The sequence below is a fragment of the Perognathus longimembris genome, chromosome 1 (genome assembly GCF_023159225.1).
Source record: "Perognathus longimembris pacificus isolate PPM17 chromosome 1, ASM2315922v1, whole genome shotgun sequence".
In the NCBI taxonomy this organism is placed as follows: Eukaryota; Metazoa; Chordata; class Mammalia; order Rodentia; family Heteromyidae; genus Perognathus; species Perognathus longimembris.
The window spans coordinates 150,374,743-150,492,352 of NC_063161.1; the positions used below are offsets into that span (position 1 = coordinate 150,374,743).

At 38.8% G+C, this 117,610-nt stretch overlaps 1 protein-coding gene and 2 long non-coding RNA genes across 3 annotated transcripts; 2 read left to right on the forward strand and 1 right to left on the reverse strand.

Annotated features, from left to right (window-relative positions):
• The first annotated feature begins 868 nt into the window (after window positions 1-868).
• On the forward strand, window positions 869-11,319 carry LOC125347724. The gene is made up of 3 exons (XR_007210265.1): window positions 869-1,004; window positions 5,694-5,696; window positions 11,305-11,319. It is a non-coding gene; the product is annotated as an uncharacterized LOC125347724 (long non-coding RNA).
• Megf9 (multiple EGF like domains 9) lies at window positions 3,226-83,234 on the reverse strand. The gene is made up of 6 exons (XM_048340691.1): window positions 82,515-83,234; window positions 38,966-39,167; window positions 20,095-20,234; window positions 14,820-14,963; window positions 7,156-7,425; window positions 3,226-5,277 (listed from the first exon to the last, which is right to left on the reverse strand). Exons 1-6 carry the CDS (start codon window positions 83,116-83,118, stop codon window positions 4,826-4,828), a joined length of 1,812 nt encoding a protein of 603 aa, XP_048196648.1. The 5' UTR covers window positions 83,119-83,234; the 3' UTR covers window positions 3,226-4,825.
• Window positions 83,235-97,362: 14,128 nt separating this feature from the next.
• Window positions 97,363-99,653, forward strand: LOC125356289. The gene is made up of 4 exons (XR_007211852.1): window positions 97,363-97,650; window positions 98,228-98,366; window positions 98,793-98,852; window positions 98,937-99,653. It is a non-coding gene; the product is annotated as an uncharacterized LOC125356289 (long non-coding RNA).
• The last annotated feature ends 17,957 nt before the right edge of the window (window positions 99,654-117,610 follow it).

Consider the following 117,610-nt stretch of genomic DNA (forward strand, 5'->3'; position numbering starts at 1 on the left):
GTGAAGGGCTTAGACATACTAGGTAAATGCTCTACCACTGAGCTACATCCCAGCCCAAGAATGTATGCAAACGTGTTTTCTTCTCCGGTGTTGCTTTGTGACAGGGAATGATCTGAAATAAAATAGATGGTTAATGCATGAAAAATTTAAAGATTTTCATGAAATGAGTTGATAATAAACTATCTTCAGCCCCTGTTTACATATACATATGTGTGTATGATGTCTAACAACTCCACAACATAAGGAAATGAAACAAATATACAACAGGTACAAATTATATACATTTATTAATAATTTTAAATAACACTCTTGTATAAATTCTTTCATATATTCAAATCATACACAAATTTAGAAATGTATCATGAAGCCTAGAAGAGCATATGTATGAGACATGTTTTTTTTTAATTTGTATTAGAATTTTAGTGACATAAATATAAGTTTATTGTTTCAGAAACATTCCCTAATTGCTTGGGCTAAATTTTAACTTATTACAGAGTGCTGTGCCTAGCATTAAAACTTAACTTTAAATCATTTAACTTTTGGACTAACTTGAATCTGAAGCCCTGGGCTCCCACCTTAGAACTACTGCTAGTTAGTTAATGCATGTGCATTAGTAACAACAACAAAAAAGATTCCCACTTGCCTTTGAAAAAGCATCATTCAAAACCACTGACATTTCAGTGATCTATAACCTTCACCTTTTGATATTATTTGATTTCTTTAGCTGAGTCAGTATGTTCTTCCTGCTTTTCCCCTTGGCATAACCACTGGCTCAGAGTTCAAGAGAAAAATGCACTAACTTGCTATTATACTCCAGCACAAACCAAACCCATCTTAGCTCTCAAATTCTAGCAAGATCTTAACAGACCAAAAGGTCCTTTGTGGAGGTCAGGAAGACTATCTTAGCTCTAACAGGTCACACTGGTTTGCTTTTGACTCCTATGAATATTTTGGCAGAGAACTTCCCTTGTGATGTGAAATTCAACTCCTACCTACTTACCTCAGTCAGGGAATGTTCGTTGTAAGTTGTGACATGTTCACATGTATAAATATTACCACATGTATGAATATTATCCTACAAAAGGTATAGAGCCAAGGTGAATGACCTAACAACCTATGTTCAATCAAATCTGACAAGAAGAAGTATGGCTGCTTTAGCTCTCTGATTCCAAAACAGCACAAGGGCTAAAAACTGGAGTCTGGATTCAGGGTCTTGGAGTTACTTGGTAAGCAGGTGTTCTACCACTTGAGCCATGCCTTCAATCCAAGGGCTAAATATCTTGAAGGCACTCAGTTGACCCAAATGAACTAATAGATCAATGAGTATCACTTTAGCAGTCAATTATCCTGGAACTATTTGGGCTAGAGAACAGCCATGTAATTTGAAGCTTATACAAATCCCGCTCCCTCCCCTGCCCAGTCTCTCTCCTCTCATTCCATGTCTGCTCTGTTCTCTCTAAAACCCAGGTATCCCTGGAAAAAGCAATTGATTAAATCCATAGGACTTTGGTATACATGAGCATGTTTACTAATGGGTCTTTTTTTCTCTATAGCTGGAGAAATTCCATTAATAAAAAGAGGCCTGAAAGGTAGAAACTGGAGAGGGAAGGGGAGGTAAGGGAGGACAAAAACCTACTTAACAGTACCTAAAGCATCTATCAGAAATATGTAAGAGTTTACCAAAAGGGATTAATTAAAAATGCATGAGGGTTTACTAAAATAAATTAGTGAAGATAAGGTATCATTTAATAGCAGTAACTGTCATTTCTTGAAAAGATTCATATGGGTGTTTCTTTAAAAAAAACAAACACATTTCTAACCCTTACAATTCCTCCAATATTAGTCTTTCTAAAGGACTGAGGGGATTCTGCTGCTGGATGCCATCTTTCAAGAGATGGCTTCGGAGGAATGAAAATTGTGCAGGGGATTTCATACCAGTTTCCTTATCTGACTTCAAGGGTATATCAACTCATGATTTATATAGAACAAAATTATTTCCACAAGCAAAAACTGAGGTCTTTAAGGAATATTATTTCAAACAAATACAAAGGTCTTACTTTTCTCCCCATCGTGAAAAATTATGAATATGACCTAAGAAGCTAGATTAAAATTAACACGTATTTAAATATAAATTTCTTTGTGATGAAACTTTAGCATTATCTTTTCAGGTCTGTTTCAAGGAATCTGCATGGTCAGAATTCTATTTTGGCTTTTGCTTTTGGATACCAATAAACACTCCTCCGTCTTTATTGGGTTAACTTGTGTTTAACAAATGTTTATTTCTCATCTTCCTCAATTCTGACCTTTTTTTTTTCCCCCAGAGGGTGGGATATTAGGGAGAAAGGCTATGCTGCTTTGCATAATCCCTTAAAACAGTCTATGCCCAACTATGCAGCAACTGCTGAGAAAGCAGGTTTCCCCCTGCTTGGAGGATTTAGCTCACCTTAGCAAAGCATAAACAGGCAGTTTTGTTTTCTTATCATCAATCGTGGCTTTAGATAGGAATTCTCTTGTGGGGTTTTTTTCCCCCTCAAAATCTTTAATGGCTCTGTGTCCCTGAATTGTACCTAATCGTTACCAAAAAATTAGAAACATCCACAAGTGAGCCTTGTCCTCCCAGCCTGCTTATGTGTATGGCTGGGCAATTTCTGCATTAGCAAAGAGTCAAAAAGATTATAGGCTTCAAAACTGGGAGTCCAGATTTGAAGCCTAATATTGACCCACACTGTATAGCACTGAGCAACACATTTAGTCCTTCTGTGCCTCCGTCTTCTCATCTATAAAATGGGTAAGAATTACTTTCTTGGGGGAGACATAGGAGGAACAAAGGATGCACATAGCAAAGTATTTTATAAACTAAAATGGGTAATACAAATATTGATTTGTGTATGTGTGTGTGATGCTGAGAATTGAGCCTAGGGCCTCACACATGCACGAGTGTTGTAGCATCAAGCTATATCTCTAGCCCTTAAATATTTTTAATATAATGCAACACAATGTCTTCTCTTGTGGGCAAACATGCAGAATACCTGAAGCAGATTATCTGCTTATACATCCTCAAGGACATCATCTCTGAACCCTGGGAACAACTTGGGGATCTCCTATAAAGAGGAACCAAATTCTAGTGGGGTTTTTTTGTTTTGTTTTGTTTTTTCCTGAGGAAGTTAGGTAAACAGGTCAATTTGGATTCCTTAGGTCTAATCTAGTAAGGAGTTTTTGCTTTAATTTTCCTTGACCACATCACAGCTTGTCATTCCTCCTCCTAGTAAATATCTATATTCAACTTCTGGCTACCTTTCTTGGCTTGCTTAATCCACGCCTGTCCATATCATAATAGATGAGAGCAATAGCAATTAGCCTCTGTGAAATAAAAACCTGCATCTAAAAGAAAGGACTAACTATACACACCCAACTACAGAGCCACCCTCTAACCAGACAAGAAGCTGGAAGAACTATAGCACTGAAGAAAATGGGACATCTCTCATGATAAATCAGTGATAGGGTATGTTCAAATGTAGGACATTTGTTATTTTGGGGAATGGGAGGATAAAAATGTTTTTCAGGCATGAAAACTAGCGATCTCAGGTGATATGATGGCTTTTCTTTTGGAACTCAAATATTTCTATCTTTCGGAAGACTATCTTTTACATTCAGGAAAAATATTTTAATGAGGATATGTTTTATAGCAATCTATGTGAAACATATAGAATGACTAGGATCTAGTTAGGTGACAGTTTTGGAGAATGAAGTCTGTGTCCTAGTTTAACCATTACTGACTTCAAAACCTATTGCTTGAATCTACAGTAAGTTAAAGAGCATATAGCTCTACTTTTAGGTTGAGAGAAGAAAGCAAAATTAGAAACATTCAACCTCTTATAAATTTCAACAGTGTCCAAAGAGGGACTAAAAATGACTGATGCTCACCAGAGTCCCAGCTCTAGCAATATTGCCTCCTATTTTACAGTATTTTAATCAATCCCCATATTTCCTTTTTACAACACCATTAACTGCTGTACAAATAAATTCTAGATGATAAAATATGACATGATTTTTTTACAAATAGATACAAATACAATGTTGACCAGATATGCTACAGTAACTATGTACACCTTATTTTTCTAGAGATAGGAATAGTCCTTATTTTTAAAGAGGCAGGAATATTCCTTATTTTTAGATAACTTATCATTTACACTGAGCCCCTGAGGAGGACCGTCAGCTTTCTGCTCCCTCAATGCTGCCTTCACCATTAAAAGCTTATCCTGTGCTTTAATCTCACCACCCAGTGGGAATCTTAGGAGGGGGGGAAAAATCAAGCCCTAAAGATCTTCTAGGGACCTTTCTGACCCTAGTCTAGATATAATCAAGATTGTTTAATATAATCCAGCCTAGACACCAGCTTTTCTTCCATTGTGTCTTTTAGCATGGTACAATGAATACAATCCCTGCTCCTGTTCCAGGAATGGAGATGAAGTCTTGCAGCAGTCCCTTCGCCCTCCACCCTGCTGTGAGATGAGTACTCCAATGGTCTACTTGGAGATCCAAGTGGATTCGGGCTGCACTAGGAGATTCAGCCTTTCCATACTCCCATGTGGTTTGATACAAAAATATACTTTACTTCAAGTCCTTAATGACACGAATGCTTCAGATCTTCATGGGAAACTAAAAGCAACAGATAGGTTAAGCACACTGCATCTGTACCTGACAAGTTCAGGTAAACTATTTGCATTTCACAGCAAACTCTGTCCAGCCTTTGTCTGGCCCAGAGCGTAATGCTGCTTTAGTAAGCACTGTGATTTAAACAACCCAGGAGAACAGCTCTACCTCCTTAGGCTTTGTAGTTATGTATGGGTGTCGTCAGGGTCAGTTGCCCATTGGGAGCCACTTCATTGCCATCATCTTCCAACAATCCTGACACATCTGCATTGGGAATGCTGTCATGGTAGCTGCTGAAACTGATATTGTCTTCTTTCAGCTCGATGGTCCAAAAGGGGGCATTGAGCTTCCTGTTTTGGTACTCACGGTACATGTATACAGCTCCCACAAATCCCATCAGCAGCACCACCACAATGATGATGACTGTCAAAATGATGATGTTAAACTGGGTCCATGATACATCAGCTAACGCTGAAGTGCTGTTTTCAGAGGAGCTTACTGAAAAGGTAGTCTGCAGGGTTGTGGGGGTAAAGGTAATATTTATAACAGGGGTGGGCACTGATGTGGTCAAAGAGGCATTGGAAACCAAAATGGTAGAACCTTCGGGTGTTGGAACAATAACTTCTGAAAATAAAAACAGAGAATGAAATGTAAAAGACAAAAATTATCTAGTTTTCAGAAACAACAAAAGAAATACACATGGGAGTGGAAGTTAATGTAGGATGTTGATATGGTATCCTGAGTTACATTAATGCAAGTTTAAAAGAACTAAAGTGGTAAGAGTTGTGGTGTGGGAAGCTAGTTTATTACACTTATAGCTGTCTAATATGTGTAATATCCACACTGAAATCCTTATAAAATTCCAGTGTTGGAGTTTTTCATTCTTCATTACTCATAAAGTCATATAAATTCTTGTAAGAATGATAAGTATGTCACTACTAAGTTCTAAACCACGTGGTTAAAAGTGACAGGGATAGATTGAACTAAAATAAGCCCAGCATGTCTAATAACATCTCATTAAGGTAAAATTTTCCTCATAGAAAGTACAGAAAAAGCTGTATTTCAATTTAAGCAATCAAGGTTAATGTTAGCCAAAAGGGAAAACAGCTTTCCTTTAATTCCATGAATACAAGTCTTCCTTTCTGTAGATTACAGCTACTTTTTAATTCTGTACTTCTAATGACAGGATAGTTGGAGGGGGGTATACCAATGATTTTGGACTTTGTGTTGCTATAAATAAATAAATCTAAACCTCAGGTTCTTCATTCATTAATGTGAATAGTAAAGTCTACTTTGAAGAGTTCTTTGGAAGAATTACCACACTTAATGCTTATAGTGCTTGGTCCATATTAGGTACTCAATAAAAATATTATTATTAATATTATAATTCATCATCACAGCCAGCCACATCAATTTATCCAAAAAGAGGTAACATTTGTATTATTTAAAGAACTAATCAAAATAATCACAGTCCTGCCTGCTGACAAGATGTACCTTGGTATAGACAAGATAACCCCCCAAATGGTAAAGCAAATTGAGTGTCAGCATCCCTAGCTTGGGACAGGATTCAGCCATTAAAGATATCTAGAAAATGGCAGATGCCATCTGCCACAGTCCAACTATATATCAACCTGGTGGTCAGCATGTGATTTGTGGGAGAGCAAGGTCTAATTTCTCTGTGAACTAATACACTGAATATTCTTAATTTGAATTTTTTTGGGGGTGGTGCCAATACTGAGGCTTGAACTCAGTGACTGGGTGCTGTCCCTTAGCTTTTTTGCTCAATATGAGCAAACTACCACTTGAATCACAGTGCCACTTCTGTCTTTTTGATGGTTAATTGGAGATAAGTGTCTCATGGATTTTCCTATCCCGGTTGGCTTTGCACTGCAGTCCTCAGACCTCGATCTCCTGAGTAGCTGGGAGTACAGGAGTAAACCACTGGCACCTGGCCCTATCCTGAATTTATAATCACAACCATCCCTAAATATTTCTTGAACTTCCTTATAAGAAACATTTTTCTATATAAATAACCTTTCCTTTTGAAAGTCAAAAGAAACATTAACACTAATACTAATTTATGTTCAAAGTAAAAACAGATGCTAGAATGAACTGGAGTTCAGCAAGATTGTAGGTCCCATCTTGAAAAGACCTTTGATGATCATTGAAGGTGATGAAAATAAAGTAAGTGAAAGGTAAAAAGAAATGATGGGACTTTAAAATCATTAACATAAAAATAGATGAAGGTAAAATGTGAGAATCCTTGATCTCAATTGTCTCAGTGACTTTGTCTTGGTACTCCAATTTCAGGAGTTGACTTTTTGAGTATTGGGAAAGAAGCAGAAAGAAAAGGAAACCTCTTCAGGCAAATATCTATGAAAATATATTTCCAGAAACTCCTCTGCTGGAACTGGAATGTATTAGAGAGCTATAGGTAGCTGTCCTGAAATTTTCAATGCTAGCCTTTGATATTAAGTTTTGCAATCTTGGGTAGAGTTTTACCTTTCTTGATGCAATTTCTCTGCAGATCTCGAACGTACCCTTCCAGGCAGTTCTCACACCAGAACCCAGTGGTGTTATGGAGACAGCTGATGCACTCACCACTCTCAGGCTTACAAATCTTAGGAGTTTTAGTTGGATCCACATGGCCATGACACTGGCACGGTGTACAGATGCTGTCAGAATTGTAATAGCCATTCCCACACTTATTGCAGTTCTTGCCTGTGTAACCATCTTTACACTGGACACATGTAGGTTCCAATTCATCCATTTCTAAAAGAAAGAGAACACCAAAATAATTTAGTAAAGTCTCCAGCCACAATTAAAAGTGAAAAAAAGTTTTAGTCCTTGAACAGATTTATAAAGTCTCTCTACTATGTCTTCTGTTGAGACATGAAATTGAAAGACATGAAATCAAACTAATAATTTATAACTTATTTTCTAACATTCAGGCTGGCCAGAGAAACTATTTAGGTAGAAGACAAAAAGAAAAAAAATATGCTTACACCAGGGGTCAGAATAATTGTGATAGAATGATATGCACATATCTTTTTTATTACTTCCTTTTCAGACATGACTAATTGTACAAAACAAGGCTTTTACGTCATTTCCCTTTTCTCCTCTCCTACTTACATGTTGATACCTTCGGACTTTTACTCTTGGTCTCCTCCACTTCTCTCTGCTCAGTCTCCATCGATTAGCTTATCTACCCACATGGCCAATGATTCCAAAATGTGCATTGCTAGTCCACTTCACTTTATTAAATTTAAATTATATACTGTCTGTATATGTGAATTCACAAAAATTTCAAACAACAGCAACAGTCCTTTCCTCAGTCCTGTCCTCCTTCAGTGTTCCTTATGTTTCAATGAATGGAACGAATGTCTTGCCAAAAACCTAAGAGTCATCTCTCAGTCCTCTTTCTCCCTCCTCTACTATTTTCCCCCCTGCATTACTAGGGTTTGAACTCAGAGCCTTGCACTTGCTAGACTTGCTAGGCAATTGCCCACAACTGAGCCACACCTCCAACCACTCCCCCTACTTCTAAGAGCTTAGCAGTTCATGTCAATCATATTTCATTAAAATCTTTCCACTACTGATCTCTCTCCATTCCAGTATAATGACCATTTCTCATCTGATCACCGACACTACTTCCTCATAGGTCTGCATTGCACCCCTGTGATCTTCACGGTAAATCTGAGCATACTGCTTCTTTAGAGAAAGCTCTTCAAATCTGAATGTCTTCAGAATTAAGTGAAAATTGCACTGAATTTTCAGTATCCTCATAATCTAACCCTTACTGACTTATTCTAGTAACTCTCCCTTCACTTCACATCCCATCACTCCCTGTGGTTTAAGCACATACATGACTTAAGTGTCCTCCCAGAGATTGCCTGCTTTCTTTTCTGAGTTTTTATTCATACTTCATCCTCTGCTAGGAATATTCTCTTCCCTCCCTACCCCCACTTGAACTTCATAAATCAAATTATAGGAACTGACTTACATATCACTGGCTTCTCAGAAGCACAAAAGTTTGTGCTTCATTCCCCATTTGAGTTAGGGTTACTCTATGCTTACCTGTACACATCATTCTAATTGTAATTACCTGGTTACTTGATTGTCTTTCCTACTAAACTATGGCCTATTTATTTTCTATCTTTATCTCTAATGATTAGCATCAGATAAACAATATTTACTCAGATAAACAATAGTGCCAGATAAACAATATATACGCAATAATTGCCTAAGTGAATAATTTCATTAAATGTAGTGAGAACATATCAACCCATATTTATTTGCTCCTTTTAAAATTCTTCATATGCTTTTGAGATTCTAAGGTAGATTTTATGAATGTTTTAATGGCAAAATCATAACTTTATTTGCCAAGTTTACTAGTTCCTTTCTTACAATCTCTAATTATAAAATGTGAACAATCTAGGTATCTGAACACATAATAATTTATTACAAAAGGAGTAATTTATATGGGTCATGAAACTTGTAGCAATTTAACACATCTATGATAGTCCTTATGAAATAAAGAATCTTTGTTTTAACAACTTTGAGATATAATTCATATATATTGAAGCTATTTAAATAATATGTATGTTCATGGTTTTTTAATATACTCACAAAATTTATATCTGATAAAGAATTTCAACTTACCATTTGTGATCATAGTTGACAGTGTGATCTCAAGTGAGTTACTGAACTCTGAGCCTCAATTTTTCCATATTCCAAATAAAAGGTTTAAGCCAGAAATACTTAAGTTATCTCTAGCAATTTATGACAACTGAATAAGTTCATAACCCATGCAAAAGCTGGAAAAAATGCTCTACATCACTGGCCATAAAAGAAATGCAAATCAAAACAACATTGAGATTCCATCTCACCCCAGTAAGAATGTCATATATCAAGAAAACTAACAATAACAATTGTTGGAGGGGATGTGGCCAAAAGGGAACCCTACTTCATTGTTGGTGGGCATATAAACTGGTTCAGCCACTCTGGCAAGCAGTATGGAGATTCCTCAGAAGGCTAAATATAGAACTCCCCTATGACCCAGCAGCCCCACTTTTGGGTATCTATCCAAAAGACCACAAACAAAATCACAGTAATGCCACCAGCACAACAATGTTCATCGCAGCACAATTTGTCATAGCGAGAATCTGGAACCAACCCAGATGCCCCTCAGTAGACGAATGGATCAGGAAAATGTGGTACATATACACAATGGAATTTTATGCTTCTATCAGAAAGAATGACATTGTCCCATTTGTAAGGAAATGGAAGGACTTGGAAAAAATTATACTAAGTTCCTAGGAAATTGAAAGGGAATACCAAAATTGAGAGACACAGGGTAAAAAAAAGACAAACAACTACAATAGCAATACTTGCAAAACTGTTTGGTGTAAGTGAACTGAACACCTCAGGGGGGGAAAGGGTAAGGGGGAGGGTGGAGGGGGGTATGAGGGACAAGGTAACAAACAGTACAAGAAATGTATCCAATGCCTAACGTATGAAACTGTAACCTCTCTGTACATCAGTTTGATAATAAATATTTGAAAAAAAATTATACTAAGTGAAGTGATTCAGACCCAAAGAAACATGGACTCTATGGTCTCCCTTATTGGGAATAATTAGTACAGGTTTAGGCAAGTCATAGCAGAGCATCACAAGGCCCAATAGCTGTACCCTTATGAACACATAAGATGATGCTAAGTGAAATGAACTCCATGTTATGGAGACAATTGTTATATCACAGTTGTAACTTTCAACGTCCCATGTGTATCTGTAGCTTCTATTATTGATGATGTTCTTGTATCACCTTCCTGTGGTTGTACCTACACTATCTCTGTAATCTTATCTGAGTATATTGGAAACCGTGTTTACTGGTATTGGAACTAGGAAACTGAAAGGGAATACCAAAATTGCGAGCCACAGGGTAAAAAAAGACAAACAGCTACAAAAGCAATACTTGCAAAACTGTTTGGTGTAAGTGAACTGAACACCTCAGGGGGGGAAAGGGTAAGGGGGAGGGGGAGGGGGGGCATGAGGGACGAGGGAACAAACAGTACAAGAAATGTATCCAATGCCTAACGTATGAAACTGTAACGTCTCTGTACATCAGTTTGATAATAAAAATTGGGGGGAAAAAAGAAAATATTCAACAAGAGGCTTGTATTTCTGTTCTCAAGGAACTTACACATTACAATGGTATAACTATAGAATTTTGGAATTCAATAACTACAGTAATAATAATTACACACAAAAAATTCCTAATGAAATAGATTGAAGGTCTGAAATCAAGATTTGTCTAAGCCTTTTATGTTTACCAAATTCAGACTCATTGGACTTCATGAAATGGCATTCAAAACCCCTGTTTAATTCCTTTTCCCTTATTAAAAATAACTTTTGTTTTCTTGGTTTTTGTTTGAACTCAGTGCCTAGGTGTTGTCCCTGAGCTATTTTGCCAAGACTGTCGCCTTATCTACAACTCTACTTCTAGCTATTTGGTGGTTAATCAGAGATGCGAGTCTCATAGACTTTTCTTCCTGGCTTCAAACTACAATCCTCAGATCTTAGCCTCCATAGTAGCTAGCATTGTAGGTGTGAGCCACCATCATCTGTCAACTTTGTTGTTTTTAATAAGAGTTTAAAAATCAGGTATTCTATATTAACATTTCTGTTTCTTTGCTCTTGTTGATTCCTTTATCTAAAATAGTTTTCCTTTTGTCTACCCACTAAATTCTGATTTACATCCCAAGACTATCACCTCCTCTCTGATAATCCCCTCGGCTGGAAGAGTGTTCACTCATGGAACATCCACTATGCATAGACCCATTGAATGGGATTGCACTAAACTGTATTTTTCTGCATCAGAAATGAGCTCTGAAAGGATCAGGTATCTGAATGGGCTACTTCTTACCCCTCTCCTGCAGTGTAAGTGCAATGTGTTTTCGGCCACTTACATGCTGACCAAATTGGACTTGTCAGATCCCAATTCAGCCTTTGGCTTTGGTCTCCCACTCACCTCTACATAGACACACTGCTAGATGTTCCAGTCCTCACTCTTCAAGGCCCAGTTTGTATGTAACCTGCTTTATGAAGACGTTTTTATACTTCCCAGTAGGAAATATTCCTTCTTCCCTCAAGCTCTCACAGCTCCAGTTCTGTATATCTAACCATGCTCTACCCTGAGTATTGTTATCTCCCTTTCTACTCACTAAACATGTGGGAATAGGAATAAAATCATTAAAAATACTGACATGGTCTCTGCCTTTGTAGAAACTACAGTCACTGGAAGGGGCAGGGAAGAATAAGGATTTCAAGCATATTCGTTTTATAGGCATCATCTTACCATAAGAACACTGGCACATTTTCAGTTTATCAGACAAAAGAGAGTTCAGTTAGTTATTCAGAAATCATTTATAAGCCAATATCCTAAGTAAGGTCCTAAAATCAAAACAAATGTTACTTTAGATGAGTCAAGGACTTCTAAGTTCTTATTTAAATTCCTATGAAGTTCTAAAATCTTAAACTGCTTGATACAACAACATATCAGTATGTTCCAAATATAGAATTCTGATACTGTAGATACAAATGTTAACACATAGTTTTCCATATTCTGATGCTAGATATTCTTTTAAATTATCCTAAGTAATTAGCATACATCTACACATATAGTGATAATTAACGTTATCTAAATTATCACTTATGAAAAATTTCATAACATGCAAGCCCAGGTACAAAAAAACATACTTCCTTTGTATTCTATTACATCATATAAGTACATTTGCTACTTTTAATATGTGCCTTTTGTGTTTTCTTCTCTACTAGTTTGTGTCTTCTTTTGCCCCATAAATACATGTGCAACATTCAATGCTCTATTTGTATATTTTTCTCTCTGATGCACTGCAGATTCCTTTGGGTTTTTTTTTTCCAGTTTTCTTTCCTTTGGTATCACAATGCTCAATTAATATTTGTGAAATAAGTGAAAAGCTTATTAATCTTTTTAAAAACAGGGACATGCTAGCTCTCATTATCAGGGATGGCAGCCAAGATTGCCCCAAATGTTCCCTGCCTCCTGCTATTCATGTTTCGTGGAGTCTTCTCCCACACTCAATAGGATAGGCATGTGTGACTATGGGGTATTATGAACATCTCTATCATTTCAGAGACTAGATTACAAGATACACTGCAGTTTCCCTCTCGTTCTCTCTTGGATCACTCACTTGTAGAAGAAACCAGCTACTATGTTGTAAGGACATGTATGTACCTGGGTCAAGAGGTCCACTTAGTGAGTATTAGAAGCATTTTGCCTCCATCAAGCTGTGTAGTAAGTCATCTTAAAAGCAGGTTTTTACAGTCCCAAATAAGCCTTTAGACTTAGTATCGTTTTGGCTAACCTCCTGATTGCAACTGTATGAGAAATCCCAGGTCAATATAAACAATAAAAGAAAAATATTAAACCATGAAAATTTAAAACTTTTGTCCTACAAAGGATGTCAAAGAAGTGAAAAATTAAGCCACACAAAAGGAGAAAATATTTACAAATCACATTTTTATGAGTGTTCTGAAGTTTTTAATTTTCACAGTGGGAACTGTGCTGAGGAATAAACTCAGGGTCCTGAGCAAACTAGCAAGTGTTCTTGCACTAAACTGTCAGACCACCTTAAAAAACATATACCTAATAAGATACTTCTATCCAGAGCTCTTTCAGTTCATTGATAAAATATACTAATAACTTAAAGATGAACAAAATCCCTAAATAGATATTTCCCTAAAGAAGATACAGAGATGGTCAACTGGCACCATAATCAGCCACCAGAGACATGCAAAATAAAACCACAAGTCAATTATCATTTCACATTCACTAGGACAATCACAATTATAAAAATACAGATAATAAGTATTGGTGAGGCTGTGGAATACTTAGAACCCTCATACAAATAAGTAAAAATAAGAATATAAAGTGGTGTACTCATTTTGGAAAGCAGTTTGACAGTTCCTTGCAGAGTACGCAGACAGTCAGTATATGTAACCCAGCTATTCCACTCCTAGGATACATTTATATGTATAAAACTGAGCACAAATGCTCACATAAACATTATTTCTAATAGCTAGTGAGTGAAAACAACTCTAATATACATCAACTGATAAATGAATAGGAAAAATTTGGTGTTCAGAGAGTGAAATATTAGTGGACAGCTAAAAGCTGAAGCATTGATATACATTACAATGAACTTCGAAAATACTATACCATATGAAAGATGCAGGATACATAGACTATATTTTATATGACTATTTATATAAAAAGTTCAGGATAGGCAAGTCCGTACAGAATAAACAGGCTAGAGGTTACTTAAGGCTACCTGGAATGGAAGTGACTGAAAATGGTTTCAGAGTTGTGCTTTGTGTTTTTGTTGTTGTTTTGATAGAGAGAGGTAATGCAAGTAAACACTTCAAAAATCAATGTAAGGATTGTTGTGCAATCTTGTAAGTATATATGAAAAGACACTGAATTGTGCATTTGACTGACTCTTATGCATATTTTAAAAGGAGGCAGCAAAGAGAAGAAAGATCTCAAATTGGGACTGTCCAGCTAAGTTGTTCTCAAATTCCTAACAGAAAAAGAAAGAAATCATAAATACTTTATATGTGGTGCTGGGGAATTGAACTCAGGGCTTCCTGTATACGAGGCAAGCGCTCTTGCCACTAGGCCATATTCCCAGCCCCATACGTTATTTTTTTAAGCTGTTGCATTTTAAGATAATTGGCAGTGCAGCAATAGATAACTAATTGTTATCAAATAAACAAGAGACACCTGTATTTGTGAGATTATTAAGTAAACACAACCAGTAAATATTATTGGGCACCCTAGAAAAAGTAATTCATGAATGTTACTATGAAACTGGTAAGCAAACAGTGTTCAGTCTTGAAGTTCCTGTGTTAACTTATTGTGTTGGCTGTAGAAATTTTAAGTCTCATTTTACATATGCATATGGGTTAAATGGTAAACTTCTAGAAAGGAAAACTTTTTCCTGTTTTTGTAAATTACTTTCACAAATATCATCCAGAACTCAATTTGTCAATGACATGTATAACTACCAATGAAGGTTTCACAGACTGTCCCAGCACTGAAATAAAGATTTAGAGAAAGGCCTTACTTATTGTGCAATTGCCTGTAGATGTCACTGCTGAACAAGGGCATCGAAGACATCCTTTAGTGATATCAGGACTCTGGTAAAATCCTTCTTTGCATTCTTCACAGTGATCCCCTTGGCTATTTTCCTGGCAGTTTAAACAAGCACCTAAAAGAAGAAAATTACTTTTTAAAAGTTAAAATTTACCTTGAGAGCATGGTTACTTTTTAAAACCATGGCTGAAACAAAAAGAACATGAGTTACCAGAAAAAGGAAAAATAAGAAGGACAGGATGGTATTTAGTTTCTACTGTACCACAATTCTATACTTTCCACATCTGTAAATTCGATGTCCCTTTAGGGGAGGGTGAAGAACATGGCTAGAATCACACTATGCCCTTGTTGCTTGGTGATAATAGTATAAAACAAGCAAATTATGTACAAACTAGAAATAAAAATAATATCAATATCAATTAATAGAAGGATTAACTGTGATGGTTTCATAGCTTTGATACTGTACTTAAATATATAAACTAAAAATATTAAGCCAGCAATGGCTAAAAAAGCAAACTGTAGAAGTAACTAGGAAAAATGCTTAATTTCTTAAATTAAAAAAATAGCCAGATGCCAGTGGCTTAACACCTGTAATCCTAGAGATCTGAGGATTGCAGTTCAAAGCCAGCCCAGGCAGGAAAGTCTGTGAGATTCTTATCTCCAATTAACCCCAGAAGAACAGAAGTGGCACTGCGGCTCAAGTGGTTGAGCACTAGCCTTGAGCTGTAGAGCTCAGGGACAGTGCTCAGGCCCTGAGTTCAAGCCCCGTGGCCAATAAAAAAAGAAAAACCAAAAGATTACATTTCTATATTTTTAGCCACATAATAATATTTAGATGTGACATTAATTTAATTCTATATTTTTATAAATTTTTATAAATTTTAGAAATTTGTTTAGGATTATACCTAATTATTACTTTGGTGAGCATTTTTTTAACATAAAGCTTTTAATGAACTTAGAATTACTTCTTCAGAATAGACCCCTGAAAAGAAAATTAGTAGATTAAAGAAGTATTTTAAGGCTTCTGTTACTTATTATCAAATTATTTTCAATATTTTTACCAATGTGTTTACCACAAAAAAGTACTTTGAGAATCTAATCTAAAAAGTTACAGAAAAAGACCAGAGGTGGGCAAGAATAAGGAGTGTGAAAAACCTCAAGAGTGGCCACCAGGGGGCACTATATCACAGTACTTTCAGTAAAAAAAAATTTTCATTTCACTGAAGTAAAGGGAAAGATTGAATATAAAACTTGTGACTTAAAAAATCAATTGTAGGGCTGGGAATGTGGCTTAGTAGTAAAGTGCTTGCCTAGCATGCATGAAGCCCTGGGTTCGATTCCTAAGCACCACATAAACAGAAAAAGCTGGAAGTGGCGCTGTGGCTCAAGAGGTAGAGTACTAGCCTTGAGCAAAAAAGAAGCCAGGACAGTGCTCAGGCACTAAATACAAGCCCCAGGACTGGCCAAAAAAACAAAACAAAACAAAACAAAACTCTATTGTACTCCTTCCTTTTTTTTTTTTTTTTTTTTTTTTTTTTTTTTGCCAGTCCTGGGGCTTGAACTCAGGGCCTGAGCGCTGTCTCTGGCTTCTTTTTGCTCAAAGCTGGTACTCTGCCACTTAAGCCACAGCACCACTTCTGGCCTTTTCTATATATGTGGTGCTGGGGAATTGAACTCAGGGCTTCATGTATACGAGGAAAGCACTCTTGCCACTAGGCCATATTCCCAGCCCCATGTACTCCTTCCTTTTGAACCCACTTCCATGTATTTCCTAACAGAGAAACTTATTACTAGCTGATTTCAGAAATCATAACTCTAAAAAAGGATTTCTTTTGATTTACATTATCTTCTGAGCAATCATGGCTTGGCACTTATTTAACAGTAAAAAGAGCTACCTCATTGCTACAAGGAAAAATTAAAAGAACCTGCGCTATACATGCCTTTTGGTGCTGTAAAAGACATGGGGAGCAATTGGAATAGATTCAGGATGATGAAGCATTTTCCTTAGTATCCAACATGTAACCTAACCTTTGTTCTGCATGTTTTCCCACTCATTTATTTGGCACTTGGTGAGTACTTACCATGGGCCAAGATCATTACTAGAGACTGTATATTGAAAACTGATATTTTTTATGTCCTCTTGGTACTTAGCATGGACTGAGCCAAAAAATAAATACCTAAGTACAAATTTTGACAAGTATTATGAAAAATAAAGGTGTCATGAGTAAGACCATATAACAGAGGTGTTTTCCTTTAGTGTGGAACATAGGGAAATGTTTTCTAATGAGGTGACCTTTAATTAAGGGCCTGAAAGAATAGGAGTTAATAAGGCAAAGGGGCCTCATAGGAGTAGAGGTAAAATAAAAAGACCATTATATTCAGAGTAAGCATCATGTATTAGAACCCTAAGGCAAGGGAACATAGCTAGTTTTAATAATAGAAGCCAGTATGCTTGGCTTTACAGATAGTAAAGAAAAAGAACAGCACACAATATACCTGACAACTAAGCAAGGACCAAATTATATAAAAGGAAAATGTACTGCAATTTCTGCTAAATCAGCTTCTCTATATTTGCTTCACTAGATAAGGAATAGGCTGGAGCCTAAGACCCACTCCACACTGGTTGACTTTTCCAGGGAACCTTCCATTTCAAATCTTCTGCTACTCTTTTCCCATCAAATCACTTAGGAGATTTTTACTTGTCAGAGTAGTGTGCTCTAATTTTTTTTAACAGTATTTAAGTGGCTTTTAAGAAGTTCTTTGTAGTGCTGGGGATATAGCCTAGTGGCAAGAGTGCCTGCCTCGGATACACGAGGCCCTAGGTTCGATTCCCCAGCACCACATATACAGAAAACGGCCAGAAGCGGCGCTGTGGCTCAAGTGGCAGAGTGCTAGCCTTGAGCGGGAAGAAGCCAGGGACAGTGCTCAGGCCCTGAGTCCAAGGCCCAGGACTGGCCAAAAAAAAAAAAAAAAAAAAGAAGTTCTTTGAATTCTTACACTTAGGAAAATTGAAGATCAGAAGACTAATTGTCTTTAGTTTTGATAGTTTAATTTTCTCAAAGTGTGATTTTCTTTGATTTTTTTTTTAATACTGCTTTAGAGTTTTTTTTTTTTTCAGCTTTCTGAGCCTGTGAGTTGATGATTTTCATTGGTTTGGAAAATTCCTGGTCATTATTTCTTTCCTCCTTGTCTGTGTCTCCTATTACATTTATGTTAGAATTTTTTGGCTGTGTTCCATATGTCTTTCCTGCTTTGTTCTTTCCATTATGTTTTGTCCAAATGCTTTAGTTTGGATATTCTGATTGCATTGTATGTGGTTCTACTAACCTTGTCTTCACTGTGTTCAATCTGTTTTTAAGACTACACAGTGAATTATTAATTTCTGGTATTGTATTTTTCAGTCTATTTGATTCTTATTTAGTAGAATACAATCTCTATTGAAATGTTACCTCCTTTTGTGCAATTTGTCTGACTTGCCTCTATTTTCTAGTTCTTTTGGGCAGTACTAGAGTTTGAACTCAGGGCTCCATGCTTGGCAGGCTGAACTATGCCTCCAGCCCTTCGTTTGCACTGGTCATTTTGAAATAGGCTCTCACTTTTTTCCCCAGGCATGTGCCCACAACTCTCCTGCTTTACTCTTCCCAACAAAACTTGGATAACAGGCATGTGCCACCCATACTCAGCTTCTTTCATGGAGATGAAGTCTTGTGGACTTTTTTGCCCAGGCCAGTCTGGAATGATCTGCCTGATCTTTATCTCCCTTGTAGCTGGTGTAACAGATGTGTGCAACCATACTTAGCTCTTGGTTGAAAAAGGGTCTTTTGAATGATTTGCCCTTGCTGGCCTCAAAGAATTACAGGAATGAGTCACTATTTCAAGATGGCCTCTATTTTCTTAATACATCAATTTAGTAAGTGTTTAATTTATTGTTATAGTAGAGGTGATATACAGAGGGATTACAGTTACATGAGCCAGGTAATGAGTACATTCCCTTTCATACAGTCTTCTGTTCCTTCATTCTCTCTCTCAGTCCCTCTCTCCCATCTCCATCCACATCACTTTCATCAATGTCCAGTGATCTCCTACTGCTGTACTTTTTCACCCTTATCCCTCAAGTTCTTTTAATAAAGTCTTTGTATTCCAACTCTAACATTTAGATTACCTGTGGTTCTGCTTCCAATATTTAAATCTTCTCTTTTGTACTGATTATGTTTTCCCATCTCTGCATTCTCTTGAAATTTATTTATTTATTTATTTATTTAGTCAGTCCTGGGGCTTCAACCGAGGGCCTGAGCCCTGGCTTCTTTTGCTCAAGGCTAACATTCAACCACTTGAGCCACAGTGCCTCTTCTGGCTTATTCTGTTTATGTGGTGCTGAGGAATCGATTCCAGGGCTTCATGCATGCTAGGCAACTACTCTACCACTAAGCCACAGTCCCAGACCTTCTCTTGTATTTTTTTAATCTTATGCCAGACACGGTATATAAAAGAACAAAGAAGGGTCCAAAGACTTCCAAAAGCTCTTCTTGCACCTCTTTCCTCAAGAAGAATGCCTTTGTGTGGGCCAAGCCTATGCCTAGAGCCAGACAGAGGGTGCCTGGTACATTCCACCTTGATTTGACTGCAGCTAGCTTAAGTCATAACTGCCTTCATTGTACCTGAGAAACTCCACAGTCTCTATAAGTTCTTCAGATGCACAAAACCACTAGAATGGTAAATGGAGCTTTACAACTGGAGCCTGGCACCCTCAGCATCAGGAATGCACATTCTGGCTTTAATGATAGCTACTTCTGTCACTATGTTAGCCTCCCTCCTCTGACCCAAGTTGAGGAAATTCACTGATCTTGTTGCTGCTCTTGACTATACCTTCAGTAAGCCACCAATAAATAGTTCTTGTTCAAGGCTGGATCTGTCTGACTCTTTCTCTGGCCTCATGGCATCTTATAGTCAATTCTTTTACCCTGGATCTCCAGAACATCTGGTGATCATAAGCTTATTTAGAAATGAGTTCTTTAAAATTTCTCGGAAATTTTAGTTCTTGCTTCCAAGGCTCTCCAACCATTTTGAAATTTATGCATTGTCTTCATGTTGTTATAAAAGAAGTCTGGCTTATTGTGTCCTATGACATTTAATTTAGAAGGGAAAGCCCCTTTTAAACTATTTGAGAAGAATCTGTATACTGAAAGCCATCCATGAAAATAACAACAGAATAATAATAATATGATAAAATTATGGAAAATATATACCTGTACGATCATCACAGCTGGCAGATCGATTATTGCAATGGCAAGGCAAGCAGCCATTCTTACTAAAGCCATAATATCCATCTTGACATCTGTTACACGTAGAGCCAGTGATACCCACTCTGCACTGGCAATTTCCAGAACTGTAAATAAAGGCAAAGACAAGGAACAAAAGTAAACCATTTTGAAATTTTCATTGCCTAACATCTCATATAGATGATTTTAATGTAAAGCAAAGAATTCCAACTAGATTATAGTTAGAAGTCTAAGAGCAATTTTTAGTTTAAATTGGAAGATTAACGAACTATTCACAACTATATAATTCAGTTTGTATTTTTCCATCTTATGCCAGGCATGGTATATAATATCCATAATAGCATGGTATTAATACTAATCATTTGTGATTACTTTTTAATCTTCTATACTTGTACAGTTAATAAATGAAAAAGGATATACAAAGAACAGAAATGCTCAATGTGAAATCTTTGTTTACAATGTACTGGGGGCATAAAACTTGTACCACTGCTATATTTCATTCCTTAATTATCCCATAGTTCTATTGGCATTCAGTCCACTCTGGAAAAAAGAAGAAACACCAAGTAGCCATCACTCAACTTTTAGCTGAATAATATAAACACTCAGATCTTAATGAATATGTCAGCTCATGCCCATTTTGATGCTCACAACTTGATATAATTCTGTATATGGTGCCAAGGATGCCCAGCTGGAGTAAAGGGTTTATTTACATGCTAATTATGGACCTTAAGATTTTAGACTTTATCTGGATAGATTTTGGCACAAGTCATATTGATAGGAAACAAGAGTATATAAAACTCTTTATAGAATTATTTCCTTAGAGATTCAACTTCTAATAATAAGCCCCTGTGGGTTTGTTAGTCTAAGTTCATCAACCAAATTAAAATTGCTAATACTTACACAGCTCTTATACATAACAGTTAAAACCATCCCTATTGCCTTCCATATTCCTATTTCTGTATTAAAAATGGTGGTTAAAATATGAGTTAATTAGAACTCTGGATTGAATTTTGAAAAAAAATGAAAGTACTATGTATAGTCTACATGTGTATTCTACTTGTAGCATCCATACCTATGGAATGTGAGGTTTCTTAATATTTTTTTTAATTTTGGCAATTTAAAATGTGTCTATTGTTCCTTGAGTTAGATAATGAATTTTACCTTCTACATTAAAAAAATCTATTTCAAATAGTTAAAGTTGATCTGTACTTCTCTCTTCCACTGCCCTACTTCTCTGTAATCTCAAGGGATTTTAAAAGGAATCAACAAAAAAACAGCTTTACATGAAAATTCCTAGGGCTTTACTCAAATAAAACCTACTATAGAAAATAAAGAAAGCCTAGCTCATGTAAGCCATGACTCAAACTCTTGTATTCTAAGAATCACTTATCAGACTCTGGATTCCTATTAAAAACCGGCTAGTGTGTCAAGTTACACAATTTCTTAGGATACAAGTAATTTTACAGAGATGTAAAATGACACATCTTAAAGCAGGAATAATATAATAATGATGATTAATAATAAGAAAGAACAAGGAGCCCCATCTATTGGGAGCATCTATATTATATATATATATATATATAATTTCAGATCTTCAAGATTAAACTTACTAGGTAAAGGTCATAATCCTTGATGTACTACTGAGATAATAAAGGTATGGCAGTAAGCCATGACATAGCCAATGGCCCCAAAGTAGTTGCTAGCCCTATGAGGAGGCTTGACCTTCAGAATTCTCTTCTGGGCACTCAAAAGACTGATGCAATCAGCAATCTTTCTCCCTGGAGAATCTGTTCCTTAGTTACTTATTTAAAAAGGAAATCCAAGAGTAACTTCATGAATCCTGATGAAGCTGGTGACTGAGTCTATATAGCATACTTCATTTTTCCTGGGCAGAATTTAAAATAATAGAATAAGAGGTGCTTTTCTCTCTTGAAAAAAGTAGGGAGGGGGGGAGAAAGAGAGAGAGAGAGAGAGAGAGAGAGAGAGAGAGAGAGAGAGAGAGAGAGAGAGAGAGAGAGAGAAACATACATAAAGTGGGAAAGTTTGGTTGTGAGGCTGTACCAGAAGTGCTTTTCTATCATGTTACTCATGGCCCATGGCCAATGTCGGCGTGCATAAGAATTAAACCACTCAGCAAACATAAAGCGTGCCTGTGTGACTTTTTTTTTTAATAGAATAAAGCCTTTACAACATCCCCTTTCATGGCTCCCTCTGTTAAAGACCTTTGAATGCTTTCTGAAGCAAAGGTCAATGACATAAATGAAAAAAAAGTAAAAGTCTATTAACAGAACACATGCTTATCCATAAATTTGAAATGAAAGAATCAAGGAGTTACAGATTCATATTTGCAGAGTAAGGGCCTAGAACTAGATTTTTTTTGAGAATGAAAAGAGTACTTTTAATAACATTTTTTGGATAGCTCTATGGGATTTACTTTGTGGCATCTAGGAGCAGAACTAAATTTTTAATACAATCAGAAAGAAGTCTATACTTCTGATACAAGCTAACAAAAATTTTAAGATATAATTTGTTGATCTGTGTCACTTCTTAAGAATTTGAGTCTTTAGTAAAGTGTTTATATAGTGCAGAGAATTATGTCAAAAGGAGAAATATAGAATTATTCATAAAAGTATAAACTTAAGCAATTCAATATCTAAGTACATGCTAAATATTTCTTAAATTATCTCAGATGAAATTTTTTTATTATCTTTAAGTAGTTATACAAAGGAGTTGCCATTCAACAAACAGGATGAAACTTCTTTATAGTATTAATTCTTAGTTACAGAACTTACATAGTCATGGGTGTAAATAAATACTATAAGTTTTTAACACCAAAATCTTTATTTACTGGGGCTGAGTAAACGGTTTTATGGTAAAGCATACTAACTTATGCAAGGCCCTAGGTTCAATCCTCAGTAACAAAAACTAAACACAAAAAACAAAATAAAAAGTATGATTTCTCCAAACATATGTAAACAAGTAATTTATTGTCCAGCATGAATAGTTTTCATTTTTCAAAAGGAAATTCAAAGATACCATTTCAAGCTATCATAAATGTTTATGTCACAAAAAATATTAGTCAAATAGTCTTTTCAAATGGTCTATTCTGTTAAAGATGAGTAACTAAAAACATTGAGAATCTCCATTATTTTATAATCACTTTGATTAGGTGGTATGGGTGGTGGAATATAGAAAAGAAGATAACAGGATTCATAAGGGGGGAAAACACAGCCTGAAAAAACAGGGATTAATTTATATTCCAGCTCTTCTAGTAACTACTTGACATAAATCAGTTACTCTTTTTTTAAATTAAATTTTATTGATAAAGTGATGTACAGAGAGGGTATAGTTACATAATAAGGTAGTAAGTACATTTCTTGTCATATTTGTTACACCCTCCTTCATTTTTCTCTCTTTTGAGTATTATTTATAAAATGAAGAGAATTACATCAACCTTATTAGGGTTCTTATGAGAAGTAAAGATCAGAAGGTACTGAGCAAAATGTCCAACATATACTCAACCCATGAAAATGGTAAAGATAATAACAAAATTCTTAGATGTGGAGGTTAGGCACCATAGTAGGCAAATAAAGTAAATATTCTAGATTATTCTTTCTTAAACATCTGAAAAAAAAACACTGGACAAAGGAACATATAAGTACGTCTTAAAAATTTTTTAAAAACTTAAAAAAATGATAAGAAAGGATACTCACTAGTGTGGAATACAAATTTGACTAATAGGAAGAGGTAGCAAGTTAGATACTAAATGTACTCACTGCCTTACATACAAAACTGGAACCCCTCTGTACATCACTTTAAAAATAAAGAAATGAAAAAAAAAATCTGACTAACAGAGCCAGGCGGTAGTGGCTTACACTTATAGTCCTAGATATTCAGGAGGATGAGAACTGAGGATTGAAGTACAAAGCCATCTCGGGCAGGAAAGTCCATGAGACTCTCATCTCCAACTAACTACTAGAAAACTGGAAGTGGCTCTGTAATTCAAAATGAGAGCACTAGCCTGAGCAAAGAAGCTCAGGGACAGTGCTCAGGCCTCACAACCAACAACAACAAAACATGTGAATAACAAGAGTTCATTATGAACACATGATAGAAATAGTTTTGAGGAAGAAAACTTTCTAACTGAGAAGGGAAAGGATCTGCAAAGTCCTACAGTAGGGCAATCAAACCAGTTGGACCAGGATGCTTTATATCAATTGGCTAACAATGTAGTTTCTTTCTTAACTGTCAAATATATTGACATGCTATTGTTATAAAAGCACTATCTTTTCCCTAAAACTTACAAGTTATGAACAATGTATGTTTATTTTTAGATAGAATATTTCCAATTTTAACTTAAGCAGCCAGGGAAAAACTAAAAAATATAGTTCTAAACAGGGGAATTAATGAATTTATGTCCTTCAAGAGTCTTGCTTTTCATCTTCTTCAGATAGTTTATGTGTAGGTACTTGGAAATGGCAAGAACAATACATAGGGGAAAATAGCTAAGTATATTTATTTCTTCTCCTACCTTCTTTTTAATAACTAAAAACAATTTGGGAGGATACTGGAGCCATTAACTAAAATAGAGTCTGAAATCAACAAAAATTTACTGGTGATAATCTCTCACCATATTAAAAACAAGTTTAAGAGAAATGAAGGTGCTTTCCCTACTAGGAAGTTTTTGAACAAAAAAATAGAAAAAAATAAAATGTTATAACAATTCTTCATTTCATATTTGGACTATGTATTTTTAAAGGTTTTAATTTTTTGTTGTTTTTGTTTCTTTGCTATGATAATAACTGAACATTTTGGTAAAAGATTGTGTCTATATCTTGTTACAGTCATGGAAAAGACCATTATGCAATGAGCAAAGTTCCTTTGCTACTGGAAAAAAAAGGAGAGCTTTATTGTTGAAAACATTGGGCTATTATGCTAAAGATTCCTTGTATATTTGAGGGCAAATAGTCAAAAATATGACTAGAGGAAATCCGCTTTCAGACAGAAATTTTTTAATACTCAAAAAGGTTATTGCTTAAGCACAAAAATATTTTCTAATTTCTGATCTTACCAAAAATCAAGTTTAAAAGTTTATTTGAAAAGTCAAAAGTAAAACTCGAAGGCAAAAAAAGAACAAAAAAAACAAAGCTGTAACTCAGGAAGGCTAATTTAATTCAAGTAGGAAAGTTATTTCTCACTTCCTTCACTTTTTTTAAGCAGAAGAAATATGACCATAAGAATTCTCAAACCCACTGAATTGCTCCATTATTTGGACAGAGATTTATGAATTTTAAAAGTAACTTCAAAAAGAAGAAGTGTAAGAGACAATATAAGAAATTAGATATCATTTAGATAAGTTTCTCAAATATGTTAACTTCTGAATTCCTTTATAATCAGTATAGAAAAGTAGAAATACACGACTTGTATACATTGGTATGTGTGTTCCAACAACTTATAAGGGCCTAAAAGCTACAATTCCTTTTCTTACAGAGACAGCAGAAGCAGAAGCTGAGTTTCAGCTTAGCAAACACAAACCTGCTTAACCCTAGTTTTGATATGAACTATACTAAAGATCAAGTTCTGAACTCAGATGAGATACAGTGATAGCACAGGACAACCACAGGAAGGTGATACAAGAGGATCACCAACAACAACAAAAAGCTACAGTTCACATAGCATATTGAAAATAATTACAACAGTGATATAACACTCATTTCCATAACATGGAGTTAATTTCACTTAGCATCATCTTACGTGTTCACCTAATTATACTTAGCTACCTCTAAGAGTTGTTAGAATCAAATTACTAGAAAAGTATTCTACTAGTTGTACATGACTTTACAGATGTCAGTAACTGACATCCCCTAGAAAGTTTACAAATATAAAAAGCATCTTGAAACTCCAATGGAATAAAGCTTCCACAACTATGGTAATGTAAATTACTACAAATATTGCGAAAAACAGGATAGAGGCTGCTCAAAAAATTAAAAATTAAGAACTATCATGTGATCTACCAATCCCCCAACAGACTATACATCCAAAGAAAGTTGGCATGTTAAAGTGATATCTGCAATCCCATGTTTATTGCAACACTATTCATAATAGCTAAGCAATGCAAACAACCTAACTTTCCATCCTCTGATGAATGGTAAAGAAATATATACAATAGAATACTGTACTGCTATATAAAGAATTAAATTGTGTCATTTGTGACAATATGATTCAACTGTAGACCATTGTGTTATGTGAAATAAGATAAGCACCAGAAGACAAGTACTGCATGATCTCACTCACATGAGAAATCTAAAAAATTTGATCTCATAGACACTGAGAGTAGAAATGATGATTGCCAGAAGCTAGGAAGATTAGAGGGAAGGAGGAAAGGGCCTGGCCAAAATAGGCAGGAAACGTTCTAGTATGCCACTGCATAGTGGCATAGATAGAAAAAAAGGATTTTGGATGCTTTCACCATAAAGAGATAGATATGTTTAAGTAGATTTAAACATGACATGATATGTGTATGTATTGAAACGTCACATGGTACTGCCCCATTAATATGTATGTTTTTTGTTGGTGGTGTTGGTGGGCATGGGGCTTGTCAAAGCCTGGGTGCTGTCACTGAGGTTCCACACTCAAAACTAGTGCCCTACCACTTTGAGCCACAGAAAGCCACTTCTGGTTTTCTGTTGGTTAATTGGCCTTTCCTTTCCTGGCTGGCTTCAAACTAAGATCCTCAGATCTCAGCCTCATGAGTAGGTAGGATTACAGGTGTGAGTCACCAGTGCCGAGCTGCATACAATTTTTATATATCAGTAAAAATAATTTATTTATAATTAAATTGTTGAGATACACAGGGTATATCATTCACTCAGTCTAAATAGGACCATAATTTTTTAACGAATCCTATGTACTTTGAAGGTAACAATAATTATGGTTGAAGTACTTATGTCTCTTTTTAAGGCAAAACTTCACATTCAGATCTCTCTTGGATTGGCAAATTCAGGCATTTTGAAACTTTTATCCAGGAAGGAAAAAAAAAAGCTGAACAGTCTTGTTTTCTTTCTATCCTCTAGAAAACATATTTCTTCCTATGAAAAATACCCTCTGAGATGGAAAAAGTCATGCTGATTTAATTTTCTTACAAGGGACACAGAGGAAGACAAAGCCTTCTCTGTGGGAACAAAAGCCCTTTATTTCAGCCTAAGTCTACCAGTGTAAGTTCTAGAAGTTCTTCTCTAGAGGGAAAGGATATTAAATCAGGCTAGGAAGTTATATAGTGTAACCACAGCATCATATAACTAAAATTGCAACCACAGTATCATATCTAAAACTGTAAGTCCTCATGCCAGTGAGGTATTTTTTTTCCTTATCCCAGTTTCTCTTCTGAATTTAAAACTAAGAATTATCACAAGGACTACCTGCTCTATGATTAGATAGTAACACTACCCATATTCCTTTGATCAGTTTCACCAAATGAAACTTCTATTGTTTTTATTTTTAAAAATATTAGATTTAAGATTTAATATAGCTCTGATTAGATATTCTGTAAAATTTCCCTTATCTGGGGCTTATCTAATGTCTGAGATTATGAATTTTGAGGAAGTCTACCTTTCTCATCTCATATTGGGAAGTATATATGCACATGCCTTTTTAGTTTTTTTGTTGTTATTTTTGTTTGTTTGTTTTTTGCCAGTCCTTGGGCAGAACTCAGGGTCTGAGCACTGTCCCTGGCTTCTTTTTGTTCAAGGCTAGCACTCTACCACTTGAGCCACAGTGCCACTTCTGGCTTTTTCTATATATGTGGTGCTGAGGAATTGAACCCAGGGCTTCATGTATACAGGGTGAGCACTTTACCAGTAGGCCATATTCCCAGCCTCGCACATGACTTTTTACTGATATTATTTTATATCATTTAATATTATAATTCAAGTAATTAGTGCTAGAAGCCTTTCTGTGTGATAGCTAAACTGAAAGTATGGTTAGTTTATTTTAAAAAAAAATAAGCAGAGGACTTAGGGATAGTGATGCATCCCTGTAATCCCAGCACTGGAGAAGTAGAGACATGAAAGTTATGAATTGACTAGCTTGGGCTAGATAGTGAGAGTTTGTATCATATAATCAAGGGTTAAGGATATAGCTCAGTGGAAGAATTCTTGCCTAGCATGCCCAAGACTTTCAATTTGACCTCCAACGCTGAAAACAAAACAAAAGAGCAAAACCACAAAAAAAGCAGTTCAACCACTAAATTAATTGGGACCTATTGAAGGAAAGGGAATCAGACAGATGTTAATTTTTGGTAATTATCTGGTTTTCAGCAAAGTAAGCTTCAATTTCTTCATCTCTAAAATGGGAAGAGTACCACTTTAGTTGGTTGTTATTTTGTTCTAACAACTAAGTGTATAGAAAGCACTTAGCCTGGAACAAAGTAACCATTTAGCAAATGATGTTCATTCTGGAATTGAGAGTGGTTTGAGTTGAGCATCTCTAATCTGAAAAGCCAAAAAAAATTTTTTTTTCTTTTTGGTAGTGGTGCTTAGGCAGTAGTTAACTGGAGATAAGAATCTCACAAAGTTGGGCACTGGGGCCTCATGCCTGTAATTCTGGCTCCTCGAGAGGCTGCGGTCTAGGGACTGTGGTTCAAAGACAGCCTGAAGATTCTTATCTCCAATTAACCACCAAAAAGCTGGAAGTGGAGCTGTGGCTCAAGTTGCAAAGCACCATCCTTGAGCAAAAGAGCTCAGGGACAGCATTCAGGCCCTGAATTGAAGCCCTAGGACTGGCACCAAAAACAAAAAAGAATAAAAACATCACAAAAAAAAACATAAAGGCAACCTAATATGTGCTGATAAAGTTTGAATAATAAAAAAGAGTCTTACAGACTTTCCTCCCCAGCTGGCTTCAAATTGTGATTCTCAGATCTCAGTCTCCTGAGTAGCTAGGATTACAAGTATGAGCCACCAGCACCCAGCTGAAATTCGAAATCAAACTCATACATTTTTAGCACAAACATGACATCAAAAAGTTCTGGCTGGGAATATGGCCTAGTGGCAAGAGTGCTTGCCTTGTATACATGAAGCCCTGAGTTCGATTCCCAAGTACCACATATATAGAAAACAGCCGGAAATGGCACTGTGGCTCAAGTGGCAGAGTGCTAGCCTTGAGCAAAAAGAAGCCAGAGACAGTGCTCAGGCCTTGAGTCCAAGGCCCAGGACTGGCAAAAAAAAAAAAAAAAATCTATATTTTGGAGTATTTCACAGTACGGATTTTTGGATTAGGGATGCTCAAGTAATAAAGTCTGTAAAAATAATCTAAAATATAAAAATCTCAACAAACAGTACAAGAAATGTATCCAATGCCTAACGTATGAAACTGTAACCTCTCTGTACATCAGTTTGATAATAAAAATTATAAAAAAAAATTAAAATCTCTCAAATCTGTAATACTTGTGTTCTCAAACTTTTTGAATAAAAGCTACACAGCCTGTAGTAATAAGTGTTCGTATCTTTTGCCAAGTTGTGTGGTATTTTTGTCTGAGAAGGGAATAAGACCACAGACAAAAAAAAAAAAAAACATTGTTTTTTTGTACTATGTCTTTATAATACTTTAAAACTTTTCTTTCTTTTTTTTTTTTTGGCCAGTCCTGGGCTTTGGACTCAGGGCCTGAGCACTGTCCCTGGCTTCTTCCCGCTCAAGGCTAGCACTCTACCACTTGAGCCACAGCGCCCCTTCTGGCTGTTTTCCATATATGTGGTGCTGGGGAATCGAACCAAGAGCTTCATGTGTAGGAGGCAAGCGCTCTTGCCACTAGGCCATATTCCCAGCCCTACTTTAAAACTTTTTATGTGTAGTGACATGCTCTATTAAGAGCATGTATGACTGGAGATTAAATGTTGTGGTTTCTTTCTTCTTTAACAAGAAAAGCTTGAAATTTCTTTACCATGTGGACAAAGTAGAAAATAACTTTGAAGCTGATCTTCCTGATAGTGTGAATATCATTTAAGTCAGGTTCCCCTCTGTTATATAAGTACCGGGTAAACCAGTCTCATTGCCCTGAAAAGAGTTAAACACCTTGTGTTTTCAAGGGTTAAAGGAAAGTACTTCATCCTTGGGGAGGGAGGTTTGTTTAGTGCAGATTCTAAAACATGTCCTAAATCAGTTCTCTTGGGGCTGTCTTGCATATGGGGAGATAGAGACACATATTAACTAAAGCAACTGATGGTTAAGATCCGTAACTTAGGATCCCTGATCCTTAGAAAGAGCCTGGTTTAAGAGAGTGTAGATTCATTCTTTCTTGAGAAAGAATGAAACTATGACTGCATAGATCTGGACTGCATAGATCAGCAATAGCATCATCTGTGATGCTCAGGAATCAAGCTTTGGCCCATCAATTACACTTAACAGTAAGAAACAACAATATTAGTGAACTGATCAGAATCATATGCTTGGCACCACAGGAAGGTTGACTCCTAGAATTCTTAGGCAATCAGTAATTAGCTGTTGGAGAATGGGAGGCCTCCGAACAGGGGCCCAAAGCTTTATGCTACTGAAGCATATGAGGGTTAGACCAATTAACAGGGGGGAAAATTGGTAATTTGTCTATACTTGAATATAGGAAAGTTTGTCAATTATATAAGCTTTCAACTTCCAGGTATCTTACTATGTTTGCTATTCTGAAAGTCTTCCATATAAAAATCATCAGTCTTTAAAAATTTTGGAATAATAAACGGTCTTGGATTTATTTTTGGCAAAACAGAAAGTACACAGTTAGGGAGACTCTGACACTTAGCAGCAAGGTTTGTAAGAGATTAAAATCCCATGGGCTACAGTGGGTGGTAGCAATTCAATTTCTTTGGCCTGCAACAGAGGAAGAATGGTAAGCAAATGGAGAGGGTGTGGACCTGAGAAGGAAACTGGGACTAAGCATTTCCATAAATTCAATTTAGAAATACAAACTACTTTTAGACTATTTGTAGAAGTAAACTTCCTAGAAAAGTATGCACCAAAATGCTGCTATCATGGCATTTCATTATTCATACCATTCTTTATTCTTTGAACAGTCTCTCCCTTCTCACAATATTACCTGAATTTTGGTCCTCACTAATTGTTACTCTACTATTAATAACTCCCGGTTATATTTAATCAGGTTCTATTACTTCTACAAGACAGTGCCAACCTTTCTCTTCCTTAAAAAACTGCCCAGCAAATAAACCCCAAATCATTTTTCCCTGTGGCCTGACCCCAGTAAGATTTGTCCCCTCTCCCCATCAACTTGACATTCAGAGTAAGACCATCTCTGAGACATTAACGTTATCTTTCTTGCTCTATAAAGACCTTTTCCTCCTTTCCCACTTCTGCATTTCTAAACCCTTTCCTTTCTTCAAAATGGGTCAAATGTCTGGATGAAATCAGATCTATTTGGGTTTTTTTCAGCTGTAAATAACCTAACTTCTTAATCTTGTTAACCATTTATATTCTGTGATATAGGTCAATTTTTACCTCATATCATAACTTTATATTTCTTAGTTCCCTTACTGGATAAGATGCTCCTCTGGTACAAAAATCATTGTCTTCATGGTTTTCTCTCACACAATAGTGCTGAGCTTTTTTGATCAAATTAGCACCCTACTATTTGAGCCACAGCTCCATTTTGAACCTTTAGGTGGTTAATTGGATATAAGAGACTCGGGGACTTTCCTGCTCATTAATTGCTGGCTTCAAACTGCCATCTTCAGATCTTAGTCTCCTGAGTAGCTAAGATTATAGGTGTTAGCCACTGGCTCCCAGCCAGGAAACATATTTTTTAAAAAATGTACACTAGTCTAAAAGTTGCTTAATGAGAGTAAACAAGTAAGGGACTCCAGATTTAGGGACAGTACAATGTTTGGTCAACAGCAATATCACTCACTGTGATATCTTGTCACAAAGGTCACCAACAGCTAGGGAAAAATGTGAGTTGTTTTCTCTATTCATTGCCTACAGTTCCTATCTAGTTAATAATTAGAAGACCAAGAAGGCAAATTATGGCCTGTATTAAATGGAGGTCTAAAGATAAAAATGAACTGAAACACACATGAAACTTTCCCAAATGCATTAAATAAGCATTATTTACACATAAATTGCAATGTAGTCTACCTTTTTCTGGAAAAATCCTTCTCTGACTGTTTAGTAACATCCAGCTTTTATCTTAACTTGGTTTGTTTTTTTCATAAGTTTAATATAACACTCAGTGTAATGTCCGAAGACAGCACCCATTTAACACTATACAAATGTTTATTGAACTAAATGAACTATGCTGGGATAAAAGCTAAAATGAGCTACCTATTTTTTGGAACTACCAATTTTTGAGTAAAGTAACTATACCTCCAAAAATTCCAAGGAAAAATATTTTGAAGGGTAAATAATAATAATATTTAAAAATGTTAAGTGCCAATTACTCAGGAGGGTGAGATCTGAGGATCATAGTTCAAAGCCAGCCCAAGCAGACAAATCTGAGACACTCAGCTCCAATTAACTAGCAAAAAGCCAGAACTGGAGGTATGGCTCAAGTAGTAGAGCCCCAATAACCACTGCACATGTGCATTTGTGCACACACACAGATAACTTAAACTTGAAGTTAGAATAACTGCAGAAATAATAATTGGTGTACAGAATAAAGTTATTTTAAAATAAAATTAAAGCTATGAAGCTTTGTTTCATTTTCCTATAAAATAGCAAAAGAATGTAACACCTTAGAAGATAAGAATTCTTGAGTTTGGCAGACAAGTATATCATCCAAGTGTCAGACATCTCCACCCAAAAGACATCTCACTTCAAAATCAAAATATTTGAAACCTATCATCATACCCTTCCAACTTGCTCATCTTAAACCAAAATACTCTTCTTTTATTGTTATCTTGTTTTATTAAGATTTTTATTGGCATACATTATAATGTAAACTAATGAACATTTTGACATTTCCATACATACATACAATGTATCCCATCAACCTCAATGCTTCTCCCTATTTCTTTTTTTTTTTTTTTTTTTTTTTTGGCCAGTCCTGGGCCTTGGACTCAGGGCCTGAGCACTGTCCCTGGCTTCTTCCCGCTCAAGGCTAGCACTCTGCCACTTGAGCCACAGCGCCGCTTCTGGCCGTTTTCTGTATATGTGGTGCTGGGGAATCGAACCTAGGGCCTCATGTATATGAGGCAGGCACTCTTGCCACTAGGCTATATCCCCAGCCCCTCTCCCTATTTCTTAAAATAGCCAAGTGATGGTGGCTCACACCTGTAGTCCTAGCTATTCAGGAGGGTGAGAGCTGAGGATCCTGGTTTGAAGCCAGCCCAGGCAGGAAAACCTGTGAGACTCTTATCTCCAATAAACCACTCAGAAACAGCCAGAAGTGACACTGTGGCTCAAGTGGTAGAGTGCTAGCCTTGAGCAAAAGTTCAGAGACAGCTCCTAGGCCCAGAGTTCAAGCCTTAGGATTGGCAAAGAAAAAACAAAGCTAGAAGTGGAGCTATGATCCATGAGACTTATCTCCAATAAACTGCTCAGAAAAAGCTGGAAGTGGTTCTGTGGCTCAAGTGGTAGAGCACTAGCCTTGAGCAAAAGCAGCTCAGGGACAATGCCATGGCCCAGGATTCAAGCCTCAAGGTTACTTACCCCCCACCTCATACACACAAACCAATTTCAACAAGTTTCATTGTTGTGTTTCCATATAAGCATACAAGGTATTTAGACTATATTCACTCTCATTCACCCCCTCTACTCACCTTCTTCATTTCAATTAATTACCACCCCAACCTGCCAACATAGCCTGTTTCATTTTCTTGCCATTCATTTTTCAGTGCATATTAACGTACTGAGGGGTTTTACTATGTATTTTGTAGGTATGTATATTCTATTTTAATCAGAATAACTCCTACTGCACTCTCTTTCTTCCCACTCCCACCCACTATTTTTTAACATCTTTCAGTGAGATTTTTATGCTGTCTTCATACACAACTACAATGTATTCTGATTGTCCTCTCTCATTCTTTTTCCTTCTCTTGTGTGTGTGTCGGGGCGGGGGGGGGGGGGGGGGGATGGTGCCCGGTCTAGGGCTTGAACTCAGGGCCTCGGACTCAGGGCCTAGGCACTGTCCTTGAGCTTCTTTTTCTCAAGGCTAGCACTCTACCACCTGAGCCACAGCTCCACTTTCAGCTTTATTTTTTTTTTTTGAGTAATTAATTGGAGATAAGAATCTAATGGACTTTTCTGCCCAGGCTGGCTTTGAACCTATATCCCTGGATCTCAGCTTCCTAAGTAGCTAGGATTACAGGCGTGAGCCACTGGTGCCTGCCTGGCTCTCCTGTGTTGCTTATCTAGTTAATATAATACCTTTCCATTCACATGCCCATGCCAGAAAAAAAAAATTGGAGTTATCTCCTTTATTCCATACATGTAAGCAACCTCTATAGGTTGCTTACAGGTTTTATTTTGTAAATAGTTTCTTAAATCATCCCCCTTCTCTCAATGACAATAACAATACATGAAGGCTTCTTTTGCTTAGATTGTTCCAGTAGCCCTCTTACTGGTGGTCTTGCCTGATCTCACTCTCTATTCATGAGACTTTGACAGAGTGATTTTTTTTTTCCCAAAAAACCAAATCTGGTATCACCTCCTAGTTAACATTCTTCAATAGATAAATGTACTTGTATGGTATACCAACCCCTTTATGGCCTGTTCATTTTTTTTTTCATTCTGCTCACTTACCATGTATTTAATGAATATCTATTGTATCAAGTGGATACAACAACAGGAAACAAATAGACAATTATTTCATCTCCTATCACTTACTACTTTATTTCAACACTTCCTCCCACCACTTGTGAGCTTTACATGTAAAAGCTAGTAAACTATTTAAATAGGATGTCCTTTTCCTTCACAATAATTTCTAGTCATTAAAAAAAAAATCTCAATTTAAGCCCAAATTCCTCTCTTCAGACCACCTTACATCCTCCTTCACAAATACTAATATTTTGCTTATATAGCTATCCTTCCCCTAGCCTGTATGTTTCTTGAGAACAAGGATAATGTCTTTTGACAAAGCAGTCAAATGCAAAGTCTTTATTAAATGAAACGAATAAACAAAATGACAGAGCTTTCTACGTTATTGTTCTTCTTGACATTAGACAGCATACAACTGTAGTCAAAGTAAGAAGTATGAGTATTCACAAGCAAATATTACATTACATAAGGTGATTTTTCAGAGCCTTATACAAATGTGAGCCTTGGGAATGTTTTGTCATCCCTCTAAAATTTATGTTGGCATTGGTTTATGTTGGCATTGAATAAAATTTTACCTTCTGTCCTAGGGCATTTTCCCATAATTGAAAATGCAAAGTAGTAAATATTTCAGAATATACCATATAGCAGCAAACACAGATTTTTATAGAAAAGGATATTCAATCTTTATAGAACTTCTTAGTTATCATAAAATAGAATAAAATGATATGTCTTGTATATTACCATGAATATTTTCAAACATCTAAACCCCATATAAATTTACATATAAAATGAGATCTGACAATATTTTAAGATCTATATGAAGACATTCAGGCTTTCACTAGCATGGTGCTTTTTGAGATAACTTATTAAGCACATGTATAATTGTGAGCCAGGAAAACATTAGAAATGTGTTCCCAATGCAAACATGAAAAGTTCAGATGTTGTAGAGCAACGCTTTCCAATTAAACAGGTTGGAACAGCAATAGTGATGTGAGGGGGTGGCCATCTGTCAGCATATAAAGGTCTTTGTGTTTGCATACAAAGACATTGCTCAACCCACATCTGGCTCCTGGAGCCAAAATCTACCCTTACTGGGGCAACTCCCACTGAAATATATAAGCACAAAGAATAAGGGGGTGAATTTTTAAAAACCCAGTTGTTTATTTCATAAGTGTAAGAGAATTAGGATAGAACTAGTCTACTTTCCTATTTTCACTTATTAAAATAAAAACACGTGGAAGTCAAGACAAGAAAACCTTATTAGGATTAGGAGATTAGATTTCTATCCCATTGCATAATTTTAGAATCTGCACTAGAATTCTTTGGGGTTTTTTGTTTTTGTTTTTGTTTTTCTCTACTGGCAATGCTCTCTCAGCTCTCTACTTCCTTGTCTCTCTACAAGACATATACCACTTCCTTCCCCTTGGGAAAGCTTTCCTTTATTATTTCAGTTTACCTCTGTTCTTTTCCTATTTTTAACTATTCCACTTATTCATTATCCATATATTTAGACACTATTGTGTATGGTTCTAGTTTGTAGATCTTATACAGATTATGTTTTGTGGCAAGATAAAAAGAAAAATTGTTTTTATTCAAACAGAAAATAATAAATACATATCACAAATGGTTATCTATTTACCAAAGGGCTAATAACCTCATATTCTAAAACATCTACTAAACTAAAACTTGGACCATCCCTTACCAAGCAGAGTTATTTAAACAGTATGAGCTACATCAGGTGATCCACCAGGGTAAAGGTATGATTATGAGAAGATAACTAAAAGTAATTCCTATAAAGAGATGGTCTGAACATCAGCATAATCAAGTATCAGATACAAAATAACAGGCAGTCAACATCAGAGTTTCTTATAATAGCCTCTTTATTTAATAACTGAGATTTTGAGAATGGTTGTGTCAGCATAGTAGATAGGAGTATACACTCTAGATCCAGACTGAAAATGTTTCAGTCTCAACTTTTTTACTTACTGATTACTACCTAGTAAATTAGGCAAGTTATCTACCTTGCAGTATTTACCTACAAAATGAGAATAGCAATAATAGTCCCTATTCCATATGGTTGCTATGAGGATGAAGTGAATTAAATATCTACAAAGAGTTTAGGATATTGCATGTATTATATTAATGCTATTTATTTTTGTATGTTTATTATAAAAAGTTAATACAGATATATTCAAAGACAATTTTAGTTATTATTCTAAAATATATAGTGCTGAATTTTAAATTATATAAGTTTATATGAAAATGGGAGAAAATAAGCAAGTTTTTATAGTGAACAATTTATTCTCTAGCCTACCAATACAAAAGAAATTCCTACCAATACTAAAGTGGTTGACTTGAATATGAGACACTTCTTTGTGAAATACTACTTCTGTTCTTCACTTCAAAAAGTTTTTTGTTTTTTTTTTTTTTTGGCCAGTCCTGGGCCTTGGACTCAGGGCCTGAGCACTGTCCCTGGCTTCTTCCCGCTCAAGGCTAGCACTCTGCCACTTGAGCCACAGCGCTGCTTCTGGCCGTTTTCTGTATATGTGGTGCTGGGGAATCGAACCTAGGGCCTCATGTATCCGAGGCAGGCACTCTTGCCACTAGGCTATATCCCCAAAAAGCCCCAAAAAGTTTTGACTTATAGGAAGTTATTGAACTGAACCTATCAACCTCTTGCAATGTAAAAGACATACATTATTTAATTCTCACAAAACTACTTCATATTAGACATACTAATCTTATTTTACACTCCACAGAGTTCAACAAATAGCTTAATCAAGTTATTAAGCTAGTTGCTAAGTTATTAGTATGTTGCTTTTATGTCTTTTAAAATGATAAGAGTATGGAACTTCTGAGTATAACTTGTATAGCATGTATTTAGAAGGTTGTCTCCATCTCAAAGAACAGTGATTATCAGCTTCCTCATTGTAGATGTTATATGGAATGGTGGTAAAGAAATAGACTTGGTACTGGAAGACCTAATTTGGAATTCCTTCTCTGCCACTATCTATCTTTATGACCTAGAAACCTATATGTAATAAGCTGCAATGAGAATTAAAACAAATTACTGTTTTAAAATACGAAGCTTCATAAATGGCTGTTGTTGCATTTGAAATTAGACTTCCCAATCAAGTTCATTTCTGTACTTTAAGAGAAGTTCAAAATACAATATGATTTATAAAGCATCTAAAATAGCTATTAAGTATAAAACACTTTTTCTGACAAGGAACTTAAAGGTCTTTAAAAACACTTCCTCATTTAAGTCAACAATATTTTCTTAAAATTAAAGCAAACTAAAATTTATTGTGTGGTATACGGTAGTCATTTTTCATGTATCAACTTACTTAACTTTCACAACAACAAAGAAAAGAAATTAAGTCAGTGAAAATAAATGATTTGCCCAAGGCACATAGCAACTCATAAAGCAAGCAGTCTTAGATTTGTATCCAGGTGACACTGATTCTAAAGCTTATGTTCTTTACATAACATTATCTCTTCAGCTTTTTGACATGGTCCTCCCCACCGCCCCCGCCCCCAAAAAGCTAAGATCCTCATATACGTCAAAGAATAATTACTTTCAGTGTAGTAGAAAGGAAACCTTAGATTATATGACATGATTATACTAGATTAAGTCACCTCCAAATAACACATTCTCTTAAAGGTAATTTATTCTGGTTTTGGCATAGAATATATAGAGTATATAAAGCAAACAGAGTAAATTCAATCCATTTACCACTAGTTTAAAAAATTAATATAAAAAGACATTTCCACTGAAAATGCCTAAAAGTGAGCCTTTCAGAAAGCAGATTCCTTCCTCAATCATTTTTTTCCCATGAAATTTAGAAAACCATCACAAAGCAAAATCAGTGGCCACTTTTTAAGAAGTAAGTTAGTAAATTCCAAGAAGTTTAACCCTGATATTAAATATATAAAGTGCAGGAATAAAGATATGCAAAACATTTTTAAAATATTTTGACTCTCCCTTTATTTAAACCCATCTGGGCCTTTAAGAGCAGGAGCCTATTTATTTATTTCTCTCCTTACTAAAGGACAATGAATTTCATCCCCTCCTACTGCTGCTTACCTGTTGCAAAGGATGCTGAGGGCTCCCTGGGGACTACAGTGACATGGCAGGCAGAGGCCAGAAGTGGAATTCAGGTAAAAGCCCTTCTCACATGCTTCACAGCGAAGACCCTCATAACCTGTCTGACACTCACACTGCCCTGTGGTCTGGTTGCAGCGCTTCACATCCAGGCTTCCAACACTAGAGCAGTTACATATATACTCTGAAAAAGAAACAGGGAAAGAGACACTTTTAACCAAGATTTAATGACCTTTTAAGAAACTGAACACTATTTTCCTTAACAAAAATTCATGACAAACTTTTAAGGCTAGATGAAACTGGCTCCAGTTCCAACTTATTTTCTCTACTGTTTATTTAAATTGGAAAATGTACATGATGTGGTAAATTAAATTATATGTAGTTGGTTTTTTTAAAAATTTGCTTATATATTTGTTTTTGTTGGTCATGGGGCTTGAACTTGGGGCCTGGAGCTGTCCCTAAGCTTTTCTGCTCAAGGCTAGGATTCTACCACTTTGAGTCACAGGTCTACTTACAATTTTCTGGTGGCAATTGGAGATAAGAGTCTCACAGACTTTCCTGCCTTCCCTGGCTTTGAACTGTGATTCTCAGATCTCAGGCTCCTGAGTTGCTAGCATCCAGGTATGAGCCACCAGCAACCAATTACAGTTTTTAATTATATAGCTACCACTCTGTTTCCTTTCCACTTTCATTGCCACCCTTCTTATCCTACAACCCCAGTAAGTATGTAAGTTTATGTAGTTATATGTTATTATTTTTTCTGAATTGGAAGCCTTCGTAGGCAGGCTTATCTTCCCAGAACTGAGAGTACATAACAGAAATGACATGTTAAATAATAAATAACCCATTGTATAACAACAAAGGCCTAAGGCTCAGATGGCAACCTATACATGGTCATAACAAGATTGTACCACAGCTAGAATCTTAAACTAAATGTCCCATCCAGGAAGGAATTAATGAAGAGTTATTTCAAAATTTAAAGGTGAGGAAATGGTAAACAAATCCAGAGATGAAAGTTTATTGGTTCATCCTGATCAGAGTAAAAACCAACCATAATTTGAGTATCTTGCTTATATCTGTAAAATATACAGAAAATAAACATTTTTCTTTAGATATATTTCAAACAGTTCTTCAGATGAAAACAACTTAAAAGCCTAGTTTGGTTTTTGCTAGTATTTCTACTCAGCAAAAGGAAAGGATTTTGAACAGTTTGACAGTGTTAACAGAGCATACGGAAAGAGATGTAATTAACATTGACTGCAGAAAAATAAAACTTTTCTATAGTCTATGAATAGGCTTCATTCCAAAATAGCAATGAATTTAGGTAGAAGAGCCCAACCAATCATATGGTACAAATTAACTGATGGTGGATAGGTAAGGCACCAAATAAAATGGTATACTGATAAAAGTTTAGCTTAAAGAAAGTAACCTTTAATGTGATTTTTATTACTTCAAAAAAGTTATTGGAAAACTGCAAGTCCAGGGTCTCAAGCAGGAAGTTGCAAAGCAGTTTACTTCTCTATTTTAGAAAAAGGAATTAAGCTCCAAAATACCTTACATAATCACAAGCAGCATACCCACACAAGTCAAAACAAAGGAATCCACAAAGAAATTCCTTCTCGGTCAACTCTACACTGCATTTTTCTTCAGCTCCTAAGCTGTGGTGTCAGTTTATTTCCCTATTCTCCACTCTATTTTTTTTTTAAATTCCTGTTTGGGGGCTTGAACTGAGGGTCTGAGTACTGTCCCTAAGCTTTTGTACTCTAGGCTAGTACACTTGAGCCACAGCTCCACTTCCGGCTTTTTTTGGTGATTAATTTAAGGAGCTAAGAGTCTCATGGAAATTTCTGCTCCCGCTGGCTTTGAACCACAATGCTCAGATCTCAGTCTCCGGAATAGCTAGGATTGCAGGCCTGAGTGCCCAGCTATTCACACTTCTTATAATTTGTAAATATTGAGAATAAGAGTCAGTGAGCGAAGGAGTGACATTATCAAAACAGAAATTTACTCTTTACTTGACTTATGTAACGGTAACCCCTCTGAACAAAATAAAAGCTAATATATAAATTATATATATACATATACATATATAGTGAATGAATATGTTGACAGATGATTTATATGCACTTTGTGGGGTTTTGGTGTTTTGGGTTTTGGGTTTGGGGTTGGGTTTTTGGGTTTTTTTTTGCATATTTCAAACATTTGTAGTAAGTCACAAAACTTAATGGAGGGTTCAGATTTTTTTCAGCCCCAAGTTTAGAGAGTGAATCTGCTTCCCATCACAATCAAGAGCTTTATTTTGGGGCTGACAATGTAGCAGTGGCCTAGTAAGTGTAAGGCCCTGGTGTCAATATGAAATACCACAAAATAAAAAATAAAACAAAACAAAAACAAAGACTTTTATTTTTACCAAACAGTATAAACATGACATTTCTTTGACAGAGTTACATGTGTTCATATATCTACCTTCTTGGCATGTGTGGTTAGTGGATTCTGTATATAACAAAGCCATGTTGGATGGTTTGTAAGCCTGCCAATGACAACTTCATGGTAAGAACTCTCCTCCACCAAAAATGACCAGAATGCTTACAATAACATTTATCTTGGGATATTTAGCAGAAATTCAACATACATCTTACTTTTTCTGCTGGATCAATTTCATCACAAGTTAAACTAACCAAAATTATCCTATAGTGGGCAGAACTCTTTCAATAAAAATGAGGACAAAAACATCTGTAATAAAGACTGGCTTTAATTCTATGATTTCCTTACTAATAAAATATTTCCATCTGACAACTGAATCACTGTTTTCAATAAATAAGATTAATTAGCAGTATTTTTATAAAATCAATTAATATAAGAACTCAGAAACAAAAATAATTCCATAGTTTCTTCAATACATAACTAGGGGATAAATCTTCAGTTCTAAGCAAGTTCACTGGTTACTTATTTCTATAAGGTAAACCCAGCATCTTCATTATCCCCCTAAACATACTCTGATCAGTCCTATTTCTGAACTAGTTCTCATCCTGCGTAATGTTCTGGGATGTTATCTCTCTTTTCCATATTCAGACATATATCTTATTCCAAGAAGAAGCTGAAGTATACTCCATGAAATTCACTTACTGGGTAACATAACACTTGCTACCTTTAACTCTCATATGAAAATAATTTAAAGAGGCAATAAAGCAAAACAGACTATAAAGCTAGTCAGCTAAGGTTAAAAATTCTTACTACCGGGCTGGGAATATGGCCTAGTGGCAAGAGTGCTTGCCTCATATACATGAGGCCCTGGGTTCGATTCCTCAGCACCACATATACAGAAAATGGCCAGAAGTGGCGCTGTGGCTCAAGTGGCAGAGTGCTAGCCTTGAGCAAAGAAAGAAGCCAGGGACAGTGCTCAGGCCCTGAGTTCACGGCCTAGGACTGGCCAAAAAAAAAAAAAAAAAAAAAAAAAAAAAAAATTCTTACTACCTTTACAACCTTATAGGCAAATTACCTAACCGCCTTGTGCTTTCTTTGTCTCGTCCATATACATGGCTTAATAATAGTACCTATAACACAGCTCCAAAAAGTAAGGTTTGGAAGTACTACACAGATACTACAACAACTAATAGAAAGTGGGAAGTAATGCCAGATAAAAAAACAAATATAATTCAGATGTCAGATTCATAACCCACAGATTTGCTGTATCCTACAGATGAGTTGTGAAGGCCTAAAAATGGATTGTCATAGTTTTTTGGGACAACATCTAGAAAACAGAATTTGTGATGAACCAGAATACCTAGAAAGAGAATGGTAATAAACACAGAAGGACTTAGGTTGCAGCTCTTGGATGAAAAATGAATGTGTTGATTATATATCCACAATACAATACATCATTCTAATGTAGCAAGATGAATGGCAAAGTATTTCAGCAACAGAGACAACAAGCCTCATGGAAGGAAGGCAGCAAACATATCAAGACAAAGATGCAAATCATGCTAACTCCTCTCCTCAAAATAATGAGAGCAAAGCACATCAAGGGTCAGAAAACATATACAACCTTCCATTTGTAGCTCAGAATCCGAAGCTCTATTCCAGTGATCACCCTCAAATGAAATAACTCAAGTTAAATGAAGTATGAGCAACTGTAATAAATGTACAATATTGTAAGCATTCATTATGTGAAGACAAGTTGTTAGCGTTTAAGTAGTGTATAATTTCAGACCCTTTACAGTTCTAGACATTCATGTGGAATCAGACAAGTGTTAATATAGAAATACTACAATTCTCTTAATAAAAGGCTGACAATATGGGGGGGGGGAGAAAAATAAAGGAAATCCCAATTGATAGAAGCAATGAAGAGGATCTACACCAAAGACAACAAAGGAAGGACAGACTTTCAATGAGGTAGACTCACAAACACTGAGCAACATAAAGGAGACATGATTAATGGTAAATCAACAGTGCAGACATTAACGGGAATGAAATAACATGAAGATACAAAAAGCTAATCATAGATAGTATGAATGAAATGTCAAAAAGTCATTTGATTGTATAAGAGTAAATATAGAATAAACACTTTCTCAAGTGAGCAGCAGATTATCTTTCAATGCTTTTTTGGAAAAACTCCATAGAGAAAAAAATTAGACAAGAATCATGTAAATGGTAATAAAGAGATCACAGTCTTTGGCATTTTTTTTCCTTTGTGTTGTCTGGTTTTTGAAGAACAATGAAATACACTGATTTGAACCATGAAGAAAAATAAGAAACTAAAATCTGGTGCTAACTTGCTTTAAGCATTTAATAATGCAAAAATAAATGCCTGAAGAAATACAATACTTCCTCTGAGAACTTGAACTTACGGAATTGTTTTGATGTCAGTATTCAAAGTAGTCATCAAATCTAAATCTAAACCAAATTGAATCAAGATATGAAATGTTTTTAGTACTGAAAAAAAGACAAAAGAAAATTTTTACTGTAGGGTTTGACAAAGAGGGGAGAAATGGAGAACAAAGGAAGGTGGCATTGGCCAAGAAACATTGTACTCATAACCTGACTTATGGAATTGTAACCCCTTTGTACAACTACTTAATAATAATAGTGAAAGTGCAATGTTATTTTAAGTCCCATAAGTCTTGTTTTGTAAGACACCTGTCCTGATAAAAACTATCCACCTGAACATATTACTAACCTTTCTTGGGGCTTTCATATACCCAGCAACAAACACTTGTACATAGACATAGATATAGCAAGTAAAGTTACAATACCACAACTTGAAAAGCAAATGTTCTTCAGTTAGTGAATGGACAGACTAGAGTACAACCACACAAAAGCAATTTTTAAAAAAGGATAAACCATTTGCATGCAACTAAATAGATATGCCTCAAAGGCATTGTGCTAAATAAAAGAAGCCATACTCAAAAGGCTACATTAAATGATTCCATTTACAAGACCTTCTGGAAAAAGCAAAACTATTGGAGCAGAGAGAGTTCAAGAATTTGCCAGGAATCATAGGTAGAAGAGATGGGCTAACCACAAAGCAAATTTTGAAGGTGGTAAAACTGCTTGTATCTTAGTTGTATATTTATCACAACTAATAGAACTGAGCATCAAATGAGTAAACTGGATTGGCTGTAAGTTTGTTTTTCATTTTTTATTGTTATTATTAAGGTGAAGTGCTGAGGGGTTACTATTCATAAGTCGGGTAATGAGTACATTTCTTTTTGGGCATTGTCACCCCTTCCTTGGTTGTAACTTTTTAAATAAAACTCTAAAAAAATAAAAAGCCATGAGGTTTTACTAGATTCAATTCTTGCACTTCACTGGAGGGATGCCTTGGTGTTCCACAAACTTCAGTTGGAATAAGGTATACAAGTTAACAAAGGACACAAACTAGTATTCAACCCTTTTCAATGTAAATGTTATAATTAAGATAACTGGAAACCATTAATGTTTTCAGCCCATTATTACATAAGAAACTCTGAAATATTCTAAGATTTAAAATGCTGTTTAACTAAAAGGAGCAAAATCACCTTTTCCCTTTGGCTCCAGCTTAAGTTCTAGGTTGTAACTATTGCTATGCAGAGTAAGTCAGAAAGGAGGGGGGAAAAATGAAAGATAAAGATATATAAACTTCTTGTCACTTTTTTCAAATACAGTTATTTATTTCCTTTGAGAGGCATCCTTTAAAGCTTTACACTCACCAGGAAAATGAATGTGAGTATAACAACCATTTGATCCATTCAACATAGAATTCTACCCTTTCTTACAAGGCTAGCAGAGGATCGACAAAAAACATCTCCCCTGGCTTTCAAATTGAAAAATAAAGGGAAAATGACTGTCAAAAATCAAGGAATACTTCACTGAAACCTCTGACTGTACAATAAATGATTCGTTAAAACCAACAAATTATATTATTTTGACTATAAACCTGCTAAGTGCACACAGCATTTTAACATGTACTTTTATGGGACTGGTAATGTAGTACAGTATTGAAATACTTGCCTAGCATGAGTAAGGCACTGGGTTCAATCTTCAGTAGTAGAAAAAAAGGTACTTTTTATTAAGGTCATATTTCATCTTTGTAGGTTTGGAGAAAAGGAATTTTGTAAAGGCTTCATTCTAGGGAAAAGGAACTATCGACCCAGAGTTTTTATTTTTTTTAATAAAGGGCCTTACACTAGCATAACACTGATACTCAAACTACATTTCACACTTCTTGTATTATGCCAGAGTAGGTTCTTTGAAAAATTTAATATTAAGGTTGATGATTTTCTTCAGTTAAACCAGAGTATAGAAATGTGGAAAAGCTTTAAGCAGTACTTTTAAAATAAAACTGTATCCATTAAATTTCCCAGCCCCAATTTACTGTATCAAAGCACTTATTTTGCTTTAAGGTAGACATTTGAAAACAATGGAGTAATATTAATCCAAGTTTTATAGAAATTTTTCTGTCTCACAATGAAGGCCACATTGTTAGTAGTGCTTGCTTCACAGTTTATGATAGCTTCCCACAATTTAAAGACAGTTCATCAAATTAATGAGACAAAATGACAAGTTCTGGGAAGGTAACAGCTACCATTTACTATTAATAACAAAGGTAGTATTGCCAGTTCATAAGCATGTTTCATATGACCAGACAATGCACTAGAAATTATACACATATGGCCCACTGTATTGATCACTATCTTGAGACGGGGGTACCTTGAATAAGAAATCTGAGTCTCAGAGAAATGAAACATACCATACAACCAATCAGGACTCGAGAAGGGTCTGGCATCCAAACTGATTAGCCCCAAAGTTCCCCTCTTTTTACTATTAGAAGATATAAAAATGAGTCTATAAAAATGATTTGAGGGGCTGGGAATGTGGCTTAGTGGTAGAGTGCATGCCTAAGAATGCACGAAGCCCTGGGTTTGATTCCTCAGCACCACATAAACAGAAAGAGCTGGAAGTGGCACTGTGGCTCAAGTGGTAGAGTGCCAGCCTTGAGCCAAAAAAAAAAAAAAAAAAAGAAGAAGAAGAAGAAGCCAGGGACAGTGCTCAGGCCCTGAGTCCAAGCCCCAGGACTGGCAAAAGTTAAAAAAAAAAAAAAAGATTTAAAAATGAACTATAGAACATATGAGTGAGGATGGGAGGGAAAAACTGGTAGAAAGCAAGGAAAGGGGTGTCATCATTCAAAAAGAAATGCACTCCTTATCTGACTTATATAACTATAACCTCTCTGTATTTCACCTTTATAATAACAATAAAAATGCATTAAAATGCAGAGAAAAATGTCTGATGAATTTTTTTAAATTTCAGTGATTAGCAAAAAAAAAAAAATGAACCAAAGAATCGAAAAAACAGCAAATTCAGAACACCTTAAAAGCAAACTTTGCTGCTAATTAGCTCATGCCACAACCTTCAGCAAATGTAAGTGCTCTGAGTTGTAGTGTCAGTCTATAAAATGTGGATAACTCTCGTCATCTATCATTAATAAAAATAATAAAATGTCAAAGGTTTTTCTTTTTTTTGTCAATATGACAGAGGGATTACACTTCCATACTTAAGGTAGTGAACACATATACATTTCTTTTTTGGGGGGGGGGCAACATGGCATTATTTTCTTTCTTTCTTTTTTTTGCAAGTATTGCTTTTGTAGTTATTTCTCTTTTTTTACCCTGTGTCTCTCAAATTTGGTATTCCCTTTGAATTTCCTACTTCCAATACCAGTAAACACGGTTTCCAATATACTCAGATAATATTACAGAGATAGTGTAGGTACAACCATAGGAAGGTGATACAAGAACATCATCAATAATAGAAACTACACATACACATAGGACGTTGAAAGTAGTTACAACTGTGATATAACAATTGTTTCCATAACATGGAGTTCATTTCACTTAGCATCATCTTATGTGTTCCTAAGGGTATAGCTATTGGGCCTTGTGATGCTCTGCTATGGCTTGCCTAAACCTGTACTAATTATTCCCAATAAGGGAGGCCATAGAGTCCATGTTTCTTTGGGTCTGGCTCACTTCACTTTTTTCCAAGTCCTTCCATTTCCTTACAAATGGAACAATGTCATTCTTTCTGATAGAGGCATAAAATTCCATTGTGTATATGTACCACATTTTCCTGATCCATTCGTCTACTGAGGGGCATCTGGGTTGGTTCCAGATTCTCGCTATGACAAATTGTGCTGCGATGAACATTGTTGTGCTGGTGGCATTACTGTGATTTTGTTTGTGGTCTTTTGGATAGATACCCAAAAGTGGGGCTGCTGGGTCATAGGGGAGTTCTATATTGAGCCTTCTGAGGACTCTCCATACTGCTTGCCAGAGTGGCTGCAGAACTAAAAAAATTACCTTCTTCCAAAACAAAACCGCAAAGAACCAATAGCCCCCTCATCAAGTGGGCTAAAGACTTACAAAGAAACTTCTCTGATGAGGAAATGAGAATGGCCAATAGCCATATGAAAAAATGCTCTACATCACTGGCCATAAAGGAAATGCAAATCAAAACAACATTGAGATTCCATCTCACCCCAGCAAGAATGTCATATATCAAGAAAACTAATAATAACAATTGTTGGAGGGGATGTGGCCAAAAGGGAACCCTACTTCATTGTTGGTGGGAATGTAAACTGGTTCAGCCACATATACATTTCTTGCCATACTTGTTACCCCCTTCCTCACTTTTCTCCCGCCTTCCCTCTCCCCAATCGACCCCTCCCCTTGCTGTCATCATTTGTTTTTAAATCTTCCCCTTGATGGGTGTTGTCATTCTACTCTACAATGCTTGTGAACTCTATGATTATTAACAATAAAACAATTCCTTCCAGGTCGGGTGATATGTGCATTTCTTTCCTTTTGCTTAGTGTAATCTGTTCTTAAAAGGTCAAATTTTATGTGGCCACCTATACAGCCGTTGGCTTATATTGAACAATTGCTACCACTAATAATCCTAATAAGTTAAAAAGTAACTTTATTTGAATAGTTTAAGTGTATATATCATATTATAAGGAAAAACTTACATATTTGAAATTGTTCATTGAGGGCAAAATTTCTCATAACTCTCCACGTCTTACAATGGCTTAGTATAGTAATGACCAATAAGCAGCTACTGAAATCTATTCAAACCTGATTTCCTTTTGTGAAATAAAATTAGATCTGATCATCTTAAAAGATAAAGATCAACTCTCGGGCTGGGAATATGGTCTAGTGGTAGAAGTCTCACCTCGCATACATGAAGCCCTGGGTTCGATTCCTCATCACCACATATACAGAAAAAGCCAGAAGATAAAGATCTTCAGATTGAATTAAAACCCACAAAAATCTAGATATAAACAGGCTACAAAAAAATACAAGCTAAGAAGACATAGAAAAATTAAAACTAGCTGGCTTAAAAAAAAAGGAAAAAAAAAAAAAGCTCAGGCATCAATGCAAGACCCTATTCAAAAACTAAACCAAACAGGGTTTAGAGCCTGGCTCAAGTGGTAGGCCTGTCTTAAATGCACAAGACCTTGTGTTCAAATCCCAGTTCTGCCAAAACCAAAAAAAACTAATACCACTGCTGGGGGGAGGGGCATTTACCCAAACTGTGTGAGGTCAATTAGTCAAAAAAATCGAACAAACCCAAACTCATGGATAGTTTACAAAATAACTGACCAGGGCTGGGAATATGGCCTAGTGGTAGAGCGCTTGCCTCGTATGCATGAAGCCCTAGGTTCGATTCCCCAGCACCACATATATAGAAAAAGCCAGAGTGCTAGCTTTGAGCAAAAAGAAGCCAGGGACAGAGCTCAAGCTCTGAGTCCAAGACCTAGGACTGGCAAAAACCAAAAACTACAAAATAACTGACCAGTGTTGCTCAAAAAGTATCAAGGTCATAAAATATAGAACTCTCTTAAATAGAACTATCCCCAATTAGAGTAGTCTAAGGAAAGGTATCAACTAAATGCACTGTGGCCCAAGTGGAAGAGTGCTAGCCTTGAGCAAAAGAAGCTCTGGGACAGAGTAAGGGCCTTGAGTTCAAGCCCCAGGACACACACACACACACACACACACACACACACACACACACGCACACACACACACGAGTATATAAAAAATGAGCAGGGCTCACACTTGTAACCTTAGCTACCCAGGAGGTAGAAACTTGAGAACGGTTGTTCAAAGCCAGGCCAGGCAGAAAGGTCTGTGAGACTCCATCTCCAATTAACTGAAAAAAGCCAAGCTCAAATGGTATAATACCAGTTAGCATAAAATCCAAGCAAGAGCACCAGGCCCTGAGTTCAAGCCTTAGTACTGACATGCGCGCGCACATACACACACACACACCAGTATATAAGAAACTCTAAAAACCTAATAATGAAGAAAACAAAAACAGTACTCTTTATAAGTTATATGTCCTGATATAACTGAAAAACATATTGCATCTGTCTAACAATAGATTGCGGATTTCTCAACCAAAGCAGCTTGTTGATGAAACAGACCAAATCTGCTTCATACAACTGTTTATCTTAATCTCAAAATCAGTCTTATAGCTTGGATATGATGTATCCCCAAAAGGCCCACATGCTGAAGGCTTTGTCCACAGAGGGTGGATCCAACTGTCTAGAGATGATTAGATCAAAAAGGCTCTAATCTAACCAATGGATCTATTAATCTATTGATGGAGTCATAATTAAATGGCTTCATTGGGAAGTAGTAGAAAATTGCAGAGGTGAACCCTAGTTCAAAGAAATAAGATACTGGGAGCATTTCTTGGGGGCTATATCTTGTCCTGCACCTCTCTCTGTATCCTCTCTGCTTCCTGGGTGTCGTGAGGTAAGCAGCTTTCACTGCCCCACACTCCCACAGCCATATTTTACCTCACCACATGCCTAGAAACATAAAGCCAAATGAACATGGACTGAAACTTCTGAAATTGTGAGCCAATATAAATAATTTAAATTATTTTCTTATCATAATGACAAAAACTAATACAAGTCAGCCCTATTTTTAATTATAATAATCATTATTTACTATTATCTACAATGCCCCACCATTGGTTGTAGGTTATTTTATTTGTACAAACATTTAGCTTCATACACCTTGCCAGGATAGGGATAACAAATCCAAATTTATTAATAGTAAAACTAAAACTTAGAGAAGCAAAATACTTGCCCAAGACCACAGGGTTATTTAGTAAGTGGTTGCAGCAAAATGACAACTGTTTGTATAACTCTAAAGCCCTTCCTCATTTCAGTTTACCACATAGGCTTCTTTTAAGAAGGGGAGGAGAGAAGGAAGAAAAATTTCTACCTATGTTAAATGTATTTTTTCAATATGTTTTCTTTGTAAATAACTGCTATAATCAAATGGTTACCAAATGCTCTAGTGAGAGGAAACAGTTGCTTAAGCTACAAAATTAATTCTCATAATTGCTAACATAGAACACCTTGAATTTGCTTTTGGCTTGTGAGTCTTCACATACTGTTCAAGCCAAAGAGGTCTTAGTATTTGTCATCTGTTTATTTCATTCAAATGCATTCTCATATTTAAAACAATACCACTAGTTAGCATTTCAAATATCTCTGTAAGTGAAGTATGGTAACTTAGGACCAGGCGTTCTAAATATGGACAATACTAAACTACCAACTATTAATTGAACCTAAGTAAAACACATCTTCGTTGCCACCATTTTCCATGTGTATATATTTTCAAAGGATATAAGAAATCAAATTTTACTACTTACTAAGAATTTTTAAATATTTTGTTCTGTCAGGTCACTATTATATTTAGAATGCACTAAAAGAATTGGCATAGTACTGCCTATGAGGCTTGAAAAACTAATCTTCCCACCTTACTAACTATTCTGGAACATGTATTGGCTTTTTCTTTTTTTTTTAATTTTTTTTTCAAATTTTTATTATCAAACTGATGTACAGAGAGGTTACAGTTTCATACATTAGGCATTGGATACATTTCTTGTACTGTTTGTTACCTTGTCCCTCATACCCCCCTCCCTCCTCCCCCTTTCCCTTTCCCCCCCCTGAGGTGTTCAGTTCATTTTCACCAAACAGTTTTGCAAGTATTGCTTTTGTAGTTGTTTGTCTTTTTTTACCCTGTGTCTCTCAATTTTGGTATTCCCTTTCTGTATTGGCTTTTTCATGAACAGTATGGCCATAGGATCCCCAAGTTTAACGAGAGGAGAGGAGAGAAAGGACAAATATAGAAAGTGAATTTAAATAATTTGAAATCTGGCTCCAGGCCATAATAGAAAGAGCTCAGTCTATGAAGTCAAGTGACTTAGGCTCAAACCTGAAACCACTGTTCATAGTTCAAATTTCATGACCTCTTGGCAAACTGAAATAATAACTTAAAAGTGTTTCAAGAATTAGATGAAAAAGGCCATTGCTCAAGTCACAGAACTTTCGCCTAGCACGTATAAGGGCCTGGGTCTAAACCCCAGTACTACAAACAAACAAAAGCTGAACACAGTAGCCTCTCTCTACCCTGCATTTTTACTCTAAGCAACCTTTGCTAAAGCAGCAGCATTAGATGTTACCACAGATTACAAGAATTGAGCACTAGCTAGTGCCAGTGGCTCATGCCTATAGTCCTAGTTACTTAAGAGGCTGAGATCTGAGGATTGTGGTTAGAAGTCAGCCCAGGCAGAAAAGTCCATGAGACACTTATCTCCAATTAGCCTGCAAGAAGCTAGAAGTTAGGTGTAGCTCAAGTGGTGGATCACCAGCCTTGAGTGAAAAGCTAAGGGAGAGTGCTCTGGCCCTGAGTTCAAGCCCTAGTATTGGTGTGCATATGCGTAGGCACACACGAAACACATGCAAAGGAAGGAAGGAAGGAAGGGAGGGAGGGAAGGAGGAAGGAAGGAAGGAAAAGAGGGAAGGAAGGAAGGAGGGAGGGAGGGACGGAGGGAGGGGGAGAGAAAAGAAGGGAAGTAGTTGAGCATTAAAAGAAATCATCAGAGATGTCTGAATGTCTTCAGATATTCCAATTTCATTTATCCTTAATCTTATAACCAAAATAACAGAAAATACAAAGAATTTCAAGAACTGCCTACTGCTTCTAAGTTTGGGACTAAATGTGCCTTAGTGTCTCTATTTACAGAAGATAGCTGAGTACCTTCAAGCCTGGAACTATTTACTGTGATGCCTACAATATTCATTCAGAGAAGAGAAGTACAAAGAAAGCAAAAGGAAAGGTTAATTAAAAGCTGCTATCCGGGGCTGGGGATATGGCCTAGTGGCAAGCGTGCTTGCCTTGTATACATGAGGCCCTGGGTTCGATTCCCCAGCACCACATATATAGAAAACGGCCAGAAGTGGCGCTGTGGCTCAAGTGGCAGAGTGCTAGCCTTGAGCAAGAAGAAGCCAGGGACAGTGCTCAGGCCCTGAGTCCGAGGCCCAGGACTGGCCAAAAAAAAAAAAAAAAAAAAAAAGCTGCTATCCTGCAGTACCTGGCAATGTATGCTAGAAACTGTTTCCTAATTTTCAAAACAGTGAAGTTGATCCCACTTGGTTAACTATTCATACGTAACCAATTATTAAAAATATTATCAAATGGATAGTTTGGGGATTGCTAGGAATGTGTGTGTGTGTGTGTGTGTGTGTGTGTGTGTGTGTGTGTATTCACAAAGCCATTCTATAAAATACAAACTGGGGTATAGGGGAGAAGGATAAATAAAGAGAAATTCTACTTACTACACTTAAAACAGACTATTAGAGAGGAAAGAAAAAAATGCATGTTACAAAGATATATTGGGCCCCTGAATTCTAGTCTTAGGAGTTTGTATGTAATCCTGCAATGATGCTCTCAGCAAAAACTCAAAACCACGTGGAGAACTCAGTAAAACCCTAACTACCGGAACCCATCCTAGACAGAAAATATGGCTTGTCACAAACTTGAAAACTGAGTCTGATTTACCCAAAAGGCCTGTCATAAGCAAAAGAGAAAAATGGAAAATATTGATAGTGACAATAGTAACTACTTTCTTATTCCCTTCTCTTTCTTGCTTGCTTGCTTTCCTTTTACTTATTACATTCCACACACTGGTTTTACGTACTTTACATGCACTCATTTACTTAAAAAAGTACAAGAACCCGAGAAAATAGACTCAACCTTTATTATAAGGAGGATAAAACACAAAATGTAGGCATAAAGCAATTAATTTTCCCAAGATCCATAAAAGAGTCTAGCTGGGATTAGATTATCTTGAAGGGAGACTAGAGGCAATAAATTTATTAGTAAATTATTGTAGCTGACTTAACAGGACAATCACAGATTAGATAGTCATAAAGACTGTTTCTTCAAACACACAGACAGTTTGACACAGTGAATAGGATTTCTGTGTGTTACACTTGAAAATTAAGTCTACTTGCTTTCTGAATAAATAAATACTGCAAGGCAGAAAATATACCTGTCTTGTAATTGTCTACAGGATTGGACATTAATAGTTTTGAAGTTAAGAAAAGGAAAATAGCTGAGCCTGAGTCATTCCAAAGGATATTTAAATAAAACTATTTTGCTTTTGGAATTGGAAAGGGACTATCTTACTTTATGTTCCCTATCTAATCCTCTTAATCTTCCAAACTTGTTGACAAATTCTTCCCACTCTGCTGCCACCCTTCAGAATTATCACACACTCAGTATAAACACTGTTCTACACTGCAAGCTGTGAAGGTCTCTTTATCATCATGACTAAGCATTTGGGTAACATTTCATATTCAAAAAAAAGAAACCCCTCTTCTAACTCTACTAACTGGCTCCTACTCTTGCACTAACCATTACTGTAACCTAATCACCTCCCTACCAACACACACACATACATACAGATAGTTAGAAGTCACTATACTAAGCCGAGTGGGAAGCTTCGCTTTTTTTATGAGAACTTAGAAGCACAAAAATGCTGAAGACCCTGGTCTGCAAATATGTAAGTAGAATTACATTCTATGGCCCTGACACCGTTCTAGGCTGCTTTACAGCAGCATCATGCTAACATGGGCTCTTTGGAGAAAACTATAGTACACAACTCCCAAACTCCTCCCAATCTTTGCTAAAGCACTATTGAAGGGTAATAATCTCAGAAATTCTTAGAGCCCAGTGATCAATAATAAATAAGTAGATAAGTAAGCTCCTCTTTAACTTCTGAAGTACTCATCTTTAAAGAGTAGCAATGATGGCTGAAATATCTAAAGAAGGACCAACTAAGTGAAGTTTATCCCCATACCAACACACTTTTGTCTTTTCTTCCTATTTGACTTCTGAATTCAAATATCCCATTTGCTCCTGTCTCTACACCAGAGTCTTGCAGGGATCATAAAAGCGTATGAATGCAGAACATCAAGAAATTAAAAATATAACTACCTTACAATCCAATAATCCCACTTCTGAGTATATATCCAAAATAAGTGAAGCAAGGTCTCATTGAGTCAAATGCCATTGGCTCACACTTGTAATCCTAGCTACTCAGGAGGATGAAATCTAAGGATCACAGTTCAAAGCCAGCCCGGGTAGGAAAGTCTGCTGAGACTCTTATCTCCAATTAACAACCAGAAAACCAGAAGTGGAGATGTCGTTCAAAGTGGTAGAGTGCTAGCCTTGAGCAGAAAAGCTCTAAAAAAAGGCTCTAAATTCAAGCCCAACAACCACCAACCACCAAAAAAACATACACTCATACAGCACTATTCATAATGGCCAAAGTGTGGGAAAATAACAAACATTCACTAATGAATAAGTGTATGTTTTAAAATGTGGCATATACGCATGTTTTCACACAGACACACAGACACACACACAAATATTATGCTGTCTTAAAAAGGAAGGAAATTCTGTCATATGCTACAATATGGATGAGCCACAAGGTAAAATAAGCTAGCTACAAAAAGACAACTACTATATGATTCAAAAGCAAGTTATTTAAGCAATTCAGAGTTTCACATTTACAAGATGAAAAAGTTCTGAGGATTTGTTTTACAATAATATGAATATACATGATGCTATGCAATTATACATTTAAAACTCATTAAAATGGTAACTTGTGGGCTTTTCAGTTGGAATCTTAAGGGGTAGGAACACCTTGCAAAATGTTTGTAGGCATTTCATAACTTGCTAAAGAAGCTGGGGAATCTTAAGTGCTGGTACTTCAGGATCTGATTATCCACTTTACCACTACTTTCTTTTCACAGGTAACTGAAGCTAAAAGTAGTATACTAATTTCCCAAATAAACTTTGAAGCAGGGAGATTGGAATCCAAATAATGGGTAACACTTAACTTTGAGCCTGACGTTTCTCATCTGTGCAAAGCATGGAGGTTACAGAAAACAATGCCATGCAGAGCCGGCACACAGCTCCCTTCCCTTTCCATGAAGGTGGGATGTTTTTCTAGTATGTTAGAAGGTAGTCAAATGCTAAGGTAGGAAAGCAATGCAGGAGAGGGAGGCACAAGTTGGAGGGAAGGGAGGAGGAATTATATGTATGCTGTAGGAATTCAATTTTACATCAGATGAACAAAGGAAGCATATGCAAGTATATACTGTGGTTTTCCATTTAGAAGTTCTTCACACATGCTTTGGGGCAAAGTATGGAGGCTTAAAAGGTGCAAAGATCAGGAACATGGAAACAGACTAAAATAATTCTCTGAGGTTGCTAGAGAATAAGATTCTTAGCAGAACACGTATTTATTAATTAAATCACTCAGCAAATATGTATCATGCCAAAAACAGAGGCTTTAATTTCTAGGTGGTAGAGTTACAACAGTGAAAAAGACTGATATGATACCTGTTCTCAACAATTTAAGTCTTGTAACAGAAAGAAAAGCAGAAGCAATACAGGTATGAAAAGTACTAAGTGGAAATATGCACACTGTGACAAAGGAAAACATAGTATATGTGTTTAGAGGTGGAGAAACACCTATTCAGACTTCCCACAGGAAGGCTGGAAACATCGAGCCTGAAACCCAAAGAATGTGGAGTTGTAACTATGCTAAGAATACAGGGGAAGACTATTCCAAACACAAGGGGACAGACAGCATGTGAAATACATGAAAGACAGAGCATGCTATCCTAGAGAACTAAAAAAAAAAAAAAAACAAGTTCATTGTGGGTGGGGCATAGGCAGCGGCATATAAGAGTTTTTCAATAGCAACTGAGTAGCCACAACAGAAGAATTTTATATAAGAGAAAATGATATGATTGAATCTTCATTTTTGAAACATAACTCTGGAAGCAGTGTGAAAACAGACTTTGAGAGAATGAAGGCAAAAAAGACTTTTAGCAGCCTGCTAAAATACTCCAGTTGAGAGATAAAGACAGTCAGAAATAAATGCCAAGAACAAGTACATGCTATATGGTCCTGCACTGGATGCTCATGACCTACAAGTTTTTCCCCTCTACTGTACTAATACAATTCAAATGTGCCAAGGAACTATCAGTTTCTCTTACTCAGAAGGCAAGAAACTTGCATAAAATCAATGGCCCTAATAAAACAGGATTATAAAAATGTTGCCAGAGTTGTGCTTTATAGCAGCACCTAAGGTCATCAGGCTCTTCCCTAAGAGAACAACTTGCATATTGTGTCAGTGTCTGATAACAGTTCTCATCCTTTCCTTTTCCCAAACAATTTTTCTACCCATCCTAACAGCTTCTGAGACCTGAAGATTCATGTTTGGCTGTGGAAGAAGCAAGCACTGCTTTTCAGCTGAACAAACAAAGACAGACAATGAGGGTAATGTGGCAAATGGGTCTGCCCAATCAGATATTTTCCAAAGTAGGAGTTCGTGCTGGGCTCCCTCAGTTGGAAAGCTCCCGGGAATAAACATTCCAGCTATATAAATGAGCTAATACTGAAGTCATAGTTCATGAGCACTATCATTTCTGCTAACCATTGAGTAGATACTATGCAAAGCTTTTGGGGTAAATTATGAGGTCCAAGGGCTTGGAAAAAATTTTTAAATGGGAGTAGAGAAGGTAGGCACACTGGGGTATTTTGTTGACAACATCAGATCTGGCACCTTAGAACAATTTTGCTCACCCACAGAAACCAAAAAAGAAATAAGCTTTCATTAGTGGCCTCCAGAGTCAATGTGTATGTCATATTAAAAGTTATGTGGCTGTAGTGGAAGATGAAGCCACTCAGAATGAAATCTATTTGTATGCTAGGATAGACTCTAAAAGACAAATGTATTATATCAAACAAAAATCAGAATGTTTGGCTTGGATGACACAGTGTTTCAGGCAGCTTCTCTATCCTTTTCTTTTATTTTCCATTCAAAATGAATGGTACATTCCTAAGCCAGGTTTGCTCAGACACCCAGGGCACTGGTGAATGGCAGTACAGCCTCCTCAGTGACCAAGCAACCAATATCCTGGAATCTGAAAAGAAGTTCTTAAAATGGAAAGTTCTCCCATCAATAGCCCAGTTCCCTGAGTTGTTTTCATAGTTGCAACTGACCCTCTGTTGGAGATCAAAATGTCCTGGTCATTAGCCCTAAAGTCATTCCATTAGCTAGAAATTAGGGTAGACCCAAGGAGAAAGGATGAACTTCAACCTGGAACGTAATAAGAGATAGAATAAACTATGTGGTCAAAGGGCGCCCTAATTATAACATAATTTAAGCCATAGGCATTTAAGAACAAGTGTAAATATTAAGTTTCTTTCACTCAATAAATATTTATGAGTGATCATGATTAAAATGACAATTTTCAGTACAAGAAGTTTGCAGCTTAAATCATCTGTACGGTGCTCTATTCAAACAATTCAAGGACTCTGCTAGTTTCATCAATTGAGCTAGTACTCAACTAGAAAAAATGGGGGGAAAATGACAACAGTCACTACCTCTCATTACTTTTCCCCCAAAAAATGATCAGTTGAGACTCTAGATTTAGGGTAACTGGAGGTACAAATGAGGCAGACTGAATATGGGGTGCTAGTTGCTCTGCTTGAGCTCAGGGTCTTGGTGCTCATTTGGTTTTTTTCTCTCGAGATTAGAGCTACCACTTGAGGCATACCTCCACTTCCAGCTTTCTGCTGGTTAATTGGAGATAACAGTCTCACAGACTTTTCTGTCCAGGCTGGCTTCAAATTTCAAATACAGCATTCAAACATGCCTGCTAGGCAAAAGAAATGGATATAGTAAGAGTTTAAACTCATTTTAATGTATTTAGAAGGTTGAAGAGTTGAGATTCATTGTACTGAAATGTTTTGAAAGTATGGAAAGTAGGGGCTGGGAATATGGCCTAGTGGCAAGAGTGCTTGCCTCGTATACATGGAGCCCTGGGTTCGATTCCTCAGCACCACATATATAGAAAATGGCCAGAAGTGGCGCTGTGGCTCAAGTGGCAGGGTGCTAGCCTTGAGCAAAAAGAAGCCAGGGACAGTGCTCAGGCCCTGAATCCAAGCCCCAGGACTGGCAAAAAACAAAAAGAAAGAAAGAAAGTATGGAAAGTAAGAGTGGCTACTCCAATGGTGACTTTGACCAACTAGTGTTATTACTTTCCTGGATGCTCACTGTTTGAAGATCTATACCAACAGTAATCACAACTTAGAAGATAAACTAACAGAATTTAAGTGATAACATGGAGAATGAAATCCAGACAATCTGATTTTAGAGCCTGCACCTTTTGTTGTCATTTGAACTCAGGGACTCAAGCTTGCTACGTAAGCATTCTACTACTTGACCCATACCTGCAACATTTTTTTACTTTAGTTTTGCTTTTCAGATAGGGTCTCACCAACTTTCTGGCCTAGGCTGACGAGCAATCCTGATCTCTACCTCCTGAGCTTGGGTTAATAAGTATGAGCCCTTGTGCCCAGCTGTAGAGCCCTTACTTTTAACCACCAAGCACTAGATTCTTCAAGGCTCAACAATACTGGTTTCTGCACTGTCAGAATGAATTAGGAGAAGGGAGTCAGGCACAGGTGGCTCACACCTATAATCCTAGTTACTCAGGAGGCTGATATCTGAGCATCACAGCTCAAAGCCAGCCTGGGCAGGAAAGTCCATGAGACGTAGCTCCAGCTAACCACCAAAAAGCTGGAAGTGGAGCTGTGGCTAAAACAGAGCATTAGGCTTGAGCAAAAATCTTAGGGATAGAACCCAGGCCCTGAGTTCAAGCCTTAGGACCAGAACCAGAAAGAAAAAATGAAGAGAGGAAGAAACTCAAAAGTATATAAAAGTGACTTTGTCAGGAAAGCAGTGTAATATGGAAGGGAAAAGGGAGGCTGGAGAAATGAGTTAGATTGATCGAATATTGAATTAATTTTGAATACTGCATGACCTTGAATAAGTCAGCTACCTCTTGTCCTTGCACACTTTATGGTCTTGAAGTAAGGCTGGAAAATGAAAAGGTATGTAAGGGAATCTAACATATAAGGGTCCTGAGACATTTGAATTTGTGTAAAGCCTGACTTCCTTAACCAGGTTGTCATCCTACTTTCTCTCCTCAGCCCCTACTTAGCACAACACCTGGCACTGATGAAGGACTAGTGTTTCATCCACATAATACCAGCTCCATTAAAAGTCCAACATCAATGACTAGCCCTGTCAGCTGTAATTTTAGTCATTCAAATCAGGGTATTATACCAGTAAGCAAAACAGGTTTCAAAATTTTGCTTAATAAGAGAGGGTAGAAAACTAATTCATGGTCTCTCTATTATTATGCTATCATAGCATGTAAACCCTTTAATCCAAAATTAGTGCTAGAAAAGATTTTAAAAGACAGTCTGTGACCTCTAATTATCTTTGCTGGGGATCATTTATATTTTTAGAAGTACACTGTAGTTTCCAGATCAATCTTTGTAAAGCACTCACTTGCTGGCTTATACTGTTACCCCTTCATGGCTTTTAGAACAAATTTCTGAGCATAACATGGGATTTGACACTGCCAATCACTTCACCCACAAAGCTTGCCATTAACTATCTGCCTTCACAATTTCTTTCCTCTATGTACCCACTCAGGATGTCAGCTCACCCATAGTGTTCTGTTACCATTGTACATGCTACTCCTTTCTTCTATTTACCTCCTCCTCCACTTGTGCAATTCCTATTTGTTTTCAAGACTTAGCTCAAAGAAAAATTCTTCCAGAAATCCTTCTCCTTCACTTCCTAAAAGCAAAGGGAACTCTGGGTGAAAAGTCCTCTTTGCTCCTGCAGTTAATACCTAGTGCATACCATGCTGATGATACTTACCAGTCTATATGGTCTGGCTGTGTTCTCAAGGACAGAAATCCTACCTAATTTGTCCCTCCAGCATCTCTTTAAGCATCTAATGATAAAGAACCAATGAAGGAATAAAAGAACTTTATATTCTTCTCATAATAACACTGAGAAAGTCAAGTGTAAAGTTGTTAAAAGGATACACTTCCTCCTATTATGTATATACCATGAATATATCTATTATGTATATACAATGAATATACCAACAGGGCTAGTGGAGGGGATTATAGCTCAGTATTAAAGAACTTATCCACCATACTCAAGAGCATGTTCAATCCTCAGTGCCACAATATGTAAGTAAGTAAATAAATAAATGAGAATGCAAAGCCAAGTTTAATCACCTTAGTGAGGCATAGTTGAAAACCAATTTGAACATGGAAAATTGTAGATATATATTTGTATATATATTACATATATATTTAAAAGAGGATCTGAATTCTGTCTGGTTAACAAAAGAAGAAGGAAGAGGAGAAAGGGGAAGAAGAGAAAGGGGAAGATACCATTGCCAACTGGAATAGAAAGCAATAAGGAAATAGAAAGCAATAGTGTCCTGAAACTTGTGGCTTTAGACCTTCATAGCCACTTCATCACTCATTTTAACTGCACATATTCCCAAATGAGTAGTCTGTTATACAAACTTATCAACTAAAACAAATATAGAGAAGAGAATTCTAATTTTCTTATAAGCTGCTAAAAGTAGTCCTGTCATTAACAAAAATAAGTCTGTAAAGCAGTAAGTTTAACAATCTTTTTCTACAATGTCTAAAATCTTCTTGAGATTTAAAAAAAAGAAGAATTGATGGTACCATGTTTTCATTCAGAATCTAGTACTTATTAGACAGGTATTCTACTGCCTGAGCCATGTCTTTATTCCTTTTTGCTTTCTTTATTTTTCATATAAGGTCTCATATTTATGTCTAGGCCAGCTGGACTGCGATCCTCCTGCTTATACTTCCTGGTAGCTGGAATGAAGGGGCATGAACCACTATATCCAGTTTTTCCTATTGGTTGATATGCAGTCTTATAAGCTTTTGGCCTGGGCCCTGAAACTTAATCCTCCTGACCTCTGCCTTACAAGTACCTGGGATTACAGGAGTAAGCCACCACATGTGGCTTGGAATTTTTCAAATGTTTTATATACAAGTTTTAAATTGTAATTAATGATTATTAAAGCTGGATATAGTGGCAAACAACTGTAATCCCATCATCCACTCAGAGGACTGAGGAAGGAGGATCATGATTTTAAGGTTAGCCTGGACCACATAGTGAATTTGAGCCCAGTGTAGACTACATGGTGAAACTCTATCTCAAGAAAAATTAATACTTACAAGCATAATTACTAGGTTAAGGAACATTTGTAGCAACTCAGTATCACTATTTGCTATTGTCATTATTTCTGACCAATTTGCCTTTCAAAACTGATTAAAATCACCTTCAGTATTTGGATGTAGGCCATGTACCCTTAATTTACAACTTAGGTAATGTATACATTTAGTCATCTGACTCCTAACAGATATCTTAATCTTCCCCTTTGGAAGCCAATCTAAGACCAGTTAGGCTAACAAGAACGAAAAATGAAAGGGAAATTTAAATGATCAGTTAAAGTAGTATATAAGAATATGCTTCATTCTTTCAGATTCAGGTGCATACTTTCTGCTATGAACACAAACAACAACAAAATAAAACAAAAACAGACCTTTACAGAAGTGAAGTTGGCAAGGGGAAAACATGAATTTAACACTAACCTCATGCTTAGAAAGGTACAATAGAGAGCATTATGTTCAGTCTGTTTCTAATGAGTTATTTTGCCATTATGCGAAGAACTTTGAAATTAAGCCAGATGTAAGTTTGAATCCTACCAAACCAGCAGTTCACAGCTACACGATTATTGGGCAGACAATATATCCTCCATTTTAGACTCAGGTTACCCATTTATAAATGGATTAACACGATCAGAATTAAGAGGATTAGAAGTAGTAAAGAATTACAAAGATTGGAAGTGGTAAAGTTAAACAGATATTCAAAATACAATACTAAAAAATAGCTAATGTTATGAAGGTCAATATGCCAGAAAGCCTAAGTGTTTTATATGTTATTTCTAAATAATCTTTATTGTGGCCATGTTACAGAAAGACACAAAACCCATCCAAGGTCACACAGTAAGTAGTAAAGAAAAGAATCCAAACCCAGTCATGCTCCAAGAATGATCATTATCACTGATAATAATTATTCCCAGCTAGTCTTGCTTTAGAGATGATAGTTACTGTTAACAATAATAATTCTTTTTGAAAGCTCCCTTCCGGCTTAACTTAATTGTGCTTTTGTTTGTGTAAAAACACTAACTTCTAAAAGCCAGAAAACTCTGGTCAATGGTTTATTTCTATTGCACTGCCCTGTGCAAATTATTTCACAATTATAGGCCTCCATTTCCTCAAAGTGAGATGCTACTGGTCTGCATTATTGTAGTTTGCAAGATATGCATGTAAGACAGTTTGTCCAGCAGCCTTTTCTTCTCAATATTGATACTATTTCAGGATATAGCTGGTTTGGTTATCAAAGGGGTTGTGGGGCAAAAAAGAAAGTTTTCTGTTGAGAAGGCATGGCACTTTAGGCCATTTTAGGACTATTGAATATGGTGGTAGGTCTAAGGGTTACGCTTCTGGATAGGAGGAAAAGGTAGCCAAAGATAAATAAAGGAGTTTGAAATGGTACCCTGAACTAGCCATCTCGTACAAAGAACTTTCTGGCAGTACCATTCATAAATGTAAATAATTTACTTTTTAGGCATACTCTCTTATTTAAAAAATAGTTCCTGAGGCTCTACCACATACTAGGAATTAACGTAAGTGCTAGACATACAATGGTTAAGGAGAGACGGACAAATAGAAAGACAGACATCCTTGTCTTTGTGGAACTTGCCATTTATTGGGTGGAGAGGATTCATGTTCCAATGCCATTCTGCAATAAATTCAGTATTTACTATACTGAACTCTATTCTAGATGGATGTCAAAGACATGGCATCAATAAGGAATAGGCTATAAATAATTTGGAAATAAGATAGAGGGAGTCAGTTACATAAACAAGTAATCCTTAAAACAAGAATCTTTAAAACCAAGTAACTACTGGACATGATAGTGTAAGCCTGTAATCTTAGCTACTCAGAAGGCAAAGATCTGGAAGATCATGGTTGTAAGCTGTTCCAGGTACAAAGCTGGCAAGACCCTCATATAGAAAAAGCTGGGTGCTGTCATCTCAGCTATGGCAGGAAATGTAAATAAGTCCATTGAAATGTAGGTTTAGATACTATGGACCCTATTACAAAGCAATCAGCACAAAATGGCTGGGGATATCGCTCAAATGGTAGAACGTCTATCTAGCAAGCATGAGACCCTAAGCTAAAACTCTAGTACCACCACCACCAACAACAACAACAAAGAAAATAATCCAAAAATTAGAATATATAAGGTAAAATGGCAGTATGGAGGCTGCATGAATGCTTTTTTCCAAGCTCCAGTAAGTTTATTCCATTAATCAATGTGGGAGACATCCATCATTCTTCGGGCAGACTTGTACCACTACAGCTTCCTGCAATTATAAAATCCCCTACTATTTGGAGGAAATCTCCTTCCCTAACACAAGGTCCACAATATTATATTCTTGTTGTTCTGCCCCCTCCCCTGAAGCCAAAGCACTTCCAAGTTACTAGGGACTAAACACATTGGTTTGCCATTAGAAACTAATGGCTCATCTGTGGAGTTCAGGGAGGAAACAGAACATAGAAGTACAGGGGAGATCATTAGGGATGTAGAAAGGAAAGGTGGAGAAGGAAAGGGTAAATAAAGGAAGGATAATCGAGAGCTGGGATATAGCTCAATGGTGGGGCCCTTGCCTAGCAAAAGGCAAGGACCTATGTTTGATCCCTAGCACCAACCACATTTTAAGAAAAGGGGCAGAAAGTGAATATGACCAAAATACATCATACATGTATGAAAATGTCATAATAAAACCTACTACTTTGTATGTTAATATACACTAGTTAAAACAAAACTGTTGTATTTCTCTGCAGACCAAGAAAAAATATAAGTTTACTGAACATTTGGTATAAGAAAATAATGATTCAAGGAAAGAGCATGAGGCCCCTTTCAGTGGCTGAGGGGGAGGGAGATGGAGGCAATATAACCATCCACAGTAGCAATGATATTGCCTCCAGTACACCTGTGCTAGTGTAAACTACAACCTTTAATGGTTAGTGGTTCTGCCTGTATTGCAGTTGGTGAGATTGGGTATACCTCCAGTGTCATGGTCTTAATTTGGCTCCCCTATAGATTTTGTGAATTCCTCAATATTCTCTTAGTAAACTCAATAAGCATCTATTTCTGTTACTTACAATTAAGACCCCTTATTTAAGCTGAAAATAAGGATATTCCAGGCAGAGGGAATAATAAAAACAGAGTCTAGCTTAGTGATTAAGAAAGGAAAATTCTGAGGCTAGACAGACCTGAATTTGAATCAAGGTTCTACATTTTACTAACCATGAAACCTTGCTCAGTCATGAAACCTTAAACTCCATAAAACCTCAATCCCTGCTTAGTACAGCAGGGGTGATAATATGCATTTCTTATTAGATTCTCTTGAGAGTTAAATGAGGTCATGGTGACTTGTCTAATCTCTTAGTATCTGACAAAGACTAAGACCTTCAGTGATAATCATTTCACTACTACTAATCATGATGATGGTAAATATGATATATGGAGGGAAATACAAACAATTTAATTCTGCTAGATTTTAAAATATAAAGAGAGGGATATAAGAATGAGGATAGAGGGGCTGGGAATATGGCCTAGTGGCAAGAGTGCTTGCCTCCTACACATGAAGCTCTCGGTTCCCCAGCACCACATATATGGAAAACAGCCAGAAGGGGCGCTGTGGCTCAGGTGGCAGAGTGCTAGCCTTGAGTGGGAAGAAGCCAGGGACAGTGCTCAGGCCCTGAGTCCTAGGCCCAGGACTGGCCAAAAAAAAAAAAAAAGAATGAGGATAGAGACAGATCATGCAGAAATTTTAAGTCATATTGAGGAACTTGAGCTTTATGGGTTAGAATCACTACATATTTTATAATAAATTGTAACCAGAAGACTAATATAATTTGATTTTGTACAATATATGATTTTCCACATCTATAGTTCACCCTGACTACTGGTTGAATAGGAAAAATTTATGAAAGGAGAAAGGTGGAATGTACTCTAAGGTGACCAACAGAAGTATGAATCACACTTGCAAATCTGATATTCTACTATAAATTTATATGATCTACTATCACCTGCTATTTTTATAATAGATTGTTAATCATCAGCATCTTGATCTAGAGTGTATATTAAGTTAAAGATGGAAGATTTTATTGTCAAGTCAAGAACAACCAATACTTTCATTTCATGAAGCACGTTATTACTTGCAAAATGCTAATAGAAACATTACGTTGTCTCTATTTGTACCATCCTCTGGTGGTGAATAGAGAATCTCAATAGACACTGTTCAGTTCTGCTTTACATTTACCATGCTCTTCCATCTACTTATCTTCATCTAATTTCCATTGTTATCTCTTCTCATAATCTGCTACTCCACACATACAGTAGCCTTTGAAAAATATAACCTTGATTTAATTTTAATTTTTATAGTAGCTACTGAAAGCAAACATGGAACAAATCGCTGTGAGAAAAAGTATGAGCTTGCTGGAGAAGGCTAGAAAAGGTGAGAAAAACAGAACTCCAAATATGTTCTATAACCACTTGATTTCATTTTCTGCTACTCCCATCTGCTTTGGCAATGCAACATCAGTTTAGTCAAAGGAAAAAAATGTGCACAGACATCTGAGTCCCACAGAGCTGAGTTTGAATTCTAGGCCCTACACTCCCAGACACAATTATACTCATGTTACTGAGAACAGTATTGAAAAGCCCAGGAAGACTATGTGACTTGCATGTAATATGTGTAGATTGCATGTGGCATGCTTCAAAAATATATCAATATGCTAACAATATTGAATTGAATAACTGTACACTTCTTTTTCTTTTCTCTCTCTTTTTGTGTGCCATCACTAGGACTTGAACTCAGGGCCTTGTGCATTTTTGGCTTGGCTTATTTGCTCATGGCTGACACTCTTCCTTCCACTTGAGTCATGTTCCCAGTCTGGCTTTTTGGTGGTTAATTAGAACTAAAGTCTCATGGACTTTTCAGCCTGGGCTGGCATCGAACTGTGATCTTCCAGGTCAGACCTGAAAGATCTAGCTGAGGCTAGGATTACAGATGTGAACCATCAGCTCCTGGCAGTCATTTATTTCTATAGGCTCAATCTTATTATCATTCTAGTAAGTTATTTGTGGCTAGTGCCTGATACCCACAAAAAGATCCCAGAGGAGAATACATCTGCCAGAGCTATTTCAGATATTCCCTGCAGTCCTGTCATTGCACCCTAAAAATAGTAGCCAGACAATAATGGTTCATGTCTGTAATTCTAGCTATCCAGGAAACTGGGACCTAGAAAATGGTGGTTTGGAGCCAGCCTGGAACGAAGAGTACATGAGACTATTTCCAATTAACCAGAAGAAGAGCTAGACTAGAAGTATGGCTCAAGTGGCAGAATGCCAACTGTGAGCAAAAAAAGCTGAGCATGAGGCCCTAGTTCAAGCCCTCAGTACCAGCACAAATGCATGTACACACACATATACACACACACACAGCTTACATGTAGTCCATTTCTGAAGAGTCCCATTACTATTGTATCTGTCAACATGTTATGAGGGAATTCTCACTTTAACCTCGGCAACTCAGGAAGACAGGAGGTAGCCTTTGCTTCAAGCATAGTTTCCCTATCCTGCACTTTAAAACTAGCTGTTAGAGAAGAGTAATCAGTAACTATGTGCTAGTCTTCCTGATTATCAGTATGTTATAGTCTATACACCATGTCCAACAAGGGGGTAAATTTATTATGCTAGAATTGCTGATGTTTTCTCTGCTGATTTCCAAACACTGTCAATAAGTGATAAAAGCAAGAGTAATAGTAATGACAGCTGAGTGTTTACTATGTGCTAGTTACTAAGCTAAATACAGATGATTGAGCACTCGTAAATCAACATAGACTTAATTTAATACCTTCTCAATAATACTATGTTTCACTGTTGCCTTGATTTCAAAGTTAAAAATTCAAAGAACAGATACCATAGTGCAAGGTAGATAAGAGTTTCCAGAAGGCCAGGACCATTCTTTGGCATATTCTTTAGCATACCACCCAGGCCTTTTGGCAGTGTGCAAGCCAGGCAGATGGGTGCTTTGACTACTCTCACCACAGGACTGAACATATCAAATGCCTGGCTTGGTTCCATGTGGCTTTATACTTTCAGGGGCCACTTGAACCTAAAAAGACTATGTTTGTGCAAGAGTCGACATAGGAAAACAAGTCATTGGTCCCTGGGTCTGGCAAACTTTCAAGTAAAGCTATCCAAAACAGAATGCTCTTTTTGGTGACAGAACAGATAATTTAAGGTGAATTGTTCTCATGTTATCTGTCAAACATTTGACTTCAGAGTGCTAAACTGCTAAATCCAATGAACACCCTTGCTTTTTTTTGTATTTCTTTTTTTAAATTTTATATATGTTTTTTTTATTATCAAACTGAATTACAGAGAGGTTACAGTTTCATACATTAGGCATTGGATACATTTCTTGCACTGTTTGTTACCTCATCCCTCATTCCCCCCTCCTCCCTCCCCTTCCCCCCCCTTGAGTTGTTCAGTTCATTTACACCAAACAGTATTGCAAGTATTGCTTTTGTAGTTGTTTGTCTTTTTTTACCCTGTGTCTCTTGATTTTGGTATTCCCTTCCAATTTCCTAGTTCTAATACCAGTATACCCGGTTTCCAATATACTCAGATAAGATACAGAGAAAGTGTAGGTACAACCACATGAAGGTGATACAAGAAGATCATCAATAATAGAGGCTACAATTACATATGGCACGTTGAAAGTAGTTACAACAATCGTTTCCATAACATGGAGTTCATTTCACTTAGCATCATCTTATGTAATCATAAGGGTATAGCTATTGGGCTCTTGTGATCCTCTGCTGTGACTTGCCTAAACCTGTGCTAATTATTCCCTATAAGGGAGACCATAGAGTCCATGTTTCTTTGGGTCTGGCTCACTTCACTTAGTATAACTTTTTCCAGGTCCTTCCATTTCCTTACAAATGGGGCAATGTCATTATTTCTGATACAGGCATTACACCCTTGCTTTTATAACAAATAAATTACCATAACTTATTAATTGCAATGAGAAACAGCAATATATACAGTAATGAACATAAACTCTGTGATAAAAAAATCTTTATGGAGTAGTTTTTCTGAAATGATTAGAAGGCACTAATATGATGATTTGAACACATAAGCACTCAAAGTTTAATAGGTTAAAAGGAGGATATTCATAAAAGCAGATCACAGAGGCTCAATAGCTATGTGCATATGAACATATAAAATAATATTTCATGAAATGAACTCCAAGAAACAGAAACAAGAGAAAAATAAGTTTAACAGGTTAAATTATAATAATAACAGAAATAGTACAACCTTCAACTTCAAAAGATATTCTATTTCCAAACATTAAAACTATCATAAAGGATCAAGACCATAGAATAATTGCTCATACAAATGAATTGTCTATAAACTATGTTTTATCTGAAGCAATATGTAAATGAATGTGTGTATTTATCTTTAATCAGAGATATATTATTCACATATTATAAACCAATATAAGCCATGTAACATGGAAAAATGTCAGAAAACAGCTTGAGTTCTACAAATCCTTTGTATGTGAGGAAAAAAAAAACAAATAATTTATATGTTCTCAAAAATCTTGGGACACTGTAAGTCATAGGTTTCATTTTATAGTTAAACTACAACCCCAGACCATTTTTTTTCTTTATTGTCGAAGTGAAGTACTGAGGGATTACAGTTTCATATGTAAGGCAGTGAGTACAATTCTTATCCAATTTGTCACCTCCTTCCTCATTTTCCCTCGCCTCCTCCCTCCCCATTGCCCTCTCCCCGTCATGAGTTGTACACTTGGTTTACACCATATAGTTTTGTAAGTATTGCTGCTGCATTGGTTTGTCTTTTTATCCTTTATCCCTTGATTTTGGTATTCCCTTTCCCTCCCCTAGTTTCAACTCACATATATACAATATCCAGGGTACTAAAATTGGTTAAATGATATCAGGGGTAAAACCACGGGAAGGGAATATGAAAGAAAAAAAAAAAGAAGGGCACGGTTTCACATGGCATGCTGAAAATAACTACAACAGTGATATAACACTTGTTTCCATTACTTGAAGTTCATTTTGCTTAGCATCATCTTATGTGTCCATACAGGCATAGCTCTTGAGCTATCGTGATCTTCTGCTAGGACTATCCTAGATGTGTACTAATTATTCCCTATGAGGGAAACCATAGAGTCCATGTTTCTTGAGTCTAGCTCATTCACTTAGTATGATTTTTTCCAAATCCATTTCCTTCTGAATGGGGCAGTGTCATTCCTTCTGATAGAGGCATAGAATTCCATTGTGCATATGTACCACATTTTCTTGATCCACTCGTCCACTGAGGGGCATCTGGGTTGATTCCATATTTTCGCAATGACAAATTGTGCTGTGATGAACATAGTTGTGCTGGTGGCTTTAGTGTGGTCTTGCCTATAATCATTTAACCCCAGACCATTTTAGGCTAGTAAGTAATTTTTTTTCCCCCTTTGGCCAGTCCTGAGGCTTGGACTCTGGACCTGAGCACTGTTCCTGGGTTCTTTTTGCTCAAGGCTAGCACTCTACCTCTTGAACCACAGCACCATTTCTGGCTTTTTCTGTTTATGTGGTGGTGAGGAATCAAACCCAGGACTTCACGCATGCTAGGTAAGCAACTCTACCACTAAGTCACATTCCCAGCCCACACCATTTTTTAAAATGTTCAATAATGCACAAAAAAATAAAAAGAAAAACTGGAATCCTGTTCTCCTAGCTGCCATTCCACTATTATTTAAACCATTCAGCCCTGACTTTGTGGGCAAGTTGATGCAACAAACTAACTTAAAAATTAAAACCAGTTGAACAGGCTAGGTTTGCAAGCAATATACCAACAATTTGGTATAATAATACCCAACAACTAAAATGTTTTGTGTGTTTGGTATACTGTATAACTATTCATTAACCCACACATCAGTGGATGATAGGGTTATACTGCGAATACTATGTCCATAGAACTGTAGGATCATAAGGAACATAAAGTCTAACGTGAAATCTACAGCAGAAAAAGCCCAATGTCTTACCTTAACGAAGCCTCAAAACACAAAGTAGAATAAATATGTTGGAATGCTAAGTATCCCTTCCTCTTTCCTCCATAGTTTTTAGTAACCCTTCCCATACTCTAACTGAATTCTTATGAATGACTGATAAGACTGAAGAGAACTTAAAAAGCTATTTGGTTCGTGCTGGTTCCTTCAAAGTGACCAGGATCTAAACACTTCCTAGAGTATTTTTTTTTTAGTTTACTCTTGAAAGACTTATTACTGCTGAGCACCAGTGCTCACATCTGTAATCCTTAGCTACTCAAGCAGCTAAGAGCTGGAGAACCTGGTTCAAAGCCAACCTGGGCAAAAAAGTCCCAGGGACTGTTATCTCAAATTAACCAGCAAAAAGATGGCAGTGGAGCTTCACTCAAGAGCACCAGCTTTAAGAGAGAAAAAAAATCTAAGGGAAATCACCCTGATCTGAGTCCAAGCACATGTACCAACACACACACACACACACACACACATGCATGCACGTGTACGTACACACACACAAAAAAAAGATAATTACCAAAGTTAAAAAGAAGCAGGGAATATTATCTTATTATGTGGTCCTTACAATTAACAATACTACCTCTAATCTTTTAGCTCATACATATCAAATAAAAGCATTAGGTTTTGGGGTTGGGTTTGTTTTTTTTTTGCTTTTGTAGTTGTTTGTATTTTTTTACCCTATATACCACTGTTTACCAGTATACATGGTTTCCAATATACTCAGATAAGATAGAGATAGTGTAGGTACAACCACAGGAAGGGGATACAAGAGGATCATCAATAATAGAAGCTACAGTTACACATAGCACGTTGACAGTAGTTACAACAGTGATATAACAATCGTTTCCATAACATGGAGTTCATTTCACTCAGCATCATCTTATGTGTTCATAAGGGTATAGCTATTGGGCTCTTGTGAAAAGCCCTGTTATCATGCTAGTTTCGAGGAAGCATACAATGCTGTAAGTTTCCAAAGTCAGTTATCTAAAGAGTGTAACATTTACTAAATAAAAGCTATTTAACATTCCACATCTAAGCTAAAACATTCCTACTCCTTATCATTTTCTTTTTGACTAGCAGAACATATTCCTTCTTTCAAATGAATAAATTTCCCCTTCCCTTGAAGCTTAGCAGTCTCCCTGGCAAGGCATCATATAGAACAGCTGTTATATTACCAGTATAAAAGCAATCCCATCTGATCTAATTGTAAAACATATGGGACAGACTGAAATCAAATTTGGGGGCGGGGGGTATCTGTGTTTTTAAGAGAAGGAACAAAGATCTTCTATTGGTAGAGACTGTGAACAAGGCCATGATCAAATTTTGCATGATTTAAATGATGTTAATTTGAATAAGTTGCTTCAATTAATATTAAAGCACATGTTTTAAATTCCATTTCCTAAACAAAATACAAAAAAAAGAAAAGAAAAAAGAAACTAGTTCTCTGTTTCTACCTCCTACCGAAGCTGTACCAAACCTTAGATATATTATTCCTACCCTGTGTTTAAGCTTTGTCAGGCCTCAGGAACAGTTTCCCTGTTTGGCCACAATCTCAGCAGTCTCTTTTCTTCAGAACCAAGACACTGAGATTTAGCAAATATTTCTGATTTAGACTAAATTTGCTGAGTCAAACATAGCAACTATAGGTAAATGGCTCTGATCTCATGGAAGACTTACCAAGCTTATCCTTTCTTCATCTTAACTCATTATTTGGTGTGAATTTTCCTTATTTTAAAATTTTATTTTATTGTCAAGATGATGTACAGAGGGGCTACAGTTACATACTTAAGGTAGTGAGTACATTTCTTGTCAAACTTGTTACCTCCTCCCTCATTTTTCTCCCACCTCCCCTCCTCCCCCCACCAAGTTGTACTGTTAATTTCCAACATATTGTCTTGTAAGTATCGCCATTGTATTGGTTCACCTTTTATCCTTTAACCATTTTGAGTTCCCCTTCTCTTCCCTAATTCAGATAAATGCATATACAATACCCAGGGTACCAAAATCAAATACAGTGACAACAGGGACTAAACCATAGAGAAGAAAAATGCCAGAAAAAATAAATAATTTCACATAGTATATTAAAAATAACAATGAAAAACCACTTGTTTCCATATCTTGGGAGTTCATTCACTTAGCATCATCTTATATGATCATATGTACATAAACATTGAGCTGTTGTGATTCTCTGCTAGGACTATCCTAAACATATACTAACTATTACCAATGAAGGAAAATGTAGAGTCTATGTTTCTCTGGGTTTTTGGCTCACTTCATTTAGTATGATTTTACCTAGTTTATTTTTATCACTATAAAATTAAACTAGGTAGACTTATGGAAAAAACTAGGCAATTTCAGAAAAGCACTAAGAAACAACTGAAGCTCTCCACAACATTACTTAGATTTAACTAATTAATACTTTGGGTATTTCTCTCCCCTTTATGTATCTTGCTACCAAATCCGATAATTTTAATAGCTGTGTAATAGTTCAGAAATAAATATAATTTCTTTATTCAGAATGTCAGAGTACAAGAATTTATATTTCCAAAATCTTTGGTGAGCTGGGCACTGGTGGTTTACACCTGTAATTCTAGCTACTCAGGAGGCTGAGATCTGAGGATAAGGGTTCAAAGCCAGCCTGGGCAGAGATGTCCCTGAGAGACTCTTATCTCCAATTAATCACTCAAAACCCAGAAGTGGCGCCTGGCTCAGAGATAGAACACTAGCCTTGTACAAAAGGACTCAAGGACAGCACCCAGGCCCTGAGTTCAAATCCCACAACAAACCAAAAAAATCTTTAGTGAAAAAAGTAAATCCTAATAATAATGATTAATAATAATAAAGATAATAGAATGGACTAAAGTGTAGGTAGTGATGTGGAAGAGAGAGGTAGCAGCTAGAAGAAGGGGTACATGTGAACCCACTTGGCCTCTCTAATCCCTATCCCGGCTGGCTCCTAAACACATCAGAGGAAGCTCAATTACCCAAATAATTCAGTTTAATAAGTAAAAATATAGGCTACCTTTATTATTTTATTTGCTCAAGATCATGAGATTAATAAACAAACCCAAAGTTGCATGACTTAAAGACAAGGGCTCAGCTTTCCAATTTTAGCCATTCTTTCTACAAACATCATCAGATGTTCACTGTCTATTGTTCCTCTTCCTTTAAAAAAATAGAAGGGACAAGGTTATGTAACAACAAGTTAATAATTAATGTAATATATTAGATTTCAAAAAGCTCCATCTGCCAAAGTAGTAGATTCTCATACTATTATTATAAGCCAAGTGGATAAGTTAGATAAAAGTGCATTTCTAAACGGAGAGGAAAGCTATTATTACATTATTTTCCTCAAGTATATACTCTATCTCCACTGTAGCTACAAAGTGTTCTTTCCTTGGCCAGTAAGTCATTAAATATTGAGACTCTAATTTGGGGCTGGACAGTAATGATATAAAACAGATATGAACAAAACAGAAATCCCTATCCTCAATAGAGTTTGTAAACCTGATAGGTTTGGGCAAACTACTTAAATTTTGTAAATCCTAGTATTTGCCACCCATAAAGATAATAATATTTACTATTGTATTATATAAAAATTAAATTATATGATGTATATTTAATTTAAAAAACTGATAGGACTAGGCATTGGTGGCTTATGCCTATAATCCTAGCTACTCAGGAAACTGAGATATGAGGATCACAGTTCAAAGCCAGCTTGGACAGAAAAGTATATGAGACTATTATCTTTAATTAGCCAGCAGAAAACCAGAAGTAGAGGTGTGGTTCAAGTGGTAGAGCACTAATCTTAAGTAAAAAAGCTAAGGGAGAGTACCCAGGTCCTTTGTGCATGTATTGACATATACAAATAATACATCGATAAGACAGAAGTCCTAAAATTTTTAAAGCATTCCGTAAATTACAATGTATTGCAAACTTGTTAATTATTAGAAGTACTCTGTTCACTATTAAGTTTTAAATTTAATTATATTTCTACAGGAAAATTCTGTCATTCAAAAGATCAAACATTTGTTTCTCAATCAAATTAAACCTGTATAACTGTGTACACATCCCAAGTCAACCTAACAACAAAAACAGCTCAAATTATTCATAAACAGAAAAAATGCCACTTACAATACAAAAAAATTTTAGAGGAAGATTACTTTGTTCATGATGGTGGGAAATATTATTTTGTTCATGACGAAGGGTAAGAAGTTATTACATTAATAAAAAAAAGACCTTAAGGTAAAAGGAAGATCTTTCCTCCATTTTTTTTCAAAAAGAGGTAATTAGCACCATGTCCTAAATATTATACAGATGATGACATTTCCTTATCAAATAGACTTAATAATCTAAAATAAATTTACTTAAATCAATAGTAAAGGGTCAAAGTCACAGAGAAAGACAGGTTTTGTTCTGAGTACAATGTCTTCAACCCCATGCATTCTGATACTGAGACATCTTCAAGGACTTTTTGTTCATCTAGAAAGGCCTTTTGAAGAAGGCTTTGAGGAGACACTGAGGGAGGATAAAGTAGTAGGTTGTTTAATAGAAAGGGTAATTTGGGTCCCTAAAGAACCTGGAAAGAATGGAAGAGGCTAAGAAGGAGACAAGAGTGAGAACACGCAGAAGAAGAGTTTTCATTTAAAAACAAGCAAGTAGAGTAGAATAAAGATTTTGTTTTTAAAAAGTAAAAAAAGATTTCTCTAACAATAATAATGTGTAGAATAATGCCCTGTGGAGTGGTGGCATTAGTAGAGAGATTTTTCGGACATTAATCAGAATTCCTTAGACAAAAGTACTTAGACACCATAGAGGATAATTATTCTGAGCAAACTTTCATTGTTGCTCAAACACATAAGGATCTCAACAATCTCTATCTTTTTCATCCCTCTTTTAAAAAATCTCCCTTTAAAGTAACCGAAGTGGGTAGGGTAGTTTATAGTGAAAACCAGATAAATTACTTCAAAAGTAGATTTAAGTGAACACAGACCAGGTGCCTGTGATGTAAAGTAGACTTTTATGTTATACCTAAAGAAAACAAACAACAAAGATCAAGATCAATTCAAAAAGCAGAGATTAAGGCTATTTATAACTAAAAATATCATCTAACATTTTCAGATAAACAAGATCTTATATTTCTATCCTCTTCTGATCTATGAAGTGCCCTAGAGCAGTACTCTCTCTGCCCATAATTTACCCATCTGCAAAACCAGCACTATAATGCTTTACTTCCATTCTTTTTATAAGGGTGCCAGGACGTCTGGAAGTTAATGTACACATGTTTAGAAATGCTAAGATGAGAAGTAATGTGTACTTTAATTTTATAGGTCCTTAGTAAAATCAAGATAAATAGGTCTAGTAAGATTATTTCAATGTGTAAATTTTCAACTAGCCAGAAGGCTTCCTGACGACATCATTCAAAATGTTTCAAACTAATGTTCTGGAGTTTATGTTGTTCTAGAAACTATTGAGACTAAAGATTTTCTATACAAAACGAGGCACCCAATTTGACCAAGAACAAGAAGTAAGTTTGAGAAGCCCGAGGACTTGGCCCTAAAAAAAGAATTCAGACAAATTTATCTATCACAGACAAAATTAAAGACAAAACAAAAGTAGAGTAAGAGCTATAACTTAATATCACAGCCATAAAACATTGTAAAACATTGGAGAGGAAAAATGTATAGAATACAATGGCTTCTCTGGACTTGTTTTCTTATCTATAAAATAAGGATAGGAAGTTGAGCACCTGTATTTTATCTCTAGCCTCCAACATGAGGGAAGGAAAAAAAAAGGGGGATGTAGTAACAGTACCAAATTCAATACTTAACTATTCTAGGATTAAATGACTTAGCATATGTAAGACACTTAGAATAGTTCCAGGAACATAGTGTGTTTGCACTTATGTAGTCTACATCCTGCAGACCCAATGCTAAATATTTGAAGTTCCAAAACCAAATATTTTTCTGTAACTCATTTGGTGGCAAATACCTGCCCTGCCCTGTACATAGTTGGCAGCAAAGCCTGGCCTGATCAAATGCAAGGCTACTTATAGTCTCTTTTTATTCCAATCAGTGTGTATTTTGTAATGAATATCTTCAAATATTTGGCAACGAGATGCTCTCCCAGCTTCAGCAAGGTGGATTTATTAACTTCCTAAAATCTGAAAAATCCTCAAATACATCCAAGCACCCATGATTGAATAAAAGATTATAAACATATATTATCTTCGGATCTCTACAGTATGTTTCCTTAAAATAAATGGTATCTTCTTAAGTAAAACATAAGTAATAAGACCCTAAGACTAGTAATAGGAAATATCAAGATAAAGAAAACATCTCCCCTAACTGAAAGCATGACTCAAGGGTACGGCTCCAGCGCTGAGCAAAAAAGCTGAAGGAGAGCTCAGGGCCTTGAGATCAATCCCCAATACTAGCTTAAAAAAAAAGAAGAATTTTCTAGTCTGTGTAGGAGGGCCCTGGATTCTATTATTTCAAGTAGAATCTAAACAGTCAGATGTTATGGTTCACACCTTGTAATCCTAGCACGGTGAGGGAAAATGAGGAAAAAAGGTTAAGGGTTAGAACCACACTATATAGTGTGTGCCAGGCCAACCTGGCCTACAAAAAAAGACCTTATTTTGAACAAACAATAAGAAAATAAAAACAAAGCAAATTAAATATATTTGAAATGTTTTATTTTACATGCTATAGTAGAATTTTCAAACTGAATTCTAGGGCTTGCTCTCATTACCTGGATCTCAAATAAATAATTAAGGCTCCTTGAATGGGGATGGGGGAATAAATGTGCCATGAATCATATATATCAAATCATCACATGGGCTGGGGATATAGCCTAGTGGCAAGAGTGCCTGCCTCGGATATACGAGGCCCTAGGTTCGATTCCCCAGCACCACGTATACAGAAAACGGCCAGAAGCGGCACTGTGGCTCAAGTGGCAGAGTGCTAGCCTTGAGCGGGAAGAAGCCAGGGACAGTGCTCAGGCCCTGAGTCCAAGGCCCAGGACTGGCCAAAAAAAAAAAAAAAAAAATCATCACAGAACTTTACTGTTCACACAGACCCTTGAGAACTTACCTAAACTGTTATCCGTTCTCTCCAAAAATGTTTTATCATCCATAAATTTACTCTTACCCTGTGAGGAAGAATAACCCGCCTTGACTTGCCCTTAGACTGTCTATAAGAAAACCCTGTAGGTAATGTGAAGGAACTGGGTGGAGTACACTAACAAACTTGGAATCTAAATGGATGACTTGAATTTAACAATCAAATCAATCTTCTATGTATGTTAAATGTCTCCATTTGTATTTTAGAAAAGGACAAGAATTTCCAAGTTCATAGTGAAAGAAGACCCATCAGGCACTTATGTTTTTAAGTAAAAGATTCTGGTATCTTTTTTTTCTTTTGTATGGGCTTGCACTCCGGGCCAGGGCACTGCCCCTGAGCTTCTCTTTACTCAAGGCTAGCACTCTACCACTTAATTCATATCTCCATTTCTGGCTCTTTGCCATTTAATTTAATTGACAATAAGTGTCTATGACTGTCCTACTCGCTGGCTTTGAACCATGATCCTCAGATGTCAGCCTCTAGAGTAGCTAGGATTACAGGGGTCACTGATACCTGGCTAAGATTCTGGTATCTCAATGGACTCAATGGGTCCATTAAAGAGATTGTGAGCAAGGCCTAACTACATCATCTCCAACATCACAACTAGAAAGACAACTACCCTCTCTTCTAGAAGCTAGTTGAATACACCTAGTGTATTCAGGGTTTCTCCACATCTTGGGAGTGTCACAGAAAGACTGAAAAGGTCTAGTAAAGAGGTGATCACATTAAAGAAATATGAAAACGCAGCACATAGAGACCAGTTAAATGAGTTGAAGTCATTTAGCTCAGGCTCAGAGGAGCATAATCACTGTCCCTAAAACCCTTCAGAATTGCCATGGCTCAGATAATCAGACTTGTTCTGCAAGACCCCCACTGGGCACAGCCAGACCAATCAGCATTAGCTACAGGGGGAGCTACTTCAGCTGCACCTATTAAAGTATTTCTTGAAATGTAGAGCGATGTCAGAAGAGAGAAGCCTATGGAGCTCTAGAAGTCAATAATTCAAAAAACTCAAACATGTGTCATTACTTCAGGGTTTTATTACTATGATTTGCCAGTGTCCTGGCATCCCTCTTCATCCTTCCCAAAATGTCCTGTCCAGTCAACTAATCAGTTGAATACTCTGCCAGGTTTGTGGGAGGAAAGTGCCTGCTTGCTGGGCAGTTACTTTCAGTTTGCAGAAAGTGTCTAAGTGTACAATAGAGGGCCTTAACTTAGGGATAGGCAAAAGCACTGAGCTAAATCTCCAAGAGAGAAATTCTTAACTCAGAAAGCATCTATAAGATGTATCCAACCAAATATTATACTCAGTTCTAATAGGAATATTGAAATGAGGAAAAAATCCTATCTTCCCTAATGCCAAGGAATCCAGCTTTACAAGCCAAATCAGCTGTTTCAAATTCAAATCGTTTTCCTCTGTCAAAAGAGCTTTGTTTACTATTTAAAGCACATGGCTCCTATTTAAAAGTCTATAGTTGACACCATAAAAGCTAAAATTGAGCTGGGCACTAGTGGTTCATACCTGTAATCCTAGCTACTCCAGGAGCTGAGATCTGAGGATCAAAGCCAGCCCAGGCAGCCATACATGAGACTCTTATCTCCAATAACTACTCAAAAAAGCCAGGAGTAGTGCTGTGGCTCAAGTGGTATAGTGCTAGCCTTGAGCAAAAGAAGCTCAGGGACAGTGCAAGGGCCTAGAGTTAAAGGCCCAGGACCGCCCCCCGCCCCCCTCACAAAGCTAGTGAAGCTGATGAGAACTAGATACTGGTAACCCAGAGTGACTTCAGAGAAGAATAAAAAGTACAGATTATTTAAAACAAAGGGAAGTGAACAGAGTTGGACATGCTAAAACTAAACTTAGGTTAGTCCATGGAAACTCTGAACAATTCAAATGGCAAATACTAACCAACCCAATGTTACTGCACTTGAAATTCATTTGAATTCTGAGCATTGATTCAAATCAGAATATTAGACAATATAATAAATTTGTGATGAACTTAATAGGAACATTCTTCTTTGCTCTTTAAACCAATCTAAGTGTTTATAGAGATTGGTTGCATAAATTATGATACCTTCTGACAATAGGAAACACAACTATTAAAAAGAATTAGACCCAAAGTACTGACATAAAAATATATATAATCCATGATACACAGTTAATACCGCAAATTGTGAAACAGTACTACAGAATCATTCCATTTCTTAAAACTATTTATTCAATTAAATTCTGTTTGCAATACTAGGATTGTGTACTCCAGACCAAAATTGTGCTACTGAGCTATTATAGCTCCCTGCCCCCCTAAAAACTATTTTAAAATATTCTGTGTATATGATCATATATGCCCAGAAAAAAAAGTGGGGGGAAAAAACCTAACTGCAAACACTAGTAACATCTAGAGGTTAACTGAAACCAGAAAATAGTAACTTTCACTTTTCACTTCATAGACTTTTGGTGTTTGTTGTATTTTTTCCAGAAAGAGTTATCTAGTGTCTTTTTTTGAAAAGGAAAATAACACCAATTATACTGATTTATTTATTGGATACTAACCCAAGTAAGAAATTGCAGTTTTAATGCTAGTGTGCTTGAAATCCAAAAAATCTAATTCTTGTTTTTTTGCATTATATTTTTCTAGATGAATTTTTTTAATCACTATGTCTCTACTTGGTTTCTCAAATGCTTTTCTATGTAAAAAGAAATGTTTGGTCAAAAGTATATTTAACACACACGGTGCTTGCATGGCACCAAGAATTGTCCTAAGCACTGTAAATAGTGTTGAGAGCAGGTCTCAGTATATGGCTCAGCTGAAACTCATGATCTTCTATCTCAGCCTCTTGAATGCTGGGGTTACAGGCATGCACTGCCAGATTCAGTCCAAGTTGTTTAATTCTCACAGCAATCCTACAAGGTAAGTACTATAATTATCTTCATTTCACAAAGAAACTAAGGCCAGAAGGGTTAAGTAACTTGCGCAAGCTTTCATACACAACAAGGGGCAGCCTGCTGAAATTCTAACTTACAAATAGACATCAGACAGTCCATACTTTCACCTACTATAATTCCTGTCTCTTAATAGTATGTACGTGTCTCTCCTAAAGGCCCAAATCATCACAGATTTAGAAAAAAAGCTAGTTAATATATCCTTGAAGCTGGAATCAATCCAAATTTGGCTTTTTTTTTTCCAGAGTGAATAATCAAACTCCAAACCAAGACTGCATCAAAGCATATGGCCAATCATGTGGGAAATTTCTCTACAGACACAATTATAGTCCAAAGTCCATAACCTGACTGACAGTAAACCACTGAGCCTAAGAATTAGGTCAGCTGATCCAGCCAGACAAGAGCTTTGGACATACCTCCACCCCAACTCTAAGCAACAGAACTCAGAAACTCTTGCCTAAAGTATTAGCAAGGTAGATTTTACTGGCTAAAGCCAACTTTAGATAGAAAAAGAGAAAGGACAGGAGTCAGATATAACCTTGCTTGAAGACTTTAACCAGAAAGAAGGGGAGCTTTATTCTCTGTATGAACTCCAACTGAAATTGGCCTCTGTCAGCATCAGCGAAATCAGCCTAGTTTAAAAGGGAACAAAAAAAAAATGGGCATCCCTGCTTAAATTGTCTGTAGCCGAACACTCTGACCTTGTAATTGAAAAAATAAATAGTGCAAGGAAGGGCTTTAACCTAATTTATAAACGTACTCAACCTAGATAACACACCTGCCCCAAATGACCTACTGAATCTACTTCTTTGCAGAGAAAACATGGATTACAATACCTGTTTTATTTTGTGACCTCAGGTAGTGCACTACTGTTTCTAAACAAAATCCTCTCCACCTGTCACAGGCACATTTGATATTAAACATCAGCAAGAAGATAAATGAGCAAGGAAACTGGAATCCCTTTCACTCAGCTTTTGACCTATGGGGTTGATGGAAGCAGAGATGCGGCTGGTTTTCAAACTTCCCCCAAATAACCCAGGCAGGGTGGATGTAGGACCGAACCGAACCCAAAAGTTTGCATCCCTGCTGGATCCCTTCTGACAAAGGCCAGAAAACCTTGTTTGAAAAGAGATGCGATCGATGCCTTCCATAAAGCAGCCTTTCCCTACCCGAAAGAGCACGGACCGGGGGCGGGGGGGGGGGGACAAAAAGACTTCCCAGACCTGGGGAGAAGGGGTAGCGAAGAGGGTGAACCTAGCTGGATGGAGCTTGGACCTCCCCTTTGGGAACCGAGACCTGGGAAGCGAAACGATCCATCCCAGCCAAGCGCCCAACCCTAGAAGCGAGGCTGGGGTACGGGAGGGGAGGATGCCTCCCGAGGGAACCAGCGCTCGGACTCACCTGGGGGAGGAGCAGAGGGGGGTTCGGTGTCAGGTGGGGTGGGCGGGACGCGGCTGCTGCTGCTGCTGCTGCTGCTGCTGCTGCTGCTGCTGAGGACAGGGATCGGGGTCCGGGAAGCGGTCGGCGCCAAAACAGTGGTCGCTACAGGGGTGGCGGGCGCCGGGTCAGTGGCTGTCGAGAGGGCGGTCGGCGCCGCGGGGGTGGTGGGAGTGCGCTCCGCGTCGGGAGGAGCGGTCGGCGAGCGACCGAGCGGTGCCCGAGAGGTGGTCGCAGCGGGTCCCGTCGTCGCCCGGGGAGGAGTGGTCTCCGGGGGCCGGGCTGGAAGCGTCGCAGCCGGGGGTCGGCGGGCCGTGGAGCGCGGGGGACCGGTCGGCGGGGCCTGCGCCGTGGGAGCCGTCGCCTCAGGGAAGGGATGGCTGGGCTCGCCCAGCAGCCCCGGGCCCGGCGACGCGTCCACCTGCCCCTCGGCCCCGCCGCCACCGGTGACATTCCCGACCGAGGCGGCCGAGGCGGCGGCGGCGGCGGCGGCGGCGGCGCAGCACAACAGGGCGAGGCCGCCCAGGCTCGGCAGGCTCCTCATGGCGCGCTCGGCTCCGCCATTCATTCATTCAACCAGTCGGTTGGTCAGTCATCTTCCCTTCCTGGCAATCCGACCCAAGAAGCTGCCGCCGCCGCCGCAGCCGCCGTTGCTGCCACCGTGCGCACCATCGCCGCCTCCCTCTGACAGGCGGCCGGCCCCGCGGGCGGGCCTCAGCGCGGAGAGAACGACCCGGCCGAACGCGGACAGCCCGCCCTCCTCGACTGGCAGCAGCACTTAGCCAATGAGAGGCCTCTCCCGCCCACGTGACCCACTCGCTTCCCGGCCTCTTTGTAGCCCAGCAGACCAATCAGAAGACGCCGTGGGAAAGGGGGTGGGACGTAGGGCGGGAGGAGGGTGGTGCGAGCGCCGCTGGAGCCGGCCGGGCCAGCGGCGGCTCCCGCTTTGTCTGCCCGAAGAGCGGGGAGCGGGCCCTCGGGCACCGGGCGCGGAGGAGCAGACAAAGGACGCGCCCCGCGCGGCAGACGCCGGGCCAAGTCGCCTGCTTCACTGGGTTGCCTGCGCGACTCGGGGCGGGGAACCCGCTCTCCGAGTGACCCCGCCTTCCTGAACAATGGGGCGCCGGCACCGCACCCCGGTTCGGGTGGGGACTGGCCCGCAGCCCCCCGCAAGGAGCCAGGTCGACCCCGCTCAGTCTTGCCTCTGTTGCCCAGCAGAGCCCGGCCTCGGCCCTGCGAGGTCCGCGTTGCCATTCCCATTTCAGAGATGGGGAAACTGAGGCACGCCCCCACCAAGCACCTGCTTGTGAGCCTGACTCATCATCAGTTGAGCCAGGCTGGACGGGGGCCGTCCGCAGACCCGCCAGGAGCAGAAGGTGCTAGCCTCTTGTATGGGGAAACAGACCCATTTAACCTAAACCCCAGGAAGACCAGAATCTGACTGGAGTTGAATCTCCGCTTTTAGCGAAGTGGTTTTGTGGTCTGATTCTGTTTTCTCACGGTGGGATGCACCCCTTCCCCTCCTCACAGAGCTGATGGGAGAATTAAATAATGTACATAATGGGCTTAACCCAGTGCCTGGCCCACTGTGGTAAACCCTCATTAATGCTAACTACTCTCAGCGAACTGTGTCCAGACAAGCCTTGGGTTGGAAAGCAGCCTGAGGCCTCAGCCGGGCCGGGCACCCCCAGAGACTCTGGCCTGTTGCAGAGATCAGGGTGGGGCTGATAGCAGTGCTTCACCCTGGATGACATTAAACCCTGGGTGAAACTAGAAATCAGGCACGCATAACCTCATACCATCAGCCAGGATCATGGCTGAGCAGCTTCTAGGGGCAGCCAGGCAGGGCGGGTTTGTCATCTGATGGGCTTAATGAGCCTTGCAGCTAACCCAGTCCTGGCCTTCTCCACACCTCTCCTACACAGTCGATGCTTATGCTTGGTTTCCCATTAGTCACTGGCCTCCAACCTGACAAGCAGGATGAGATTTGTGTGCACACTTGCGTGTGTTCAGGAAAGCATGCATTTATTTGCCAGCCTGAGTGGTGGGTGTGGAAAGGATATGTATGTGCTTGGGTGTAAACGCATATTTATAAGTTCATCTGTGTGATTATTAAACCTGTGTGGATCTGAATACAGGCTCTAGAGTTTGCTTGTTTGCTTTTTTAATCATAAATTCTGTGCCTGCATAGTGGTTGGGTTTGGTTGGTTGGTTGGTTGGTGCTGGTACTGATGCTTGAACTCTTTTGCCTCACTCTCCCTTAGCTTTTTCCCTTACAGATGGTGCTCTACCACTTGAGCCATATCTACTTCTGGCATTTTGCTAGTTAATTGGAGGTAAGTATCTCTCAGATTGGTGTGCCCAGGCTGGCTTTGAACCCTGATCACGAGGTCTTGGCCTCCTGAGTAGCTAGGGTTACAGGCATGAGCCACCAGTATCTGGCTGGTGTGTGTGTGTGTGTGTGTTGTATTTTTGAATTTGTGGTTATCTCTGGGTGTGTCCTGACAGATCTGTCTATGTAAGAAAGTGGGGGCAAAATGAGAGGGGTGTGTGAGTGTTCTGGTTTCAAGACCAATATTTAGCAAACACTAACAAGCTTCTATTTTTACTTCTGTTTAGGAAGGGAGTGAACAAGACAGGCACCTTCCCTCTCTCCTCCTCAGCCCATCTGAAATGCCATATCCTCTACGAGGCTCTTTTAGATTTCTAACTGGGAATTAGTCTGTCCTTATTTCTCCACCGTCCTTTATTTTACTCATTGATTACAAACTTCATCTATCCATCCTCTTCCTAAAAGGATTGAGGATGGCTTTGAGAAATATATACAACAGGATAAATTGAACTGCCCACACAGCTTTCTTACTTCTCCCAGACAAGCATCAGCCTTAATACTAGAACTAGTGATTGATGGCATCTTTCTGTTCTCAGTTCCTAGCAGGGGCCATACAATGTGAACACTAATCCATGTTGATTAAGTGGAAAAGAGATCCTGTGGTGCCCCTGGGAAAAGTTTGCATCTTTAGAGTCACAGACCTGGATCCTGACTCTGCCAATTGGGTGACCTTGGAGGAAACCTTTACCCATGCTGAGCCTCTGATTCCTCCTCTATAAAATGGTATTAAATCCTCTCTCATGTGTTTTTAAAATTTGAGGATGGGAAAGATTTGTACAGAGCCTAACACACAGATGCTGTCCAGTCTGGATAGATTTGAATTTCAATCACATCACTGCTAATGTTAAGCCTTATTGGCTAAAAGACCAGAACAGAAACCTCTGGCCCATAACCTCCCCATCAGGTGACATGGCTTGATAGCCGCCCCACTATATATAGTGTGCCCTTAGCCATGCTGTGTCAGTGGCTCTCTGGAAGCCCAGGAGAAAGGCTGATATAGCTTCTCTGCGGGAGCATCTTGGAACGAAGGGCAGGAAGAGCTTGTGTAGTAACTCAGGGCAGGACTGCCTCAGCCAAGAGTCACACTCAAACCAGGATTCTGACATGGGACAATGAGTCCACAATATATCTAGAAAGTGTTGAAGTTTTGTTGTTTTTTTGTTTGTTTGTTTTTGCTGCCTGTATTTGTTTTGTTTTGTTCTGCTCTGGGTTTTGTTTTGTTTTGTTTGGGGGGGGGAGGTTGTTTTGGGGTTTTTTTTTGCCAGTCTTGGGCCTTGGACTCAGGGCCTGAGCACTGTCCCTGGCTTCTTTTTGCTCAAGGCTAGCACTCTGCCACTTGAACCACAGCACCACTTCTGGCCATTTTCTATATATGTGGTGCTGGGGAATTGAACCCAGGGCTTCATGAGGCAAGTACTCTTGCCACTAGGCCATATTCCCAGCCCCATGCATTTTTGGGTTTATTTTGAAAGATAAGTTTTCTGAGACAAAATCTTATTATTTAGGCCATGTTGGCCTCAAATAGATCAGCTTCCTGAGCACTGACATATTACAGGCATGCACCATCACACCCTCCTCTGGAAGATAATTTAAGTGTACTAATATTGATTAATTCAACATTTTTTGTTGGTTCTGGGCCTGAGTACTGTCCCTGAGCTCTTCAGCTCAAAGCTAATGCTCTACCACTTGAGCCACAGTGCCATTTCTAGTTTTCTGGTGGTTAATTGGAGATAAGAGTCTCACGGACTTTCCTGCCTGACTTAACCATGACCCTTGGATCTCAGCCTCCTGAGAAGCTAGGATTACAAGTGTGAGCCACTGGCACCCAGCTTGATTAATTCAACATTTCATTCTTCATTCCTTCCCTTTAAAAAAATAAAAGATTACTTTATTATTTTTTAGGAATACGTAATTTACATTTTAAAACTGGAAACACCTTAAATATCCAACATCAAAGGAAAGTTGTATCATACCCATTCAATTTAATTCTATAATGTCATTGTAATGTTAATAATAGATAACTGAGGCCTTACAGTGTACTAACCATGGTACTAAGAGTTATTTCATTTAATCCTTAGAACTCTATGAAGTAGGTATTATTATGTCCTAATTATTTATACTGCTGTGATAAAATAACATATAGATTGTGTAGCTTATAAACAACAGAAATTTTATTTTTATAGTTTGGGTGGCTTGGCTCATGCCTGTAATCCTAGCTACTCAGGAGGCTGAGATCTGAGAATCCTGGTGCAAAGCCAACCTGGGCAGACAAATTAGAGAGATTCATCTCCAATTAGCTGGCAAAAGTCCAGAACTGAAGGTAGGATTCAAGTAGTAGAGTAACAACAGCCCTGAGCAGAGGTCTTGAGGTTAAGTATCAGTACTGACAAAGGAAGGGAGGGAGGGAGGGAGAAAGGGAGGGAGGGAGGGATGAAAGAAGAGAGAAAGGAGAAAGAAAGAAAGAAAGAAAGAAAGAAAGAAAGAAAGAAAGAGAGAGAGAGAGAGAAGGGGAGGGAAGTAGGAAGAAGAAGGGAAGGAACCCAAGATCAAGGTATAAGCAGATTCAATATCTGGTGAAGATCCTATCTCATTCATAGATGGCCATCTTTTCACTATCTTCACATAGTAGAAGAGGCAAGTGAACTCCCTGGGAATCTCCTTTATAAAACCACTAATCTCATTCACAGGGGTCATGCCTTCATGACCTAATGCCTCCCAAATACCTCTAAATACCATTATGTGGGGGCAGGAGTTAGGATTTCAACATATGAATTTTAGTGGAACAATTCACCCTATAACATATTATTACCTGCATCTTACAGATAAGGAAACTGTGGCACAGAGAGGTTTGGAAACTTGCCTAAGGTCACTTAGTAAGTAGTAGAGCCAGAAATCAAACTGATATAGCTGGTTTTGACTGGTACCCTTAACTATAAAGGAAAAAAATGCTTATGAAATAATGTTAGGAAGAAAAGAAAGGATTGTCATTACAGCTGTGACAATATGTATCCGAATGTTGCTTCTTCCTATAGCCCCAGAAATGCATTTAAGGTCCCAGCATTCTAAAGAGAACTGTCAGTCATTTACAGCAGCTGGAGCCACAGAATAGCAGGTGTCACAGAGGCCTTGATGGAACCTGTGAGAACCCTGACCATTCTCCTGTAGGAAATACAAGTGCTATAAAGTTCACACTTCCTGGGGCTGGGAATGTGGCTTAGTGGTAGAGTTGTTGCCTAGAATGCATGAAGCTCTGGGTTTGATTCCTTAGCACCACATAAACAGGAAAAGCCAGAAGTGGCGCTGTGGCTCAAGTGGTAGAGTGTTAGCCTTGAGCAAAAGGATGCCAGGGACAGTGCTCAGGCCCCAAGTTCAAGCCCCAGGACTGGCAAAAAAATAAAAAAAGAAAGAAAGAAAGAAAGAGAGTTCACACCTCCATTCTTCTTTGAACTGGGCACTAGCGCAGAATCAAATACACACAAGTGGTTCAAGACTCATTGAGTTAAAAGGAGTCTTGTGATATAGCAAGCACTGTTCAAGTGTTTTGCATTCTTAACAAACTCATTCATCAAAGGTTAAGACTCTGTTCCTGTTCTTGAAAGAAAAGAAGAAGCTGCGTCTCTGAAAGAGGCAAAGGGATTTGCCCAAGCTATGCCTGACTCCAAAAACCAGGCTCTTCTCCTTACCCCACAGCCCATTAATGTGTCCACTGTGCACATACTAAGAGCTCAATGAGCACATCATGGAAGGAAGGACAGACATGGCCAAATTTAACCTCCTTGGCAGATCAGCATTTAAAAAAAGAGAAGCATCGGAAGAAAGCAAGCATAATAGATGTAGCTCATCCAAACACCTTCTCCCAGACTATAAAACACACACACACACACACACACACACACACACACACACACATACACATACACACACACCAGAGAAAGAGACAGGGAGAGAGAGGCTTTCCCTTCGGGTTCCATTGTGCATGAACTTTTTCTAATCCTGCGGGAGTCTTAGCTTCCTATCAGATGTGGCTCACTACAAAGTTTGCCATCTTTTGCCGGCCACTCTGGAGTTATTATAACCAAGACTGCTGGTCAAAGAATGCTGATAGACAACTCCTGTACACAATGGAATTCTACACAACTATTAGAAATGACAAAATAATGGCCTTTGCAGGGAAATGGACAGGTCTAGAACAAATCATGTTGAGTGAGACAAGCCTAGAATATAGAAACCAACAGTGCATGGTCTCCTTGATATGTGGGTGTGAAAAATAAATAACAAAGTGACATGACAAAGAAAGCAGGACCCAAGGTACCAATTCACAGGGAGACCAAAAAGGGTCAGTCTTGGGAGAAAGGCACCAAAAAGTAAAACACAAACACTAATTCATATGTACAGAGATTAATAGCTAGGCTGTAGAAAACTCCAAAGATAAGGAAACAAAGGACTTCTTCGTAATTAGTCTTAGAGAATTTAAAGGACCCTATACCCTTTTCCTCACACAAGTTGTATACATCTGAAAGAAGCTGGGAGGAGGACACAGAATGAGTGGAAAATGGGGTGGGGGGGAGGAAATACAGTAGAAAGGGCCCAACAGCTGCAGTGGACACTCATGAGAACAAACTAAGCAAAACTCAAGGACAGCAGGGAGGGGGGAAGAAATGAGAGAAAAAGAATGAACAGACTAAGCAAAAGGAAAGAAATGTATATGTATATATCATCGAATCTGGAAGGAATTGTTTTACGGTTAATAATCACAGAGGTCATAAGCATTGTAGACTAGATTGACAATGTACATCAAGGGTAAGACTTTTCTTTAAAAAAAGAAATGTATATGTATTCATTAACTTAATTATGTAACTGTAACCCCTCTGTACATCATCTTGACAATTAAAAAAAAGAAAAAGAATACAAATGAGTAAGAAACATGAAATGCTGTATATGCAGCTAAAGTAATCAGTGCGTTGCAAATCAAGATAGTTCACATATTTTTCTTACCTACTGAACTGCATGAGATCAGAATTTTTAGAAACCAGGAGTACTTATTTCTGGCTTGAGGGTGATTCTCCCTATTGACAGGAACAAAAAAGTTAGTAGGATACTACCTTTGCAGGGGGCCTTAAAATTATATAATATATATATTATTCTTGACTCATAATTTCCACTTTTATAAATGTGCCCAAATGAAATAAATAATAATATTCATATACAAAAATGTTTATGAGAGGGCTACATAGAATCATGAAAGTTAAAGGCAGATGTGGTGGTACATGCCTATAATCCCAACACTTGGGAGGCTGAAACAGAAATATCTAGAGTTTAAGACTAACCAAGGCTACACAGGGAGTTTGAAGCCAGCCAGCCTGGGATAAATGGCAAGATTCTATCCCAAAAAGAGAAACAGAGGAGGGGGAGGGAGAGAGGGAACTTGAAAGAAAGAAAATTAGAACTAATCAGTTAACAATAAGGGATTGGTCCAGTACTTTTTGTACTCTATGATGTTTCTGTGTTTGATTATTAAACTTCTATAAAACAGATTCATGAATGAAATTCTAGTAATACAAAATTACAAAAAAAATAGCTTACAGGAATACTTATGGTATGATCCCCAATAGGTAAACTGATAATACAGAATAAAACCAAAGCAAAATATGCCAAGACATGAGCATTCTTTATTTATGAGTATTGCCTTGTGGGTGTTTTAAATTTCTCTGCCTACTTTCTACCTTTTTCATCTTATTTTAAGTAAGTACACACTATCCTCAAAATTAATAATAAGCAACAAGAGAGCTCATTAGAATCTGGGGATATGTCCCTTGGTCACATTCTGGTATCTCTTTTTTAAGATGACAAAAGGAAAGAAAGAGCCCCCATTGCAAGCCTACACTAATTGTGAAGCACCATTTCCACACATTGAAGCTAAATGTTGAAATTTGACTTCAAAATCCCTCTGATGTTAAAATAAGCCCAGGAATAAGCCCACTTGCTGCTGTTCTTGGAGATCTATTGAAGGACATCACTCACAGTGGGCACCAAGTCAAACCCTTGCTCACTCACTCCCTCATTCGTCATCCGTGTTGGCTGCTGAGCAAAGAATTTGAACCATTCAGGGGAGGAACAGGGTCAGAGCTTCACAAATAACTCTTTCCCTTGGGTTGCTATAATTGTAAAAGAAGGGATTATTGACAACTGTACAGCAAACAGAGCTTTCCTGGCCATTTTCTTATTTGAGCTTTGCTACCACCCTGAAGGGAAGATGGTAGTTGTCATAGTAACGGTAACCAATGGAAACCACAGTGACTGATGTTCCCAAGCACTTAGTAGGTGTCAGACATCTGTTGGGAACACTTGACATACATGGCACCTTTTAATCTTATACTGTGAAGTGAAAGAAGTGATCGTCCCCACTGTACAACAACTATTATCTGTCAAAGTAGTCAAATAACTGGCCTTAGTTTACTAAGCTAATAAATGGAAGGCCTTTTACCCTCAGGTACAGAATGATTTCTACACCTGCTAACTGTACTTCCTCTACTTCGGTCATTTTAAAAAAATTGCTATTGTAATTAGGAGAAACAGTAACTTAGCAATACAGAATACTACTGGTTATCCAACAGTACTCAGTCCTGGTCACCCTAGCTGTACATGGACCACACCATGTTTTTCTCTGTTTGGCTCAAGGTCAATTAGAACAATGTATATAAAGCATGGAGCCCGGCCCTGCCCATAGTAAACACCCCAAAGACATTGGGATGGACATAGCTGGTGTGTGTGTGTGTGTGTGTGTGTGTGTGTGTGTGTGTGTGTGTGTGCTGGTACTGAGGCTTGAACTCAGGGCTTGGGCACTATCTCTTAACTTTTTACTCAAGACTTGTGTTCTACCACCTAAGTCATAGCTCTACTTCAGGCTTTTGGCAGGATAATTAGAAATAAAGAATCTCAAGGACTATTCTGCCTGGGATGATTTCAAACTGCAATCATCATATCTCAGCCTCCTGAGTAGTTAAGATTAAGGACATGATAAGGGCATGAGCAACCAGAGCCCAGTCATGGATAATTTTCTTTTCTTTTCTTTTTTTTTTTTTTTTGCCAGTCCTGGGGCTTAAACTCAGGGCCTAGGCACTGTCCTTGAGCTTCTTTTGCTCAAGGCTAGAACTCTACCACTTGAGCCACAGTGCCACTTCCAGCCTTTTGTTTGTTTGTTTGTTTATGTGGTACAGAGGAATCATACCTAGGGCTTGATGCATGCTAAGCAAGCACCCTACCACTAAGCCACGTTCCCAACTCCATGGCTGATTTTCTTAAACCTGTCTTTCTACATAGGAGGTCAAGAATAAGAGGATACACTTGTCTCTGAGGGTCTATGTCCAGAATTCTATTTATTTTCTTGTTGCTGCTGCAGTTTGTGCTGGTACTGAACTCTAGACCTCTGGCTCATATATGGCTTTCTTGCTCAAATCTAGTACTCTACCACTTGAGCCACAGCTCCACTTCCAGCTTTTTTGGTGGTTAATTAGAGATAGGAGTCTCATGGACTTTCCTGCCTGGACCTAGCTTTGGACTGTGGTCATCAGATCTCAGCTTCCTGAGTATCTAGGATTGTAGATGAGAGTCAGGTACTTGGCTACATGCTCTAAATTCTAGGCTTTCAGAAAGTCAGACTTCCTGACTCTCATGCTCTTAGCCCTCTGAAGAGCCTCCTTCGTGGGAGGCCTGCTAGAAGGCAGCACCGGGACTGAAGGAGTGCTTGGTAGGAGCAGGTACATGGCTTCCTTTTCTACCTGAGTTCTCCAAAAAGCTCTTAGGCCTTTTAGGGACTCTGATGCCCTTTGCTGAAGCAGTGTTGCCTTCATACTGGCTTCTGAGCACCAGACAACAAGGAAACCTCCCATGTTAGAAGAACAAACCCTGAAGAGGCCACAAGACGAGCAACTATCAAAGCAAAGCGGAGAAGGCTGCATCCCTTCCAGATATGCCCTGGTGCCAATGATAAGCCAAAACTCAGAGAAAGACAGGACCTTGAAAAGATCTTACACAGCAAGTAACAACAGAACCGGGGCCAGATCCAAACTCTCTTACACCCAGGCCACCATCAGACCTAAAGCATTTCTGACAGAGAAAGCAGTTAAAAGGAGCCAGCTCACCCACATGCCTTCTCCCTGTTCTGACTTCTCACCCAGGGCTTTCTCTTTGCCCCCACGTTCCCACTCCAGGAACTTTCCTCTTCCAATCAAAGAAACGGCATCCTGCTGCCAGCGTATTATCAATGAAGAAGCCAGTATTTAAAATAATGACAATAATCAAGGGCTGCTCTCAGGCAGCAGTGGTGGCCTTGGGAATGACAAAATCTTCCAAATTAGGCCATATGAATGTAAGAGAACTAGAAACGTCTTTGTCATTCCATCAGGCCCAAATTAGAACAAGCTCTAAAGAGGGTCCTGGGAGATCAGGCCTCTAGTCCAGCCCGTGGGTCTCATTTCCTTTTCTCAAACAATCACTGCACTGTTCTTATGATCATCGGGTGTTTATCGGGTATGTGTAATGCCTCAAATGCAGCCTGGAATTTGGAATTGGATGTAATCCTTAGCCACAGGCTGGCAGCACCACCTCTTTAAGAGGCAGGAACACCGGAATCTCTGCCATCCAGTCCCATGTTTGGGAATTAGCCTATGAATCAGCCAGGCTGGATCTGCAAGCCCAGAGTCTACCTCTCTTCAAGGTGAAAGGTTCCCGTGGGAAAAGTCCATGATCTTAGGGGCTTGGCTATGCTGCTTCCAGTGTATGTGTTATCTAGGGCAAGAACCAACTTTTCTTAAGCTCCAGTTTTTCCTATGTAAGATGTGCATCTAATACTTAGTCTAGAGGATTCTCGTTCATTCATTCACTTATTCATTCCCCCAGTAAAAATGTACTAAATACTTCCTTAGAGACACTTTAGTGAACAAGAGAACAGAAAAGGAACCAGTGTTTACAATACAGTAAGTGAGCCTATCAATTAACAACTAAGTAGGTAAACAAGATGTTCACAGATCCTGACAAATGTTGCAAAGGAGATGGAAAAGGTGTTGAGACACAGAATAACTGAGAGAGGCCCCCTTGGGGTGGATCAGAGAAAGCCTCTCAGGATGTGCTGTTCTACCTGGAATCAGAAGGAACCAACTCTGCAAAAACTAGAAAGAGCAGCAAGTGCAAGATGTGGAGGAAAAAGAAGAGCAGAAAGGAGACAGGAATGAGCAAAAAGGAGAGAATTATATTATGTAAAGGGGAGGGGCCTATGAGCTAGGCCCTTCAGGGCTCTGGAACCTTGTAAGAAGGTTGCATTTCATGCCCAGAGCAAGAATAAATCAAGGGATCAGTTTAAAGCAAGAGGATGACGGTTGATCACATGGAAGCAGGGAGAGACTGGCTGGTGAGAAGGCTGAGCTGTTCAGATGTGAAAAGATAATGGCCTGAGCTGGCAATGAAGAAGGTTTAGAAGTAGGATTGTCAAGACTTGCTATTGGATTAGCTATGGGGTGAGGGAAAGAAATAAAAACTGATCCCTAGAGTTGGGACTCAATTGGATCACTCATTGTCATTCATTAATTCAACACAAAGTATCAGCCTGATCCTATGCTTGATATTGGAAACAAAGATGGAATGGAAGATCACAGCTCAGTCAGGGAGATAGGCTACATAATAACCAAATATAATGCACTTAAATAAATCTAGATTTGGCACAATAACATACCTGTAACCCCAGCTACTCAGGAAGCAAAGACAGGAAAATCTCAAGCTCAAGTGCAGCCCAGACAAGAGTTAGTGAGACTTTATCACAAAATAACCCAAAAGGGCTGGAGGGCTCAAATGATCAGTGCTTGCATCCAAGGGAAAAGAAATGCTCCCAGGAGAGAGGAAACTAATTGGAGTCTTGAAGGAAGAACAGGAATAAGGATCAGAGGGGCTTGGGAATTATAGAGCAGAGCTCTGAAGCCATAATAGCTTGTTCAATAATCGGAGCTGATACTGTCTAAGCTCCAACCATGTGCCAGGTGCTTTCCTAAGCACAATCACTGAGTCCCATCAGAATCCTATGAATGAAGTACACTATCATTATGCCCACTTTCTGGATGAGAACATGGAGGCACCATTTGCCTCTGTGATGCAAATTGTGAAGATTAAGCAGAATGAGAGTCAGGCTGCAACCCTTTGCAGAGGCCTTGCTCTCACCACCACACTGAACTGCCCATCTGTGGGAGAGCACCGCAGATCCAGGAGCTGGCATCCCGTGTAGAAGGTGAGATAAAAGGATGGGTCAGCACTTTGCAGACTCATCTGTCTGCAAGTAGAGTCTCACCACCAGTATTAAATAGTCGTCTTTTGCCTCTGTGAGGAACGATCTTTCTCAGCAGCATCCTGTATCACTACTAGCCTCGGAGGACAGCAGCTGTTCAGGGGAGGAGGCAGGGAGGCTGGGGGTCTTCCCACACAGAGGGAATCCCTAGGTAGGATGGCACTGATAAAACTTTACCCTGGGATATGATCAAGAAGACTTGAGTCCCCAATTCTGCCTCTAACTTTTTCCATGCCCTTGGATGTGTGGCTTCCTCCATGTAATCCTTAGTTTCACCGCTTCCAAACTGGAAGGAGGGAAGAATGGAAGCTCTAAAGGCTTTGGGGGGGCTTCACAATTTAAACAATTGCTGCCTGTTGTGGGGTTCTGCTCTTCTAGACCGGGCAGTGATTGGAAGGCCATTTCCCAAAGCAACAATGCCACTTTCCAGGAAGAAGGATCCATAATGAATGAGAGGCCTGGGGTTTGTGTCCCTTGATCCCCAGGGCCTGACTCTACCAGAACATGAGTAGAATATGGGTAGAATATTCTGACATCAGAATATCGACCCATTGAATCCAGCCCATTCTTATCCCTCTTAAGCCACCACAGAGTAGGACAGCAATCTGGACACTATCCCAAAGACGCAGCCAGAAGACCCGGGGCTAAGTCCTGGGTTGAGTTTTCTATCAGTCAGTCAAAACCCACAGGGCTTTCTCCCTTGTGTGCTCCAGGCTCCATCTAATACTGCTAGTTTTGAATCCGTGGTCTTCTAATAAATAGTGTTTGTGAGAGATGTGTTATTGAACTTCCTCTTTGTGCTGTGGGACTCTCCATCATAACAGCAGAGTCATAAGCCCACAAGAGACACCCTATATCAAAGCCATACAACTCAAATAAGCCCTTCTCATTGACACAGAACTCTGTGATCTGTAAAGTACTTTCATACATTATTAATCTTCACATTATTCCTCTGTCCTCATTAATATCTGAACTGGTTTTGAAAGGGGTATGGTTTCCCCGAGAAAATAGGAGATGCCCAGTTAAATGTGTATTTCAGATCGAGAAGTAATTTTAGTATAAGTATGTTCCCAATATTGCATTGGTCATACCAACATTAAAATGTCATTTATTATTTACCTGAAATTCAAATTTCCCTACATATTCTGTAATTTTTCTTTCTGGCACTATGGGGAATTGAACCTAGGACCTTGTACATACTAGGCAAGTATTCTATCATTGAGCTACCTCACCAGCTCCCTCCTGAGACTTTCCTCTCTACAGAAGAAAAAAAGGGAGTGGGGCTAGCTCAGGATAGTGAATGATCCTAGGACCAATGGCCAGCTTCCCTGCTATGCCTGTGCAACTGCCCTTAAGATGAATGGAAATGAATTTCAGGAAAAGATATAATAGACAAACGCATCATGACATTACCCAGCACATCATGAAAAGGCTCCTTGGCATCCCCATTCCTGCTCTAAGTTTAGCACCAGGTGCAAGCCTGCCCAAGGCTGCCACATACAGAGCGGTCTTGGCATAAAGGCTCCCCAAGGAGTCCCTAGTTACCAATGATAGGTGCATGAAGTCCCTCTCCTGCCCTCTAGAAGAGCAGAGCAATCATGGGGGCACTGGCAGGACAGTCTCCAAGACACTTCTGGAAGAGTCAGCTCCCATTTCTCACGACATATTTCAGGCTCCATCCACTGACAAATCACACACTTGCTTCATGTAGCCAGTCCGAGCTGTGAATAAACACTCTGAGCCACTCTGGGATGCCTTGAGCTGCTGCTGACAGAGGCCAAAGGTCTTGGATCTGTTTCAAGCTGTCAACGCAGAAGGATGAGCTACTGGAGAATGGGACCCTGGGCATGAGGCCTTGCTACAGATCCAATTGTGTTCCTATGTCCAAACTTCTGTAATAGAATCCTAGAATACTGAAGTCTGAAGAACGAGCCTTCTAAAGCACCTAGGTCTAACCCAAACACTCTTGGTGTTCCAGAAGAAGAGGAAAGGGTGTGTTTAAGCTCACCCGAGAACCTGGCAATGTATATTTCTTCTGGTGCCACATTCCTGAGATAGATGATCAACTTTCTGGGCTAAGCAAACAGCAGGTGGGCGGATGTGGTCACTGACCAGTGCACTGGACTGTGGGTCACTGAGCTTTTCACCCTGCCACGCTATTACCAGTGTGATCCAGTCTGTCACCCTCGCCTCCCTGGGGGCTCTGCAGTTCACAGAACATGGTTTGGAAATGAACTGTTCTTAGCCAGAGCCCTAAAATAGGAGCTGAAATGGCCCACAGAGACCATCTGGTCTTGTTCCCTTCACTACCACGCAGAGACGCCAGCTTCTGTGCTGGCGAATCCTTCCACACACTGATGCGCTCCAAGAGCTTGGAGGTGGGTAGCAAGCTGAGGGTGGTAAAGTGGTGTGATCCACTGGGGTGGTGAACGAGGTGGCGAGCCAGGCCAGATAAGCAGCCGTGGGACCATTCTGCCTCCTGTTCTTTCTTTTTATATCAAACTAAAATCTCTCTCTGAACTTGTGCCCCCTCAGTCTCGCTCAGCCCTCTGGATCCCCCACAAATGTCTCCTCCTTCTGCAGAGTTGGGGAGGGGTGGGTAAGCGGGCAAGTCCCAATACAAGTGATGTTTCTAAGTTAGGCAGGAACCCTATTCTGCATGCAAACCAGCACTACCTTGCCTGCCTCTCTCTCCTGCCCAGCACACGTGCACACATATACACATTATCCCACTTAAGACACCAAGGATAACAGAGAGAAGAGGAGAGGGAGGGCAGTTCTTCTGGGGATCCGCCCTGCCTGGGAGTTTTGGATGGATCTCCTGTAGATGCTGGCACTGTTGTCAGCTCCGCACAGAGAATAGAAAGCCTCAGTCCCTGCTCTCCTGGAGGAGGCTCTGCTCTCCCGAGGGAGTGAGGCAATATATGGGCACAGAAATAAAGCAAACAATTTCAGGAAATGATGGTACTAAGAAGAAAGCAGAGGCTGACAATGGGATCAAAAATATCTCCCAGCGGTGTGTCACTTTCACTAGAGTGACCAAGGAAGCCCTCTTTCCAGGAAAAAGGTGGCTCCTGGGCTTCATGCTTGGCAGGTGGGAGATCAAGAAAAGGGAACTGCAAGGGTGGAGAGAAGAATGGGAGGGGGGTAGTGGGAAAGGAGATAAATCTGGGAGGTTCTGGTTCAAGCCACAACAAGAATGCACCGAGCAGAGCTAAGATTTAATCATGGCGATACTTCCCCTTCCCAAACCACAAGAAAGCAGAAATCCCAGCATGGTGGTGATGATAATTGTGCAGGCCAAGTGTTTGCACGTGGAGATAACCATGTGAGGTCCCTGGAGCAGAACTCCACAAGAATCTGCAGCCCATTTCTCCCAAGCTTGAGGTCTGAGCTTCTTCTAGGGCATGCTGCTCTCCTAAGACTGGAGGAGAAAGTCTAGATTTTTCAAATTTGCTGAGAACTTAATACAAGGCGTGATTCCGCTTTAACTCCTCAGGATTCCTTCTCTTGCTTTTAGAGTCACCCTGAGTCTCTTCACCTCCTATCCCTACTAGGTGTGTCCTCAGAGTCTGTTTTGGTAAGTAGTTCACTCTGGGATATAAATAAATGGTGTTGTGGCCTCTCCCAGGAGTCCCAGATTTTTTTTGTTTTTGTTTTTGAGAGTCCAAGTCCAGAACCCAAAGCATGCATCCTTTCCATGTCTGCCAACCAGCCAGATGGGGAGCACCTGCCGAGTCAGCAGGTTAGTGCAGGCCCTTCCTGGGGTGGGAGTTGGGGGACAAGCTCCCTCCACCAGCCTAGGTTGCCTTGTTCAAGTAAAATATTGATTCCCACCCACTGCAAGGCATTTGATTCTTGGGAGTTTGTGAGAGATTCTACAGTTTGCCCAGCTCTGTTGTGGAATTCTTCTTGCAAAGGCAATGGAACAGAGGGAGTGGGGGGAGGAGGGCAACCCTGAATGAACTGATGTTTGGAAGACTGAGATATCAAGTTGAGAATGTTCCCAGGGAAAAACCCGGCCTCTTCCAGCACTCTGCCCAGCTCAGCAAAGACTGCCTTGTCATCTGGCTGGCAAGGTTTCTGTATTTCTTTCCTATTACAGACCAGAAATAAATACAAGGACTATCACTGTGAGTTGGTGTTATCTCCTCCCCTTCTGCCTCCCCCCTCCCCACCCCCCAATGACCTATCCTTAAGTGAAAAGAGCAAGAAAACCTATTCCTATCTTTTGGCTCCTGAATCCACTTCTGGTGATTTGTCCTAAATAAATATGTCCAAAGATTGTTTTAAAACTTGGTTTAAAAGAAAAATTGATGGCGCTGGGAATGTAACTTAGTGGTAGAGTGCTTGCCTAGCATGCATGAAGCCCTGGGTTCAATTCCTCAGCACCACATAAACAGAAAAAGCCAAAAGTGGCGCTGTGGCTCAAGTGGTAGAGTGCTAGCCTTGAGCAAAAAGAAGCCAGGGACAGTGCTCAGGCGCTGAGTCTAAGCCCCAGAACTGGCCCCCCCCCAAAAAAAAATTGATGCCAGGCCCACATGGTTCACACCTGCAATCCTGGCAAGTCAGGGGGCTGAGATCTGAGAATTGCAGTTCAAAGCTAGCCTGGACGGAAAAGTCTTTGAGATTCTTATCTCCAATTAGCCACCAAAAGCCAGAAGTGGAGCTGTGGCTTAAGTGGTAGAGCACAATAGAAAGGTCAAGTAAAAGTGAGAAGTTCTAAGTTCCAATTCCCAGCACCAGCACACAAAAAATAAGTACATAAATAATAAAATAGAAACAGTAATAGAATATGTAATAGTATAAAGACAACTGCTCAGGGGACAGATGACAGGTGGGGACACAAATTGTGGCCTATTCTTTTGAAAGAATACCATGACAAGCTTTAAAAAAAATGACAAGAAGTTCATCAAGATAAAGAATGTCCAGGGAAACTCAAATTGGAGAAGTGAGTCTATTTCTGCCCCAGAGACCTGCAGATGAAAACTGGAAGAGTTCAAGAAATATTTAAAGAAAATTAAAATAAAGCCTATGGTGATTTTCTTTGTATTTTGGTGGGCATCAAGTGCTGAAATAATGTAAGTAAAAAAATCCTTATGAAAATGCTTTCTAACTTTTACTCAATAAGAAATTACTGTTTTCGGGCTGGGAATATGGCCTAGTGGTAGAGTGCTCGCCTCATATACATGAAGCCCTGGGTTCAATTCCCCAGCACCACATATATAGAAAACGGCCAGAAGTGGCGCTGTGGCTCAAGTGGCAGAGTGCTAGCCTTGAGCGGGAAGAAGCCAGGGACAGTGCTCAGGCCCTGAGCCCAAGGCCCAGGACTGGCAAAAAAAAAAAAAAAAAAAAAAAAAAAAAATTACTGTTTTCTTTTAAATAATAAATGTGATAACTTCTCATTGCTGGTAGCAGCTGCTCACACTACAGGATGGAAGGGCACTCTCTCAGGTGGGCCTCAACCTGGACTAGAGGAAACTACTCACAAGGCCTAAAAGATCTGGCCTTAACAAGCTGACTGTGGCCACCCTGGCGGCTCATACCTATAATCCTAGCTACTTAGGAGGCTGAGATCTGAGGATCATGGCTTGAAGATAAGTCCAGACAGGACTTTCATCTCCAACTAACCACCAAGAAGCCAGAAGTGGAGCGGTGGCTCAAATGGTAGAGCATTAGCCAGGAGCAAAACAGCCCAGGGACAGTGCCTAGGCCCTGATTTCAAGTCCTAGGATTGGCACAAAAAACAAAACCAGTACAACAGCAACAAAATCAACTGGATGACTTCTCTAGCTAATACTATCAGGATCCTTAGCTGCAAATGATTATTACTGCTACCGTGACTTGGTGGTACCTGGTGTCATACAAGGTATTATGAAAGGATTCCCTGGTGAAGGTTTTCTGTGCATTCTCTCTCTTCACCTATGACCTTAAAAAAAAGAAGCATTTGCCCTTTGTTAAAGATTAAAAGATTGAGATAAACAAAAGTTGAGAAACTTGTCCCAAGATAGCAGATTCGTAAGCAGGAGAGGTTTTCAGAGCAACAGATGACCACCACACTCAACGACCTTTTACAACACTATCTATGACAATGACACTTCTGGGACCCTGTGAGCCAGCAATGGGGCATCCACTGGCCTTCATGTTTTGAAATGAGGCTGTTGGTATCTGCCTCATTGGCAGGGCCATACACAGGCTTTCCTAGCAGCTCCCCTGAGCCAGCAGCCAAGGTAGAAATGCTCTCAGGACCTCAGGAAACATCTGCCAGTCCTCAAGGAGGCCCAACCTGCCCCTTATCAGCACTCGGCAGGAGAAAGGGAGACAGCATGTCGGTCCCCATCTACAAGGGCAGGACAAACACATTTATACTTTCCAGGCTGGGTCACTGCAAAAGAATGAGTCATGCCTACTAAACTTTTTAGGATTGGCCACTTGGAGCAGGCCCCATATTGGACACAGGTGGCAGTCCTGAAAGCTGCCTTCTAGAGCCTGCAAGACCCCAGTGAAGATAGTGACAAGCAGTACGAAAGGGGATGTGGAAGGGGGAAATTATGAGCATTGGAGTCAGAAAGGCCTGTTTCTTCATGTCCCTGGCTGCATAATTTGGGGCAAGTTTCCTAACCTCCCTAGGTTATTTCCTCATCTGGAAGAAATGTAAATAATTATACATGTGCTTTTTATAAGCATAATAACTGTGAAAATTAAAAGGACTAAACACAACAATACTCAAAGTGCTGAGCCCTTGGTGGCAATCACTAGGGTTATTATAAAGGCTCTATAAATGGAGATGTCTGAGCTGGGTTTTGACAACTAAGAGTTTGTTGAGGACCTGATAAGCAGGAAGGGTTTTCTAGGCAGAAACAACAGCAAGAACAGCTTTGGCCAGGAGCCACTGACTCAGGCCTCTAATCATAATCCTTTAATCTCAGGAGGCTGAGATTTGAGGACTGAGGTTCAAAGCCAGCCCACCCAGAAAAGTCTGTGAGACTCTTATTTCCAAATAACCAACAAAAAGCTGGAAGTGGAGCTGTGCCTCAAGTGGTAAGAGTGTCAACTTTAACTGGAGAAAGCTAAGGGAAGAGTACACACATGCATACAGACACACACACACAGACAGACACACACACACACACACACACACACACACAGAGCTTTGTGAAGGAGCGCAGAATGTTCAGGCTACATGAACGGATAATCAGGAATTACTGGAATGTTCCAAGCAAGCTACAGGAACCTAGCTTGGATCAAGATCACACTCAGATGTCTAGTTCCTACTATCTCCAAATAAAAGACCAGCAGCACACCAGTGGCTCACGCCTGTAATCCTAGCAACTCGGCTGGCTGAGATCTGAGGACTGCAGTTCAAAGCCAGCCTGGGTAGGAAAGTCTATAAGATTCTTTTTTTTTTTTTTTTTTTGCCAGTCCTGGGCCTTGGACTCAGGGCCTGAGCACTGTCCCTGGGTTCTTTTTGCTCAAGGCTAGCACTCTGCCACTTGAGTCACAGCGCCACTTCTGGCCATTTTCTGTATGTGTAGTGCTGGGGAATCGAACCTAGGGCTTCATGTATACGAGGCAAGCACTCTTGCCACTAGGCTATATCCCCAGCCCCATCTATAAGATTCTTATCTCCAATTAACTACTAAAAAATTTCGGCAGTGGAGCTGCTGTGGCCTAAGTGGTAAAGCATTAATTAGCCTTGAGCAAATAAAAGCTTAGGGACAGGCTCTGATTTCAAGAGCCCAGGACCAACACAATAAATAAAAAAAACCATCAGTAACTTCTCTGTAAATTTATAAACAGCATTCTTGTAAGGAATGCTCTAGAGACAAAGTAGCCTCCACACCCCTGTTGGGACATTCTACAAGGAGAAAACAAAGCTGGAAATTAGATCCCAAGTGCTCTCAAGTCCCTGATCGCTTGCAGTTAGCTGGGGTTTGCTTTGTGACCTTGACAAGTTATTACTCTCTCTTACCTCAGTTTTGCTGTCTAAAACTGGCCTATTGAACCATTCTGTGTAAATCAGTGTGTATGACCGGAGCTTGGTCCAGGCAGGTGTTTGCTAATTTTCAACACACATTGGCCACTCTCCTGTAGCAAAGGGCCCCATTAATCTCCACTACACAGAAAAAAGACTTTCCCCAAAATAGTTTGTCATATTACTCTGTGTTTTTTGTTAATAAATCATGATCCATACAATGATCATGTTAATACATGTGGAGCTGCATGCATTCTGTTTTGGTGTATGTGCTGGTACTGGGGCTTGAACTCACAGCCCCATGCTCTCACTTGACTTTTTCTTTCAAAGCTGGTGCTCTACCACTTGGACTACACCTTCACTTCTGGATTTTTGCTGGTGAATGGGAGATCACAGAGTTTCAGGCATTTTTCTGTCCTGTGGTTAGCTTTGAACCTCCCTCAATCGTGAGAACTCAGCCTCCTAAGTAGCTAGGGTTATAGGCATGAGCCACCAGCACCCAGCTTTGCCTTCTTTTTTTTTTTAATTGAGTTGTAACTCACATATCACAAAATCCATCCTTCTATTTTATTTATCCATTCATTCATTCATTCACTGTGCTATGGATCAAGCCCAGAACTTCATGTATATCAGGCAAGTAAGTCCTCTAACACTGTTATATCTCCAGCCCCAGGTTTACACCTTTAAAACTCAGTATAACTCAGTGGTTTTTTTTTATATATTCACAAGCTTTTATAACTATGACTACTAGTGAATCCCAGAATAATTTTATTATTTCACCCAAAAGCCCTTATGTCCATTGATAGTTATTCATTATCTCACTATCCTCCTAGATCTCTATAAATTCTTATTTTCTATTTATGGATTTTCCTATTCTCTCTCTATATATATGTATATGTATGTATATATATTGCCAGTCCTATGCCTTGGACTCAGGGCCTGAGCACTGTGCCTGGCCTCTTCTGGCCATTTTCTATATATGTGGTGCTGGGGAATCGAACCCAGGGCTTCATGTATATGAGGCAAGCACTCTTGCCACTAGGCCATATTCCCAGACCACTATTCTAGATATTTCATATAAATTGAATCATATATGGCCTTGTATGTCTAACTTCCCTCAATGAACAGAATGTTTTCAAGGTTCATGTATGTTGTAGCATTAGGGGAACTCTATTCCTTTTTTTTTTTTTTTTGCCAGTCCTGGGGCTTGAACTCAGGGCCTGAGCACTGTCCCTGGCTTCTTTTTGCTCAAGGCTAGCACTCTGCCACTTGAGCCACAGCGCCACTTCTGGCCATTTTCTGTATATGTGGTGCTGGGGAATTGAACCCAAGGCCTTATGTATACAAGGCAAGCACTCTTGCCACTAGGCCATATCCCCAGCCCCTCTATTCCTTTTTTATGGCCAAATAGTACTCAATTCTGGGATACTACACTCAACTTTGTCCATTTATTCATCAATTCATAGGTAGTGTAGATAGTCTCCATCTTTTGTAGTTTCCACCTGTTGTGATTAATCTTATTTTTTAACAGCTGGATAGTAGTCTGTTGATTGGCTGTAATCTAGTTTACTTAAAAGTGTTTACCACTGAAGGGTAGTTCTGGCCTAATCTTGTAAAAATGGAGAAACATGTTGCCACCACATCCCTCTAGTCTTCCATGAGAGGTAGTCAACCCTTACTCCATTTCCTGAGGAAATTATCCAACACAGGTAAGAAGTTACATTGACCAAGATAGTTGTTGCAGCAAAGTTTTACAAAAACACAAAAATGGGAAGTATTTAAAGAATCCACAATAAGGAACTATCTAGATGAATATTCAATGATATAACATATAGTTACTAAAAAATAATAGTAATGAAGGTAATCTAAGCAGCAAGGGTACTGCTATCTTAAGCTAAGAACACACGCGCGCACACACACACACACACACACACACACACACACACACACATACACACAGCAAAAGGCCACCACTTGCCTGTGACTTCTTGGCCAATAAGAAGTAGAAGGCCTGATGGTCCTGATTCTACCACAACACAATAGTGAACAGAAGCCAGGCACCCTCTCTAAGGTGCTTCCTCCCAGGGGAGCAGGAGAAGACCTGCACAGAGGAAGAAGGGGGACTTTCCTCCCAAGTGACAAAGGGGAATTGCAGCTTACTCCCCTAGCTTTCGTAGGTCTCTCCAGTTTAGGTCCTGGGAGAAGGAAGGTCACAATCAGGCTGTGCAGCAGTGATAAGAATGATGGGTGCACATGATTCAAATCCTGTGGGGACAAGGCTGTGCAGATCAGTTGGTCATGAAGGCAATGGTGAGCTGTAGAGATGGGATTAAGGGGTGTCCTCTGAACTTCCCACGCACCATGCTGGAGCTCCTGGCCCACACTCAGGACAAAAGCTGACTTCTAAGAGGGACACTGAACTGTCCCAGCAGAGGCACTGCAGATATACTCAGTGGCAGCAGCTGTGAACACACTTCAACAGAACTTCTTTTTCCAAAAGTATGATTCCTAGCTGGGAACTGGAGACTCACATCTATAACCCTAGCTACTCAGGAGGCTGAGATTTGAGGATCACAGTCCAAAGCCAGCCTGGGCAGGAAAGGGCCATAAGACTCTTATCTCCTGTTAACCAGCAAAGAGCCAGAAGTTGAGCTGTGGCTCAAGTGGTAGAGTGATCATCTTGAGCAAAAAATCTCACCAGCCTTGAGTGGGAAAAAGCTAAAGGACAACATCCAGGCACTGAGTTCAAGCCCTAGTACCAATGTGCACGCATGCACACACACACACATACGCTTCCTCTCATCATAATCATGTGTGCTCCAATCCTCAGATTTCTGCCTGAGTAGCTAGGGTTAGAGCCATGAGCTTCCAGCTCCTGGTGACAATGTTTTGTTTTGGGGTTTTTGTTTGTTTTGGTATATTTATGGCTATGATTCTTATACTGTGATTTTGTATTTTGAGTCAGCTGTTACAAGTCATATTTCTTTCCAAAATTATAAACAGAAAATATCCTAACATATACATTTTGTTAAAGTACAAAAGGCCATAAAGCATCTCTATTCTTATGGTGCTCTGTAGAGTACACAGCAGCTTTCAATTGCTCTGCTTCCTGCCTCCGATCAGCTCCACAAACTGTGGAGTGGCCACTGGAATGTGCTGTCTTAGGGAAAAGTTTGAGGTCAGATAAATTAGGATCACAGCTACACTGCTGTGACAAGAGATCACAAATTACAGTAGGCCACACATGATCAAAATTGATTTCTCTCTTCCAAAACCCAACAGCCAGGCAAGACTGGGGTGGTGAGCTGCTATAAACACGCAGTTTCCCTATTGCTCTGCCATCCTTTAGGAATCACCATGTACCTAATCAAAGCTAGGTTGCTATTCTTGGGAAAGAGGAAAGAACCAGGCAAGAGCTGACATTTGGGGGACAAAAAAAAAAGTGCCTTTGCATCATTCCGTGTGTGTGCGTGCATGTGCACGCGTGTGTGTGTGTGTGTGTGTGTGTGTGTGTGTGGTACTAGGGTTTGAACTCAGTGCCTGGATGCTGTCCTTTAGCTTTTTTCCACTCAAGGCTGGTAAGCCACAGTTCCACTTCTGACTTTTTGCTGGTTAATTGCAAATAAGAATCTCACGCTGCCTAGGTTAGCTTTGAACAGTGGTTCTTAGCTCTTGGCCTCTTGAGTAGCTAGGATTACAAGTGTGAATCACCGATGTCCGGCTCATCATCACCCTTTAAGCAGGTGCTGGTGGCTCACATTCACTCATTTGTTCATGTCTAGCTGCAAGAGAAGCTAGGAAATGGAGTCTTCAGCTGGGCAAGTGTGTCCAGGAAGAGGGAGAAGAAGGATTTGAGAAAGCAAGTAGCCATCTGCTACAGAGATTTCTTTCCAATTTAAAACATTTACAACACAACACAATAATATCACAAACTCATCCCACAACTACTGACATTTCTCTGTGGTCCCTTCCCACTCCACATGAATATGTATTCTACTTACAAAGGTATAAAAAGACTGTAGCTGTAATTCTACATTCTACTCAGAAATAAAACAGTATGTTATAAATAAATTAGACAGAACCAACAATAAACTATTGTCATCTATGACACTGGCAAAATTTCTTTAAACACGGCTGCCAATGCTGGAGAGAGAATGAGAGAAAGACCACCTCAAATGTCAATAGCAGGAGTGGATACTTGTCCAATTTCTCTGCAGTGCCATAGGTAATATACTTCAAAAGTTTTACAAAGTTAATCTAAGGAAAACTCAGATACTTGGGTACATATTTTTATAAAAGGCTAGTCAGTCACCAAAGCCTTACTCGTATGCTAAAAACTGGAATCAACTTAAATATTCAAGCCGGTGTATTGTAATTCTAGACACTCAGAAGGTTGAAATCTGAGAATCATAGTTTGAAGCCAGCCTGGGCAGAAAAGTTCATGAGACTCTTATTTCCAGCAAAAAGCCAGAAGCCGAGCTGAGGCTCAAGTGGTAATGCACCAAGCTTGAGTGGAAAAAGATGAGTGAGAGCATGAAGCCAAGTTCAAGCTTCAACCAGCACATAGACAACACATACACACCTAAATGTCCAAAAACTTATGACCCATCTACCTAGCTGATCAACTATTAGGTAATCATTAGATTCATGCTCTTGAAGAAAATTCTAATAATATGTTAAGAGAGAAAAATACTTTACAAATTTTGATATATACATACTTTAATTTTTTTGGCAAAACTATTCAAAAGCATCAAAGAGTTGAGGAATACTCCAAAATGCTAAGAGTGGTTCTTCTGGGTAAACTGTATTGCTAGTGATATTTATTTCATTTATTCTAAAGCATTTCTCAAAGTTTTTACAAAAACAAAAAATAAAATGCTCATTACAAGATTGCTTTTACCAGGTTAGAGCAAGAAGAACCCTCAACAATGACACCCTTGTGTTCCAAAGGGAATATCTCTTTTCCTTCTTTCTCTCTCCCCCAAATCCATTCTAGAGAAGTTCTTTAAAAGAAAAGAAGAAGTAGTGTTGAGGAACTCACAAAACGAGCCACAAGGGACCTCCAGACAGAAGTCTGTGTGAAGCCCGTGTGTGTATCTAGGAGTGGGATGCAGGTGTGTGGCCTGGGCGGAGGGCTGATAGATGGGGGAAGATAGAGAACAAGATGGAAGATTGGCTATTCCTTCATCCATGTGTTGTGTTAATAACCATTGCCTACCTGTCTCCTTAGCCCAGCCCAGCCAGGCCACATGGCTCATCCAACAAGCTAGTAATCCCAACTGCAAAGAAAAGCAGTGGCAATAGAGATTAGGCCCAGAGAGATTGCCTCCTTCCTCCCTCTGCTGCTGCTACCTCCACATCCAAGGGCTGATCCCAGACAGAAAGGTGAGTCTCACCTCGAAAGTTTCAAAGGATAAAAAGAGGCTGTGTGGATCTTCAGTCTGTGACCTGGGGCACACGATATTTATCTTATTAAAAGTATCAGTGACGGGCTAGGAATGTGGCTTAGTGGTAGAGTGCTTGCCTAGCATGAAGTCCTGGGTTTGATTCCTCAGTACCACATACACAGAAAAAGCAGGAAGTCAGGCTGTGACTCAAGTGGTAGAGTGCTATCCTTGAGCAGGGACAGTGCCCAGGCCCTGAGTTCAAGCCCTAGGACTGGCAAAAAAAAAAAAAAAAAAAAAGAGTAACAATGATATGCAATTAAGTACGCACCTGTGAAATGTTCACTGTGATCTGGTGGTACTGGGGTTTAAACTCAGGGCTAGGCAGACACTGTACCACTTGAGCCATGCCTCCAGCCCTTTTTGCTTTGGCTACTTTTGAGATAGGGTCTTGCTTCTTCCCCAGCTAGTTTAGACTGCATTCTTTCTATTTAAGCTTCTACCATAGCTGAGATGACAAGCATGTACTGCCACACTGTTGGCTGACATGGAGCCCTCTCAAACTTCTTTGCCTGGGTTGGCCTAAAACTATGATGCTTCCAATCTCCTGGTGTGTTATTGGTGCCCGGCTTAGCCAGTTTCTTCAGAGATTGGCTATCTTCTCACTGTTACAGGGCAAGATTCAGACCATAGCAGCCCGACTTCTCTCCACTCCCATCCCAGATAACCACTGTGCTATTTTCTATCGTTAGAAATTAGGGTGGGGGTATTGTGGTGGTGCTGGGGATTGAAACTGGAGCCTTGTACATGCTAAGGAAGCACTCTTTCTTACTCTACCAAGCTACTATTCTTTCTTTCTTTCCTTCCTTCTCATTCTCTTTTCATTTTTTTTAACAGCACAGGCTGGCCTTGAACTCACAATCTCCCTTAGTCTTCCAAGTGCTAGCATTACACATAGCATAAACCCAGCTTAGAAGTTAGTTTACATGTTACTAATCAGCTGACAGGAATCCTTTTGTTCTATATGCATAACAATTGTTAAGTAGACCAGGGGAAAGTCTTCTAGTGCTGGCTATTCTAAACCCTTGAGTACCCAAGTCTTAGGGGCTGGACCGACCCAGAGGCTTACAGCTCCAAGCCCCAAAGGAGGTGGCCCAGTGCTCCAAGTTTTTGAAGCCATGCACTTGGCTGTAGGCACTCAGGTTGCCGGCTTATTGCTCTGGGTTTTAACCACCAGTGGCCCCAGTACTTGGCAGCTATTGCAATCCTTGTCTTCCAGCAGCAGGCAGCACCTGCTAGTTACAACTCCCCAGTGGCCCTCAGATGTTGGGATATAGCACTTGGGCCTAGAGTATCAGGACCCTTGGCCCTTAAGGCTTGGTAGCTCCCTGGAATTCTTCCAGAAGCTGGGTCTTTAGTTTCCTGTCTTCAGTTCTTCACAGCCTTCATCATCTTCACCATCTCTATTCCCTCCCCTTGTTATGCTCTGTGACCTTTTTAGCTGTTCTCTCACAACTACTGCCACTGCTAAAATTGCTTCTACTTTGCTTCCTCCATCTCCTATTCACATAACCAGCTTAGTCTGCTGTGCTAATGATAAAGCTCAAAAGTAGGTAAGAAAAGACTAGTGAACTTTTAATCAGCTTAACATTGAAATGCCAGGTCGGGGCAGCATAGGAGGCTATCTCCCAGCTGACTCCGAATGTGAACTGTACATGTTTACAGCTTATCTAGCCAGAAGCAGGGTATGGCAAGACTGTTTGTACCAATCATAGCATAGAACATGTAAATGAAGGATTGGTTTTGTACCAATCATAGCACAGACTGTACGAATGAAGGATGTTTGCACCAATCACAGGCCTCCTGCTGGGCTACCTGGGGAAGAACTCCCATTCTGGCCTAGGTGAACATGATTGCTAGAATTCACTGAAACCTGTGATGACAAAAAGTCTAGCACAAGCTATTTGAGACAGGCGTGCCTGGAATAATGTCTTTTTTTTCTTTTTTTGCCAGTCCTGGAGCTTGGACTCAGGGCTTGAGCACTGTCCCTGGCTTCTTTTTGCTTAAAGTTAGCACTCTGCCACTTGAGCCACAGCGCCACTTCTGGCCGTTTTCTGTATATGTGGTGCTGGGGAATCGAACCTAGGGCTTCACGTATACAAGGCATGCACTCTTTGCCACTAGGTCATATCCCCAGCCCTAATGTCTTCTTGAGTTATGTTTCAGCAACATACAGTTGTGGTTACAGTGTAATTTCCTCAAGACACCTGTGGAGTATTCAGAGCAGCTAGGCAGCCCTGTGGGCTGCTAAAAGGGGCTCCTTGGCTGACAGTTCTCCACTCAAGGCTTGAATGGAGGGTCCATTAACTGTCAAATGGAGAGTCATTTTGCCCCAGCCACCAGAATCTTATTTAAGGGAAAAATAAACATTTAAAAGAGGTGCTTACCATGACATTTATAGTAGTTTCAACACTATTTAAGAGTGTTCTAAGCCAAACATTCTTGTGGAGAGTTGGGTCATTTTAAATGTCTCATAAACAGAATCATGTTGCTTTTTTGTGGGTGGGGGGGAGGTCTGGTTCATTTCACTCAGTGTAATTCTATTTTTTTTTCTAATTTGTTGTCAAAGTGATGTACAGAGAAGTTACAGTCTCATACGTTAGGCCTTGGGTACATTTCTTGTACTGTTTGTTACCTCCTCCCTCATTCCCTCCCCCTCCCCCTTTCTCATCCCCCCCATGAGTTGTTCAGTTGGCTTACACCAAATGGTTTTGCATCAGTGTAATTCTTAAAACTTCATAGATGCAATTGTAGTATTGATAGTCCCGGCCCCTTTTTTTGCTCAGTCGTATTCCTTTGTATGAATATACCTCATTTTGTTTATCCAGTTATTTGTTAATAAATATCTAGAGGGTTTCTGCTTAGGGGCTGCTGCAAGTAGAGCTGCTCTAAATAAAGCCTTTATGTGGAAGGTTTTCAAAATCTTTGTGGGTAAAAGGCTGGGAATTAATGGCTGAGTCATATGGAAAATGCTTGTTAAACTTTTCAGGAAACTTCCACATATTTTTTTCCAAGGTGGTTGAACCATGTTGCATTCCCACTAGCTCTGTCTCCACATCCTAGCCAGTACTGGATTTGGTTCATCTTTTTAATTTTAGCCATTGTATTGGTGTGTGGCGCCATCTTGTGGCTCCTATTTGTGTTTCCCTGATAGCAAATCACATTCAACACCCTATGTTCTTAACCATTCCTTTCTTCTTCATTGTTGATGGAACTGGACTGGTGCAGGCACTGGGAAGTGACCTCATGGTATTTAGTCATATTAAGTAGGTGCTCTCATACAGGCCCAAAGGGGACATGAACAGTGTCCATCCACCACAGTACCCTAGCAGGGTTGGGGGCCTGCAGTGGCATTGCTAGAATCCCTTCAGCTACAGGAGGCCAGGTGGTAGATGAGGAAGCCTCCGTCTTTAGGGTTTAACAGACTTGCATTTACTTTGCTTGGTTAGAAATTGACTATGTGGCTACAGGCATTCTTAACGCTCTAAGCCTAAGCTCTTCAAATGGTCTTGGTGGTTCAGCAACTTCCACAAAGAGTACCTGGCATGTACTAGGTATTCAATATGAATTCTGCTGTGCCACATTCAATGAACCAATGCTGAATGCTTTTGGCAACACCAGGGCTTCTTTTTCTTGCTACTTTGTGGGATTGCTCTAGGTAGTCTTTCCTATGTTAAACCCAAATCTACCTTCCTATACTGGAGAAAACTGTACTTAAATATTGTCACAATAATATGTAGAGCTGGAATGGAACTGTTTTTCTACACTCAGAAAAAGTACATTTAGAATGAAATAATTAAAATAATAATTAAACAAGCTGTGTGCTGGTGGCTTACAGCTATAATCTTAGCTACTCAGGAGGCTGAAATTTGAGGATTAAAGCGCGAGGCTAGCAGGTAGGAAAGCCCATGAGATTCCTATCTCCAATTAATCACCAAAAAGCCAGAAGTGGAGCTGTGGCTCAAGTGGTAGAGCACCAGCCCTGAAAAAAAGGGGGGAAAAAACCCTCAGAGACAGTGTCCACACTCTGAGATCAAGCCCCAGAACTGGCACAAAAATTAAAACCAGCACCTCTCTGTTCTCACACTCCCAAACATATCTGACTCTCACCCCTACTTATTTAATTCTATTTCTAAATGATATGCTTCTACTGCTATCTCCTTCCTAGGAATTGATCTTCTGCTATGGCTCATGAGAACTTGGCATTGCTAAATAACCTGTTCCTGTTTATATCTGGAAACAGGTTCTTACTATGTGGCCCAGGCTGGTCTTGAACTCCTGGGCTCTAGTGATCCTCCCTCCTCAACCTCCACATTAGCTGGGATTACAGGTGTGTGCACCAATTAGTTTAGGATCCCTAGGGAGGGCCAGTTCCTGTGTGAAACCATGGGGGGCACCCCTATTAGGGCTTCTCTCTGTTTTGTATACCTTTCCTTACACCTCTTAGTTTCCAAGTATGTTCTGCCCCAGAGAACCAGAAACTCTTTGCAGAAGGATCACAATTTCATCTCTGAATCCCTACCCTGTAGAAAGAAGAGATTTGAGCTAGATGATGACTGCAGCTGTTAACATGCAACTAAGAATACTATTGAAATTATTGAATATAACTAATTTATGCTTCTTATGGGGAAGTTACAAAATAGCATGCAGACCTATCTTTCTTGTCCTTAAGAAATAACCACTATTACTCTCTGTGTATTTTATTTCATGCTTCTGCATATTTAAAGCATTTATTCTGAATCATGTTGTACACCATCTTTTTTATTTTATTTTTTGGCCAGTCCTGGGGATTGGACTCAGGACCTGAGCACTGTCTCTGGATTATTTTTTGCTCAAGGCTAGCACTCTACCTCTTGAGCCACAGTGCCACTTCTGGCTTTTCTGTTTATGTGGTGCTGGGGAATCAAACCCAGGGCTTCATGCATACTAGGCAAGCACTCTACCATTGAGCCATATTCCCAGCCAGCCTGCATACCATCTTTAATCCTGTCCTTTTACATCTATGTTTTTGCACTTCCATGTGAGATTATTCTTCTGTAGCATTATTTAAGAGGTCTGTGCTATTCCAGTGTTTGATACAATGCCCACACAAAATTAAAGACATTTGTAAAAACAGTGAAAATGAGTTCACTCCGTCTGCTTGCTGACATGGCAAGCCCTACGGCAATTGAAATAAAGTGGAAGGCAGTGCAGTAATAGAATGCATTCGGAGTGGACTATAATCCAAAGTACAAGATAATCCTTGGTATAATTCTTACATTCAATTGCAACAGAATCCAAATCAATTCATTACTAAATGTTACTCACCAAAGTTCCACCAGGTGGCAAAACAGGCTACATAACAGCATTGGTCCTCAACCTTACAGGGCGTCAGTCAGTCAGTCACCTGTAGGGCTCCAATCCCAAAGTTTAATTCATTAAGCTTGGCAATAATGTGCACTTATAATAAGCTTCCAGGTACTGCTGATGTTCTTGAAAGGAACTGCACATTGACAACGTTGGATGAAGAAAGCCAACATAGACTAACTCAAAACTCACCCCCTCCTCTAGTTAACTTTGCACCTGACCCAGGTAATATAAACACATAGAATATTAAGATATGGCTCTTGTTCTCCAGATACAGGAAAGAGAGAGTTCATCTATGACTTTTTCCTTGCCATCTCTCCTAAAATAAAGACTTCCAAATGTTAATTTTCTTTTGTTTTTCTGATTCCTTCTCAAATAGAGTTCAAGCCAGTGCCCTTAAAGCTTGAATGATCAACTAGTTCAAGAGTTGCCTTACATGGCTAAATTTGCTGAACTAACAAACTCAGGAATGTTTGCTATCCTGTGTAAGCTTTCAGATGGAAAATCTCCTCTCTGAACTTAGAGAGGCCTGAGTTAGAAAAGCACACATGAAAACCCCTCCTCAACTCTGCATCTGTGAGTAAAAATAAAACACCAAGATTACTATGTTCTGGGAATTTGCACTTGGCTGCTTCCTGGATGAATTCCTCATTTTGGACTTCAATATACATTATGGTCAATTGGGGGCAGAGGAGTCCTTTGATTTATGACTGCTTGTGTCTTATTTCCAATATTATCAATCATCTGTGATACATCTTCATTAGGAAAAAGTTTAAACTAAAATATATCATATATCTAATATTCTTGTCTAACTCTATCACTTAGTACCGTCTTTCAGTTATGGGGCTTAAACCCAGAGCCTGAGCACTGTCCCTGAGTGCTGCCCTTTTGCTCAAGGCTAGCATTCTCCAACTTTCAACCTCAGTGCCACATCCGACTTTCTGGAAGTAAGTGGAGATAAGTCTCATGGACTTTGCTGTGCATGCTCGCTTTAAACTGCAATCCTCAGATCTCAGCCTCTTGAGTAGCTAGGATTATAGGAGTGAGCCACCAGCACCCAGATTTACTAGACATTCTTTAACAGACATTATATAATTTTGACACATCTCCAAAATTGGTGATATATAATTAGCAACTGAGGATTTGGTTGACACAAATCCTTTTATATAAAGAAATAAAACTCATGCCCTAGGTTGAATGATTTCCAAATGAGTGTCTTCTACATCAGTGAAATTTCATTTATGACCATAATTCATCTCACAATTATGTGAAAATGTAATCCAATGTTTCCACAAGTATTTTCGTAGCTTAGGGGTAGAGTGTTTGGACTAGCATGCATGAAGCCCTGGGTTCTAAACCTCAGTATCACATAAACAGAAAAAAAAAAAAAAAGCTAGAAGTGGTGCTGGGTGCAAGTGGAAGAACACTAGTCTTGAGTACAGAAAGGCTCTGGGACAGAGCCCTAAAGCCATGAGTTCAAGCCCCAGGACCAGCAAAAAAAAAAAAAAAAAGTCATAAAAAATACATAAAAGATCCAGATAGGGCTAACAAGAAATTAAAACCAGTACACATTCAAGTATCCGCCTCACGTATAAACGTCAACTTATAGCAACCTTAAGACACTTTCCTTTCACCTGTTCAATTAGCAGATGTGGTTAAAATAACTATTCAAAACTGATGTGATAAAATCTCTACACTTATTGACCATTATGGTCATATAAATTAACCCCCTAGGAAAGCCACGTGCTAAATAAAAGGCAAAAGGGCAAAGCAGATGTTTCAAAGAAACACAGAGGTTGTTTCTACAGTTCAAAGGAAAAAGGTTTTGTTTTCAGCTTTTTAAGATAAGGTCTCACTGCACAGAGAACTCAAAGCTGGCCTTAAATTCAAGGATCTTCCTGAGTGTTCAGATTGCAGGCACACACCTTCATATCTGACAAAAATGTTCTTTCTTGACTTGGGAAGTGGGTACAAGTATCCACTTTTAACTGTTAAATTATTTTTATGAGCTTCCCTAGATCTATAACACAAAATGTTATTTTTTCCCTAGGCAGTAACTCTGTTGGGAACTGTTCTAAAGAAATACACACACACACACACACACACACACACACACACACAAGTTCTCTCCCACATTATATAAAAAGCAAAGTTGGAAACTACCCACCAAAACAGAAATGGTTTGGCAAATAACAGTAAGAAAGTAATATTGCAAAGTATTATGGTAATTGTAAAAACCTGAAACCCACTTTTGACAGGCACACTACCAAACAGTCATTTGCAGTAACATCTATCTGTACATAAAGACTAGAATAATAAAAATTATAATGATGAAGGAGCACTGGGAAATTTTCCTGTTATTGATTAGATTATCCTGTCCACAAAGGGAACAGAACATGTGGCTAAAATGTCCCTTGACAGGAACATCCCACGGGCAAGGACTCCGTGATCATCTAATATTCTGCCTAACAATACTGAGTACACTTTGGGTTTATAGACTATGGCATAACAGAAAAAATTTCAAAGAAAGAGATGTGTAAAACTGGTTTTTCATTTTACTTATGACATTTTATTCCTAATTTTCAATGTTTTGAAATTTCTGGGGTTTTTAAATTTCTTCTTCTTTTTTTTTTTTTAGTTTTGACAGCCTGTAAGACAATCCGCAGAATTACTAAACTTTTAAGATCTAGCTGGGCACCGGTGGCTCATGCCTGTAATCCTAGCTACTGAGGAGGCTGAGATTTGCGGACTGTGGTTCAAAGCCAGTCTAGGGAGAAAAGTCCCCATGAGACTCTTATCTTCAATTAACCACTCAACAACTGGTAGTGGAGGGCTGGGAATGTGGCTAAGTGGTAGAGTGCTTGCCTAGCATACATGAAGCCCTGGGTTCCATTCCTCAATACCACATAAACAGAAAAGGCCAGAAGTGGTGCTGTGGTTCAAGTGGTAGAGTGCTAGCCTTGAGCAGAAGAAGCTCAGGGACAGTGCTCAGGCCTTGAGTCCAAGCCCCAGGACTGGCAAAAATAAGAAGAAAAAAAAAGAAAACCTGGTAGTGGGACTATGGCATAAGTAGCGGAGTGCTAGCCTTGAGCAAAAGAGCTCAGAGAAGGCCCTATTACCACCAACACTAACAAACTTTCAAAAACTTAGATGGAATTCCTACTCTCAAGTTTATATTGCTCCAGGAGAGACATGATATTCACTGTTTTATTTACAGATCAAGGGTAAAAGGTAATACCTTGTCTTCTATGAATGGAACTATGTGGATTTTTTGTTGTTGAGCCTGGGCCCTCAGGGCCTAGGTGCTGTCCCTGAGCTTTTTTTTACTCTAGGCTAGTACTCTACCACTTTGAGCCACAGATCTACTCTGGTTTTTAGGTGGTTTAATTGGAGTCTCGGACTTTCCTGCCCAAGCTGACTTTGAACCATGATCCTCAGATCTCAGCCTAAGTAGCTAGGACTACAGGTGTGAGCCACTAGCACCCTGAAAAATTATGTAATTTACTGCCAAATGAATTGACAAGAACGTCTGATCAGGCTGAGTGAAGGATGGTGGTCAACAGAGACTTTAAG

What these genes read in the sequence shown, in the direction of transcription:
- Megf9 (XM_048340691.1), bottom strand. Translation starts at nt 83,118, where the DNA reads ATGAATGGCGGAGCCGAGCGCGCCATGAGGAGCCTGCCGAGCCTGGGC. An exon ending in CCCCTCTGCTCCTCCCCCAG is followed by an intron (nt 39,168 to 82,514) that starts GTGAGTCCGAGC and finishes TTTCTTTTTCAG; the next exon opens with AGTATATATGTAACTGCTCT. An exon ending in CTCAGCATCCTTTGCAACAG is followed by an intron (nt 20,235 to 38,965) that starts GTAAGCAGCAGT and finishes CTTTATTTACAG; the next exon opens with TTCTGGAAATTGCCAGTGCA.